The 144,179-nt window shown below is 35.3% G+C and overlaps 1 protein-coding gene across 1 annotated transcript; it reads left to right on the plus strand.

Moving 5' to 3' along the window:
* The first annotated feature begins 30,630 nt into the window (after positions 1-30,630).
* On the plus strand, positions 30,631-95,082 carry RRP41L (3'-5'-exoribonuclease family protein). Its single transcript, XM_089803938.1, has 7 exons — positions 30,631-31,075; positions 46,471-46,549; positions 47,204-47,315; positions 47,479-47,599; positions 77,734-77,822; positions 94,264-94,413; positions 94,643-95,082. Exons 1-7 carry the CDS (start codon positions 30,946-30,948, stop codon positions 94,721-94,723), a joined length of 762 nt encoding a protein of 253 aa, XP_089660064.1. The 5' UTR covers positions 30,631-30,945; the 3' UTR covers positions 94,724-95,082.
* Positions 95,083-144,179: the final 49,097 nt, after the last annotated feature.

The following is a 144,179-nucleotide window of genomic DNA, read 5'->3' on the forward strand; positions in this document are numbered from 1 at the left end:
AGAAAGCTGGCCAAGGACATGGATAGTCTTTGGGTCTTTCTTTTTCCTTCCTGAATTTTTAATATAGGCTTCTTTGATGGATTTTGAATATATGGGTACTTCCTTTATTGCATCGAGCAAGGGAATTTTTACCGTCATTTGCTTGAGTTGTTCAAGCAAATCTAGTGCAGCTTGATTTTTATTCGGCAGAATTTGCTTTGTTAACCTACTAGGAAATGGTGGTTTCTTGGCTGCAGGAGAGACAATGGTGGTAGGTTCTTGAACTGACTTAGCATTTGTATCATCTACTTCTGTTATAATGGGTTGTTGAGGTGATGCAAGTGTTGCTCTAGATCATAGATGAAAATCATTCAAGGTGATGGAATAGCTTTGTTGCTGGGCTGAAGGTTTTGCACTGTTGGGATTAGGTGCAGGTTGTGCAAGTAACTATGGTTGTTTTGGAGGGGTTGTATTGGTTGTAGGAGGCATTAAGGCTTGTTATTGAGGAGGTTGAGTCAAGGCTGGTTGATGCTATTATTGTTGCCAGTTCTGGGGTTGCTACCAACCTTGGTTAGGCTGTTGCCACCCTTGGTTAGGCTGTTGCCAACCTTGCTTAGGTTGTTGCCAATTATTATAATTACCATTTTGTTGTTGGCATTGGCTATTTCCACCATAATTATGGAGTGGGTCTTGAGGAATACCTAATCTTGGAGCCCATGGCCTTCGTTGAGCAACATAGAGGACTTCCCCATCTTCATCAATTGCCTTGAATTCAGTAGGCACATGCTGTGATTCCAGGCTAGCAATAGGCTTGCATCAGCAATTGTGTTTCTTCTCTCTACAGCGAGGGCAATATTCTGCTAACATAATATCAACATTCTCCTTCTTCCTTCATGCTTGCATGGTGTCCAATTGTGTAGTGACATCATTATTGATGTCTTGCTTGAAATCCGACAGGAGGTTTGACAGTTATGTCTTAGATACTCCGACACCAGGGTTTTTTTGGAGTAAGTCCCTCAAGCCTCATCCCTTTTTTATTGTTGCTCTGGAATAGTTCAAGCAAATGTTTTAGATTTTAGTCCACATCTTCTATGTAATGTCACCTCCAACCATTAAGTCTAAGGCTTCCATACTCCTGTCATGCACTCCTTTCAAAAAGAGATGCTTTTGGGACTCCTCATTCAACTGATGTTGCGTGTTGCGCTGCAAGTTAAACATGAACCAGGCAACATAGTCTTCTAAAGTCTCATCCTCCTTTTGTGACATCTTAAAAATGTCATCTCCCTTTAAGTCATGGCCTCTGCAATATTCCTTATATTTGTTAAGGAACAGGTTACTCATAGTTGGCTAATCTGTCACATCATTGGCACCTAGACTCATGAACCATCTTAAGGCAACTTCTTTGAGAGTCAATGGAAATAATTTCAGTTTATGAGCATCAGTGGTGTAGTCATAACTTCGACAAAGAATGTCAAACTCAAAGAGAAAGGTTTCTAGATCTTCAGTAATAAGGCCATAGAACTTTGGCAGGGTAGATGAGGGTATGTTCTTCAGATTTTGATTACCCTGCTTAGTAGGAATTGGAAAGGTAGGCTAAGTAGCTACCATTTGTGGATGTCCTATTGGTGGTTGATAAATGATTAGAGCTAATGGATTATCTTGATATTCTGGCTTAGCAAAAAGATTATTCAAATGAAAGGATTCTTCAGAAGTGGTTGGTGATTGTACTTGATCCAATTTTTTTGCAAATACGTTCTCAAACAATTCTTTTTCTTCTTCTCTTTCTTCTTCTTTGGGGTCAGGATAAAAAGGATCTTCTTGATTGAAGTTGGGAAGAAATCTTCCAAGGTGGTCTCTTCTCCTATGCATGCAAAATACTAAAAATGAAACTAAGTGACTCAATAGTGAATACTAGACTGTCATGCCCAAACTATGAGGGCAAGAACACAACAAATTTTTTTTTTTTTTTTTAAATAACGATAAAATTACTCTAAGTTGAAAATGATTGTGATTACAGTTTAAGTCAGTTTCTCTATATTACGTCTTAAGATTATAAACAAGAGGATGGTTACATCCTTAAGATTTTGAAAACTTTTGTTACAAGATTGATATCGATAACTTATGATATTACATTAATTGACAATGATATGCAATCAAAATTACTTAAATAACAATGTACTTGAGTTCGGAATTAAAATTACTTGCTTTAATGAATCAATCAAACCTACATTAAAACTTATTTAAATAGCCAATTAATCGATAAATTTAAACTATTCCATGGTTAAGGCAGTTAGAGTTTATTTAAATTAAAACTAATTAAATTAGTATTTATAAAATTAACTCCTAACTAAGTAACTAAAAATTATTAACAATTACAACAAAAGTCCTTAAGCAAAACATAAAATATCTTTAAACTTTATTAAATCAACTAATTATACTATAACGATTTAAGGTTTCATTTTAAACTAACTATATAACTAATTGGTTATAAGTCAACTTCACACGTAATACTAACTTAAGACTTGATTTGGTTAAAAAAATTTACTCTTAAACAAATTTAAACTAAAACAACATAATTAAACAACCATCTAAAAAAAATACTAAACTATCTAAATTAATACTAAATTATATTCTAAATTCTAACTACATTTAAACTGAAAAAACAATTAAATCATACACTATTAACTAAGCCTACCTATTTACTAGCATCTAACCACTAACCCTCCTGCCCTAAGATCTTACCTACACCCTAGCCCCTAACATCCACTGTGTAAGGAAACTTGGTAATAAAGAATATAACTGTTTGCACATAACCCATAATAGATCTAAAATAAACACGGAATTAAAATCCACATGCAAGAGAATATAAAACATACCCACAAAATTGTGACACAAGATATACCCTGGGAAACCCTCATTGAGGGAAAAAAACCCAGCCTCTAAAAGCATCCATCATCATGTATTATTCAGCAAAAATACCATTGCCATACAACCATGGAAGCCTTTGTGGCCATAGCCACAACCGAGAAAACTATGTGAACAAGCATGAATCCACACATCCCATGCCATGCTTTCAACCTTCACAAATGCTCCCTTGGCTAACCTATCAAGCCTTGTCCTGCTCGACTCTTGCCTTTTGTCTTCTCCTTGTCACTCTCACTCTCTCTCTCTACAACAACTACCCTTGTGGCTGCTTATATAGTAGCAAGTCCCACAAAAACCACCAAGTGGTATTACATAAACCATGTGCTACCTAACCCACTGACCCCGCATTTAATATTGGGCATTTAATTATTTTCCCCAATATTAAATAATTACATAAAGTATTATCACAATGTTACAATACAACTCATTAAGAATATTCCATAGGAATCTTTACATGTTGCACGTCCATCTAGGTACAACATTACATAATAAAATAAAATAACAATATTATGCAATGTGTGCAACACCCATTATCTCAACAATCTCCCACTTGTTGTATAAATTGCATAGGGTCAATCCATAGCCACATAAATGAACAAGGGAACAATCCCTCCCAGCACATCCACCATCATGGATCAAAATACACCAAGTGCTCCATCCTAGTACCCGCAACAAAATCAAAGTATCTAGCATCTCAAACATGAATGATCTCACCTCCTATTATGCCACTCCCACTGGACATACATAGAAGCCATCGAAAGAGAAAACCACCCAACTTGTCGCATTAGAAGATCATAAAATCCTATACCAACTAAAATTCCAAGCACAAATAACCTGATCCAAAGGTAATCACATGTATCTGTAGTTTTCAAAATATCCATAGCTGAATTAGCACCCACAGCAAGTGCCAAACCCATCCAACTATCCATACCTCAAAGGTATAACAAGTGAATCTCATATCACCAACATATCCAATCTGCAACCTACAATCACAAGCTTCAAGAGCAATACCTGCCACATATATACCAAAAAGCTCCCACTGCAAAAGATAATGTCAAATCTATAACCAATCCACTCAACACATCTTAAAGAAGTGAATCCATGTAGTATCAAGGACATCCACAATACATAAACTAATATCCTGCAAGAACAACTCTCATAACAAGTCTCCAATGCTCTCCCAAGTTCACCACAACCAACAGAGGAAAGAGATAAAGTAATAACCATGTCATCTCTCACATGACATACATGAGCACAAACCAGTGATCACAATCTCCAACCAATCTCAAATCCAATGTAGGCAAAACTGAACATCCAAGAAGATAACCAAGACCAGAGAAACCATGCAAATCATAACCTGTATCATGTCCTTCTACACACACCTCTAGATGTAAACTGTGCAAGTATGATCTCCTTCATAAAACCCCAACAAGAAGCCTCAACAACACCCAAACCATACCATATAACTAATCATGGATGTAAGCCTCTCACAAGAAGATCAAACTCAATAAACCCATTCCTAAACCAAGGAATAACCATTCCTAATCCAAGGAAAATGCCCAATATAAAACCATCTCCCAAACTCAACCAACATAACAACATATGCACATGGAGATAACCAATGCTAAACCATCTCTCAAATGAACCCTCCAGAACTAACTCATGTACCATAGCTCAAGATCCATATCCATGAAAGACAAGCATAAATATAATGCAATTGAGAGAAAATAATGGGCTATACCTCTCAAGTAGCAAACCGTCGAGTAGACCAAGAGTGGGGAATGAGAATGCTCATCAAGATACCCAAGTCTCCAACCAAGACTCATCTAAGAACAATCTCCTCTCAAGTCCATATCAGGTGACTGCCCCTCGGACTTCTTGCTAAAACCATCAATCGTCCCAACAAATACTTCTCTAATCCAAGAGAAATCAGCATCACCACCGTCTCTAAGTATCCATGAGCACCTGTAACCAATCAATCCATGCCAACTCCAAATGCAACATAGCAATATCATGAAGTATCCAGCTTATGATCAGTGTACTCAATACCAAGAAACTAAACCAAGATCAATGTCAAAGTTCCAACCATGGCCTCAGGAACATAAACATGACAACATGATCTTACCATCTCAACCAAAGAGATAACATGCTCCATATGAACACACCATAACATGTCACAACTCTAAACGCATATCAAGAGTATACCATGACATAATAATGAAACCATCCTCATACCAAGGATAACATGCCAAATAAAAGCATAAACCACACCTTTTCCAAGAACCCTGTGAGTCCTCAAGATGCAACCATCTCCACACACCATGAAGAAAAATAATCTCCACATACCATGAAGAACCATCTCCACATACCATGAAGATAACCAAGAACTCCATGAGTCCTCAAAATCTAACCATCTTCAAACACCATGAAGATAACAAGTGCACCATGCAAATGTCAAAGACGCTTCTGCAGCAACAGGATCTAAGACAAACCTCCAACATATGCAAACACTCAATAAATATATCAATGCCAACAACTCCCACTCAACCGTGGTACCAAGTCACCTATGGCATCATAAAATCCATCCTCTCCAAACCAAGAAGATATAAACCAAACCAGGAACTAATCCTGCACTGTCACCCCATCACTGTCACAAGCTCCCACTAAACCGTGTATCCAAGCTATCCATGACATCATGATGAAAAAACCATCTTCTAACCATGAGAATCAACCAAGGCATCAAACCATCAAAGAACTCAAAGTGCACATCATGAGCTCCTCAAAAGAAACTAAATAACTATGATCCTCAACCAAAAAGATATACCACCATAACTATATCAGAAATCCAAGCTAATGAACATCAAGGATGTACCTGTATAACCAATCATGTCATGCCAAAATCCATGGCACCATGATCACATCCATGAACCGAGCATCTGGTTCTCAATATGTCCAACCTGTCAGCATAGTCAACCACAATCCTCCACCATGACTGTACCTGGTAACAACATCTCATCTCTTCTACATGAAGAAAATAGTAAATCATGTGACTTAGGGCATAGACAACCCAAATCCAAGCCACCAATCTGAATATGCATCAATGATAAAAGATCAATGGGCAAAGACAACCCATAACCAAGCTATAAATGCAACCTGTAAGTATAGACCGCTTACAACACTACACAACTTGTAGACCCAACAAGTCATCATGCATATCCAAACCAAACACTGATAACCATATCATCATGAGACCAATATGAAATATGAACTGAGTATACAATGACATCAAATCTTAAATCTCCAATGCCATAAACTCACAATGTTACCATAGTCAAAATATATCTATAAACTATTTAGATCAATATATCAACAAATAAATAATGCCAAACCTGCACCAAATCTGAACCAATGTGTAGTGCTCTCCAAGAGCTTTCCGTTGACTACTCGAAGTGTTGGAAATATTCAAGATATAACAGTTTACTGAGAGGGGAGGGGTGAATCAGTAAACATAAAATCATAAATCAATTCTTATTAACCAGTAAAACATTTAATTACCTAATCTGCAGTATGTAGACATTCATAACACATAAGCACAGAGATTTTGGTGACTCATAAACCTTCCAAAATAGAAAGTAAAACTGGGGTGGGGATGAAACCCACAAATCTTCTTTACTGCAGTAGAAAGTTAGCCGGTTAAGGCATACAATGATCACTTCTGGTGATCTGCCCTGTTAGGAGCATAAGGGATTGTTATATCCACCTTGTTAAAGGATTTGAAACATACTTCATAAGTATGCACTCTGTTAGGAGATTTAGTACAAAGACTGTTAAGTCTACCCTGTTAAAAGATTTATAAAAACTGATTCACCTGTTAGAATGAAACAGTGGATCTGAATACAACTGATTGCTGATAAGATCCGCTACGCTCTGATTGTCCTTGATATGACAGATAAAACTTTTCTGCTCCAATGCTGACTTTGCTGAAAACCTTCAAAATTCAGCTTACTTGCTTTCGCACACATTCTTCACATGCTTCATATTTTTTTTTTTCATATATCTAGAATGATACAATACATTACATATATATACCATCCTGGTTAAAATTACATGCAATGGTCGGCTGAATAAAAGTAGACAAAATTTAACTGAGTCGGCCGAATAGCAAAACAAACTCGGTAGAACAAACTCCTTGTTTACCGACTGAGCTCGGTTATCACTGAGTCCTATGTTAACCGACCGAACTCGGTTAACACTGTATCTGTCTTTACTCGGTTAATACTGAGTTCCGACCGAACTCGGTTAATGCTGAGTTCTTAGTTAACCGACTGAACTCGATTAATACTAAGTTCTATGTTAACCGACTGAACTCGGTTAATACTAAGTTCTATGTTAACCGACTGAACTCGGTTAACACTGAGTTCCTCTTTACTCGGTTAATACTGTGAGAAAAGTGTTGTCACTAATGGCAAATAACTTTATGCCAACAATCTCCCCCTTTGGCATTAGTGACAAAAACAATTATGTATCAAAGTTTATGTACAGAAATTGACATACATTTCAAAAAGTTTCCAAAATTGTAGATCTTATTAGATGTATGTCTCCCCCATACAATATGCATAGTATTTACAGATCAATACATATATCTTTGCATGGATAGCTCTGAAGTTCTGAAGTTCTGTCTCCCCCTTTTTGACAATAATGCCAAATAATTTACACTGAGATTTCAAAATGAGAAAGAAATTCTGAATGTACCTTGAGAATAAGAGCCAAAGTCTTATCCCAATTTTCTTGCAAAACTTTGCTGGAGGAGAGTGTAATTTGAATTTCTGCAGAAAGTTCAATCATATGATCTGCTACTGAGAAATTGTTGTCATGAATCAATGTTCTGGAATGAGCAATATGCTTTTGCATTGAAGTCATGACAGGAAGAATCATATTCTGGATATCTATGAGAGTAGACCTGATTCTTGCTTCCTCTCTCAGCAATTCTACCTGTTTCTCCGACAAAAATCTTATTTTATGATGATGGGATGAACTTGTACTGAGGTCAGATTGCAACACTTGGGCACTGACCTTCATATCCTCATCAATTTTATTCAACTTTTCTTTTATATCCTTGGTATACTTAGTAACATCACAGAGTTTTCCAAAAAGTGAAGTTACATTATTAAAAGAATTCTCAAAATTATTCAAAATTGTAGACAATTCTACTTGATTTAATGCAATATGCTGAGCAATGTGCTCAAGCACCTTATTGTCAAATTTCTTCTCTGCCTTTTCAATCAACTTTTCTTGGCCGGAGGTATCCTCATTGAATTTGTTTACAGCCTCTTCCAACTGAATCAAAATGTGTTGAGTAGAATCTACTTCAACACCTATAGCCTCTGTTATAATATTTTTAGCACTCTCAATGATGCTATATTCCAGATCTCTTTCATGCCGTAGTTGTTTCTGTCTAGCCTTCTGCTCTAATAGCTGACTGAGCATTCTCATTTCATCAACTGATGCTGTATCAAGATCAATTTTAGGAAGGATAATGTCCTTATCCAAATCAATTTCCTCATCCAGTGTCTTGCTGGAAAACATGTATCTTTTTGCTTTTCCAGCAAAGACTTCATCTTGACCCTTGTGAACTGAGACTATAGTTGATGAGGCAGGGCTGGCTGATAAGACTGGAATAGGACTATGTATAGGAAGACTAAGAGATGTGCAAATGGTATCAAAAATTGATGTTGTTGTACAGGATGGAGTGGAAGAGCTAATAGTTGCCAAAATTTGATTAAGAGAAGTCAAAATTGTAGTATCTGTAGGTACACTTATTATACATTCTGCAGTAGAGGTTGATGTGCATGATGAACTTACTGCAGAGACTGATGGAGGCTCGGTTAATGAAGGTGGCTGCAGCTCGGTTAATGAAGTGATTGGCACTTGCATAGATGGTACATGGAGCTGAGAGGACTTACCAGTAGAAGCTATTTCCATAGTTGATGTAACTGTTTTGGATGGAGAGTGTGGAGGAGATGCAATGAGTTCAGCTGCAATTTGTACTGGATCTTCTTCCACCATTGCTTGTTCTTTCTCCTCCATTTCTTTTTCAGCTTCTTCTTCCTCTAATTCTTTCTTAGCCTCTTCTTCCACTTCTAACATGATTGAATGAAGATCCTCTGGAATATCTTCAATATCATCATCATCACTGTTGTCAGTGTCCTTGATTTCAACAGTATCATCACTGGATTTGTGTAGATGATAGATGTTTTTCCACATGTTTGTTGCATCATTTACCACATGCTCAATGTCTTTGACAAGTATCAAACAGGTGTGGAATCTAATCATCATATTGCCTTCGTGATCTTTCAGTGATGCTTTCACTTCAGCATTAGTGAAACTCGGCAGGAGATTCATCAGTGTCTGCTCATAAATGTCTTTTACAGTCTTGGTTGCAGCTTCCCATCTGATTTGCAACCTCTCCAATAGTTCTTTGGAGATCTGGGAGGCTATCTGGTCCGGTGAGTATTTCCATTTACCCATCTTGTTTAGTACTAGTTCCTCAATCTGCATCTTTTCTTGTTCTGTTCTGGTTTCAAACTTCAATGCTTTGAAGTTTGTGAAGCTAGCACCTGCTTCTAATTGCTTCAATCTATCCTCAAATGTGGGTGGAGGCTTAACAAGCACAGGTTCTTTCTTTCCTTGTCTTGTTCTCCTGGAGAAGACTGCAGAGGCTTGCCTTTTAGGTTTGGTGATGATCACCTTGCCTTTCTTTTGTTGAGGCTCCTTTTCCTTGTCTGACTCGGTTTCCTCTTCTTCTTCTTCGTCTTCTCCTTTGCCTTCTGTTATCAGTTGGGTTATTCTTCTCTTTCCTTTGCTAATGGCCTGAGGGATTTTAATTCGGAGCTCAATTCTGGCCTTAGCTTGATCATATGTTCCAAAAATTGGTTGCCTTGGGTCTACTGGTTCATTCACCAGTGCTTCTATGATATCCCTGGCTTCGTCAATTTTTACCTCATAGGGAAGAGGTTTCACCCATGCTACTCGAGGCCTGGCTGCCTGAATGTATACCTTGTCGCAATCTACCATGAAGCATATGTCTTCCTTGTATTCTTCAACCAGTTTGGGTGGAATTCGGAACCTATGATTCATCTTTTCCTTAAATTCTTCAAAATAGTTATCCAAAATAATATCAAAATTTTCACCTAGTTCTGCAATGAACTCGTTTATCTGATAAAGAATTGGTATATCTTTTCTCCATACTACTGATCCCTTTGATGGAAAAGATTTCTGAATATAGAAGAATAAACAAATCAAAAGCGAACCGAATTTGCAGGGATTGTTCTTGGAGGTTCTAATGCTTTCCATATTCTTATTGAATTGGGATAAAAGTAATTCTGATAAATCAAATTCTAAATTCTTCTTCACTATTTTGTATGCCAGATCCACAGCTTCACAGGGTACACTGTTTGGACGGCTTGAACTATAGATTTTGTGAGCAATGACGTGAATGCCAAATCTCAATTCGACGTCAGCTACAGTATTCAGCTTAAGTCCCCTACCATCCTATTATGCTTGGGTCAGTTTCTGCAATTCCTCCCGACCTAGGGTTTTGGTAGCCTTGGCTTTGCTCAGCATGGGGAGTCCAGTAATTTTGTTAATCATTTTCTTTGTGATGAGCACTGGTTGCTCTAACCACAATTGGCCATTGTGAACACGACTGAGTACATACCTAACCCATTTAACTTGAAATTTCCTTGGTAAGTGCGAAATGTGGGTTAACCCTTTTGTTTCAAGATGCTTATGTTCGGGTTTTAGGTTTCCATCTATGCTCATTTCACCTAGGGCATTATCAATTTCTAGGTTTCCAAGTTCTTGAATAGAGCATTTAAAATGAAATCTTATATCATTGACAAGAAGTACCTTTGAAGGAATTTGAGATTGGGCACCATTAGGGTCCAGTGATTCTGCAATAGCTGGTGCTAATTTGAAGTTTGGCGCCTTCCATTCCTCTCCTCTAACCAGCATTTCTGAGCCTTTCTTAGTCTTAGAGCTTCCACTTCCGGATGCCATTGTTACTTGGTAGGTGTAGAAAAATTCTGAATTGATTCTTTCGCTTTTTGAAAAAATTCGCTCGGAAATGTCTTAAGCTCGCTCTGAATTTGCAAAAAATACCTTAGCTCTTTGTTCGCAGTAAAAATTTAGATCAAATTTTGCCCCTTTTGATAACAAATTTGCCATAAATGTTTTGGTACGATGGCAGAAGAAATGACAGGTTGTCATCCACTAGCTCGGTAGATATTATTAACTCGGCGATCGAAAGAAAATATTGAAGTACCGACCTTACTCGGTTAGGTCACGAACCGACCTTGCTCGGTTGACACAACATGGTTAATGAAACTTAGTAGTGACCGACCGAACTCGACAAAGTCTCTTACCGACTCAACTCGGTAACTGCTACTCGGTTAATGAAGCTTTGTTACATCCAACCAAACTTGGTAAAGTATTGAACCGTCCTGGAGTCAGAGTGTATCTATAATACTGATTTGATTCATCTTCTTCCTTTGGAGCTGCATAGGATAAATCTTGGAAGATGCAGTTCCAATGTTTCTTATATGAATACTAATTGGAAATGGTAGAGTCACCCATCTCTTGAGTGACACTCCTATCTGACTTATCTTGTTCGGTAGATTTTGGAATCCATTGCTGCTTCATTTGCTTTCGAATGTTATCTGCTTTGATTTTCATTTCATCTTCAATTCTTTTGATATTCATGCAATTTTTGGCTATATGACCGAGTTCTGTACATGTATAGCACCTTACAGTTGTGTCCTTTTTCCTTAGGTGATGTCTGGCACAATTCATGCCAGTATGTCCATACTCTCCACAATAGTGACATCTGCACCAGGTGTTGTAGTCCCATCCGAATATGGCTTTGACAATTTGTTCAGCTGGATTGAATGATTTGGATTTGCACTGGAATGCCTTGTGACCATGCTTTTTGCATTTGTAACAATTGCCTTCAAATTTTGGTTTTTCTTTACACTCATTTGCCTTGTGACCATGCTGATTGTAGTTGAAGCACTTACCATTGAATTTTGCTTTCCCATTGCTCCAGCATTTGTTTGATGTATGACCTATCTTGCCACAATGATTACAAGTGGATCTTTTATTCCTTTGTTCACCTTGCTTGGAGGATTCACCAGCTTCTTTGTATCCAAGGCCAGCTTTGCTTGTTTGTCTTTGAAGATTCTGCTCATTCAATTGATTTACGTCTACCTGAGATTTCATCATCCTTTCATTGACTTTCCTTTCAGAGATTAGGTCATTTTTCAAGCTTTCATTGATTTGTCTTTCTGATCTCAAGTCATTCTGTAGACTTTCATTGATTTGCTTTTCAATGTTCAAATCATTCCTTATTCTTTCATTTTGTGCTCTGAGAATCCTGATTTCTTCATTTGCATTGGTGAGTTGGTCTATGAGATCTTCATACTGATGAGTTTGATTGCGGATTTCATGACTTCTATCTCCCAGTTCTTCTTGTGCTTTGTTTCTTTGATCCAAAGCTTCACATAGCCTGATTGATTGTATTTCTTGTTCTCTCTTAAGCTTTCTTACCTCTTCTTGCAGAGATCCATTCTTTTCTAGAAGTTCTTTGATTGCTTGGTCAGCTTCTTCTGAATTGCTTGATGGTAACAGGTCTTCAATCTTCACTTCAACATACTGATGATCATTCATTTGTTTTGCAAGATCCTTTTTTCTTTTTAGGGATTGAGAAAGATGTTCCTTTGCTTCTTTAAGTTGAACCATGGCCATTTCAAGATCTAACTTTTCATTTTCTATAACTTTCTCTAATCTGAATATCTCCATTGACTTTGATCTTTGCTCAAGCTGTCAAGCTTTGTCCTGAGAACCAAGTTAGCTCTGATACCAATTGTTGGAAATATTCAAGATATAACAGTTTACTGAGAGGGGAGGGGTGAATCAGTAAACATAAAATCATAAATCAATTCTTATTAACCAGTAAAATATTTAATTACCTAATCTGCAGTATGTAGACATTCATAACACATAAGCACAGAGATTTTGGTGACCCAGAAACCTTCCAAAATAGAAAGTAAAACTAGGGTGGGGATGAAACCCACAAATCTTCTTTACTGCAGTAGGAAGTTAGCCGGTTAAGGCATACAATGATCACTTATGGTGATCTGCCCTGTTAGGAGCATAAGGGATTGTTATATCCACCTTGTTAAAGGATTTGAAACATACTTCATAAGTATGCACTCTGTTAGGAGATTTAGTACAAAGACTGTTAAGTCTACCCTGTTAAAGGGTTTATAAAAACTGATTCACCTGTTAGAATGAAACAGTGGATCTGAATACAACTAATTGCTGATAAGATCCGCTACGCTCTGATTGTCCTTGATATGACAGATAAAACTTTTCTGCTCCAATGCTGACTTTGTTGAAAACTTTCAAAATTCAGCTTACTTGCTTTCGCACACATTCTTCACATGCTTCATTTTTTTTTTTCATATATCTAGAATGATACAATACATTACATATATATACCATCCTGGTTAAAATTACATGCAATGGTCGGCTGAATAAAAGTAGACAAAATTTAACTGAGTCGGTCGAATAGCAAAACAAACTCGGTAGAACAAACTCCTTGTTTACCGACTGAGCTCGGTTATCACTGAGTCCTATGTTAACCGACCGAACTCGGTTAACACTGTATCCGTCTTTACTCGGTTAATACTGAGTTCCGACCGAACTCGGTTAATGCTGAGTTCTTAGTTAACCGACTGAACTCGGTTAATACTAAGTTCTATGTTAACCGACTGAACTCGGTTAATACTAAGTTCTATGTTAACCGACTGAACTCGGTTAACACAGAGTTCCTCTTTACTCGGTTAATACTGTGAGAAAAGTGTTTTCACTAATGGCAAATAACTTTATGCCAACACGAAGTCCAAAATCTGACTCCGTATGCCCAAGTTATGCCCCAATCCGTGCTCAAAATAAACAACATCTGACTTTAGGGCTCTTAAAACCTAAAAAAATCGCAAAATCTTAGAACCAAACCTACACCATCTTGTGGTGCTCTGAATTAGCTTTCCAACGCCTATAAGAACTTTGAAATCCGATATTCTGAGAGAAAGTTATGGCCATTTTACTAAGACAGTCTTTTTACCATTTTCAGTACGATTTTTCATTTTTTATTTTTTCAGTGACGAAAATTTCGACGGGATTAAATTTGACGGCCATCATGGGCTGAAACCAAAATACTCTTTTATTTCCTCTGAACATGGCCAAACTAGGGCATATTATATATCAAATTTTATGGAAATGTCGACCCGGATCCAATGGTGAGGTCTGTTTTTACCCAGGAGGTCATTTTTGCAAGCTACCCCAAAACCCTCATTTTAAATGAAACATCCAAAAAAAAATCTTTTTGTCCAACAATTTCACATGCCCAAATCTTTTAACATCCCATCATAACAGCAAACTCAAAAGCCTCAGATCTGCAATAAATCATTCATATATCTTGCCCTTTTCTTTTATCCTCTCATGCATTCCCATGGATTCAATCTAGGGTTACAATAATAAAACCATAGCTCTGATACCACTTGTAAGGAAACTTGGTAATAAAGAATATAACTGTTTCCACATAACCCATAATAGATCTAAAATAAACACGGAATTAAAATCCACATGCAAGGGAATAGAAAACATACCCACAAAATTGTGACATAAGATATACCCTGGGAAACCCTCATTGAGGGAAAAAACCCAGCTTCCAAAAGCATCCATCATCATGTATTATTCAGCAAAAATACCATTGCCATACAACCATGGAAGCCTTCATGGCCATAGCCACAACCGAGCAAACTATGTGAACAAGCATGAATCCACACATCCCATGCCATGCTTTCAACCTTCACAAATGCTCCCTTGGCTAACCTGTCAAGCCTTGTCCTGCTCGACTCTTGCCTTTTGTCTTCTCCTTGTCACTCTCACTCTCTCTCTCTACAACAACTACCCTTGTGGCTGCTTATATAGTAGCAAGTCCCACAAAAACCACCAAGTGGTATTACATAAACCATGTGCTAAAACCATGTGCTACCTAACCCACTGACCCCACATTTAATATTAGGCATTTAATTCTTTTTCCCAATATTAAATAATTACATAAAGTATTATCACAATGTTACAATACAACTCATCAAGAATATTCCATAGGAATCTTTACATGTTGCACGTCCATCTAGGTACAACATTACATAATAAAATTAAAATAACAATATTATGCAATGTGTGCAACACCCATTATCTCAACACACTTGGCTACAAGTCAAGTGGATGTGACCCCTCCCTACTCCTCTCCCTAGGCCCCACGCAATCCCAAACCTGCACATCCAAGAGAAGGTACGTAGGGGGAAACAAAGACTATAGTTTTAAAACAAGCAAAAACTTTTTAACAACAAAACCATCCCAAACTAAACCAACGTCCAATTACAATGTCATATCATTACATAGCTTTCTCCACCCCACTTGCCACGCAACCCAAGGTAAGGAAAACGCAGCCCAAGAGGTGGCACGTGAACAGAGGAGAGCAAAGGAGGGTTAAGGAAATGAAGGTGACCATGTAAATTTCCTTTCTCAACATTAATGCCACCCTCTCCCAAACTGGCTACTAGGAAAGAAGAGAGATGGGGATGGGACAAGGTGGCAGGATGATGTCACCCACCCATCCCATCCACTATGACATGAGGCAGACACTAAAGACCTTTTTAAGGCAAGCTTAAACTGACGTGCAAGGCCAAGGAGAGCAATAAGTACATAAAGTTTTATAGGTGAAGAAAAGATATTAGATATTGACTATATTTAAAAATATACATATTTATATATTCAAAATTATGCACCCATGAGATTTACATAATATTTATTTTGTTTCTTTATTCATTTAGGAAGGAATCTAAGCAAGAATATGCTCTGTGGTTTTGAAAGCAATGAATTTTCTCTCCATGTATTTTCCAGAGAGTTCTTACTCCTGGGAGTGCATATATTTTTTTTTTGAAGCATAATTTTAACAAGGCATGGTCATGCTATTTATGCATTTCATTTATGTTACTAAGGGTTTGAATAATTCTACTATTAACATTCTTCGTTATTACAAATATTCCAATGCAAAGGGGTATATTACAAATAGTCTCACCATCTCTAGTTTAAACATGTATGTTTTATATTGGTTCTTCAAGGACATGGTAAGAGTTCTAAGTTCTGATTATTATTATTATTGATTTCAAGAATACAACCTCTCAGTCCAATTGATCATATTTGAAGAACTTAGAAGGTGAATGATACTATACACATAATAAAAGAAAAGGTGGTGGATTATTCTCATTCAAATTTGATTATAACCACCATGAAACTTACCAAGAAATGAATTATCTTTGATTTCGTAACATATGGTTTGCTCTTGATTGATCTCATCATAATACTTATACATCATAATTGAAGCTCACTATATCAATTCAACTCTTCATTATCGTAATTAAAACTTGAACATTCATAAATCAAAACATTATCTATGATTCTATTCTCCCATCTATATATATACAAATTTATTTATTCTATTTTGATGAGCACTCATACAACTGAACATTATGAACAAATATTATGAGAACCAAATACACTCATCCATTACTTTATTAGCTAACCTGATTCAAAGACTCAGCCGGGAAAGAATCAGGAAGAAAACCCGGCTTCGTTGCCATATACAAGAAGGTTTAAAAATACAATTTACAATAGGATCTCAATCCCAATTTCCAATTATTTAATCAAATTTTCTTCATCATCAAAATCAAGGAGTTTGTAATGTTTTCTACATCTCACTTCTAGAACCATGGAGGATACCAATAACTGATCAGGTGACAACCAAGCAGAACCAAAAGAACATCAAGCATGCAAAATCACACATGGTTTACACAATAAGATTCACAATGAATCAAGACTAGGGAGAGGTGGATTCTTCCAACTGGAGAAGTCAAGCACAACACCAAATTCAGATGCCCAATCGGGGCCAATAACCAAGAACTTCCGTTCTTCCACTTAACTTTCCATACTCATACTAGGTTTGTGTTGACGGGTAGGGGCCCATAACACCCTACCCTTTATCCCTCTTCTCATCCTGTGAAGAGACTCTACACAGGTTGGAGTCCAACTAAACAGACCTCTCCCAAAATTGGTCACTTTTTCCCTCTCCTAGGGTGAGTAATACCAAAACACTCATGCAAGGAAAACTCAAAATTTCAAACATAAACAAGAAAGGAAAACAACCAAAAAGACATGGTTTACAAATCTTCCCAACATACCCACAACCATACAACAGTAAAACAACGACAAGGTAACAAGAACATGAAACAAAATATAAGAACTGAATAAGAGAGATGGGAGTTTCCTAACTTCACAAGAGGTAATGGCAATGAACCAGTTTGAGTAGAGTATCCCTCCTTCCTTCAAGCTTCAAGAAATCTTCTCTAAATGTAGAGATTGGGTAACCAAAACCACTAGACCAAGGAAGGCCTCTAAATAAGCCTCCAACTCAACCACCCAAAAAGGAGCAATAACTATCTCCACCCACTAGCCACACTAGAACTCCTAACTCAACCTACACCAAGGTTAAACCTTAAAAGGAGGTGGGGTAAGACAACTCATGACAACCACTTCCAATTTTCGCACAAAGGCAAAAAGGGGACTTTTGAGTGACCTTAAAAGTCAAAAAAAAAGGGCTTAGGGGTTGGAAAAGACCCCTAACCCATACCCATACCCTTTAGTTAGAAAAAAACATGTTTTAAAGCCTTAGGGAAGAGGTTAGAGTCAAATAAAATCTAGAGATAAAATAGGTCTATCTAACAACTCTAACTTGCAAATTAAGCACAAAGTCGAATTAGGGATGACTAACCCTCATTAAGAATCTAATAGAAAATTGGCACTAACTTGAATCCAAAGGTTAAACAATTAACCCTAACTAGCATACCGAAGCACATAACATTTTACGAGTGTCAAGCGGCACTGAAAGAACATAATTACGAACAACAGGGTTTCCAAATTTTAGCACATGGAGATCAGTTTTGTTCCTCCGTAGGGTTTCTCGGCTAAATATCTGCACACTCATTGCACACATCAGTAGTCCCATAAAATCACATGTACATATATGTATACGTATTAGAATTTTTCATAATTTAAAACATACATCAATAAAGTTTCTTCATCCTTCATAATTCTTAACCATTTGAAATATCTTAAATCAAATTTCAATCCTACATCTACTGATTTCGTCAACATACATATACATGAACATTAAATGACAATCATCAAATATATCTGGAAATAACATCACACAACATGAAATAATAAAATATGTTCTAAGCATCAGATAATGTCTCGATATCTCGAGTCGCGGATAACAAAATAAGAGTAATGTATCACTATGCTACGATGAGTCGGGGGCGAGGCCTCACATAGACTGACACCATCCTCGACAATGGCGCCAAAAATGTCAAGCCAATATAACACCATTTTAGTTGCAAGATTGGACATCCTTTACTACCAAAGTACTATGTTGATCTCCATTAAATATCAATCTGGGAGTGTGAACTTGAGATGATGTCTGCAAAGTATATGCTCTAGTTTTGGCTAAAAGTCACTACTACCTTGAATGCAATAACCATTAAGGAGATCTAGTTTATCCAAAGGAAAGACAACTATCAAATGGTTGGAGGGGAATTCTAATTACTTAACAATACATCTATGCACCTACTGCTATAGGAATAGTGACTAGTTCTGTTTCCAGTGGCTCCAGGAACAACAGTTCAAAACTTAACTTAGAAAACTGAATCTAACTCCTAATTACTAAAGTAAACTCCACCTTCTGGATGAAAGTAAACTCCACCTTCCGCGTGGGCCCCCATGGAAGAATGAAGGAAAAGATCAACTCAAACGAAAGTGTAGAAACTCAACAAAGTCATGTATTCATTCAAATATGCAGTATTATAATAGCTTGGAAAAACAAGATGTCTATCAACTCTATTGATCTGCTTACTACTCAACCCTGCAGATATAGACGAAGTCTTATTTAAAAAGGAAGGAAATAAAAAACTCCTATAATTATGACTTCCTCATGAGGAATAGTCAGTTATAGTTCAAGGCTTATGCAATCATGCAATCATAAAGACATTAGTTATCTCCTTAAATTCCAATAAACATAGAGCATAACAGATGCTAGATCTGCTCTTTTGGCTGACTTAAATAGCTTCTAGGAATCCAGGTATCAGTTCCTTGCATGCTCAACTGATCACTTTGATGCTTGCTTCCGTGCTCAGCCACTTTATCAGGTCTTGCTTGTTATTTATTAAAACAGGTCCCTTCTGATTTTGCTGCCAAGTTTCTAGCTGCAATGGTGCCATAACATTTCTCTTTTAATACCAACGATTCCTTAGTGCTAATCCTTCACAGTTGTTTTGATCAATTCCAGCTCAGCTTGTATTCCTACGATCAACATTTAATGCACACAAAAATTCCTACAAACATTTATTTATATTTATTAATTTATAAAGAAAAAGCATTAATTATTCAACTAACAGTTTTTGCAATCTCTTCAGCTGCAAGAAGATCTACCCATGTCAAACATTCATGAGAAAAGATTTTTACCACAAAATGAACCCTTTTTAGACATAATTCTGAATATCATTCTTATGCCATATGTCCATACCTTATACATCAAATTTTCAAAATATTATACTTAAAAGATGATAAAGTTCAGTATGTTATAGACAAATGTTCACAAAAAGGGCCAAAAAAGACATCTACTTCTTCATGCCATCACCAAGTATAAGGACTTATGACAATAACCGTAGGTCAAGAGGACCCACTTACAACCATTTTTCTCATTGAATGTGTAGCTTACCATTTCACTCATTTTAGGCATGTTTGATGTTTGGTATTGGTTTTGGATGTTTAAACACTCAAGCACATTGAATGCATCAACAATTCAGGCTGCAACTAGGATGTACAAAGATCAATTAGAGGGTGTCCTCGATATATGCAAGGTACATGAGGCTCAAGTCTATAGATGAAATAAAATATTGCCACACAGTTAGGAGGAGACAATAACCCAAATCTCCACCTTCACTTCCTAGAGGTATAGAGTTATTTGGGGCTTAGCGAAGAGTGATAAAATTTTACTTCCAAGAGAGGTGTCTTTCAATTCGCCTCTTAATATTTATGCTCCATTGAACATTGGAGTTGAGGTCGTCCTAAGGGGTGGTAAAATTCCCAAGCAAGCCTCCTAAAAATAAAAACAAGACCACTTATTTCTTGTGCCCTCAAGATCACTTGAAGACGCGAGAGGAGAAAATATGTAAGTAACCTTGGGGTTTAAAAGGCACTTGTTCTTTCCAACAAAGCTTAGATTTTCTATCTACTTTTGAAAACACTTGTGTTTATGACATACAATGTTCTTTCCAACTTGACAATATCATCAACATAATAAAAGCAAAGATTCATCAACAAAAATAAATCGATCGTCATCAACATAAGAAAATTGATAAAGCTAGAACAAATTCCCTTAAGTCATTCAATATTGAGTGTATTCATTTTAAGCACCAAGTCCAAATGTTTCATAGCAAGTTTCTTTGTCCCTTAAGCATTCAAGATTGTATGAGCATGTTTTAAACCCAAATTGAAATATTTCACTGCATTCTTCTTTAAACCTTAGGCATTCAAGAGTGTATTTGCTATCTAACAATTCATTCCAATGAAAAGCATCTCAATTCCTCAAGGCACTCAAGATTACATTTTGCTACTCTACATATCCATTTCAATTAAAAGCTTGTTCATTCCTTAAGGCATTTAAGAGTGTGTTTGAACATCCATACCAATGAAATATGTGTAAATTCCTTTAAGACATTCAAGAGTGTATGTGTAATGTTACCTTAAATGCATTCAAGAGTTTGTTTGGATTTTGGCATTAGTTACAACATGCATTCCAATGACAAGTGCTAAATTCATACAAGTTCATTTGTCATCTAAATCTTACAAGTGATTAAAATCACTATAAATCTCCCAAGTGATTAAAATCACTAAAAAATCTTCCAAGATTTATCTACTACAATAAAATCAGATTAGTAATCCATGTATGTCAAGAAATTAGCGAGTTAGGCATCAATACATAAGTCAATCTACAAATAACTGAAGACAACAGACAATAGGCAGAGACAACCAAACATTAGAAGCGACAAAATTGAAGACGAAAGAACATAAAACCATTACGATTTACCTTTTACTTACACTTCATAGTCGCAGATGACAGAACAAGAATAGAGATGCCAAAAGTCGAAGGCGTCAGAATAATCACAAATGAGAATTGACTAAAAATATTGAGTTTTCAACCACCTACAACACAGATGACAAAACTCTTGAAGCAGAGATGATAATTTGAAAATATGATAGGCTTTCAGTCTGCCCACAATGCAGATGACTGTTAATAGGTAAACTGCAAAGATGACGATTTAGAAAATATTGTTGGATTTCAACCACCCGTAATGCAAATGATAGAATGAGAAAACTTTAGAGACACCAAATTGTAAATATGACAGGTTGTTTTGGCCATCCACAACATAGACGACAGTAGGGAAAACAATGTAGACAACAACATAAAATGCAGAGACATCAAAGATAAATAGAGATAACATAATATAAGTGATTTGCAGTTTAAAGTAGTTTGAAAATCTATCATAGGTAGAGATGCTAAACTGTGGAGATGATGATATGCAAAGATGATGAAGCGTTTGCGTAGATGACATTGCTTCCTAACAGAGATGATAGTGCACAGTTTTTACAGCAAGCTTCAAGTTTTTTAACCAAATTTGATAATGGAAAAGGGATGTGTGTCCCACCAGGCATGCCAAAATGTATACATGAAAAACCTACCTTTCAGGAGCACGCTTAAACAAGGCAAACATTAGTTGTACATATTCATATATTAAGATTCAAACAATAAACAACTAAAACTACTTGCATTTTACTAAGCTAAACAACTGATAGATATGAGTCCCACATAAACTCAGAGCAACTTGATCAAGGACACTCATGTGAACCTTGTTGGTGTGCTCTAGTTGGAGGGATGTGGATGTGCTCTCCCAAATACAACGATTGAATGAATCCTTTCAATGATGAATGTATGAGAATGAGATATGAACCTAAGCTAGGTGAGTGAGGAATGCTTCAAGAGGAGGCTATGGAAGAAGCCATTCTTTAAAAATTCCAAAAAATGAAGATGAATGCAAGAAAGTAAACTCGATTATTAATGCAAGAAATGAAATCTAATAACTACCAAAGAGTTAGTAACAATGCATGAAATCACTAAGAGCTCTAGAACTATACTAGCATGATAACAATGCAAACGAGAGAGATGGAAAATGCTTGAGACAAGGGCTCTATTTATAGGTTTGAGAGAGGCCTTGAGGAGGTAGCACCTATGTGGCATCCACATAGGTGTCACAAGGGAGACACATGAGCTAAGGAGACAAGTCATGCAAATGTCAGCATAAGCCTTTTTGGTGAAAGAGATGGCTCAAGGTTTGCTCACACGTGTAAGCAACCTTGGAGAAAGGAAAGGGGGACAAGTGTGTAAGAGTGTAAGAGACTTTTGAATAAATTAATAAAAGGGAGACTTTCTTGGATCTTGAGTTGCTCACACGTGTGAGCAAACACTTAGGGACTAAAGGGTGTTTAAGATTAATTTAGTGGGATTAACTAGTGGGTAGGCTTAGAACAATGAGATTAATGGGTGTAGACTAGGTTTTAGGATGAGATTAGGATTAAATTAAATATGATTTAACTTAATCACAATATTAATGAATTTAATAAAGTGGAGGGAATTAAATAAATTGAGATTTATGTAAAAGGAGGTTTATGGAGCACTATGTATTAAATAAATTTAATACATTAGAGGGGATGCATTTAAACTAAATTTAAATACATCAGGGAAGTGAACCTATTTAATTAAATAAGTAGAAGAATATGAAAAATATATTTAATTAATAAATAATCAATTATAATGCCGAAGGAAATATTAAATAAATTAATATAGCGTTTGGGAAATAATTTTAAGCGTTTATAGGTATTAACTACAATAAACAATATTGTGCATATGGTTGCAAGAAGGTGAACAATAATGACTATAGGAAAGATGGTTCTTCTCATAGAGTCATAAGGCATACATCTTTCATCAAATTGATAAAACATTAAGCAATAACCATGAAATTCTATCAAAGACTTATCATAATAAGTTTTCTATATTAAGTATAAATCTCTATATATTACTTTCACAATTACTACTTAATGTTTGTTTTAGCATAATAAAATATATAAAGATACAAAAAAATGACAAAAATGGGCTTATCATTCCCCTCAACCTACTACTTGTTGGTCCCTTTAGCAAGCTTGATATTCTTCCATCTTGCAAATTTTCTCAACTCTCCATTCTATTGCTCTCCACATTCTCCATTTAGAAAGCTCTAGAAGTGAGCCTTCATAGACTCCAATTGTTACCATCTATTTTCCTCTTATGCTTTGTTATAGGTACTATTTTCTCCCCTCGTGGCTAGAAGTGACCATAAGAGAATGGGTGGTAGCATTACCAATGATGGTCAATCCTCCTTCTTTGTCCTTGCATTCCTCATATACTTTTTTGCTCTTCTCATGGTTGCATAAAGGTTATTTCCAGTATGTGGTTGTTCTCTCTTAACTATAATAGCAACTTATCATATCTTGTCTTATTGTGTTGTGTAGAATCATCAAGATCTTCATCCACAATGTGAGATGACTAGGCAAAAACATCTTGTCTCAAGGCTTTCATTACTAGCATATCCCTCTTATCCACCCATAGTTTCTTCTAGTCAAAATAAATTATTGTCTCCTTCTTGGACTCTTTCCTTGTTTCCAATGACATGTTAGCTTCTTTATGTTTATAACTATCAAAATGTTCTCCTTTGTTTATCTTATTCTTGATCTAGGAGATCAAAGAACTAATGTGTATGTTTCTTATATAACACAAACAATTCCATTCTATATCACCAAGAACAACCAAATTGTGTACATGGAATTTACATAGGAGGTCGATGATGTGTTATGGTGACTTATAATATGCATAATATAATTTCTAGGGAGTGCTCAAACAAGGGTTCTAACCTTGCCAAATTCTTATTAGTTAAAAATTAAAATATAACTCCTTAAGTATATTGCATAAACCAGAGAAAGAAACCTAAAATAAACTATCTTTGGAACAAAATTGACTACCTAATTTAGGTTTTCCATAGCGTTATCAATTTTTAACTTTCTTTTCTAGATTACCTCTTCTAGTTTCTCTATTTTCAATTCATAAGCAAACTTTTAAACATTCATTTCTTTATAACATGTGTACCATCTTAAATTGGAAGCACTTGAATTTAATGATTATTTAACACCTATCTAGTGATATTCAATGCTAGAATTGCATTTAATTTGTCTTCTCTCATTTCTTCTCATCTCTTTTCATTCCTCCTAGACAAAATTGGGGTAGGACCTAGAAGATCCTCCTTGGTATTCCTATTTAATGGCATAAAGTTTGAGGCGAGACCTTGTTGTAAACTATAATTGAGATAGTGGTTATCTTGTCATTGATGTCAAATATTATCTGTAAGACAAGTGTTATCTGATTAGAGTGTCATATCAAGATGATTGATGAAGAGGATTTGAGAAGGACATAACAAAAGAACCTAGAGAAAAGGTTGAGTTATGAAGAACTACAATAGGCACTTGAATTAGTTGGACTTTGACAAGATAAAGTGATTTCTTAATCATAACCTAAGTGAAGAAGATAGTTGTACTAAGCCTAGAAGAAGTGATCAAAGAATGACCAAATGCATAGGCTTGACCGAGCAAAAGAGTAGAAGATACATGAACTTGAAGTTCATGTCGAGTGATGCTAGAGTTGACCAAGCACCAGTACAAGCCAAGCAAAATATAGTGTTGACTGAGCATCTATATCAATCGAGTGACATTATATGTATCAAGCGAGAATAGTTAGAAGCGACTGAGTAATCCAGTGATGACTGAGTGTTAAAACACAATGTTGGCCAAGAGAGAGCATTTGACAAATTACGAGGGAAATCTTGCCTTCCAGTTGACACATTTGATTTTTTAGAATATGTAAAGTGTGTTGAAGATAAGGATGGATGACTTGGAGCATTTAATTCAAGAGAAATCGTGTTTGAGTGTTTCTATGCAAGGATTCAAGGATTCAATTAGAAAATTGGAGAAGTTTCTAGAAGATAAAAGAGTGGACAAAATAATGGAAGGATTCGATGAATCTAACCTAACCCTAAGATCTACGGTGATGTTTAAGCAAAAAAAATCAAAATTACCTATTTAACAAGGTACAAGTTCTAACCTAGCAAGGTTGGAGCAGTTGTTGGTGCTATTGATTACCAAACTTGAGCAAGAGGCTGAGAAGAGTTGTGAAGAGGTGAAGTGTGATTGCTTGATGTGTTGCTAAGAAAATTAGTGACAAAGATGAAAATGGAGGCTACTCAATGGATTATCATATGAATTGAATTGTGATCTGTATTTGCAAAGTGAGTTGTATTTGTCAGATCAACCTACTATTACTTTATAACCATTGTATCAATATTGAAATCCTTTAATCAAGGTTGACCTAATAGTCATATGTAAATACTTTAATCAAGGTGGCGTTCTAATGGAATGTTCTTAATCCCTCTAATAAGGCCACTCCTAACAAGGTGATTAAATCCTTTAACAAGATCACATTTAATAGGGTTGGCTCCTAACAAAGCTCACTTTAGAAGAGTAAAAAATTGGTAACATATTATTGGTGGTTTTTCCCAAATTGGGTTTCCACATTAAATCCTAATGTCATACTTGTGCGGATGTTATATGAGATGTTTTACTCTTAAAATTATAAATTCTGCAAGTTTGTTACTATTAAGATAGTGGGATGCAAGTTTTGTTACTAATTAAATTCTATAGAGACCAAGCTAGTAAATATTTAGCTATGAAGTATTTGAAGTGGTTAAAAATTCAATCAGTACATTTGGACCTAAGGATAATTTATTCACCCCCCTCTTAGTTATTCTAAGTATTCTAACAAGACCTATCCACTTGGGTCCTCCCTCTCCTTCCTCCAATCACTCAAAATCTATTTTCTACATCGAAATTGGGTTTTCTTAAGATCTACACCTAATTTCCTAAAAATATGATATGTTCTAGGACCCTAAGAGAATCTCGAGGGTTTCTAGACCTAGTCAGTAGGGACACATTGTGTCCCTAATGGGGCAGTGCATCCCTGTTAGGGACTTTGCGTCCTCTTCTTGAGTTATGAGTCAGAGTCAAGTCATTTAATTTATGTATGGTTGACTGACAAGAGAAAGTTTATTCTTAGTCCATTATAAGCCCATCCATTTGCCTCATTTGCATCACACGCACATTTATCACTTGTATGTACAAACACTCAAGCCTTCCAGCCATCTTCAAGTACATTCAAGTAGATACTTTTGAAAGCCATTAGTGAGGAGATCCCTTTCATTTATGGTGTTTTCAAGGAGCTTCAAGGAGTTCACTTGGGTGCCTCATCATCTTTTCCATATTCATGTCATGACCTTTCAAGATCTAGCTTCTTTCTGTGGTGATAGAGGAACTTGTCATCAAGGAATGTCATCTACATTCACCAATCTTCTATATTCACATCATCTTGTTCCATTCAATTGGTAAAGTGAGATCATTGCATTCGATTTGAGAAATCCTACTATTGTAAGGTGGATTCGTGCATTTAATTTATATTTCTATTGTTATTATTTCAATTTCAAGGTTAGTTCCCAAACTAGGGTTTGACCAAGCCAAATCCTCCATAAAAAAAAAAACCAAATCTCTTGTAGGTTGCAAATTTGAATACCCTTTTTGTAGAACTTTAGAGATTCAAGAATTGTTTCCCATTTGGACACTATCAAGCAAGGACATAGTGTGACCTTGCCAGATTGACCCTACTTCTCTAGATCAACCCTACTAGTCTAGATTAACCGTGGTAGTCCAAATCCACCTTGCTTGACTAGATCGACCTTGCTTGACCAAATCAACCTTGCTCCTCCATTTTGATCCTAATGGAAAGTTGAATGATTTTTGGGTCTTATAGATTATCCTAATCTGAATTGACAATCAACCAACACCAACAATCTACCTTAAGCAACTAAGTTTGTTCAATAACCAAGAAACTATCAACTAATCAACCAGTAAATCCTCCTTGTGCAACTCTCTACAATTGTAGGTCATATTTTTTTTCCACTTCACAAATAGGCTCACAAGTATGATCTCCAATCTCCCAATAATCAATCCTTCTCTTGCTACCTTGCATTAACCTTGAGTTAATGTAGATATTAATTTCTACTTTCATTGCTCCACAACAATAAGGCATGCATGTCAAGACACACAATTCCAAGTGCTTGTTTTGCTCTGATGTACAACTTGGCTTAGATACCACTTGATAGAGTCGAGTAGAGAGAATCCCCAAGGAGATTTTAGACCTTGCAACTAAACTAAACCATAACAAAAATGCCCCAACAAACTAACAAGAAATGAACAACAAAGGAATAAAATCTTGTCTTGCAAATATAGATATTGCATAGCCATTGTCAATATACAATTGTAATAATATATTCCAACCTTTGACAACTGATCATCCCACAAAATTACAAAACTTCAAACAGACATTAGTTATCCCAATTATTTTTATTTGGGTGATGCAAGTTTGCTAGCGATGCAAGGATGCACCTGCATCACACACTCATACTAAAGTGAGGGATGAATATATCATTTTTAAAAGTGCACACTTCATTTGTAAGACCTCTTAGTCATCGTTTTAGTGATCTCTTAGAACATGGACGCATTTATACTCAAATTGTATTTTTTCTACAAGTTTCAACTTGAGGCATTTTGCCTCAAGATCCTAGACCAATTTCAGGGTTTTAAATTTTGTTTCCCACCTAGTATAGTTCAATCTTTCAATTTTGATCCCATAGGCACTATAAAAAGAAGCTTACTCACTTCATTTTATCATTTTTTCTATATGATAACCATTGATTCATTATCCATGTGAATGAATCCTCCCATGTTATCCACTCGAGAACATGATACATACTTTCATTCAAGCCATATTTTGCAAGCAAGCTTTCAAGGTACATTCAAGGAGTTCAATCCAAACAAGAAAGGATTCATTGATGGCCCTTGATTTCATGTCATCACTAATGTATTGCCATTCTCAAGATCTAGCTTCTTTTTTCATTAGAGATAGTGAAGTTCTCCATCAAGGAAGAAGATTCACATCATCAACCTTGCACATGCATTCATCTTTAAAGCATTCAAGAGCATGTTTACATCCATGGATCTATGATTTACAAATTATAGATCTATTGAATTTATGAAGACATCGTACATTATCATCTTATATCAATCATACATCTAGATACAAGAATTCATTTATCTTTATGGGTAGTAGTTCTGAATCCATCCACAAAGGTTTGGTAAGCAATGTGAATATTTACATTTGTCTTACTTTTCCTTATTTTCTTATTTCAAGGTTAATTCCTAAATGGGGGCTTGACCAAGGAAAGCCCCACCTCCCCACCCCCAAATAAATTCTATTTTTCATGTGTGTAGGAAATTTTTTATAGGTCTTCAAAGCAACAAATTTAGATTTAGTGTTTTAGGCTTATGCTAGACTTTCAAAAGATGGTAGTTCATCCCATAGTTCACCTATTTCATGTGAATAAAATGCATGAGTGATGACATGAAATGAAGGGCCTTCAATGAATCATTTCTTCTTTCACTTGAACTCTTTGATTGCACCTTATAAGCTTGCTTGCAAACGATGGCTTAAATGAAATTATGAATCTTGTTTTCAAGCAAATTTAATAATCACACACTGCACAATGACCATTTGATTTGTTAATAATAATAAATATGAGTTAATGACACCGTATACATTTTCTCACTTGCATACAGAGCAAAGAGCTCTAGAAATAAAACACTTGTCCACATAGAGTTAAGGAAAGTCTTTTTCCATACTAGACATGTCATTTTGCACATGCTCTATGAATTAGACACAATATATTTTAGGATTTGGAGGATTTATGCATCATGAGTTGTCCTTGCATTCAACATGATAAACCCAAATGATGACATAATTATTAAAACATCCATCATCTGCAACTTGGAATACTTTCAAGTTAAGTGTCCTTGGATAATGTTACATTTATCAACCTTAAATACATTGTCTTGTGGTGTATCACCTCATCAACAAGAGTAAATCCCCTTTTTTGCTTTAGGTATATGGTCCATAATTTTTTGAGGCCTATTTTATCCCTTCTTAGCTATAGTCTCTACTATTATTGGAAGCTTATTTAAGGGACACATGATATTTAAAATCTCCACTTTGATAATATCGCAACCCATATTTGCTAATTTATCCCCCTTCCTATATTTGCGTGAAATACAAAATGCATCAAATATAATTTCTAGCATTGCCCAAGCTTGTTAAAGAACATATTGGTTTTCCTAATTGTGAAATGTTCTTACTTTGCATGCATCAACAATGATGAGAGAGTCTCTGTTGCCATGAATTCATGAGACACTAATATATTTTGCAAGATTAGACCACGAAGTAGAGCAAACACTTATGCCATATGATTCGTTCTAAGTGGTAAAGGAATTAATTTTGCCACAATGAAAGCTCCAAATGAATCTCATATGCATACTCTCACAACCAACACACTTGGATCACCTCTAGAGGCTCCATCAAATTTCATTTAGAGGAATGGTGAGGCTGAAGGCAACCATATAATAGAAGTTCTATTGACTTCAACCTTGGGGGTGCTCATAAGGGAACTTTTACATGGCAAAGAAATATCTTTCCATGTTTTGAGGTTGATTTTTCCACCATTGCTTCCACATTTTGAATAGGTTTTTTTTCCTTGAGTATACATTTGTTACATTTCAACCATATAAGCGAGACTACTACAACTAGTATAATATGCTAGATACATGAATAAATAAATCCTTGTACAATAATGGTCACGATGATAGAGATCTCATATTGTAAAAGGAAGAGGCAAGGATAATTCATGTTTTGGTAACATGTAATGCCCGCATTGTTGAGCAAAGGGACTTTAAAGAAATAAATTAATTGTATCCTCCAATTTTTCCCCACACACAACACAAGTGAATTGGTTGCTATGTCACGACACAAGTGAACTGGTTGCTATGTCATGATATTTAAACACACATTACATTTAAAATATATTTGGATCATACACGAGAATACTTCAATCTTTCAAAATGCACTATAGGAATCAAATTTCCATCATCATCATCATCATATAGGTCACACATATGTTTGTGAGCCTCGTTTTTGAGAGATTTATTGTCCTTGATTACATTTGTTAATAGACTTGATATAGGAAAATCTTCATCTATTGAGTTGGTAAGCTCTTTTAGAATGTATTAATTCAAACTATCAAATATTAATTACTTTAAAATATCTAAAATTTTAATAATGATAAATTAATTAGCCTCAATAATTTGGATAACCCTACAATATATCTTCAAATTTGTGTTTTTTTGGGTATTGATCAGAGAGATTGATTCAAAATTAGTCTAGGCACATATCCAAGAAAAACTTTTTGGTTTCTCGTTACAGTTCCGATGTATTTAATTCATGGGCCAAAAAGTCGAATCAGAATGAAAATATGTTTCCAATTGAATATAGGGAAATATCTAGCTTTCTCCAGATGAAATGACTTGAATTGCCCCCTAACAAAAGGCCCTGCAAGTTGCAACATTAAAATAGAGCCCAAATTTTTGAGAAGCATCGCCAAGGTTTTACAAGGGTTTTAGGCTGATATAGTGCAAATCTGTTCATCAATCTGATAACAATTGAATATGGCCGGTAAGCCTGGAACGATATCGACGTACAACATCGGTCCAGCAGAGCGCACAAAATCTCAGGAACGCCTTGTAGAGGATGGTGTCCGCACCGATGGTCGCCAATTACTCGAGTGCAGGCTTGCTTGTAAGTATTTTTCACTGCCAAATTTTGCTTAAAACCGGAATCAGTGAAACGACGAACCATTTTGTCACACATTTTCTCGAGGTGCCTGATAAATCTTGTGTGCGGGGAATACGCGTGAATTATATTTTCTTATGTTCTGTAAACAGCAGTTGCACTTTGATTTAGAAAATTGTTACATCACAAACTTGCCACATTCTCAGTGCAATTATAAGTGGTCTTTTTTTTTGCGGGGCGTAGCATTTGAATTTGGGTCAAAGTCGTAGACCGCACTTTGTATCCATTACATTATATCCTTTTGGAATAATTTTGAAAAGTTATCATTTTCAATCACTGCCGCAAAGACAAGAAATTCGCGAGAGTTATTGCGAAGAAGCTATTATTTGTTCAGGGTTTCTAAACTACCGTCTAGGTTAACCATCACCATTTTAAATTAAATAAAAACATGAATTTTGTCAGTTGTTGATGCAATCTCTGTGTTTTCATAGGGGGTTTCTTATCAAAGTTAAAAGGCAAACCTATAAATATAGGGTTACTGCCAAATGAGAGAACAAAATGATGTATGACCTTTGCTTCACAAAGATAATTTTGTGATCTTGCTGTAAATATATCGCTACAAGGCTTGAAATGCTAACTGCCTTTAAATTTGATTGCACATACGTCATTAGCATAGTAGCATTTCATTAACACGGCATTGACACAGTACAGAAGATGTGTATGGAGTTCGTGTGGAAAACCTTGGGAAGAATAATTTTTTTTTGCAATACCTGTTATGTAAATGCGGTTTGAATCTTTGATTTACGAGTCATTTTCAAATTGTTTGTGTGTTGTATGTATTTGTCTTTGAAGTGTAAAAATAAGCCCCAAAAAGATAGGTATATGTGAAGCCTAGAAAATGGTATTCTAATTGCAGGTATAATCACTTGCAATTAGTGTTCAATGCATGAAACACAACACCTGCAAACATTTGTATAGTTCTTGCATCTGACTTCATAGTTTTGTGTTTACATCCAATCTAAGAATCTTAATTATGTTGCTGTATTGTGCCCCGTTCAATCTCCAAGGCTTCTATCTCTTCAACTTGTAACCTATCTTACAGTTTAGTTACATGATTGTTGCTTGGTTGAACTAATTTTGCCAAGAACGATTAAATTAAATCTAGTGTGCTCATGAGAAGAGGATCCAGCAACAAAAGTATATTGCCTCCATGTGAAATTTCCTTCTTTGTTGTCTTTGTATGTGTTCTTGGTTTGAAAGTTTAATGTGCAATCAAAACCATTGCAATTGCCTTTTCTTGTGCATTTGTACTATCATCTCATTTACTTGTTAATTGCAATTGCCCATGATTTATGTGTTTTGATCTTATTTGTTTGGTGCGTACTGAATTATGTGTATTGGTGGATTGGCTCGGAAGGTGTGAGGCACAATATAAATTGAAGTAATGATGATTCTTGATTGAATATGATCCTAGGGTGTGCATTCTTTGTTCCATCAATAGCCTTTGATAGAACGCCCCATCCATGGTGGGTGCTGATTTGATTAGGATTTGATCTACATTTCCAGATTCCTCTGATATGCATTGGATTCTGATTCTGGTATGTTCTGAATCCTGATTCATCTTAAATTCCACCCGGATTCTAAATTGGAATGTGGAGGAATCCGCAAGAATCCAGGCATGTGGGTGCCCAAAAATAGGCCAGACATGCCAATGTTTTCTTTTATTTCAAAACTAAAAAACATATATCTGGTCATTTGATGGTCATTCATTCATCTCTTGAGCATTTTTCACCATTTGTGCTTTTATCATGTAATGATATTTTGAGACTTTTGCAAAGTATGAATATGATATAATCATATATTGGCAATTATGGATTTATTGTTTTATGAGAATCACGCTTCTAACTAATTATTATATGCTTGAAGTTTGAACCAATGATGAATGAGCATTAACATGTTACATGTATGAATCTACATACATACAGTACCTACAGTACCAGAATCTGTCCCATTTTTTTCGCTGAATCCTGCAGTCTGAATCCTATCTAGAATTAGGATTGGTTACTTAGGATTTGATTGATGGGGTGTGTGTAGTAATGTTGGTTAACAAGTTTGTGATGGATTTTTTTATTTGAAGTTAACCTTGAAACATCCAGTGAGTAATAGCAAGCGAACCAACAATTGGAAAGACGAGTATTACCTAAGAACTTTACATTGAATATTAGAGATGAAAAGTTCTCTTATGATAAACACTTGTATTTTTTGGGTATGTTCTTAACTAGAAAACATGAAAGGTAACTATTTAAATACAAAAAAGGAAAAAATCTTAGGACCACAACACTAGAAATTCCACCATCCAGAGTGGAATGAATTTGAAGATTTATTCTTTTGGAGCCATGCAACATAATGTACAAAACCAAGATAATATCTTAAAATTAATTTTCAATTTTGCAACTAGCAAAAATTCATCCAATTTAAATTGAGATTTACACAAGCTTCTCTAATAATATAGAGAATCTGCCACATAGGAATGGATGCCTAAAAGAGCTATTGCATCACACCTAGGAGAATTAATAACATAAAATAATTATTGGTAGCATGTATACTTGGAATAAACTTTAATTTATGATTAAAAAATGCGAAGGACAAAGACTTCAAATTTCTACAATTGCTAGTGTGTGTGTGTGTTAATAACAATTTTTTTAATAATTTCCATTTACCTTTTTATAAACATAAACTTTCTATAACCTTTTAAAGTTACAAGGAAATGGACTAAGAATTGGGCTTTGGAGGTCGATATGTCCTATATCTTCTCAATTCCTTGTTATAGATAAATTTGGTGATGAATTAGACGAGGTTGTGTAATGTCCCCTTTTTGAGAGGATCCTGGATCTTGCCCTAGAACTACAAGTGCAACTAAAATTAGTTTTTCTTTTGATAGGTAATGTGCGGAAGCCTAGATTAATTATTATTATTTATTGTAATTAATTATTATTATGTGTTTAGTGAGTAGACTCAAACTCAAGACCTCCTACGTAAGAGGCTCACAAGTTAGTGTTGTGTTATAGGCTTTTGCCAAATAATGTAATATAATTAGTTTTTATACCTCTACTAACAAAACACCTTTATCAAGATAAGTCTGGTTGAGATCTTACTACCATGCTTGATAATACTTGAAATATAATTCATAAGATCATTTAGCTTCATTAGGGTTAGTAATCATTCGTATAACCATAAATACATGTAATTATCATAGTTCATTAGATAGGTCCCATCACAAAAGATTTTGAATGAAGGAGCATGGTAGGATTGGTTAGAAGCAATATTCACATCAAGCCCTAGAACGGGCACTCACCCTCTTGACCCTATGTTGTAGGCACATGTGGATATATAGCATGGGGCAGCCTACCTAGTGGGATGCTTATATCTATGTAACAAACGGATTTTCATAACAAAATAAAGAAGAACTATATCTGGTTTTACATAGAAATGAAAGAGTCTTCTTCAACCAACTTTTGAGACAAAACATTCTTAAATCTTTTTCATGAGACAATAATTGATTTAACTGCTAACGATTCATTGAGATAACCATTCAATTGAAATAACTGGAATAACGATTAAATGAAGTAACTGAAATAACGATTAACTGAAGTAACTGAATAACGATTAACTGAAGTAACTGAAATAACGATTAACTGAAGTACTAAAATTACAATTAACTAAAGTAATTGAAATAATGATTAACTAAAGTACTGAAATAACGATTAACTGAAGTAATTGAAATAGCGATTTCCTATCTTCCGTTGCATATAGTCAAGTAAATATATGATCAATTACAAGAGGAATATAAAGCATAACAAGATTTGAAAGAAGAAAACATACAGGAAGTAATTGGTGGTTCTTTAACTAGTTGTGCAAGCCTTGGCTTTCGGTAAGAGGAGAAGCATTGACTTAGGCTTAACCTCCCAACCTCGGACCATCTCTATCCCCACACAATCTTTTGAGAAGAAAGACCCTTCCTACCTCGGGATCGGGCTTGGGGTACTACTAGTCCTGCCACCTGAGCATTTTCGGTGTTTAGAATGTCCGCATAGTTATGGACCAACATGTCTGAATAACTGGCACTACTGAGATCAAGTGATCTTATGAAGGCAAACATGCCCTTTAACGACCTTGGCCAAGGTTTTTTGGTTGGGTTCAATTACCCGATCACCACTGCTCGACTTGACAACATGGGAACAATAAAAAATGCATGAGCTATTAAATGATTTTCCTTTTTTAAAAATAATATATAATTGTTGTATCTGATTCTATTTCCATGTTATTGCAGATTTCTTTATCACCTCTTCACCACTTCCTTGGCCATCCAGCCAGGTAAGTCCCTGGTGTTTATATCTCAAAGTAAACTAACACATTCTGTTGATACTCAACTAGTGTATGGAAATTACATGTTCCAGTATATAATCAGCTTTTATAACTTGAGGAAAATAATCTTATGACTTGCAGCATTACAATTCAATTTTTTCATACAACAGTAAAAAGATGTATAGACTTGTCATGAACAAATGATCTCGGCTTAGCAAGGGAATAACTGGCTTACTAAGAAACTATTCAGTGACACCAAACAAGATGAAGTTCAGTATTTTGTGGAAATATACCTTACTGCTGAAAGTACGACTGCAGTAATAAATTGATAAGGAAAAAAAAAAAAAAAAATAAAAAAAAAAAAAAATAATATATATATATATATATATATATATATATATATATATATATATACGTATCAATCGATTATGGAAGGTCGACCACATAACCTGGTTGTTGAAAGAAGGAAGAGCCTTGGCTGGGCACTAACAATCCAGTTCTTCCACAGGAGAAATTCCGAATGCACAGCTCTAAGTGATTAATAATCACGACTTTCAACAGAGGTCAAAAGAGAAGGTAAGGATGTGACAATTATTGCAGAGATAAGTTGGAAAATAGAATGGGGAGAAGAAATGAATTCATGTCCTCGGTTTCTCACAACTCCCAAATATAAAGAGGCATTCGATATCTCCAGGCTTTCAAGAAGCTGTAACTCTTAAAGAATGTCTTGCCTTCTTGGACGCCGATATAATATACCAAGTGCGCAATTCGGTTTCTAGTAAAGAATTGAATAAATAAGGAAAAGAATTTGAAGGTTATAAATCAAGGATAATTTGTAATATATTTATCTACTTGCATATAGATGTATTTATAAGATGGCATCATATTATATGTTTTATCCAAGGTTTTATCTTATGTTATGTATATATAATTACATGCTTTATTTGGAAGATTATTTTATCATCTTGTACATGTATTTAAATGTATGTATTAGATAGAATTTTGCACAAAAATGATATTATGGTGTCACCTTTATTTCTATATCTATGTGCACGTACATAAATATGTTACAATGAAATGAGGAAAATGTCAACCATAATTCGATAAAGGTATGTATTTTAATTAAGTTAAAATCATTAGTGTTTATCTAATAGCTTATGCATGTCCAAATGATTGTACCTTGCTATCCTTACCAAGATAGTTAGAGGTCATACCTATTGACCAAATAAGTGGACTAGGACAATACCCCATTTCGTTGATCCCGTTTAGCAATGCTTCTCCCCATTCAATCTTCTCCTGCAATCACCCGTGCAACATTTTCCACGATAATAACAAGTTCCATGATAAATCCATAATAATGTTTTAAGCAAAGGAATTTAATCATTAACCATAATTTTGAAACCAAGCAACTGCTAACTATTATTATCATATGACAAATAATGGATAACAACCATCATAATTAAACAATTAAACAATAATGAATACAACAGATATATTTAACTATCCTTTTCACATGATTAGGAAAAAAAATCCATTCAATTCAACGGCTATAATAAATTTAAATTAGGTCAAAATTTGGGATGTAACAATTTGCACCTTCTATCCATTTTTCCTTATTCATCCCCTTATTGCTTGAGAGCATGATGGGTTTCAGTCAAAGGCTTTCCCTAACTACCAATCCAAACTATGGAATGCCTTAGAGAATCATATAAGGTGTCGGGAGAGAATCATATAAGGTGTCGGGAGCCTGTCCCTTCCAATCAAGTCCAAGAGCACAAACAAACACCTAGTCATTTGGCCTCTTGGCCCCACCTAGGGTTGATGTACTTGATGGGGGACTCAGTGCTGCTGCCTCCTTATCATGTATTTCTACCTTCCAATCAAGCCTAAGAGCACGGAATGAATACCTAGTCATTCTATCTCTTGGCCCCACCAAGGGGTTGGCATACTTGATGGGGGACACAGTGCTGCTGACTTTCTCTCTTCTCAAGTTTGAAATCAGATTTTTCTCTCTTGCTTGATTGAGTTCCTTGTCTTCTTTGATCTATTGCTGAGTATTGTTTTCTCACTTATGCGGGTCAATGTTCCTTTGAAATGTTTTCTTCTGTGGATTCATGAGGGACTATTGACAAGTGATCCTTGAATAATTGGAATAATCCCTTTTATAATCCATTGGTGAAAGGGTCATCATGTTGCATTAGACTTGAGTTACCACCCTCCATTGTTGCTTTTTGAGAGTAATAAATTTATTGCCAAATTGATCTCTCTTGCATTATCTCCTCAAATTAAACCTTCTTTCCTTTATATCTTCTAATAAAAGTGAGAGGTCACTTCTCTTCATCAGCTCTGCCCTTTGGCAGGAGACGAAACCTTTCACATTTGCTACCCTTTGAAATAGTACAACCCTTCATAATTTCTGCCCTTTGAAAGAGTCACAACCTTTCACAATTGGTACCCTTTAGAAGTGTACAACCTTAATTTCTATTCTTTGAAAGAGTCCTTCCTTCTTCCCATTCCTTCATTAATCCTTCCTTGAATCACATGCTCCATTCCTTTTTGCTTTCTCCTCCATCCATATCCAACCCTTCTAGTGTCATTACAAAGTACTTGGATCTTGATTGAAGAGATGGTCATGACTCGTGACTATATTCCCTTCACTGGAGTTTGATATTGCTAGGGCATGATTTTTCAGTGTTTATTTGCTGCTGGGTAGTGAATAACAGCACTAATGAATATATATCAGTTTCACAAGTTGATTGATGTAGACATGCGACCTCATTGGCTAATGTTGTATTGGAGTGTGTAAAAAGCAGTTGGGAATCTTTGCTTTTCAGGCTGGGCATCATTTGGCTTGAGATTTGCTTTATCAAGGACTTATGATGGTGTTAGTATAATTGGACTTGCTTTTGTCTAAAAACAGCAATCAGCCTATTGTTCAATCCTTTCTTGATGATTTGAAGTGGGTTTTGCACTGTTGGGTGATGAAATTCAGTGTATAACATTCTAGGGAGTGTTGAATATATTTTGTAGATTCTTTTACAGTGTACATGGAGTTTCATTAGGGGAGATTTCAATCTGATTGATCACAGTAGCTTAGCAAACATGTAATTAACATTCCCGTGGCATCTCATCTATCAATACATATCAGGCTTGTCCCAGATGCCTAACTATTCCATCCTTTCAAGGTACCACATTGTTCTTCAATTACTGGGTTGTATGGATGGGTGATACTTGGTAATTATTTTGGGTAAACCTGCTGTTATATCCCAATTTTTGGCCCAATTTTAAATGCTCCTTTATAATGTTCATTACAATTTCAAGTTCATCGAGGACGATGAAACACAAGGGGAATGGTATTTTACATCCCAATTAAAAATGTTCATATAGCCGTTGAGGTTTCACATGAAGTCAGTTGACAGTTAAAATTTGTTATAATCATGTGAAATGATAAGATGGTTAATCGTTATAATTTCATATGAAGATGACATTCAAGTTAATTGTTATGATGATATTTTAAAGCTATTTTGAATAGTTGGTTATTTATCATGAATGCATGGGAATTGAAAAGGCGGTTAGCCGTTATGATCATTTATGATTAATAACTTGTTATGTTACTATGATTTAACTGTGGAGAATTTCCTTGTAGGGAGCACATCAAAGGGGTGGAAGCATGGTCAGAAAAAGAATTGGGCACAGGGGCATCACCATCACTGGGCAAATGGGTATGAGTCTTGAATCACCATGGTTGAGGACGTAGCGACTACATAACATGATATATACATTGGACACACATGAGCTAGTTGGACAATCAATAAAACATTAAGCATTTTAACATAATCAAAATACATACCACTAATGGTTTATGTTGACCTTCTGATATTTTTGAATAATACATATATATGTATATGCACATAGGTATAAAAGTATGGTGCCACCATAGTATTAAATTATACAAGCTCATATCTATTAATATACGTATACATAAATATATACCTTGAGAAGATATGAAGTCTTTTGTTTAGGAAACCTTCAAATTCTTTCCTCATATTTATAAGTCTCTATAAGAGATGAGAAGTACACTTGGCATCTCTTTTTAAAGACTGTTGAACCAAGAAGCCGACTATCCTTTTTTATAACTGCTATCAAGAGCTGCGGCTTCTTCCAAGCCTCTATATTATTTCCGTATGTCTTCTTGCTCAAAACAAGTTTGAGAACCAACCCCGAATTCTATAGCTCTACCTCCGTTCCCTCATTTCTTCTCTTTCCTTATTTTTGTGATTGGCATTGAAGATGAATCCGGGTTATTGATTTCGTCATTGAATGTTCTTTGATTTTGAGCTCTGCATATTGAAAACTCAAATTTCAAGAGCTGGTTGTTTGGAGCTAAGCACAGCTCCATATCTTTCGTTGATCAGGTTAAGTGATCAGCTTCCCCAAATCTTATTTGGTATATGTTATGCATTCGATAGTATAGATACAAGGATAGTATCACTGATTTCTAAGTATCGATGCCTTACTGTGATATCGAATACCACATTCAATGAAGCTATCTCACCATGTTAAATCTGAACCAAATACACATGTCATGCTAAGATTACCTCTTTGTTTCAGTTGGTTTTCCAGATTCAAGTTTTAATTCTCTGAAGTTCCTTAAGTGAAGTTCTCGAGTCTTGAGAACTGTATTGTGACAGTGCTGATTTTATATTATTTTTCCAATCAACTGATTTTCAGCAAATGAGTTGATATCCTCTGAGATTAGACACCCAAGACTCACTGACTGGATGGCCAAGAAAGAGGGTGAAGAGGTGGAAGAAAGTTCTGCAAGAACAAGAAAACAAATCAGATTTGATATAATAATTTTTATTACTTTTAAACAACCATTCAATAGCTCATGTTGTCCAATTCATATACTCTGTTGTCGAGTCGAGTGGTGGAATTATTACTAGGATGCTTAGTAGCTGAAAAAGGTGTCCCATGTCTATTCCGGGTAGGGAGGGCCTTTCTAGTTAGAGAAAGTGTGGGGATAAGTTTAAGGTCCGTGGTTTGGGAGGTTAAGCCCCGGGCAATGTTTCCTCTCTCCACAAGATGTCAGGATGTGCATTAGACAAAGATAAGTCAAGCATTCAAACATTTATTGGTAACAGGTATTTTACTTTTATGATGTTTATTCAAATAGAAGATAAGATGGATTGATTTATGTCATCGTTCTTGTTATTTCCTAAAATTAAAGCAACTCTTCTCGTCAATGTAATTGGCAGCTAGTTAGATTGGTTGATCTTCCAACCGAAGATGGAATATATCTATATGCAAGAGATAGGTTTATCTAATGGATTGTTATTTCAGTCTTCCATTTATTTGAATAATGAATATGAGCATATTTTCGTAACTGAATGTTATTGCCATAGTTAGCAATGGAAGGAGAAGAGATGATATAGTGGTATGTGATGCCCTAATGATAAAGTGGTATAGCTAATTGTTCCTAAACTATATTTATGGATTAACTCGGGTTTTGCAGATGCATCCCTAGACGAAGTTCAGTGTTGAAGCGTAAGGTATGTAGATTTTAAATTCCGTGTTAAAATCATTAATGATGTCTTCAATTGTTAGTTATGAAATTTTTCGTTTAACTGATTGTAACCATTAATCTCATTCACACAAACATAACTGATATAATTGTCTTCCTATGAATATAAAGTAATAACTGAATTTCTTTGATATGCTAGTTGTTAGTTAAGACTCGGGAAAAGTGGATGTTACACTTGCAATTGATTAACTCAAACATCAAATGCTAGGTTGTTCGGATGGATAACATTTGTAATTATTTTGGGTAAACCTGCAGTTGTTTACCTCAAACTTCAATTTTTGGGTTGTTTGGATGCATGATATTTGTAATTATTGTGAGTAAGCCTCCACATACATCAGCATTGTAATCTATAATCAGGACTTTATGCCAGTAGTATGTCCAATCATTGCAAGTTTATGTTGTGTTTTATATTGGCATTTAAAAAAAAAGTGGACGTGGCCATTGTAGGGGACCATGGCTCTTACTGGGATGAATGATCCAAGTGTAGCCACACACATCCTCTTTAGTAACTTCATTAGTGCACTGAGTATTGTTAAAAAATAAAGCGATACTCATACACCTATGCGTAATATTGTAACATTGTTCACATTCATGTCAAGGTCTTGCACATTGTTGCACAAGTGGTCTCCAATTAGGCTATATTTGTGTGACATGGAACACAAGTTCTCATGTTTGGCTTCCATTGCTGCTTGGCTGCTTTTGTGCCACATAACATAATCTTACAATGTAATGTACCAATATTTGCTACTCCTATAGTGTCAGTACTAACTACTAGCTAGTACGATTGGCCTATTAGCAGGGTCTTGTAGGCCAATGTGATGGATAGGAAATCCTCTTAGGGGGCTATGATGGCATTTTGGATTCATAGAGTCGGTTCGGTCACTTTTTGGTACTCTCCTCGATTTTAGGAGGAATTCCTATTTTTTAGGGATAAAGTGGGAGTCAACATAGAAACACTAGCTGGCTTCTAGGATCATCTGGATGTTTTTGGCATAATTCCTATTTTTTGAGAAAGTTCCTAAATTTGAGGGTTGAATTTGTTAGAATATATAGTCCACCAATATAACTGGGGGGGGGGGGGGTGTGAATCAGTTATACAACAAATATCACAATTATCAACCTTATTAAATCTTAACCATGTGAGCAATATAATCAGAAACCATAACAACACACTCATGCATATTAACACCAGATATGCTAACTAGGGAAACCCTTGATTAGAGGGAAACCTCGGTGGGGATGGTACCCACAAGATGATATACTAATATAAATATTCCTTGTTAGAGGATGGACCTTGTTAGGAGTCTATGAAATACATTCAGTACATATTAGTCCTTGTTAAGAGACTTTGAATCCCTGTTAGAAGATTCCAACCCTGTTTGTTTTTGTAGAAGGCAAATGAACCCATTGTCCAAACAACTTTAGGGGCAAGACCAATGAATACACTGTCCAAATGATCTTTGTATTATTCCTTGTAGAATAATAGAAATGAACTGTACTTCTCCTTCCTCTTTCTCTGTCCTTTCAACTTAACTTTTGCTCCTTCTGATCTCAATACCAGATCTCGAACTTCGCATCCAATAATCCCCTAGATCGCTTACTCGCACGTACCATCTACTCTGCTCTGGTTTGCACTTCCTTGAACACTTCACATTCCACATGCACAACAACACATCTTACAAACAAGGAAAACATTTTTCCTTTATACCAAGTTCTCAAAACAATTCCTTGAGTTGGCCTTTAGGCTTTCCCAATTTATTATAACAGGACAACAATAAGATAATTAATTATTTGGCACCCATATAGCACTGTCGGCTCACAGTCTATACAACTTCTTCACACGTGCGACTTTAGGGCTTGCGCACTCGTTGATGTCATCATCAGACTATCTTCTATTACTGTCCAATTACGTATCTCCAGATTATATCTCTGTTGGAAGATATAATATAATCATCAAAAAGTGCTTATTAGGTACTCTGCTTCTGCACTGCTCATTGTAAATCACTTATAACTTCCGCATGTCTTCGACTTATGTTACGCGCACTTAACCTCGTCATTAGGACACAATGTGGAACATGTCCTTGACTGCGCATCACCTGACAATTACAACTCTGTCCATATGATCATGAACTTTATTTGCTACACTGCCAGTCTCTACAGAATTACTGCTATGTTGACATCAATGACAAACATAGTCATGAATGCAACATGTTAATATTGCCACATGCTCTCCAATGCTTAGGATACTCCCTCAAAGGAATACCATCAGCATTCATGCTAACAATTGCCAGTTGGCTCATGGGCCGGACAACAACAGAAGACCATCATCTTCAGACAAAGCTTAGATCGGAGACGAGATCAGTGTGATACAAATTATTGAGGAATAATTTAATAATCTCTACAGTTTGGGGGATTAATAAAATAATAAAGTGATTATTATAGTCACTTAGAATATAATAATAAAAAAGTGTTTATTATAAGCACTATTAAAAATAATAAGTGCCACCCTTATGGCACTTTTCTCTAGGTGGTAATCAGTTAATATTATATCTTTAAAAAAGGCCCCTTCCCATGGATCAAATTTTTTAGAAGAGGAAAATAAATTAAAATAAACGTTCTCTAATGTTGTTGAAAATTAAGAAGAAATCCTAAAGAGTTCAAATATGGGATTGGAGTGAAGTTTGGTAGAAAAGTTGAGAGGGAAATTGTTTTGCCTCATCCATGACATTCATTTTTGAATTGCAGCTTTGAGAAGGAACCTTATTGCAGAGGGTTAATTTCTGATGATGGTACGGCTCTGATACCATTGATGAAGTACGCTCTGATACCACTGACGAAGGTATGCTCTGATACCACTGAGGAAGGGCCACACCACCCTTACCAACTCACAACCAAGAATGCAACAATATGAAGACAACGAGATAAAATGCTTCCCAAGTAACCTCCTTGTTTCTAAACCGCAGCCACTAGCTCTTCTCCAACCTTATCCAGGATCCAAGTGTAAACTGCCTCACATTCGGCGCTCTGTCTACACACTCATAAGTCCATCACAATCCTGTTGTAAACTGCCTCACATTTGGCACTCTGTCCACAGACTCAGGAAAACTCACTCTTCACTTCCTCCTTCTCTTTCACACTTTCCAGCTTTCCAAGCTTTACCTTCCACAGCTTCTCCTTCTCGAGCTTCTCCTTCTCAAGCTTCCACTTCTCAAGCTTCCACTTCTCAAACTTTCACTTCTCAAGCTTCTCCTTCTCGCGCTTGATTAGAAATGCTCATATGCCTTGCTTAAATAGGCACTTACCACCCCATGCATGGCTTATCCACAACCTTCTAGAATTCCTCCAGAACCTTCTACAACTTCCATAACCTTTTACAATATCCACAACTTTCTACAATATTCATAACTTTCTAAAATTCTACCCACACACCTCGATAAATGGAATGACAACCATTTTTATTTTATTTTTTCTATTATGCCACCTATGCACCTCGAAAATAGAAATTTCTTCTTTTCTCCTTTTTTCCATTTATTTTATTTTTTTATTATTTCTCCTCTAATTTTCGTCACTTTCTCTCTCCTCCACAATTTTTTTTTTTTTTTTTTTTTCAATAATTTTCCCATGCAAGATGCTCCTGCATCAACTTCAGATTGGTCTACTTGGGTATGGAAATCCCTTTTGGATGCTTGCATGGCGCATGCAGATGCAAGACATCTTCCCTCACAGGATTATCAGTGAGGATTCAATTCAGACCCATTGTGGAATTTGGATTGCTACAGCCAAAATGCAGGGATGTGTTAATTGATTGCAGACTTAAGTATAAATTCCCAGCACAGATCTAAGCTCATGTAGCATTCTGGGAGGCATACACCACTGGGTTGACATAGAGAACACTGATGGGGTGCTGGACGTGGGGTAGGAGAGACTCCAGGTACAAATTGAGGGGTTTCTAATCAATTTTCCACAGATTGGGCTACAAGGAAGGGCCTGCAGGTTAAGACTGGACAATGATGAGGAAGTACTGAAGCCAATATATCCCATTACCTCTTAAGATTGACTCCCAGTAATGGCTGAGCTTGAAATACCAGCCGTTAGATCACTCTAAGGGCTTAAATGCAGTCGCCATCAAGCACTGTGGAGGAGAAATTTCATATATTAGGGTACTGTGAATGATTTTTGACTCCCAGTAATGGCTGAGCTTGAAATACCAGCCGTTAGATCACTCTAAGGGCTTAAATGCAGTCGCCATCAAGCACTGTGGAGGAGAAATTTCATATATTAGGGTACTGTGAATGATTTAACTGCTGCAAAAGACAACCGGTATGGCCTGTATAGATCTGTCATTCTCAGAAGTTTTCAGAAATCGTCAATAGATCAACAGCCATTGGTGCTGATTTCCTTATTAGTTGCATATGTGCTTAGATTTGGTTGCATTGTAGTGTTAGAAATTCTTTAGCATCCGTCATTATTCAAAACAGCAAAAAATAAATTGAAAAAAATCAGAAAACTTCAAAAACACAAAAAATGAAATTTTTTTGTTTCACCTGTCAAAGACGATTCACCTGCAAAACATCAAATCAGGGTGGTTATTACATACAACTAGCAACATATTCATTTGACACATGCTGGCATCTATGCCATGTCACAGTGATCCAGTAATGGGTTTGGCATTTATTTTCATCCCATCTACATAAACACTGTGTGTTTGACACTGGTCAGCATACACGTGGATCTTAGTTGATAACTTACTTGAATAAATGGCTACTTTGTGCATCGCAGAAAGGAGAAGAGGTGTAACAGATTCTCAATCTTATTTCTCTGTAAATTTCCCCTGTTCAATTTGAAACACATTTGCCAGAAGCCTTTTGTAGTCGAACGTATTTTGAATTTTGATTAACATCTGTTTGCCTTTATGGATTCTATAATCTTGTTGCATTACCAGGTGATCTGTAAAATTGTCCTCAAATTGACTGTACGAGTCAGACAAATGCCACTACAACCAATATTTGATTAGTGCCTAGAAATGTAGGAATCATTTTGAAATGCTAATTAAAATTCCAGGGAATTGAAGGACATCACTAAATGTAGTTTTTAGATTTCATGTTCAATGTTTCATTCTTTGATATTGTTAATTGTACAACTAGTGGTGACTGCAATTACTTATGGTTTTGGCTTAGTTATAATTGGAAGATCGTCCACTTCCTTGTGATGAGTTATTAAATGTTACCCAAAATATTGATGTTGTTATATCTGTTTGACTTTTTTTGCGTAGAAACTTTCTGTCTTTAAAAATTTATTGACCATAGAAGTTTGAAGTTTGTAATGATGATTTTAATGGCTTTAAGTTTTGATTGCCTGATGGGTTATGCTATTTCCTATTTCAGGTACTGTTGATGTGAATTTTGAATTTTTTTTTTTTTGCTTAGACTATTTTGGTGATTCATACATGCAGTTTTAAAGACCGGGGCGGTGAATGCAGCTGCAGGGTCTGCATATGCAGAATTTGGAAACACGAGGGTCATAGTATCTGTGTAGGTTTCTTAAGTTTTAACTTCTCTCCATCGTAATGGCATTCTGTGCTTTAGAAAAGTATTTGGAAATGAAAGTGAATGTCTGTTTAAGGAAGTTTTTAATAGACATATTATAAATCATATTATAAAGTAATGGCTCAGTAAGTCAGATCAGTTTTACAGGTATTCGAAAAGATAAAAGATTATTGAATTTCTATTAAACAATGCTACAAGTACATCTTGAAAATTAGACAAGCATGTAAATTCTTAAAGGATGAAAACACAGTGAAAATGAGTGAGTGTTAAACCTTCAATCTAAGCTTTAGGAAATTTCAAATTCGAAATGATTGCTAAACATGGGTCAATGTTGACCCAATGAATTAAATGAAACTGTTGTAAGTGATGAAGTAGGTAGTGATTTCCAGATATCAATTGTCTTATAAACATGTTTCAATCACTTGATAACATATAATGCAACAACCCATGCAAGTCAAGAATGGTCTATCTACAATTCTTATCCATGAATCTTGTCCTATAATAAGCCTGTAGTGTTAAGAAGATACTATGGTTGATTTATGATAATAGGTTTCGCATTTGATTTGTGATATTATTATTTTTTTTATGGTCCTAATGCAAAATAAGAGTATTAAATAATCTGTTATATATTTGGAACAGATTTGGTCCAAGGGAAAGTATGAAGGCACAAGCATATAGTGATGTTGGAAGGTTAAATTGTAGTGTGAGCTTCACAACATTTTCAACTCCTATTAGGGGAAAGCTTAGCCAGGTAACTAATTGTTAACACTTAATTAAAATGTTCTGATCACCCGAGAGTCAGCTAAGAGAAGCATGTACTTCTTATCCATGTAGATCACTATTCAATAGTTTGACAGGGCTGGCAATTATCCTTCACTGAGTTACATTCTGAGCTGAAACTTTTTATCGCACAGGGAGTAGAACATAAAGAGTATTCCACCATGCTGCACAAAGCCTTGGAGGGTGCTGTGATGTTAAATACATTTCCCAAAACTACAGTTGATGTTTTTGCTTTAGTACTTGAATCTGGTGGTGGTAAGTTGAAACCAAGTGTAATCATACTTATCTTAGACCATATCATTCATGTCGCTTTTACTTTTTTGTAGCCTAAATGTTGAGCATTATAAAGACAAATTTCTTCTTTGTAGATTTCTGTTTGCCTGATTTTGATTTAGACTAGTACTTCAATAGTCTTGACTTATTTTCGTTGATGGGGAGAAAGTCGAATGGTTTGAGTTTTGAATGTCTATATGGATAATTGTTTTTGATCTGTCTTGAAGATAGAGTGGAATGACTAATTACATTTTGATCTTTAAATTTTGGTATTTAGATGGAGAGTGATTTTCCCTAGACTCCTTGAGTTTATTTATTATTTATCAATAGCTGATAACACTTTCTAAATCCCTCAGAGCTATTTAAAAGTTAAGTCATTGAGAGACATCATATAAGTCCCGTCTTCCCGTTTTTTCTGGCAAAGAGATCTGAATGGTCAGTCAAATAATGATAAGATTTTAAATTATTGAGTTTTACTGGATTTCAAAGACCCAACTAGTAGTTAGAAGTTTAAAAAATGACAAAATTCTATACCACATATTGGTAATGGAAACCATATTCTACTATGTATAAGTTTTGCACCTCACTGAAAGGGCCAACAAAAATCACTCCGTAAATACAGATTGGCAAAGGAGTTTTGAAGTTTTGTAGCCCACAAAAGCTGGAAGCTATGATTCAGTTCTATTCCTGGCTTAAACTCTACATATAGTCTGTTCATTATCCTCAGTTATTCAGTTGATGCAAACAACTGAATCTTTTAATAGGTAAACTACACAGGGAAAACAGTGCTCCATCAATAGATAGGAAGAAACATAGTTATTATGCACATGTATTGGTTATGCTACTAATAAAACTATATGGGTGAACATAAATAAGGACAGGGGGTGGCAAATTCCAATTCTGCACATGGTTTGTTTTTACTATTAGTAAAAATGTGAGAGAACAACATTTTACTGTCTCTTTAACAGATTGTTAGAGTTGAGAAGTAATGGCAACACTTTGATAAAACATTTCATGTCTGCTAATTTTATTCATGATAAAGTATGCCTCATCCGTAGAGCATCATTCTGGGCCACAGGCTACAGATTCAATTTTCAAAAATAGGTTACATATAAAAATAGGTTATAAAACCATATAAAAGAAATTGCAATTTATCTTTATTCGAATGTTAAATTCTAAACACAATGAATCAATTGAACTAGCAATTATTGAAAATTCTGACTATCAATACATGATTATATTCAATATGATGAATACAATGGGCCAATGTTTATGTGACATAATCTTTTTGATGTCACAGCCTAAATATTGTGGTGGTGCAGATTCAGATTGGGTGTGTACCTAGGGCTGGGACCCATCCATGATCGGGCAGCCACGTGTCCACGAGGGGTCTGGTCTATGCTGCCACTCTCGTAGGACTAAAATTCCATGCTTAATGCTGGTTGTTGCCATTCACTACCAATCCGGGCTTTTGGTGCAGTGGTTGCCTTACAATAGCATCAGAGCTTGGGTTCTGCCTTATAGTAGCACTTTCAAAATCACACAAAACTCCATGATGCACACCATTTTCTAAGATTTTGTTCTATGCCAAAAATAATGTTAAAGGCGCTAGAAATTAGAGAGTTCATGTATGGTGTGCAACTTTTCTCTGCACCCTATGATACTCTTATTTGCTTTTATGGCTGATTTCTGTTTTCTTACGTTTTGGTCTTGTTGTATGGTTCCATTTTCTCTCTTTTGTATGACTCTCCTCTTCTGTATGGTCCTGCCATGTTTCCTTTGTATGGCCCAATATTGTCTCTCTTGTACGGCGCCCAATATTGTCTCTCTTGTACGGCTCCTCTTTCTTCCCTGTGCAGACCTGCCTTGTCTCCTCTGTACAACTCATCTCTTCCTCCTCTAGCAATTGTATGGTGATCGTTCCTGCACCCACTTCCTTGTCTGTACAGTACGAGCATCCTAGATGTTTCTCTTCCCATATGGCGTATGGCCAGTCTGATTATATGTTGTATGAATGTTGTCCGACTTGTGCTTTCCATTGTCATCGTATGGTTTATGGTCTCTACAAGGTTTGTGTGCTTCTTGTATGAAATGCATACGGACTCCATATGGTTTGCTTTGAAATTTGTGAGTTTCTACTTATTCTGTGCTTGGATCGACACTTCCATCATATGGTATTCTACTTGGCTTGTTTCCACTGTACGACCTCTTCTGGTCTCATACAAATATCTTCATGTACTTTTTCTTTCTATTTGGATGGCTTGTTTCATGCGGGTGCTCACAATTACATGACATGAGTTTGGAGCACCTTTATAAATCTCCTTGGTCCACACTGATACTAATGTACTCTCTTGCCTTCCGTTTCTTTTTCTCCTTGGTTGGTGTCCTTGGTTTCTTGTTACACCCCCTCTCTATTGTTTCTATTTGAGTAATTTGTATTTCGGCATGTACTTGAATCCCTTTTTGATATTGTGGAATTTAGTAAATCTTTCAAAATTCAAAATTCTCCTGCTGAGTACTTGAAAATGAACCTTTGTGAGTTAGATGAATTGGTCAAATATGCCGAAGGTTCACCTACCATGTCAACATCTCAACAGGTCAGTAATGCATGTTCTGATGAAACCCCTAGAGTGAACCAATTGCATGATCAAACATGGATGATTCAATTAGAAAACTTAGCCTCTACTTCGTTCACAAAAGACAAACCCAAGCCATTTTATGTGTCTTTATTTATACATGACATTAAATTGAACAATTGCATCATTGATTCCGGGGCCTTTGACAACATAATGCCATCCACTGTAGCTAAAGCTATGTATCTCCCGATGACCAAGACTTTTGACAAATGCTATTAGTGGATTCAAAGCAGGTCCTAATCAAAGATGCACAAGTCTCATTAGCAGCCTTTTCTGAGAAGCGACTAAAATTGACTATATTAGTTGCTGATATCCCAGCCAGCTACCGAATGCTATTGAGTTGGACTTTCTGTAGAGTTCTAGGAGGCGAGATCAAGATGGATTGGTCTCAAGCTATCATTCTTGTTGGAAGCCAAAAAGTAACCATACTTCCTGAAGGTAAATCCAAGTATACTGTCTTCCCCTCTGATGATCCCAGGTCCCAAGGGCCAAATCTTGTATCATTAAACCAACTTTGCTAACTATGTTATTATGCCAAAGAGTGACATTGCAGGCTTGGCAAATTCCCATTAGGAGACTCCTTGGATTATGGAGTTTGATGGCAGTTGTTCCACAGCAGGGTCAGGAGCAGGTGTGGTCCTCATTTTCCTCTAGGAAGAGAAGCTTCCTTTTTCTTTTAAGCTTGAATTTGAGTATACAAAATAACACTGTTGAATATGAAGCTTTATTACTGGGCCTAGAAGAGGCAAAGAAGAAGGGTATTAATTGTGAAACAGGTTAGAAACTTGTTCATGGGTAGAAATGAGAGACTAAAGCACTACCGGAACAGGGTATGGGATGAAATAGAATGGTTTGACGCTTTTTCCATAGAATCCATACCTTGGGAGCTAAAATCTAGAGCCGATGCACTTACAGGATTTGCTTCTTTGTTAATTCCACATCCTGACTTTGCAAAGGATTGTTACACCATTGAATTGATTAACGGCCCCAATGTACCTGATAATGCACATTCCTTTCTGGTTTTTAAAGGTGATGCTCAAATAAACACCTTCTTGCAGGGAGTTGATAAATTTACCTCCAAATATTTCGAAGGTTCAAATGCTGAACGCTTGGAATTCTGCCTGGATAAGGATGTGAATTGCCATTGCAGTTTAAGGGTAACTCTATACCAAAGGGGGTGGTGGATCTTGAAAGGTTGTTCGATAGGAAAGATTGCTTTGTGCATCAAGTATCAAGAAAAGATTGTGGTCAGTATAGTGAATACGAGATAGTAAACATCAGAGATGAACAAGATCCTAGGTTAGTAAATTCAGGAGTATGCTGTGATGTTGATGAGAAAGCCAGATTCTAGAAGTTATCAGAGTTCAAAGATGTCTTCGCTTGGTCCTATGAGGACCTCAAAAATTTCAGGCAGGGCCAGTTCCACCATCATATTCCTCTAAAGCTTGGGGTGTCACCTTTCTGACAGAAATTGAGAACCTATAATCCAAAGGCGACAGATGCCATTTTATGAGAGGTGGATAAGATGCTTAAGGCACGCATCATCTATCTGTTACACCACTCTACATGGGTGGCTATATTGTGCCTATATGCAAAGAGAATGGGGAAATTTGTATTTGCTTATATATCAGGAATTTGAATCGGGCAAGCCTGAAAGACAACTTTTCCCTACTGATAATGGACCATACCCTCCAAACATTGACCAGTTCAGAACTGATGTCCCTTTTAGATGGGTTCTTAGGATATAACTAAATTAATGTGCAGTGGAAGACCTGATGGTACTCTAAATTTTGGCAAATTTTAGAGCTCCAAGCACCATCGTAAAGGGAAAATCTTTAGATCTTACCCACTACCAATATGCTTCAAACCAATAAAAGTCATGATGAGAATGGTGGGAGACACTATAATTATTGAAACTGATGACATGACTGTCAGACTGTGGTCTGTTTCTCATGGAATTTGTGATGGCGAACTAGCATGCCATACTGGCCCAATCAGTTGTGTTGAATACTTGAGTGCTGACAAAGTGTGAGAAATGTTGGATGAGTTATCTGCTGAAGCTTTGGAACAAAAGGTTAAAGAATACGGTATAACTGCTTCAAATACAAAGAATTTCCTTTCAAATCATATCCATTCAGTCTTATATTTTCAACACTCAGGGGTGAGAAAGGCTGAGCAATTATTAAAGTGTTATACCGTCACAATAGTGCTACAGTCGGAATAAAAAACATATGAATGACAGTACTTGTGATACCATGTATATGTGTAAGTCTGCTGCCTTGTGAATTTCTGGAAGCGATGTCTTCGATAATATAGAAACATCAACATATCTTAAATCCCGTTTGGACTTGGAAAGTAAACAAAGATATTGAAAAGAAAACAACAGAATACTGTTTGTGTAGTCCTAATTCTATTCCAAATGCTCTCCAATCATTGAGTATCGAGGCTTCTCTTGGTGTGCCCAATGAAACACTTCCATCAAAGGGAGTTTCGTAGTTTGAAGCTTTTGAAATCACAAGAAACCTTCAGATCAATATCATTGACGGCATCCAAACAGAACAGGGAGCAAAAAAGGAGATATTGAAGGGCAAATATTAAGAAGACGAGTTATGACATGAAGGTCAAGCACAAAGAGACTCTACGTTAGAAGTGAATATATGCACCTAGTGATGTCCTCTGATCATACATCAATAATAATAAACAAATTGAAGACATGGAGCAACAACCTGAACACCTGGAGATGATGGAATGGTATTTGCCGGCAAACACCAAGAATAATAAAGATTCGATTTATTACTAGTAAAATAATATTTATGATGTGTGCATAGAAAAAACACATTCAGCAGTTGAAAATCGTGGAACGAGGAAAGGTCAGTTGAACCCTAGAATCCCGATGAAGCACAAACGGATTGAAGAACAATTCATGAATTGAATGAAAACAAATCTAGTGCCACGGAGGATGTTAGTATGTATGCAAAGATATAAATTTATCACAATGGAGTCTAGTACTTCTACATTGAAGAAAACAACACATTTCTAAGTATGAATGGAACCGCATGAGCAACAAGGGAACTTCTGACTTGAACACGCACACATAGATGAGGAGTTATAATGTTCAAGGAGACGACAGTATATTGCTGTTTATATCAGGAAAATATTTGAGGGAAATGATCATATTAAGCCAAGCTAAATTAAAAGAAATTTACTATTGAAACTGTGTAATTATTTATTTTTAATAATGTGACTATTTACTTTGAAAAGTCATATCTCCGTATTTTTAAGATATAAATAAGGAGACATTCATTTGTAAGAAGACACAATTCAATATTGGAACATATTTCATATTCTGAAAAAGGCATTTTATATTTCTTGTATGGAGGGATAAGGAGATTAATATGACTTTATAATACAAATTCTATTATTTTATTTTTATAATACAAATTCTATTATTTTATTTTTATAATAAAATAAAATGTCTTGTTTATTTTTAAATGACATGAAGATTTAAATTGCAGATGAATCGTCCTTTGTAATTATTTTTTGGAATTCTGTATACAATTTAAATGTTGGATAAGTGGACATGGTCATTTAGCATTTTAAATTTGATCATCATAGATATTGTGAAATATTAAATTGTTTCCGTATCTATGTCTAGTTTGTCTCCCTACTAGAGGAGTTAAAGTTCAATCTGGACTAATTTAAGATTGCATAAATATTTGATCTATAGCATCTTCATCATTTAATTGTTGGCTCAGTTAACCGGTTCTACTATTTAGGCCTGGGTCCTGGTACTAGTATAGTTTTGGTAGTGGTTCTTCTGGGGTACTTCACGGGTTCTCTGTGGGTCCTTTTGTGAAGGACCTACAGTGAACCTGGGCACTTAGGAAGTACCTCAGGGTGGTAGGTTAGTTTATGTATGTATTTCTGATTTGTTCATCAGCATGTTCTTTCTATTAGTTTTAGATACTGTCTTGCAACAGCTTGGTAATATTATTCAAGCCAAATTGTTCTATGTAATGCCCTTAGTTTATGACAGTAGTGAACGACAATCTACTTAGATTCATTTGAAGGTCGGGGTTTTTTTTTGTCATTTATAGATCTAAGGACATGATTGTTGATAGATTTGTAAAAGCCAGCAAATAGTTATGATTGTTGATCATGTTCATTTTGATGTCAATTGCCAATGCATGTAAATTGGAAACTGTATCAGTATTACAATTTATTTATTTATAACTTTATTGGCCATTATGAATTTATGAGTAGCACTCTTTTTTTATATTTGTAACTTAAATGTTTTAACATACATACATGCATACATATATAGACAAACCTGAACCCGCAAGGGAGGAAAAATTGTCGTAGCCACATACCCGAACCTCGTATCCGTACCCAAACCGGAACCTGAATTGGCAACTTAGATTGTTGGCAGTATAAGTGTGTAGAACATTATAAAGTTGTATGTGAAAATCTTCATTGAAGTTGACTCTATTGCTTGAATGAGCAGAGGCACTGGTCTTTCTATTATTGAAGTTAGAAAATCTATAACTTGCTTCCTACGAGCATCAAATCCATTATTTACAAATATTTACAATTCATTCAATTCAAACATTCAAAATTCAGTTTCAGTTTCATCGAGTTCAAGGACCTTGCCAGCCAGAGAGCTCCAAAGCTTAAATTCGCTTTAGAAAAGCTTTGAACCAAGTGATCAGGTTCGAGGAGAAGGTCTACCTGCCTAGGTGTAGCGGAGCCTGAAGTGGAGGGGAATTGAGAAGCATTCCCGTTCATTGGCCATAACTGATTGAGAAGTCCTATTGGAGAAGTGGCAAGCTCTTGGATATCCAATTTGCGGTTTTGGGAACCAACAAGACCAACATAAGACGACCTTCACCATCCCTTGGGCCACATTTTCTTATAGAAGGATGCAATTTGGGCTGATCAACGTTGGAGCTACTATCCAACGGGCTATGAGTTTAACCTTTTGTCATTTGTTGAACAAAACCATTAATATTTACTTAGATGATATGATGGTCTTTTCAAGGACGAGAAAGAAGCATTTGAAGGATATCAACGAAGTGCTTTAAAGGTGTCGAGAGCACGAAATGCCTTTGAAGCTGAATAAATCTCTATATCAAGTATTATCGAGGGGAAGCTACTAGGTCACCTGGTCTCGAAGGAAGGAATTAAAATTGACCCAAAACAGGTGAGAGCTATCCAATATTTGTGTCTCCCTTCAGACCGTAATGGCATAAGATCCTTCTTTGGGTAGGTCAACTTCTTAAGAAGGTTCGTTCCTAATTTTGCTAAGTCCACTAGAAATATGGTAAACATTCGAAGTGAGAAACAAACTTTTAAATGGAGTGAAGAGGCTAGGAGAACATTTGATGAGGTAAAGAAAGCAATAGCCCAAGCCCCTACTTTAATTCACTTGACTTCAAGAAATATTTTATCATATATTGTTATGCATTTGAACTTACTATGTCAGGGGTACTGTTGCAAAAGAATGAAATGAGCAAAGAGGTTCCAATAGCTTTCATGAGCATGCCTATAACATACCATTTTTACTAAGCCAGAAAATAAGAAAGCATTCTAAGATTTATAATTGAATATCATAACAGAATGACATGAAGCAGTTGAGAAACAATACATCATAACTATATCTCAAAATTTAAACAATGATTATAACCTTTTCCTTTTCACATGAAGTTAACTAAATTAATTTTCTAAACTGAATTCTACGATTTCAACTAAAACATACATTCATTTGAATCACAACTACAACTGTATACATTTCAAGTAATGTAAAGGTACTTGCAAGTAAAAGATTTAGAATACATACTGAGCTAATTAAATTAATTGACTGTGTGTTGTAGAAGCCTTGACATTTGGCAAAGAGGAGAAGGATTGACATGGGCATAACCTCCCAACTGCGGACCTTAACATATCCCCACATATCCCCACACAATCTCATACGAGAAAGGCCCTCCCTACCCCGGGATAGACTAGGGCACCATAGTCCTGCCATCCTGAGCATACTGGTGTTAGAGTGTCGCTTAAGCAACAGACAAGGCTGAGGGATACCTCCATCAACCTCTCCTCTTTTAGGTAGCACTCTTGACCTCTAGTGATCATTTATGGAAAATGTGCCTCTATACTACCTTGGCCAAGGATTTAGGTGGGTATTAGACAACCCAATTACCACCGCTCGACTTGACAACTGATTTCATCGTGGACAACCATGAGCTGACTTGGACTTATACTTTTTTCCTTTATAAATTGATCATTATTTTAAACTTTGATTTATTGTTTATTTTCCTTTTTCTTGCAGGATTTCCTCTCCTCTTCACCCATGTATATACTAGGCTTTATTCGGCCTTGGGTGCTTTGTAGGAGACTGCTGATTGTCATGAGATTTTGTTAAATCAGAAGATTGTTTGTTTTATTATGTTGAAACATACACAAGTGGTACATATCAAAAAAACAAAAAAATAGAGGATATTGCAATCCAGTTTTTCACATCATAAAACATTATATAATTCCATCCGCTGGGCATTCCTTGCCCCAATCTTATAGTAGTCGATGCTTAAGTAAGCAGCTGATCCCAAAGAAAGGTGTAAAAGAACAAAATAGGCCGTAGCCTCTCAAAGCTAATCAAACTAAATACTCAATATTAATATTGCATTTGAAAGGAAAATAATCTTTCTTGAACGCAAATGCATTTCACATAATGTGGATAACATGATGGAAGTTACATGACTAATCGATATTGCATCATTCACAATGCTAACGACATGATGGGAAAATACATGACCTGGTTATAGAAAATAAAATATAAGACCAGGTGCTGGTTTGGATTAATCACTGTGAAATCTACAGCTCCACACGAGCAGCTTGGTTATGAATTTTTGTGATAAGTTTGGATGTAAACAGAGAAAAAGGAGGATGGAGAGAGGCATGAGAATGAAGAAGGAGAATGCGTAAGGAAGAGAGAGATCTCTCTCTACCGTGGGGATGGAAAATATAGTCCCCCTGCTGCGGTTACAAGAAGAGTACTCGACTTGCAGTTACAAGAATATTTGAATTCAAATTTTTAAAAAGAAAAAGCCATTGAGGGTGGCAACGCCCAAGTTGGAACTTAAGGAAAATATATGTCGTTTTGCATAATCTTTGCATGATATAATGTTTATATACATATGTATATATAATATTATGTCCCCATGCCTTGATATTTTGTCTAGGATGGTACCTATATATATACATATTATATATCTACATGCGTATGTAATTTGAGAGTACATATAATTTTTTTAAATTATACTCTCTCTAGTTACGTACACATGTACTTATATATACATGTAAGCACAATTCTTAGACGCTATTAGAGTATGATGGTGATATATATATATATATATATGTATATATATATATAATGGCGAGCTTAGACAAAGTCTTCAAAACAAAACGAGGTAATAGTTCTTCCAAGGTATTAAAGGTTTATATTTCTCTTGTTATAAAGTTGACCATCATGATTGTCCAAGGTGTACTCCGTTGCCTAGTCGTTAAATCCTTCATCAAGGTAGTTAGAGGCCATACTTGATAATGTGAAGATGGACTAAATTTGGTGCCCCACTCCTTGAATCCCATGTAGCAATGCTTTCTCCCCCTTTATATGCTCCTCCAACCACAAATGCAACATTTCCACAATAATAACATGTTTCTTCATTTAAATTGGAATATCAAGAACAATATAACTGATAACTATAACATCAACTAACTACCATTAATCAAGTAAATAAGTATACATAATGAATTAGTTGACAAATCATTTTCACATGAAATAATAGTTAATCATATTTCCAAGAATCAAACTAACAAGTCTTTTCACATGAAATAAATGGTTAACCATAACTTTCATTTCACAAGATCATGACATTCAAGAGTTTTAACTAACCATTGCACGGCTATAAGATTATTTTTAAATAAGTTTGTTGGTTCCCAAAACCACAGATTGGAAATCCAAGACCCTGCCACTTCTTCGATAGGACTTCTTAATTAGTTTTGGCCAACGAACGGGAATACTTCTTGATTCCCCTACACTTCAAGCTCCGCTACACCTAGGCAGGTAGACCTTCTCCTCGAACCTGATCACCTGGTTCAGAGCTTTTCTAAAGCGAATTGAAGCTTTGGAGTTCTTCGACTAGCAAGATCCTTGAACTCGATTAAAATGAAAACTGGATGTTGGATAATGGTTGAATGTTTTGTATAATTGAATAATAATTAATTTGATGCTTGTAGGAAGGAAGTTATAAATTTTCTGACTTCAATAATAAAAAGACTAGTGCCTCTGCTCATCCGGGCAATAGAGTCAACTTCAGTGAATTTTCACGTACAACTTTATAATGTTTTACGCACTTTATATGCCAACAATTTAATAATCAAGATGCAACAGACCAAATATTATGCAATCTTAAATTAGTCCATATTGAACTTCAACTCCTCTGGTAGGAAGACAAACTGGACACAGATGCGGAAACAATTAAATATTTCACACTATTTGTGATTGTCGAATTTAAATGCTAAATGACCATGTCTACTTATCCGACATTTAAATTGTATATAGAATTCCAAAAAAATTACAAAGGACAATTCATTTGCAGTTTAAATCTCCACACCTTTAATAATAAGCAAAGAACATTTTATTTTATTATTAAAATAAAAATAATAGAATTTACATTAGAAAAGCCATATTAAGCTCCTTATACCTCCGTACAATAAATGTTTTTGTTCTTATAAAAGATGTCGAATATATCTCTGTTACAATTTTTCTCTTATTATTTATATCTCCTTATTCTAAAGTTATGACTTTTCAAATGAAAAGTCATAATTTATATCTTGGCTCATTTAATCCAAATCGCACCTCTTTGCATTTTAAATGATTTTCTTTATATTTTTATTATATGTTAATCACAATTATGTTTTGCCGATCGTTTATAGCATTTGATAAAGGTTAAAATAAATATTTCTCCAAGGCTATTGTTGGCTGAGATCCACGGTACCATTTGTTCGAGTATTTTCTTTCCCCTGATTAGAGACATCATTCCCCCTGATCTGGCGATGAAATTCTACTTGCATGAATGATCGATATGGAATGCACTGACTTTTTCTTTCACTGTCATGGCTGATTATTCCATTTTATTTTCTTTTGTCCTGGCTTCTTAGCGATGTGGATGTTAGGTGCCCAATGGTGTGTAGACTTCAGAAATTAGATCCTGTTAAATCAAATATTACTTAGTCTTCAGATGACTTCAAAAGTCATACTCATTGTATATTTATCGGGCTTCTTGGTAAATTGTTAATCGCCGACAAAGTATTTATGTGTTCAAAATGTATTACAGTGGAATTTACAAATGCCTGTGTGACTTTGCACTCTCCAGGTTCGTATATCCACAGGCGCTGAAGAATCCTGTATAGTTATTCCTTCCTTGTCCTGGCACCTGCTAATGGAAGGCCTAGATACTTCTGCCTGAACATGGTCATCCTGTAACAATCCTCAATCCTGAGCCCGTCCACTATATTTCATGCACATAAACTCTTCAAAAATATCTTATCCGCCTACAGGTCTTCGATCATATCTCCATTCATATTTATTTGTGTTATTTCTTTAATATTCTCACCAACTGTTGACATCTCTTCCGTCTTCACTCGATTATGAGTTCCTTATATTGCAGTTTCTGGAGATGTTACATTGCAAAGGGAATGAAAAAGATTTTGAACTGAGTGTTATAGTCCTTGACTCCTATACAATATTTAATCGCACCTATACAGGTTATAAACACTTTAGCATTATAATTCGCTGCCTCTTTGGTATGATATAAACGCTTCTTAATTCAATCACTGACTTTCATTATACAGATCGAATGTATTGCTTTAAGGAAGTGTTCCTTATCATTTATGAGAGACGTGTTGCTGTTTCATTTTGTATCTTCATACGTTTTCCTCTCAAACTGGTGCTATATCTAGTTCACTGATGATTAAATTTATAGAAATGATTTTGGGCATTGGAAAAACTAGAGTGCAACTTCAGCATTGAAAAGGTCACTGCATTCTTCTGACAGTGAGTTGTATTTTTCATCAGTGATAGTCATCTTTTGGGCATTGGAAAAACTAGAGTGCAACTTCAGCATTGAAAAGGTCACTGCATTCTTCTGACTGTGGCTTGTATTTTTCATCAGTGACACTCAAGAGATGACTATACTGCAACTGTAATCATCGCATCTGAATCTGATCATTGTACTTCTGCTTCAGTAAAATTATATATCTGTATAGATACTGGGCATTCAGATGATCTCTATCTTTTATTTAGTATCTATGAGATACTTAGAGTCTTGATTGTATTGTATGAATTAAGCAGAATCTGCTTGAACTCTCAAGGAGTTGGTAATATCAAATTGATAATCCACTCAAGCTTTAAGATCTTTGTACAGAATCTATGATTATTGAATAATAGGATCAATTTCGAGTGTGATTGTGTTTTTTCCTCAATTGCTTTTCTTCTGTATAAGGAGTCTTCCCATCTTTGCTCACTCTTCATAATAAAAATGGAGACTAAAATTAAGGCTCCAAGTCAAAATTTAGGATGTAACAATGCCATTGAAGAAACATGAGTTGTGGTATTCTCTAGCTGAGAAACAGGCATTTGTCATTGTGAAAGCTGTTAAACAATTTCAATAGTATATCCTTCACTCTCATTCTGTGGTGTATGTCCCAAACGCTGCAATTAAGAATATTTTGATGCATCAAGAAGTAACTGTAAATAACAGAGCTGCATGGGAAGCAAGAGTGTAAGAATTCAACCTTGACACCAAGCCCAACAAATTGGTAAGAGGCTAGGGGCTATGTAAGTTGATAGCCGAAAATAAAGAGGACGAAGCACTCCATATTTGTTTATTTATAGTTATGAAATATTTCCAGTTTTCTTATATCTCTTATTTCCTAACCAATGGTGAATGTTTTGAGTCCATGACAAGTAAAGAAAAGAGGATTTTGAGATTAAAGGCAGCTAAGTATGTCATTATGAATGATGTGCTGTACAAAAAGGGACTAGATGGGATGTTTCTCCATTGTGTGGACTTAGATCAACATAAGAAATTATTGCAAACATTCCATAATGGGGCCTGTGGTGGGCATTATTCCTCTACTATCACTGCCTTCAAGATACATGGGAATTGTTACTACTGGTCGGGCATGTTTAAAGATGCTTATAAGTGGGTGGCAAATTGTGAAAAGTGTAAATTGTTTATAGCAAACCCCAATTAGCCGCCTTACCTCCTAAACCAGTAATCACAGAAGGAGCCTTTTAGGCAGTTAGGTCTTGATTTTATTGGTCCTCTTGGCCCATCCTCTAGTGCCGGACATACTCACATCCTTACCGCTATTGACTACTTCACAAAATGGGTGGAGGCAGTCCCGGTTAAGAAAACAACTTGAAAAGTGGTATGTCAAATTTTGAATGAAAATATATTAGTCAGGTTTGGTATTCCTCTTAAAATAGTGATTGACAACACATAACTTTTTATCCCAAGAGGTACAACTGTTTTGTTACGATAATGGGATCAGCCTGGCTCTATGAAGTGCTATGGGCGGATTGAACTTCACCAAAGAGAGCCATTGGAATGTCTCCATTTGAGTTAGTGTACGAACTGGAAGTACAATTGTCTTTGCCATTGGAACTAGTTGTTTCAAAGCTGCAGAAGGTTATAGAGGATGAGACTTTTTAGAGTTCATAGAGAAGAGGATAATGTATCTAGCAAAGATAGAAGAAGAAAGGGGAGACCTAGTAGACCACATAACCATTCACCATGTAACATGATATTTTTTTGTAGCCAGATTAAACTATTATTTCAATGATACATCTTTATTCATAACAAAATGACAAAGTGACGGTTATAACAACTACTCCATATGAAAAAGAAATTTAATGAACTTAATCCGATATTGCAATTCACTTAAAAGGAAGACCAATAACAAACTAATCTAAGTTCACATGAAATACAGTTTTAACTACCATGTCTATTTCAAATTCATTCTTCATTCAATCTTTCAAATGATAGCGTAAGGAAATAACAAAACCTAGTTACATGATGACATAGTCATACATCAAATGATAAACAAAATACAAAAAGAACCAAGTACCCGATATAAAGCAGATAATGGTTACTTTGTTGAGCAAGCCTCGATATTTTGGTGGAGAGGAGAAGCATTACCATGGGCTTAACTCCCAACCACAGACCTTTAAATATCCCCACACAATCTCATCTGATAAAGGCCCTCCCTTCCCTGGGATTACGCTTGGGACAACACAGTCCTGCCACCTGAGCATTCTGGTGTTAGAGAGTGTCAACTACATATCAGACGAGGCTATGGATACCCTCCATCAACCTATCCTTTATTTGCCAACATCGATGCCACAAATGCACTAGCCATGGGTAAGCCTGTAGATTTTCAAACCCCACAAGCTAAGGGTAAACTAGTGATCCCAACTGGTTTGACATGACTTTTAATAAGAAGCGTAGCATTGTGCTTGTGATTGTCCCAATGCAAGACATGGTTAGTAAATGCCTTGGGAATACACCTAAAGCTAAAAAGCGAAAATCAGAGGCCTTGCTTGAACTTGATGAAAAGACTGGTCACTGGGTCGGTGATGTATTCAAGCTGGCTAATGACAAAATCCGAGATGAAATCATGTCTCAAGATTATGTAGTAGAAAGGACTGACCCTGGTTGGCCAACAAGGGTTGGAGATATGAAGATATTCAATGCTAGCAATCAATTAAAAGATTGCGAACAGGATATGGAAAGATTGGAAGGACAAGCGAGAAGTGAAGTAGTCCATGACATTAATGGTCAAATATATATGCCCTGCAGAATCCAGATGCTTTAGTTTTACTAGATGCAACCTCAGCGGTAGATGTCACCTTCCATATCAACCAAAAGTTCCTTGATCAAATAAAAAGAGATAGGGCAGGAGTTAAAATGTTTAATGACTACATTGATTCTATGATGGCCAATGGAGTGAATTACATCACAAGTTCCACTGAAACAAGACAACAAGTAGACAAGGTGATTGGTGAATTTGTAGTCAAAACTTAATGCCTAAGAGGTAGAGAACGTTAAATTGAACGAATATATCATGCATATCAGTGAAGTGCAAGCATACGGTGTGATAAAATTCTTAGCTGAGAAACCTTCCATGGGGGTTTATGATCACTTCTTGTTTGCGGCTAGGGAAAATCTGGAGTGGAGAAATGATGTTATTGAACAGGACTTTGATGAGTCATCGGAATTACTCAAAGAAATAGAATGCCTTATAATGATATCAAGTGCATTGATGTCAGATCAATGGAGAATGAGGAGAAACCTGATTGAGGAGATAAAGAGATAATTCTTTCGTTCAAGGACAAGATGAAAATCATGAAGCAAATCAAGGAGATCTCCATCAAAGACTTCTCTACTATCTCCAGGGTAGACTCCATGTTGATAATTTGCAGGGATCATCTTGAGGTCAATGAGAAGAAAATGGAGCATATCAACAAAGTGAAAGAAATCTGGAAGTTACGGCACGAGCATGTGGGGGTCCCACAATAGAAGGAACTGATTGGGTCCGTGACAGCATATAAGGAATGAAAGGAATTAGGTGGTGACCTTACTATGGACCAGGATCAGCAACCCAATGCCCCCATTCCAGCTGGCAATTGATAAGCGATGGAGAGCCTAGTAGCTTATAGTGTAGTTTTAGTTTAACATAGTTTTATTTTTCAAGATTATGCTTAAGTTACTAGGTAGTTTAGCAACTCAGTGAGAGTCAGTTTCATGGCCCTGTGCGGCTATTTATGTTTGTTTCAAAGACTTAAAGAGGGTCAGCTCTCAGCTTTGACAGAAAAAAGCTTATGTTTTTATGTTCTGCTTTGGATGTGATGAAAACTTCATATGATTCAATAAATATACGAAATCTTATGGTTTTATATCTGAATAATCTGAGTAATGAATCCTGTGATTCATGAATGCATGTTGTACATTCTTTTCATATTTATGAGCTGAATGTTATCGCCTTATGCTTTCTGCTTAAAAGTATCATTTTAAAACCTTCTTTGATAATAAGAACTAATTGAAAGTCTTTGAATTAAGGGAGCTGCACGTTGTAAATGCAGAGAGCTTGCTAATAAAGAAACTCATTTGTTAGTGTATTGGTTTTCCTTGATATGGGGAATAGATTATTGAATTTATAATCTGTGAAAAAGGGAGAAACTATTCACTAACAAAAACCAAATACGATGTTTGAGGTTAAAATGAGCAAAACCAAACAAAGCTGCCACAAAATCCAAGACACATATTAGCATACAAAACATTGTTTGTTAGAAAAAGAGGGGTAAAACCTTTCCAGAAACTAGAGAGCCCACTCGTACTGTGAAAACCTTGACCAAGTCAAACATGAGCAAACTCTTAATTTTTGATGAAAAAATTATAAAACCTCCCAAAATTTTTTAAGATGAAAAAAATTATGAAAAATGCACAATTTGTTTTTATGGGAGAAAATCATAAACCTCAAGAAACCCACAACTTGAAATCCAATTTTTGAATTTAGAGTTTTATGCCAAAAACAAGATTCGTAAAAACCACAACAATGGCCGCTGCTAAATAAAGAATCTGCAAAAGCCCTCGATTTTTTTGTAAAAATCAAGTTAAAAAAGATCAAAGCTCCATTGAGCCAACAAATCTGCAAAAAAAGTGTTTTCAACTGAGGAATATAGAGATGCAGGGCTTAATCTGGTATGCAGAGGTTGTAAAAAATGGCTGCACCAAATCATGGGCTGACACCACAGACCTGGACACGATTATAAACTCTTGATTTCCCACTGCGAAAAAATTTCAAATTTAAGACCATAAGTAAAAATCCGCCTAGATATAACTCACAAATTAAAAATAAAAAACATTCAAAATTCTTTATGATCTGAAGCCTATATATATATATATATTTTTGGCAAGAAGCTTGGAGGCAAAGTGCAGACCTATACCCTGGGCCAGTGGAGCAGGTACATGACACACAAGTCCCATAAGGGTGTTGCCGCACTTTTCATCCTGTACCCATTATGCAAAGTGGGAAATGGTCTTGTGTCTCAATTAGGTTTAGGTATCTCTGAGTCTATTTCTTTTCCCCCAAGTGCAAAGTCTCTCCATCGGGTTTTCATCTTCCTTCTTCTCCCGCATTACATAACCGGGTGGGTTTCTCTTGTTGTCGTGAGTTTTATGGGTAGTATAGGATCCTTCTGATGGAGATTCTTGAGTCATATCACGATCTTCACAAAGTCATTTCCAAGAATGAACTTTCTCGCGACTTATTATAGTTTGCACATAAAGAAAATGAAGTCTGTGGAAAACCTAGCATTGGCTTCTCCTTGGCGGAATTTCGAACTGAGAAGGTGATTTCTCGTAGAGGTCAACAAAAGAGGTATACAAGCTAAAACAAGGAAGAAATGAGTAGTTTTATGGATAGATTGTTCCTACATTGTAGTATTCTACCTTGGGAGTTACTCAGAATTCATCATAATGATCAGAATAGAATTTGGTGGAAAACTCTGAAGTAGCTTCTCCACGGCAGGTTTTCGACCCAGGAAGTCAATTTTCTGACAAAGGGATTTGTAAGGGAGAAAAGCAAGTAAATGGGTTCCTTGTTCATTTTCGCAGCCCTTTTTAGATTTTTCGAAGCTTAGAGACACATTGACTTAAAGGGCTAAGTGAAAATAAGAACAAAGGCGGAAAAACAGAAGTTGCCTTCTCCTCGGTGGGTTTTCAACCCTTTGAAGCAATTTTCCGCATCCATTGAAAAATCACTTCTACAAGCATGTTGGGCTCATAGATCAATCGTAGGATGCTTAAAAAGGATAATGGAAGCCAGTTGATCACATTTGGGAAGGTATCTTGAGCAAAATCTGGCTAGGCGAATTTTTCCCCATGGAGTACTCCGTTCTTAATTCTTCGCAACTTGGCCAAAAACGGGAAAGTAAGTCTGTAATAAAGGAAAGTAACCATTGGGCCAATGGGAACAATGAATGACATGTAAAAATCCGTTGGAAACCTCCACATTTATTAATCTAACAAATTTATCCTTCAATTCACTCGTGTGGCGCGGATCTTGAAAATTAACGGGTGGATTGGGATTTTTATATAGAGATGAACATAACGAATTTTCAAACTACTGCTATCTTATTTTAATTGTTATGCTGTTGAATTGGATAGTGATTTCAGAATTCTCACAGTTGCGAAGCTCTACTCTGTGCTATTTCAGTTAATATGGCAACAAGATTCGCTGGATTTGATGGACCGAATGGGATTAAGTCGACATTGCAAAATGCTACAGATACCTCACTCCGTTTCTTCGACATGCAAGATTTCCAAAGAAGGTTGAGGACAGAGCCAATTCACCCAATAACAAAGAAACTTTGAGGAAGTGGGCTAGTGGAAGCAACCGGGTTTCCAGTGGCAATTCAAGCCCCCGGGCTGATCGTCAAATGTAATAACCATTACAATCCAGACACTAAACAAATTTTGTTGCCGGATCATACGATTTTGATCTCAATTGACCAACAAACTGTAGTCAATTGCCTCCGGATTCCTGAGCGGGAAGATTTTTCCAAATTGACCATGGGAGGAGCCATGTGTGAGTTCCCCTTGAAGAAGATGGTGTGGTGGAAGGAAATCATGAGGTCTTGGTTCTAAAAGCCACGAGGACCTAAGAGTAAGGTTCCTAAGACCCTTTTTGGCATTGATCTCAAGCCCAAAATCGTGGACATTCTGGTTCTTTTGCATCGGTTGAAAGGTGAGGTAGAAGCACTTAATTTCGTAGAACAATATTTCTTTTTAGTGCAAATCATCTGCTCAGACACACATTATGTAGATTGGGCGTATGAGGTAAGTGAACATCTGTCCAGAGCTCTCAGTGCTGCAAAGTTCTATAATACCTTCTACATGTCTTCTTTCCTAATTTATATGCTAGCTTCTCTACAATTGTGGCCGGGCCTTCCCAGAATGGAGGATTTGCCTGATGATGTAAAAAGTTATGAATTTTATCCATGCTTGCAGTTACAGAATACTTATGCAGAGTATGTCAGGGTTAATGACTCTTTTACAATGAGGATTTGCAGGGAGCTACAAGGATGCCCAGAGAGGAGGTTTAGCCCAGAAGCGATGGCGGCCATCAGTCAGTTTGGTAGCTTCTTCATTCAATTCTCATCCTTCTCATATCTGCGTCTTGCAGCTTTCGACGGATTCCCTTTGAAGTTGCCCAAATACCCAAGTGACATGATCGTGCTCGTAGAGATCGTGAGACAAGCTATCCAATTGAATGTGCTGAGCGCCAGTCTAAGGAAGAAGGGATATGAGTTCCCCATGAAGGTCGGGGCTTACAGTTGTGATTCTTGATCTGATGCCAAAAACATGCTCAAGGCATTTGAGAATAAGTACAAATTGGAGGAATATGAGGTTGTGAGGCCCATGTTCGACCCAAATGGATATGCAAGAGAGGTGCTTCATATCGGGAGTTTGATCAAGCATGTTACCACTTTGGAGGATTATTGGGCAGATTGCAGGGATTAGTTGGAGAGCCGAGATTGTGCTTTCGCCAGGCTCACGGTGGAACAAATAAAGACATATGGCATTGATCTCAATGTAGAAGGATTGGAGGATGATGGTCAAAATATGTATAGCAATACATATTTGACTAAATTAAGGGGAATTCCTATCAGTTCCGAGCCATATGTGGATTTGGAAGAGAATTTCGATATCATGATGGCTAGGATAATCAAGAGAACCTGGAAATGGGTCGAGTAGACAACCAGAAAGAGCCAGAGCAAAGATGCAACAACTCAAGCTTCTCCAGCATCTGCAACGCCTACTTCATCTCAGAGTGCTACAGTGGGTGTGACCATAGCTTCCACCCAAGGACCAACTCAACCTGCAGGCGGAGGTGATCAACCCCCAGATAAGAATGTTCCTATAGCCCCAGCATGTCATGATGGTTCCTTGCCAGTTATAGGAACCCAGACTGGCACCAAAGAGAAGAAAGCGGAAGAACCAAAGGACAGTGCTCCTACTCTAGCACCTTCCCCACATACTACTCCTGTTCCATCTCCTCACACTACCCTTCTTCCTTCTCTGCATACCACTCCAATCCCATCCCCTCATCATAGTCCCGTGCCATCAGCAAGCGCTTCACTTTTGAGGCCAGGTGGTTCCCCTATACAGATAGTAGACTTAGTGGATGGAAAAAGTAGCACCAGTGAGTCAACTGAATCGGATGAAGAGACTAAGAAGACTTCAGAGATGGAGAAGGGCCAGGCTTCTTCCAGACTCATCTCTAAAGATTTAAAAAATCCTTTCTCTTCAACTGCTGTAACCACAACTCTAGTGAAGAAGAAAATGTTCAGCATTGAATCACTTGGAACAACTGACAAAGTGATAGGGATTGACTCTTGGTTAGAGGATAGTTTTGAAAGGAAAACAAAGAGGAAGGATGAGAGTGTTTTTGCAAAAGACACTGTATCCCTCGTGGTTCATTCTGGGACTGCATTGGCAAAGGTCAAGAAGCAGAAGACTTTGTCAATATTGGGGCAAGATCCAGAAACAGGGCACTTGACAATGGAAATAGCCAAGCCAAATGAAGGAGGGAGAATTGAGGATACGACTCTTGATGATTTTACTTTGCATTCAATCGACCTTGGGGAAGCCAGACATGATACAAAGGTTGGCTTGTGGAGATCAAGTAACGAGGTGATAGAAGGACAATTGGAGAGTTTCAAATTGTCAAAAATCAAGATGAAGGCAGAAATAGAAGAATTGAATAAATTCATCAGGCAGCTAGTAACTCCACCAGCACCTATTTCTGGTATGTCTATGACTCAGACTCCTAGTGCACCTGAAGTGCAAGCTCTCATTTCCCAGCTACAAGAAGATGGGCACTATGGCCAGATCAGTAGAGAGTGGATTGAGAGACTCAAATCAGAAGGAGTTTCTCTCATAGATCAAATTGGAAATGTCATCCTCAGACTGGAAACAGAAAATGATAACATATTGTCTAATAGTAACACTCTAGCCGGAGAAAGAGTCAGATGTGATGAATGCATCTCTCTTTTAAAGATGATCATCTAGATGAAAGCAAAAGAAGCAGTCAAAGCAAAGATCCTAAATGTAATGAACCTTTATTTGAATGGATCCAAAGCATGCAATTCAAGTTGGAAATGATTCAGGAAGCTAAGAAGGGACTTAAAGAAACAGAGAATAAAATAAAGAAGACTCAAGACAGAGGATTTGAGCTTATGAGAGGGCTACACACTGATTCTCAGAGTAGTGGTCAGGGAAAGACTCTCATTGGAATAGGATGTAATGAAGAGTAAATTCTCTACATTCTTAGATAACCTGTCTAGAGCAGCCTATAGTAGTCAAGATAGAATCGCAGAACTCCAAACACTCAATGGGTGGATACATGTGGCTGCAGAAGAGTTGTCGAGTCAATTGAATGCTGTAAAGGAGTTGGCGCGGGAGCACGCAAAATGGCTTTTGAGATTCACCAATATACATGTGCCCAATCATGAGGAGCTGATTCCAATAATGGTTGCTGCCAAGTCACATAGAGCGAAAATAGAAAAGGGGAAGAAGTCTAAATGATTCATATTATGCCGTCTTTTTGTTTTCTTTTGTAATTTTGTAATATGACAAATTGGCACCTTGCCATTTGTCATCCTCAGAAGATGAACCGATTAAATTTCCATTGTAACGATCATCTCAAAAACTCTATATGTATGAATTGAAAAGATTAATGAAGGGTCGGCAAATTTTTGGTGTGAAGTACTTTTTGTTGCATAGACAATTGAATGGTATTTTATGTCAATCATTTTCTGTTCTAGTTAGTATTGCATTTAGTTCATATTTTCTCTTTTATTTGAATTGAAACAAGGGAAAAACAAAACGTTACCTCCCCTGTTTTGAGGCAACGAATGAATGTGATAAGTATTATTATAGTTCATTCGAAGAGGAAATCTTTCTAACATTCCCAATTTATTAGTCATAGTTCAGATTTGAATTAGCTTAGTTCAGCATTAGTTAATTATGTGGATGGAATTTATGGATTCATAAGATGTGTGGATGCATAAATCTATTTTAGTATTAAGAAGTTTTTATTTGCGTGAGTTGGATTTTATTTAGGTCTAGCTCGGTTATAACTCTACTGGTCTCGAGTTAAGAACATACCCCAAAGTAGTTTAGGAAGAAAACATAATTCATTGCAAATCTAGTACAGGGAGCTGTATCTACCAATTCAGAGGAAAGCTAAAACATCCATAAGGAGCTTTCCAACTATTTGTGATCAGATATTGTTCTGAATTGGGCATTAAAGAGTAATAATATGAAAGAACAAATCTGTTTACCAACAAAGGGAAATTGGCCCATAGCCCTTCTCCACTACGAAGGGGAGTCGAACCTATGACCTCAAGGAAGTAAACCTCGAGGCACAAACCAACTCACCTACAAGTGGCAGCTTTGAATCTAAAGCCTATTACAATAATAGATAAGCTTCTATTATTAGTTAATGGTTATCTGTTTGTAATGTATTGTAAATATTAGAATGTTTCTAATATTTAGTTAGCTGTAGTTATCTGTTAGCTTTCTGTAACTTTCTTTTAACTAGAATAGAATATTTCTATTCTTTACGATCGTTTCCTAAGGAAACATCACTTTATTCTTTTGCATATGTAGACTTGTCAGTCTCTATTAATAATGAGCAAGTATTTTATCGATTACTTCGTAATATGGTATCGAAGCCAATTCTTTGAATTTTTTTGAGAAATATTATAATTTCTTGTTCGAAATTATTAGAGCAATATCTTTTGAAATTGTTTTTTGTGATTTTTGCTTCTTATGGCCATTTTTTTGCAGCTGCCATCTATTTTTCCTGCATATTTTTGCCATTTTTTGTGGTTTTTTTTTGCAGCATGGTCATTTTTGTTCAAAACCCTAATTTTTTGTACTAGATCAATAATGTTTTTACAGATTCTTGCTGGGTTTTTTTAGAATTCAATTGGGTTGTCGTCTATTTCTCTTGGGTGCCTCAATTTTCAAGCAAGTGGATCCAAAAACCGACAACATATTCTTTCTGGGTTTTTCGAGGTCTCTTCTGGGTATGCCTTCAAATTTTTCGGGTCTTCCATTTTTTGGCCTTGAAGAATGTTTGAAAAACGTGCTATGGCATCTTTAACTAATATTTTGCTTAAGGGCATCGGAATTCAATGGTCAAAATTATAGCACATGGAAGGAATAGATTCTAGCAATTTGTGAATATCGAAATACCGATCACGTGTTACAAATCGTCCAACTACAACTGGTACTGATTAGGATACATGGGATCTCAATAATTGGGAGGCGGTAATGATTCTCAAATTATCTGTCATTGATGATTAGCTCCCTTAGATTCCATCCGACAAGACAACTATCGAGACATGAAAGCATTTGAAGACACTTCCTAAGACATTAGACAAAAGTAGAGCCTTCTTTCTGAAGAACACTCTGTATTCTATTATCATGGATGAGTGAACATCACTCCAGGCTCACTTGAACAGGATTCAGGAAATCCGTGATCAATTGCTTGCCATTGGTCACAAGATGGAGGAAGAGGACATTGTGGTCATAACCCCCAAAAGTTTGCCCAAGTCCTACGAACATTTTATTGAGACTCTCAACATCACTTCTACTAGTGTTGATCTCCAGTTCATGGATCTCTACACGCTTGCTTCAGCAAGATCGGTGGAAACAATAGTTCGGTAGCAGTTCTAGCTCCACTTGCATAGAGCAATCCTTTGCTGCTAAATCCTTTTAGAAGGATAAAAAAAGGTCTCAACAATCTTCTCAGCAGAAGGCCTCTACTCTAGCTTTAGAAGGCTCCTAGAAGAACATTCAATGCAGCTATTGTCACAAGTTTGGTTACATGAAGGTTGAATGTCGGAAATGTTTAGCCACCCAATCTAAGCAATCGGGATCATAGCCCAAAGCAAGCAGTGCAGAGCACACTGAGCAGATGGAATCTGCCTTTTATGCCGTAATGGCTAAAAGACTTGCAAATCATGTAAAGTCATATGCTTGGTACATTGATTCAGGTGCCTCTTGTCATTTCACCCATTGCAGGGATTGGTTTACAGACTACCAGCCTTATTCAGTTTCTGTTAGTTTTGGTGGTGGAGAAGACTACACCGTTTTCAGTAAAAGCAACATTTAGATTCAGTCTGTTGGGAGGATGCCGTAATGGCTAAAAGACTTGCAAATCATGTAAGTCATATGCTTGGTACATTGATTCAAGTGCCTCTTGTCATTTCACCCATTGTAGGGATTGGTTTATGGACTACCAGCCTTATTCAGTTTCTGTTAGTTTTGGTGGTGGAGAAGACTACACCGTTGTCGGTAAAAGCAACATTCAAATTCAGTCTGTTGGGAGGAATCTCATTTTTCTCGATGTGTACTACGTTCCAAGATTGGAACTAAATCTATTCTCATTCAGTCAGTTACTGCAACATTCTCCATAGTTGGATGTCACCTTCAATTCACATCAGTGTACCATTGTTTCAGTGGGTCTTTAGGATCATGGTCTTTTTAGACTTATTGATTCTTGTGATTCTTGGGACGTAGCTATGGCTGCTCGGCGGTTTCTGTTAGCACACTTTGGCATCAACAATTTGGACACTTAAATGTGCATTATCTCTCTCAGCTTGCTCGAGAAGAGTTTGTCCTTGGTTTGCCAGAGATTCGGATTCCAGACATTCTCACCAAGCCTCTTGGTCTTGATAAGTTTGTCAAAGTTAGAGGACAACTTGGTATTGTGGATAAATTAACCATTAAAAAAGGGCATTACAATAATAGATAAGCTTCTATTATTAGTTAATGGTTATCTGTTTGTAATCTATTGTAAATATTAGAATGTTTCTAATACTTAGTTAGCTGTAGTTATCAGTTAGCTTTCTCTAGCTTTCTTTTAGCTAGAATAGAATATTTCTATTCTTTACGATCGTTTCTTGAGAAAACATCACTTTATTCTTTTGTATACATAGACCTCTCGGTCTCTATTAATATCAAGCAAGTATTTTACCAATTACTTCGTAATAAAGCCCTCCCATTAGGAAGTCATACAAAGACCAGCTCCAGCTCTAATACCATGAAACTTTAAAAAACGGAATTTGATTATTGTGAAAGTACAGGATCTCTGATAGAGACAAGATGTGATATCACTATATATAATTATGTTGCTTCAAAATAATTCACTAACTCTGAATATATATATATCAGATTTATATTTGTGTCTGACTGTAATATTATATCTGCTTGTGTATGCCAATAGTGGCATGTTGTGATGGTTAAGTTGTTATCCTTGCCATCAAGGTTCAAATCCAATGGGGATGAGGTCCCCTGTTTGTGGCCTCATTGGTTCATAGCTCCAGGTCAAAGCGTTTACCCCTCTTTAAAAATAAAATAAAAATATCTGCTTGTGTATACCTTACTAATACTTGTAATATGAATCAAAAGAATGAATTACATACGTATCAAACTGAATGATAACCTTGACTGCATATATATCTTTAAATGCTGCTGAGTTCAAATAGTACCGTTTATTGATATCAATCTTCATCAGGCATTATCAATTATATATGAGAGATCATGTCCTTGTCCTTGTAGGGACACAATCATTAGTAAATATTCAATTTACACAATCCCGATTAGCATTCGGTAGTTTGCAATTACATTTATAATAAGTGCCCAATAAGATAACATTCAGCAGTTTGCAATTATATTTATGATAAGAGCTAGATAAGATATATATATAGATAGATAGATAGATAGATATCAACTATTAAAAGCATCAAGTAAAAAGCGACATTGTCTAGATAAAGACACCATCTAAAATTAGACCAGATTAAGATAACCAAAAATGAAGCCTAAATGACCATTAACTAGGGTTCTAGAATAAGGAGCTAAATGTAACAAAAAACCAGGATATTACAAATATTCTAATAGGTAAGTCATGAATGGTGAAAAGTTTACAAAGAAGTTATGGATAGTGAAAAATGAATGCAATGGCTTGTGAAATTAGAATTCACAACGCATAACCAAGTTTTTGAGTTTTGAAATTCAAAAACTTAATGAAAGTAGTTATATTAACTACTCTAGAAACTTGATTCTTGAAAAGAATCTCTCCATATTTTCACATAGATTGTTGTAAAGAGGACATCAAATAAAATTATAGCAGGTCATTGACACGAATGTTGGTCCAAATATTGTAAGAAATTGTAGTTGGAGTACAATAGTAGATATATATGCAAAATGTTTAGTTTGAGAAAATGCTTCAATGAAATGTAATGAGTACTTGATGTGCAGGAAATGTAGTTGTTAAAAAAACTTTCCAAGCTTCAAGGAAGTGCATTTGGTTGATGCAGACTTTCTGTCTTTACTCGCCCTATATGCGGCCACAACAAGATGGTATTATAAACAAAGTTCCTTCATTGGTTACATGAAGTACTTGACAAACCACCACAACAAGGTGTCTTTTCATATAATTATATAACACGCCATGCGCAAAATGTATCTGTTGAAAAGTTCGTGGAAACTTTCAATCAACAATATACATGCCAAATGTAGAATCACAGACAGCGTTGCTCAGGTGTTTGACAGAATTCTTCATAGCAATGTTATTGCAAGGATTGATATGTGATTACTACTGCATATGCACAGAATGTGTTTGCTGTCAAGCAAATGCAGTGTCAAGCAAATGCAACTAGAAGTTTACGGCTGTGGCGAATACATGGACATGTTTTCTTGGTTATCAACACGAATTGGAGCATATTGTTAGGCAGGTTTTTATCAGATATAAATTTTGGAGACGTGTCAGTAGATATGCATGCAAAATGTAGATATAGAATAGAACAATAATTATTTGACAAAATGCCTTGAAGATCAGATGTCATCTCAATGAATGAAACAAAATGAGTGCAGCGTGAGCACATAATGAGTTTGGTGAAAACTTGAAAAGACTTTAGAGACTTTAAAGAAAATACTATCGGCAAATTGTAAGCTGAATTCAACCACAATTACTAACGCCTTCCCTGTTGTACCAAAATAGATGATTCAAATCAATGTTTAGACAACAATCAAAGCATGAAAGGAGATCTTTGTTAGGTGTTATAGTTGGAAATACTCCCGTAGACTACATGCAGACTATGGAAGCATATATAAGGCATGATGGAATGGAGTATGCACATGCATCTAAGCATGATGATATTCCCGAAATGTAATTGCTGAAAAGGCTCTAGAAACTTTGAATAAATGATTTTGGCAGGCCAAGTAGGTAGATCAAATAACATTTTGTTAATGTCTTCTGTCTATTTTGGTAGAATGAAAAGCTTGGTGCCGCACACAAGCAGTGGGGTTGTCAACTTAAAAGATGAGAAGAAATAATTGTTGAAGATTGTAGCTGTGATAGAGATCTTTATCTCTGATTTTGCTATTGAGATAATACCTTTGTATTGTGTCAACAGCTGGAGAACATATTTATGATAATATTATATAAAGTGACACGTGTCATGCAAAGAGTTGAGCGTTTTGAAACATGAAAAGACTTGTATCAATAGGAAAGAATTGTAGTTGAACATTTATTATTATTAAAATAATGTCTTATTATTTATTTAATGCTCAATAATGTACTTTATTATCAGTTTCTTTTTAGAAGCTTACTTATTGTGTAAATATTGTAAACTTATTTATTGAGCATCTTTGCTTATTTTTAGTACATCAAATAATTTACCAATTACTTACATCATATGGTATCAGAGCCTCTTTTTTTCCCAAAAAAAAAAATTTCTCAAATGAAATTTCTGTCTAAATTTTTTTGAAAATAGTTCTGATTTTGTTTGCAGAAAATCTTCAAACCTGACTAAGGTTTCTGTATTTATAGAGGCCAAAAGTGCATGTAGCTTTGCTGGGATTAGGCGTTGTTTTTCTGGTGTTGCATCGATCTGGGCATCATTGCTTCTGATTTGTGCGTCTTTTTCTGTGAATCTTGGACTCTTTGGCTGCTGAGGCATTGTTTTTTTCATCAACTGTTTTTGTCCCGCAACACATTATTCTCTATGGACGATCTGTGCAAAATCGTTGCCCTATTCCTGTATTCAACAGGTCTTTTCTTAGCCAGCTTTTCGGCTTGTTATCCTGCTATTGTGAGTATTTTATATCAAGACCATCTGATATACACACTATATTTAAAGAGATAAATATGTTGTAAGTGAATAAAGAATATATAATCAGATCTGTTGATATGATATAGAGATATAAGAATAAAAAAAATGAAAAAAGTGGTGTATGTTGTATGAAGAACAATCATATATACACCAGATTAAAAGAATGTATTATTGAAGATCACTGAACAGTGGTGGAAAAATAAGTGAGATTATTATGGTCATTTTGTGATAAATTTGTGGAAGACTTTATAGCAGATTTGCAAAAGTATATAACAGATTTTGAAGAAGTGTGCATAGTAGATCTGTGAAAGGATTTGAAAGAGATTGATAGCAAAAGTTAGATAAAGGGGTATTCCATCAACAGTTGAGTAAGCAACATTACTAAGGTGGAAATTTAATTGTTGGGTTGGTGCCTCTAACAAAGTAAGGGTTGGTGTCTCCAGTAGTTTGGTGCTTCCAAATTGTGGGCGTTGGCTCTTCTGATGAGTTGGTGCTCGCTAACTTAAGGGTTGGTGCCTACAAACATTGCAAAGGAACAAATATATAAAAACAATTATTGACTATGGTTTTCGCCTGCATTGGTTATCACTTAAAACATTGTGTTATTGTGTTTTCATGTGCATAATTGTTAAATTTAGTAACTGCTGCTATTGTGATGGATAAAGTTTAAATTGCTAAAATTTGTTGTTATACTGAATCACTACTCACCATGACTGTGCTCTTCAATGGTCACACTTGATTATGTAGGCTAGCTTTATAACCCCTTCACTTTATTCATGGCAGTAACCTAGAAGTAGAGATGGTGTCTATTTTTTTATTTGCTCATTAACATACATATTTTATATATGTTGTAACCTTTTGGTCTGTTTATGGAAATGATATAATTGGCTAATTATTTGAGATAATTGTAACTTGAGAAAAGTTCTGCATATATGTTGCCATGGATTTGTTCTATCATGTTAGGAAAATTTTGTGGACAGTCTAAAATCCAAACTTGAATCTCCATGTCTCTTGTATACTAGTCAAGGATCAATTTCATACTAGTTTCTAATTTCAGTGTTTTCTTTGACAATGTTAAAGAACTTTACATCTACCTCTTCCTTTGTTGTGAACTGAACTTGTTGGGGTAAAGCTGTTTTCATGCTTTTAATGTTTTTATGTTGTAGGTGATCTCCCGGTTATCATAACTTGTGCAAGTCTTGCCCTTGCTGATGCTGGCATCATGATGTTCGACCTAGTAACTGCAGTTTCTGTGGCAAGTGTCAATGCACTGTTATTCCATATACTTGAGCAATTTTCTTTCAGTTGGTTACAAGCTTGTACTGCATATATTCTTCTCTTTTGAACATCTTTCTTCAGTGTTAACAATTACAGACAACCATCAAATGACTAAGTTACAAGATGGGGTGGCTATGTTTTATTTGCTTGTAACAGAGCCATTGAGGATCTAGGTAGTGTTGTTTGGTATAAATAGATGTGGGAAAAATATAGACATCATTAGAGCATAGTTTGGTGACTTTTCTTAAAACTTACAAGTCAAGACTTTATCTTAGTTGGCTGTTTGATTGTATAAATATGATGCAATAATTATGGGAATAATACAAGAATAGGATTTTTTTTGGCATAGGGTTCACCATCTACAGGGTTATTTCTAAAGATATTAATCAGATAAGGGTCATTAATCTGAAGATCTTAAAAACAGAATGCTTCTGAAAAAGATATTAATCTGCCTAATGTAGGGTAAAGAGTTGAAGTGTCATTTAGGCCTTGCTGTGCAACTATTAAGAATCAATGTTATTGCACAATGGTAAACAGATCTGGCCTTAGATTTTTTTTGAGCCCGGAGTCAATATCGTGTGAGGATTTTCTTTAGAACTATATTATTATAAACAGAAATGTGTAAACTAAAAGTATCAACACTTGTTCCTTCAATCTGTGACTCCTTTCTTGATCCTCATCTTGCTATGGGCAGTATCCTGGAGTTTTTGTGCAAGATGCATTGACATCCTATACATTTTCTTTGATTTGAGCTATCAAATTCCCTCATCTTTTTCCCCCATCCAGGTGGACAATTATATAATTTCATTCACTACTTCGAGTTTTGTTAAGTTATTCAATGGATACCCTTGATAGTTTGATCTTCCTTCCGAAGGCTTCTTGTTTGTGTAAATGTTATCAATCTTATAGTCAGACTGTTATACTGTTATGAATTTAAGGATTATGAAGGACAGATTTACTGACAGAGTTGTGGATAGTCTTGCAGGGAACTTTACAAAGTGTTGAAGAAATATTATAGTACTGAAGTTTTGATTTGGGAGTCTATATTATATAATAGACTGATCTGCTACTGCCGATCTGAAGATAAAAACATTTATTTCATTTTGATCTTTATTCTCCTACAGCCGGTCAGTATATATATCAAATCTACGGGGCATAGCATGAATAGACATGACCTTTTGCTGAAGAGTCTCATTGAAAAGAGAGGTGACTAAATCCTTAACTAATCAAGAGGCCTGATTATGATCTGATGAAGTTATTAAGAGAATTAGTAAACCCTTAGTATCGGGCATGTAAATATGTCTCACATATAGCCCTGCCGATCTGTAGATGGGATTATTTACGTGATCCACCTGATCAGGAATATGCAATCTGAATTAAGGAGAAAACATAATCACATATGCATGTTCGATCAGATTAAGGAAAACCAAAAAAGGTTTCACTGATATTTCCTTGGGATCAGACTGACGCTACTATTCTCAACACTCCCTCTTAGCTAAGGAAGATACCAATTATGAATAGATTTAGATATCACCTAGCACGTGATATCAAGGAGTATGCAAAATATCAAGTTAGCAAGATATTTGTATATCCTAGTTATGATATGTGCACTGACATTATGTCGCATTATGTCTACCATAACTTGTCATGGCATGTTCACGGACATTTTGTCACATAATGTCCACCATGATTATTGATTTACAACAAATATCAAGTCAGCATGATGTCGATCAATAAGTCCTAGAGATATTAACTATCAAGACATTTCTATGAATATCAAGTCAGCATGATGTCGATCAATAAGTCCTAGAGATATTAACTATCAAGACATTTCTATGAATATCAAGTCAGCATGATATTTGTCATGATAGTAGACATCATAAAGTCATCACCTTACAATGTTGAATAAAAGTGTACGTTATTTGAAAGATCGTCACCTTTTAGTAATATACATAGCTGGCTCATAAAGTCATAGTCACACATATGACAAAAGAGTTTACACATTAAACATCTTTAATATATTAGTACAAATGAAACAATTTTGAGACTTAGTTTCAATTACATTTCAACCATCCCAAGTTTCTTTTTGAAGTGTCCACTTTGACTTTAGAGAGGGGTCTGGTGAGAATGTTTGTCGTTTGATCGCTTGTACTAATATACTCCAACTGGATTGCATTCCTTTCAACCATATCTCTTACATGTTGATAAGGAATCTCTATATACTTGGACTGATCACGGAATACAGGATTTACAGAAAGCTTGATACAACTTTGATTGTCACAGTAGATAGTGGCAGGCTTCAAGGGTTCACCAAATAGTCTCACAATTAACTTTATGAGCCAACTGCTTCTCTAGCTCCCATGGAGGTTGCAATGTATTTTATTTCTGTAGAGCTCTGTGCTACTGAAGACTGTTTCTTGCTAATCCAAGAGATCATGGCTGATCCCAAACTGAAACATCTAGATGTGCTTTTTCGATCAGTCACACTTCCAACCCAATCTGAGTTTGCGTATCCATGCAATTCTAGATCAACATTTTTATATTTTAGTCCATAACTAATAGTACCTTGTAGGTACCTCAATATATCTTTAGCAGCAACAAAATGTATTTCTTGAAGTTCACACATAAAATGACTCAAGGCATTCACTGCATAGGAAATGTCAACAACATGTGTTAACCAAACACATTAGTGATCTGATAATCTGTTTTATAAAGAGTAGGGTTTGCAAATTTGGATTCTATTGCTGCCTCTTTTAACTTATGTAAATTAGTTTCCATGGGTGTGGAGATAGGCCTACAATTTAGTATTCCAAATCTCTTTAGAATATCAACAGTATATTTTCCTTGGCTCAGTAGAATATCATCAGGTTTCTGCCAGACTTCCAGTCCTAGAAAGTAGTGTAAAATACCCAAGTCATTCATATCAAATTTTGAGGCCAGATCTTTCTTGCATTGAACAATGAGATGATCTTCTCCTATAATTAGCAGGTCATCAACATATAGGATTAATATCAACATATCACCTTTAATGATTTTAAAGTAGAGATTTTGATCTAGATCATTCTTTGAGAAACTTGGTCCCATAAGATAGTTGTCAATTCTCTTGTACCTAGCTTGGGGAGCTTGTTTGAGTTTGTACAGGGCTTTCTTTAGCTTTCTACATGGGATGCTGCATTATGAATCATAGAGCTGTCAGGTTGTTCTATGTAAACTTCCTCTTTTATAATCCCGTTCAGGAATGCAATTTTTACATCCATTTGGTGTATCTTCCAACCCTTAGCTGCAGCAATAGCTATAACTGCTCTGACATAAGTTTATCTGGCAACTGGTACAAATGTTTCCTTGCAATTAATTCCCTCCTTGAGAAACCTCTTGCAACAAAAAGTGCCTTATGTTTCTTTTTATTGTCGTCTGCAACATGGTTAATCTTGAAGAGTCGTTTAGAGGAGAATAGATTTCTCTTCATGTCTAGGTACTATATCCCACACATCATTTTTTATAATGGACTGGTACTCTTCTGTCATGGCATCTTTCCATACTTGGAGTTTAAGAGCTTCAGTTACACTAGTAGGTTCTGAATTTATAATCTTGCTCGTTAGTGCCATGTAGTTTGATAATATATTAGGCCTCTTACTCTCTCTAAATTGCCTTTAGGTCCCGCGAAGTTTTCTACTTTCCCAACAACCTTTCTAGCTCAAAGTGGTTGTTCCTTTTGTTAACATTATGATTTTGCTCCCTCTGAATTTCAAGACTAGTATGGTTTTCATTAGGGTTTTCATCTAGTTGCTCCCTATGAGGCTCAAAAGTAGGTTCTTCCTCCATGCTCTCAAGTGAGTCTTGGATTTCTAACTGAATTGAGCTCTTTGACCTTTTGAAGGCAATGTCTTCCTCAAAGGTGACATTTCTGCTGAGCTTTACTTGGCTTTGATCAGATAGGTATATCATGTAGCCTTTAGAAGTTTCACTCTAACGTACAAAAATCCCTTTTCTCCCAGAGGGTTCTAATTTTGTCATTTTCTCTTAGGTACATGTATGTATATAGGATACTCAAATATCCTAAGATGACTTGTATCAGGTTTTATCCAGACAAAGGCCTCTTTTGGTGTTTTATTTTCAAAATGTGAGTGAGGACATCTATATTGTATGTAGATAGCTGTTCTTGAAACTTCTGCCCAAAATGAAGTATCACGATTTTGGTCATACATCATTGACTTTGTAGCTTCCACAATGGTTCTGTTTTTCCTCTTAGCTACCTCATATTGTTGAGGATTATAGGGTACAATGAACACCTTAATCCCGATATTAATACAAAATTCTTTAAAGATTTTTGAAGTGAATTCTTTCCCATTAGCAGTTCTCATGGTTTTAATTTTCTTTCCAGATGAGTTTTCTATTAGGGACTTGAATTCTCTAAATTTCTTAAGGATCTCTTTTGACTCTTTGCATTTTAGGATATAGATCCAGGTCTTTCTGGAGAAATCGTCCACAAAATTACATAGTATAGAGACCTTCCCATTGATGGAGTTGACATAGGTCCACGCAAGTCTGAGTGGACTGATTCCAATGCATTTTCAGTTTTGCTTAAACTATTTTGGAAGGATCTTGTAATGTTCTTCCCTAAAGCACACCCCTTACATGTTCCATTATGGATTGCATTTAGTTTGGGACGCCTTGTCACAAATCTTTCCATAGATGTTAGGGCAAAAAAATGTATATGCCCTAATCTTTTGTGTTAGACTTCATTGGAGTCATGAGTTTCATGAATGAGTGCTTGTTTTGACTCAATGTAGAGTTTGTATAGCTATCCATGTCTTACACCTATTGTTTTAGCCTTCTTAAATGTAGCATTCCTTGGCCATGCCAAGTCATTTGCATTCGTGAAAGTGACTCTATATCCATTATCTTCTAGGGTAGATATAGATACTAGGTTTCTTTTAATTCTTGGTACAAATAGTACATCTTGTAGGTGAATGGTGATGCCCGAATCTAATTTGATGTTATAGGTCCCCACTCCTTTTACAGGATTGCAAAGTCATCTGCAATGGTTACCTCTTCTTCAATTTCTTTAACCATAGTATCTAGATGTTCTCCGAATCCAATGATATGTCTAGATGACCCACTATCAATCACCCAAGTATTGACTTTATTTGCTAAATAGAATAGAAACTTGTCAGGATACTGTTCTGTATTTGTTTTTCTAACTTTAGCATAGGATGCTTGTTTTTTTAGTCTGTCAGGGCATTTGGCAACATAATGTCCATATTCATCACATTTAAAACATTGGACTTGTGAAGCATCTCTCATTTCCTTGCCCTTTTCATGAATTTTTTTCTTCCTTTTAAAGTTCTTCCCTTTCTTATGATGTTTGGCATTCAGAACATCAAGGTCTTTGTTTATGGATTTTTGTTTGATTCCTTTTGGTAAGCGCCTAGCTTCTTCTTGTAGATAGTTGGACCTTAGGTAGTCTAACTTTAGGAGTTTTGACCTTACACTTATGCCTTGTTTGAATGATTCCCATGAGTTGGGTAGTCCGCTTAGGGCTATTAAGGATAATTCTTTGCTTTCTATCTCATACCCAACGTTTGATAGTTGATCCCTTAATTCTATTATTCTCATGAAGCAAGCAATCGCAGATTCTCCTTTATTCATACTTATGTGATTCAGCTGTGTTTTGAGTGCAAGGGTTCTGTCTGTATTAGTTATCTCAAAGGTGCTCTCTAGAGATTTTAACATGAGGAATGCAGTTGTTTGCTTTGATAGTATAGGTACTATGTGTTCTCTCATAGAATCCACTATTAGTTTCATAGTGTTCTTGTTGTTTTCAATTCATTTGGATTTTTCTATTTTATCCTCAGGTTCTGTCCTCTTGTCTTTTTACATATTATTCTAATTTGCACTCTTCTAATAGCATCGTGATCCTTAGCTTCCATGCTATGAAGTTGTTGGCCCCTTCAAGGAAATCCTCAAATCAAATTGCATTTGTCATTTTGAGGGATGGAAGTGTGACTGTATTTTATCACGGTAGGTAGTCTGATTTCTCAAGTTTGATTTTGATATTACTCACCAGGCTTTGATACCATGTAAATGTTATCAATCTTATAGTCAGACTGTTATACTGTTACGAATTTAAGGACAATGAAGGACGGATTTATTGACAAAATTGCGAATAATCTTGCAAGGAACTTTACAAAGTGTTGAAGAAATATTATAGTACTGAAGTTTTGATTTGGGAGTCTATATTATAATAGACTGATCTGCTAGTGCCAATCTGAGGATAAAAACATTTATTATATTTTGATGTTTATTCTCCAACAGATGGTCAGCATATATATCATATCCACAGGCCATAGCATGAATAGACATGACCTTTCGCTGAAGAGTCTCTTTGAAAAGACACACTGACTAAATCCTTAACCAATCAAGAGGCCTGATTATGATTGGATGTAGTTATTAAGAGAATTTGTAAACTTCAAGACTATTGGGCATGTAAATATGCATCACATATAGCCCCGCCGATCTGTAGATGGGATCATTTACTTGATCCACCTGATCAGGAATATGCAATCTGAATTTAGGAGAAAACATAATCACATATACATGTTTGACCAGATTAAGGCAAACGGGGACGCCTATATATATAGTGAAATTTTAAAATATACACTGAAAATTGCAAATATACATGTCATTGACATGAAACTTAGGACAAAGCATGTCATTTAAACATTATAGAACCTTAACATACACCATTTGAATTCCATCTAGGAAATAATAACCAATTTCAGTTCTTAATTGTCAATATGCATATCAATATGTGAACACAAATATTTAAACATAGGTTTAGCAGTGAACAATATCATAAAAATCTGGAAATCTAAATATGCCCAAAGGCTAGAGGGCTGCCATTAAGTTTCATCATGTTCAAGTTGAAAATAGAAAACAAAATATAGAAAAATGAAGCAGATTGCTGCTCAAGCTCTTGGAAGCAAAAAAATCCCCTCTTCTTGCAAAATGAAAACCCCAGCCAGCTGCAACACACTCCAACTTCATAGGAAAAACCAAACAAATGACAAAACAACCACAATGTGTTCTTTTTTTGACCTTTTAGGGCATTTGGAGAGGCAGAGCCCACTGGAGGACCAAGTAGGGACAAACAAAATAAAGTTTTTTGTTTTAATTTTTTTGTTAAAGCTTAACAAAAAATCCCTGGTATGGTTAGGGGACTTCTAGATGTCCCCTTTCCATACCGGGGACAGCCAGCCGTCCCCTTTTTTTCTCCCAGAAGTCCCCAAGTACAAGGAATGCCCCTTGCATTTTTTCCCTGATTGGGGATGGCGGGGGGACGTTCCCATCTCGGGAACCATGGCTTTTTGGGTGGGGACGTGTCCCTGGGGTACGTAGGTTAATAGAGATTGAATCAATGGAACCACAAATTGAGAAATAATGATGATCAACCAGGTACTTCCATACAAGTTCCTCACTTGTAGTTGATACTGCTTATGTTCGTTATTCTCTGTTTGACTCCGTGGCTCTTATATATTTATGGTAAAAAATGAAAAGTAAATGCCAATATAGGAACACCTCCCTAACTGAGCATTATGGAATTAATGTGCATCCAGGCACTAGATCACCCCTGACCTCTAACTGGAATAGCATTAACCATTAAATTTCCTTATGGCTACAGAGGAAATTAATTACCTTTGGTAAGAATGATTCCAGAATAAACCATACATTTATCTTCATTGCAATTGCCCAAAACCTATTCTCAGTGATCAAAGTTTAATTATGTAGGATTGTTGTTTGCATCAGTGACATATGAAGCCCTCTTAACACTAGGTTGAGCATAGTCCATGTGATTTCACATGGGCATTTAATGTTATGATCCAATTGTTCGATGTGTCAATAGCAAGCATAGAGGATGTAACCTAATACTGAACGCTTTTAATAATATGATAATGCAACTGCATAAATACAAAGGCAAGAAACATCTGCATTTCCAAGACTGATTGGAGGGAAGCATTCACAACTGTAAAGTAGAGATGGATGCCTCTGGAATCAAGATGAGGCAGGAACCTAAGGTTTAGAATTAAAGAAAACATATACATTGTTTTTACTTGTTCTTTTTGAAGTAGGCCTATTGTAAGTTAGCTTAGATGACAACTCACTCAACATTATAGCCATTGAATCTAGGATTTGTACAAAATAAATAAATAAATTTGAGACGTTAACTGAGATTGTGTACATTGTTAAGCCTTGATCACACACCATGATAGAATGTTGCATCCTTGGAGCTTGACGTCCTCTTTCTTTAAAATACTTTTCCTTAAAGGTCTATATGGCAGCATTTACTTGCTAGGACTTGCAGGTTCTATATTTTCCCACCTGTTATCTAGCACTGTTTCTATGTCCATTAGATTGCAGGCCTGTTTGGCCATTGTTTCTGACAGATTTTGTTTGATCACCTTGGGCACAAAACTAGTGATCTGGCTTATGAAATGTCTTGATGCACAGAATGGAAATTGAAAACTAGTTGAAGTTATTATGTTGATAAGTCTGAAATAGAGAATAAAAGGTCTATTTTTTTAGACTAAGAAAATGCTACTGCAGTGCACAATTGCAACATTTACTTGCTAGGCCTTGCAGGTTCGATGTTTTCCCATCTGTTATCGAGCACTGTTTCTGTCTCCATTAGTTTGTAGGCCTGTTTGGCCATTGTTTCTGACAGATTATGTTTGATCACATTGGGCACAAAACTAGTGATCTGGCTTATGAAAATGTCTTGATGCACAGAATGGAAATTGAAAACCAGTTGAAGCAATAGCGTTGATAAGTCTGAAATGGAGAATAAAAGGTCTATTTCTTTAGACTAAGAAAATACTACTGCAGTGCACAACTGCTCAGAAGTGTTAGGTATTTAACCCCATGCACTCTTGGGCTATGGAAAGTATCCAAATCAACTCATTTTTTATATGTTGGTGCTCTTTTATGAGCCATTGGTATCCCTTGAATTAGATCTCCACCTCCTTTGTTGTATGTTTTTTGTTATCAGAAAGGCTAAGACAGGCTACGTCTTTTTCTCTCCTCATTATGTTGTATTTTTATCTTCAGTAGGCTACTGCCTCTAGCCATCCATCCCGTGCTCTGATTTTGATCTTTATCTTAATTTAGTTCGAGGCTCTTTTCTCTTTATAAACTGTTAATTATTTAGATGAAATGTACATCATATTAAATGGAGGTCTAATGTAGTCACGGGGAGTGGACATAGGGCAACTTGGGATGCAACAAAGGGCTTCTGTGTAAGAGTTGAACAACAGTTGGCCATGCCTCCCTTTTTATAAGCCCTGAGCACATGGGTGTATTTGCTCCTCTTAGCAGCACACTTGTCGCAAGTTCATAACAGAGATGGGCCAAATGAGGGTTCTTCTAGGCTCTGAAATGGCATTTAATTACGATTCTTTGTCTATGGAAAACTTTAACATTCATCTGTTCTTGCATGCCTGTGCCCTATTGAGGCTATTGAAATCCTTGGATTTAGGTGCTCACCTTGGCGCAGGGTTTCTTGGACATGTAAGGCTAAAGCAGGCAACCTGCTGCATTGCCCTTCTCTTGTTCTATTTTTCTCTTAATTAAGACACTGCAACTCAGCCTCTCTTTCGCCTTATAGTTTGATTTCCTTTGTGTAAAATCTAATGTGATGAACATAAATGTACAAAATACTAAATGGGGGTCTATAGGGGTTAATGGGGAATAGACCAATGCCAACTTGGGATGTGACAAAGGGCTTTCTTCTTAATGAATAAAAAAAAAAATTCTCTTAATTTTTTCCCTTCATTTTTAACTTCGAAATTTGAATGGAAACCAGCATATTGTTCATTTATGTTTTGGAATAATTAGTTGACCTTGTAATAATGGAAACCAAATTTGGAAATTTCTTCTTTCTTGTGGGGAATCTTCCTTGTCCCCTGATATTATTAGTTCCTGCCTTTGGCAGGAAACTAATGGAATCATTAGATTCCATATTAGTTACATAAATCTAAAAATTTGAAGATATACTAATGTTTGCAAAAGCTATATTAATTTGAATATATTTTGAAATTGAAAAATACAATTTTTTGAAAATTGTATTGGCTCATGATAAAAAAGGCAATGAAAAAATTCAATTTTCTCCAACAAAAATACAAATATTTTCTAACAACTCTATTAATGAATGCTTTAATTACAACTTCATCTTTTCCACATTTGTGACGAGTGGATTAACTTTAAAAAAAAAAAATCATTTTTATCTTCCACCTCACAAATAAATGTCTAATCAATATTAATTATCCCTATTTATTTTTCTTACCAAATTTGAAATTGAGTTAAATGTTTTATATTTATTATTTTAAATATATTTATGATTAGTTATATTTTAATCAAATATAGAATTAAATGTTTTATATTTCTTATTTTAAACACATTTATTATTTAAGATAGTTTATGAAGAAGAAGTTATATGAATTTATAGAGTTAAATGTTTTTTTAAGTTGTATAATTTAGATATTTTAATCAAATATAGAGTTAAATGTTTTATATTTCTTATTTTAAATATATTTATTATTAGTTTTATATTGATGTTTATTTTTGTAATTTGTAAAATGTTATTTCTTTAAGTTTACACTATATTTTATTAGCTATCTTACCAAGTTCAAATATAGGGTTAAATGTTTTTTTATTTCTTATTAGTTTTCCATTGATGTTTATTTTCGACAACTGTAAAATGTTATTTTTTAAAAGTTTATGCTATGTTTTACTAGCTACTATTTTACAATCTTGCTCAATTTTTTTTTTATACCATTAATACTACCCCTCAAACTTACTACATATTTTGGTACTTAGATTTAAGTAATCAACAATTTTTTTTTTTTTTTTTTGATTTAAGTATTTGAAAAAGTTTATCGTCAACAAGTTTTTGCTAAAAATTGTAACTAATTTAATTTCCCCTTCATGCAATACTACTTCAGTCAACCATAAAAACATGAAGGCAGGAACTTTGGTGCATGCGCCCCTTGTTAAATCTTTGACTCTTATATTTGCTGCTAAGTATGCACAGGGTTATTGTATAATTTGTGTTAGTGACTAGTTCTTAAAGAGGTTATGTTTTTAAGCTTCTTTTACCTCTAGTTAGAGTCACATTGTTCTATACCTTCTTATTGCATACTTTCACATTCGATCATAATGTAGTTCAGCTACCAACTTCAATATATCCTTTATAGCCATCTCCCTTTTAATTATCATTTGCCACATCTTTCAAACAAATAAAAAGATTGAAGGTCTTATTATTCGTTTGTACTGTTTGAGGCTAACACCGAGAAGACATTGTTAGATACTCTGAGGTTTCAGTCACATCCTGCTCATATAGGATAGACCATAGATGTAGTACTGGTAGAGTTTTCTGGCCCATGAGTTTTTACGAATTTTACTGGCACCAAAAACTGGCTGAGTACTTGCCGAGTTTTTGCCAAATACTTGGTGAGGTTTTGGTAAAAAGTTGGTCGTAACTGTAGAATAGCACTTAAAAGGAAAACAATGGTCCAAATTAATTTCATTTCATATTTCTTCACTTGTCTTTTGCTGAGAGGGGAAAATACTCTTCCAAAGACTTGTATTCGAAACACTTGCAAACTGATTTCTATCAGTTTGTTGCAAAATTTAGGCAGGTTTGTGGTAGTTTTTGAAGAGGATGATATCAATAATTTGGAGAGGCAGGCTATGGAGGAGAGGGGTGCATTTGGTTTCACATTGGATACCATTGAGTTGAATGAGTAGTCATTGCTAGTGCCACGAGAAGCTAGAAGTAGAGCTATATCCAAGATGGATGATGAGCCACAAACTGAGTTAGACATACTTAGTGAGGATGCAGTCATGCCCAGTACAGACTTCTAGGACTAGACTCTAGTTCTACCTCTCGCTTAGTTTTTACTGGAGCTGGGAAGAGGAAGATGTAATTGTAATGATGTATTTACTTTAGTTTTACATAAATTATTCACTATGTTGCTTCCAGCTATCAGCATTCCTCACGAGAATACAATTTTGTACCCACTTTGTGTTTAAATATTTCTAGACTAAGCTTGGTTCTTTTGTGTTCTCACTTATTGACTCATTGGATGCATCTTCTCATTGCATTTTGCAAAAAATAATGCATTTCTAATTTAATTTAAGCAATTTATAAACTTCCGAATTTTTATTGAAAACTGGCCAAGTTTTTCCCGATTTTTTTTTCAAGCCTTGGTGACTTTTTGGTTTTGGTGACTTTTCCAACTATGGGACAGACTATAATATTTTCTAAGAGGAAAAGGCCTGCTGGTTTTGGTTTTCCGTGGCTGCTGACTAGAGGGAACTTCATGCTTTGGGAAAACCCTTCGTTTGTTTTATATGCTGGCCAAATGTTCTAGTCTCCATCGGTGGGTTCATCCACTGTCAGTCCTAATGAGTGTTTTGTAGACCTATTGTACTGATATTTCTCAGAAGAGACAACAATCATTTTGTAACATCAGCCAACATTGGCATAGATAGCGCAAGGCCAACCAACAAGAATACATTGTACATAGTATCAAAAGGCTGCCTTAAAACGTCAGATATATATCTGATAAATGACTGATCACCTCTTATTTTTATAGATCCTCAATACAGGTAGGCTGCATATAAAGGAAATGGGATGTGCTGATCCTTGTGAGGGGAAATATTTTATAGTTCAACTGTATTTTTTGAGTTTGTCTATGATTGAATTCATAATTTACAGATCTTTTTTAAACAACTGACTGGTCTTCCTATTGGAAATTAGTAGACATAACTGTGTTTTCTCATTATTGTGTCTCTTTTTTACCAGGATGCTGGTACAGGTACAGGTTCGGGTTCAGGTTTGAAGAACCAGTTCCCCAGTATGGCAAACACACACACATAGATATACATACGTACATAAATACATATATACAAACACAAATACACAGATATATTCAAAGACATTTTGAGGCTAGAATGAAGCTTCTTTTTATTTTCACAAGTAATGTGCCCAACCCAAAAATAGTCGAGTGGGCATCTGCACGTATTCCAAGAAGTGATAGGTGAAGGAAAGCAGGGATAGGGGACTAACAGGAAGGGATGCTACACAAAGGTATGGGTAGCTTCTTTAGCGCGTGATGAACTCGTAAATGATCTTTTTGATTCTGCTTTGGACCCCCTTCCTCCTCTGCTGTGACTGGTTCTGGTTCTTGAACTTGCTCAGATGCCTATGCAAGAACACCTAGCACCCAATCTGCAGGATCTCGATCTGGATATATAGTATCATAAAACCATTTAAACACCATAAAATTGTAATCATAGCATCATGAATCATGATCATACCATCATATCATAATCACATTGACATATACTCAAGTTCAACATCAAAGTTTCAAAACATTAACATGTCAAGTGATAAATCATATCATCAAGTTCAAGTATCATTATGTCAAGTTCAACTAATGGATTAAATGTTTATTAATATTCTTCTTCTTTTTCTTCTTCATCCTCTTCATCTACATTGGCATCAGTTGACTCACAAACAGAGCTAAGTCGACGGAATTAGCTGCACCAATAACATAATTGGTATCAAAATCTTCAAATTCATCAAGTGCAAGCTGAGAAGTGGAAGCCAACATAAGCCTTAAGATTCCATGTTTTAGGGTTGTGGATGTTGTTATATGAAGCCTAACTAGCATAATTAAACTTGGAGGTTAATGTTTCCCCACTTTTACCGGCACAATTTCCCCCCAAATTTTTTCAATCGGGGTTTGGGGGCAGTGCCCCCAAGATGGATGTGAAAAAAAAAAAGATTTAAAAAAAAAACCAACTTGGACGCTGATTTTGACCATCTGCGGGACCAAGTTTTCTGGTGGTTGGATGTTTTCTAGCTTAGCCTGCCGGGGTCCGAACTGGGCATGGTCATGTTCAAGCCACCCCACTGTGGACCGGACGTGAAATGGACATCCTAGCTTTTTTATACAGTTGACAGAAACAGAAAATATTTTATTGTGTTAGTGGTCCATTTAAAAAATGTTACTAAAAATTTCTAATTAGTAGATGAGTTTGTCTATAATGGGTTCATCTAAGAAATAAAATGTCTGAATTAAATGCTTGATTTGAAGCATAAAACTGGTGATACGTTATTAATGCATGTCATAGAGGATAGCAACAAAGAGCTGCCTGTAGGTGTAGCTGGAATGTTATAATCTCCACTAAGCTTCTACACATATTACTTACATTATCATTGAGGACTTCTCGATAGGATTGTTTTCATAAGCCAAAAAAATATGTTACAGCATTCAGCTATTAACGGCTACAGGAAGTTTGGAAATCACTCTCCTTTAATTTCAACAGGATGCAAAAGGTTGCTAAATAAAAAACAGACAAAATCCAAAAGAAGTTACCATCCTTGTTATTGAGCTTTGTGGTTGCATAGTGGCACAGATTGAGCTGTATCATCCAGACTTCAAATTCTCCTTAAAACATAAGTATGCTCAATAGGAACTGGTTTGGAGAGACTGGAGAAAGGACACTCTCAATGCCTTGGTTGGAGTTTCCTGATAGGGGAAGGAATCCATTAGCTGCCCATGCACCAATAATCACTCACCTCTTGCACACCTAACCCCCAAATTACCATCTTAATGAATATTTAATACATGATAATCAAAAGCCCACTAGGATATTTCACGTGTACCAATAGTTGCCCACTTGTGCACTCAGTAATTTATTGAATATTTAATTAGAGGAGTTGTGTAACTTTTATTTGACCATAATGCATGGTAATTGGGACATTTGTGTATAGGTTTTGGTTGAAGCATTATATTAGAAGAATATAGATTAGAACAGTAGTGTACTTTCATTTTGGTGGTTATAGCACATGTTTCTTGTGACATCTATGAAAAGGTATTGGGCTTCACTTCTAAATGACCACTTTTTGACCTTTTTGCACATAACAAATCCTCCCACGTTGGTTGTAACTGAGCAGAAGCTGAATCTATGGCTTTAAGCTCTTAAGTCAAATATAAAGAAACCTGAAAAAAATCCTTGAAATCCAATGTATCGTTTAGAAGCTTAGGGTGTGTGAAGCTAGGGTAGTTGAGTACTGGGTTCTTTTCCCTACCTCCATTTTCTAGTTTTTCTTTAGAAATGAATTGATGTTGAGGATTTCATGGTCTTATTTTTCCTGATAATCAACAATAGAGATATACGTGTGCTTGGTAAAAGTGCGGACATATAGAGCAGAAATAAATAATAGATTAAGAAAATTCAGAAAGGACTAGAAAGAAGAATTTAAAAGTAACTTACATTTCTTCCTCTGACAAGGCCCCAAAGATTAAGCGCAAGTATCCAATGTTTATCAAAGAAAAAAAAGGATGAAAAGATGGTGTCTCTGGTCCAAATGGGGCACTAAATGCCACATTGGATATATCATATAATTAATAGAGTAGGGGTACAATCGAATCAACTTCAACCACTATCACTAGAGAGGGTGTTATGGGGAAATAACATTTCATCTAGAGATAAACATAATAAACATAATTTAAAGGTTGATCAATTTTTATTAGAGCCTCTAGCCTCCTATTTTTCTAGGATCTCAACTGTTCATGTTCTTTGCTACCAATTAAGTGGCTATAATGGCCCTGTTATTTGTCGTAGAGTTTTCAACAGTTTTTCTTCACTATTAGATATAGGAAAAGAAAAATTGTGAGAGCTCTTTAAAGGAAGTACTTCTATATTAGCATTTAAGTTTCTAGTTCAAAAAAATCTGAAGTTTGTATTTTTGACATTCTCTGGAATTTGAACCTTGAATCTGTGCTACCAGACGATAGCACATTATTCCTGAATGTGGTTTTCAAAAATGTGTTTAAATTGTTAATTTTATATTTTGTGTATCGAATTCTTGACTCAGAAAATCTACACCCTTGCTGCAGATGTATCCTGCTTATTCACCTGCTCTGTTTAACTTAGCCTTTGTTTGGTCACGTAAACTTCAACCATGAATTTTTTAACATGCTCAATGGTGAGCTTCATGATCTTTTTGTAGTTATAACATTAGCATGGTGGTTGTTGGTATGTTGAATTTCTAAGGAAACTAGAAGGCTCTGATTATTCAACGCATTTTGAACATTGCCTTATTATTAACAGGTTGCCTACGCAGCTTCACTAAATCTAAAGCATCCTTTCACTGAGGTTACCTAATATTATTTTATGGCTGCTTGCTCAATAAAAGCAGATATTTTAAAATTGACTGGTGTGGGAAATGTATATGTTTTATTCAGACATTGGACATGGAAACATTGTCTTGGTGGCAACTGGGTTCTTTGTTACGACTTTTTAATTCCTTTCAAGGGTTTCTTACTTCGCTCTGGTATTTCTTTCAGGCATCTATTGGTAGAGATCTTGTTATTGATCCAACTTCAGAAGAGGAGGATTGCCAAGATGGAGGATTGACGGTCGCATGCATGCCTTCTCGAAATGAGATCACACAGCTTACCATTAATGGAGAGTGGTCTACCACAGCAGTGTCTGAGGTAGGATTATAGAGACAACTTATCTTGTTCTTCAGTTGTCAACTTCTGCAATTTTGACAACAGTAACAAATAAGCCAGTTAAAATTAATTGCTTCACAATCAGCTTTGATCATTAATTTTGAAAATGAGTGTGTTGAATGAATTGCAAGCGCCAAAACCCATGTGCATTTTTAATTTCTTTTATTTACTGTATGGCAGTAATGAATAATGTTACATGTCTTGCTTGCAGGCTTTGAACCTTTGTCTTGATGCATGTAGAAAGCTTGCCGATATTGTGCGAGTATGTCTGAAAGAATCAGCGACTGAGTAATAATGAACCGGAGTGCTTTAAATAGTTTGAAAATGACGATGCTCAATTTTTTAAATGAGTTGGTGAAGATAGGAGTAAGCTTGAGAGAATATCGTTGTGTCCAATTTTGCCCACTGTTCCGTGTACTCCCTTGTATAGGAAATTGACTGTGCTTATATCCATACACGTTTCCAGATGCTTCATGCAATTATGGTCTACATTAACAAATAGAATTGTTTTAGGCATTGAAGGATATTTCTTTTTTCATGGACACCGTAAAATAAACAGAAAAAAACAGTGTATCGAATGGATTTTGGTAAATGCTCATACAAAAGCTATACCTGAGAGCAATATACCTTGCAATTTATCATTTACATGTATCTATGTTGTTTAAATGTGTGTATGTATATGTCACCATTATTATGCCGAACGCATTCCCTATATAAGATAAGATGGACAAGCTGATTTTGTCCATCTAACGATTGAGAGTATTTTAGAACCCTAGGACGACCTTCCAAGACATCCTGGTCACTGGTTGCTATTGTAAAGAGTCATTAATTTGGTCGCTTGTTTGTCAACAGAGTCATTTAGTTGTCACAATACTTTATCAAAGTCGTCGTACTTTCGCAAGTTACCAATTTTTTTTTTAAATGTACAAGAAATTTCATTCGCGTTTACACAGTGAAGTGGGAGTGGCTTCAAGACATCCTTTATTATATATTATTCATTAATTAGAGGCGCTCAAAGCCACAGAAAAAGAGATATTGATGCGTGTTCTAGAAATCCTATTTCTGCTCTTGCACGTTAATGGCGCTGCGTGTTGCTCCAGGCATGATAGAGATTCCCTTGTGCATTTTGAGGCATGGTTTCAACTGTTGTACGTGAAATGGAATTCAATGCCATCCTCACATACATCGTGCCAATCTCCACACTTCCCACGATACTTATTGTGATGGTAAGTCCCTCAACAATTTAACTGGGCATTTTGTCTCCCCCTTGTTCAATCTGCAACACTTGGAGCACCTGGATCTCAGCTTCAATAACTAATCTGAAGTCAGGATTGGAAAGCGATGAGTTGGGCAACACTCTATCCGCCATGTAATCTCTCGCCCGCCTTCAAATGCCTGGCTGTGACCTGTCTGGAAAAATTACACGAGCCTTCTCGTCAGGCCATGGCAGGCAATCTGGGCCTCTCTTCCATCACAAGCCCTGGCATGGGCGACGCCAACAGTCATTATGTGGTTCGGTCATTAATTTGTTAGTTTTATTATTATTTTTCATCTAGTTTCGTTAAATGGCGTGTTAACTAGTGCCGTTTCTTCTGAATGCGATTGTGGACCCCACGAAAGGAGTGGGATATTTCTGGCCTCAGTCGCCCTTTAATGCGCCTATGTTGATGGGTGTCGTCTACTGGGGTAACATAGAATGGCATTTTTATAAGTCTTGGTATTTTAGCGCTCGAAAGAATGGGTGAAATGCTTAGGGTATTACACTACATTGCCGTTTAGTAGATCAGCTCTGTTGTTTTAGAGATAGATAGGTAGTATAGTAATTTATACATTATTGTGTGTTTATAGGTGTAGCTACAAAATATTGTAATATTTCTTATTTTTTAATAAAAATATGTTTGGTTAATTGATCGACTCGACTTTTGAGTATATTGTGGTTGCATATTAATCTTTATGGTGCAACACCGGTTTTTCAATGTATTTTAACATTGCTATGGGTGCATATAAGTTGTCCCATAGCCAAAACCCTGTTGATGGGGATGTTGCAGGTTTCTTTTCTATAAGTTTTTGGCACTTCCTTAATGGTGCCATGTGCTCTCGTGTAACAAATTGAGAGTGACTTTTTAAAATATAGTTTCAAAACAAAGATATAATTTGATTTATGTGAAAAGAGGGATTATTTAGCCTTCACTCGAAAGTTACGGATTAGGGAAACAAGAGAGCATTCAAACTATAGAGGTTATGTCAAAGATCGAGTTGATTTGATTTTTTCTTCCTAAATCGACTCATGTAAAAAATTGTTAAAAGAAGATATTCATCATTAAAATATAGATTTTTCATCTTTCTAACAAAATAAAAGTCTATTGTTAGGCAAGAGCCTACAACACAACGGTAAATTGTGAGCCTCTTATTGTAGAGGTCTTGGGTTCGAATCTACTCACATTTAATAAATAATAATAATTATTAATCTTGGCTTCAGCCTCTTACCGATCAAAATAAAAAAAATCTATTTTTAATATGCATTATTCATCTTGACCGGTTTTGAACCATACTTTTGGAAATATTATTATTTAATATATAAGTAGCAAAATAAATAAATGTCCATATATGTATATGTATCATTATTAATTTTTAGTACAATTACACCCAATTTTTTCAAATAAAACATTAAATTGTACTTGAAAATACACAATTAAAATATATTAATCTTAATATATATGTAAAGTAAATTTACAATATCTATTTTCCCATTTGAACTTACATATTTTAGATTAAGATACTATTCATAAAAAACAAATTTAAATATTAATAATATAAGAATATTAAAGTGTAAAAATAATGTTTAAAATAATTTAATGAAAAATTAATTTTTATTGTTGTGTACACTAACTAATTAAATTACAATGCATGTAGATATTAACAATAATTATGTATAGAAATCTTGAAGACATTTGGGATGGATGAGCTAAGCTAATTGGCACACCTATGGCAATTGGAGTGAATTTATCAAAAGAAGACATAATTGGTGAGGTAAATGAGACTCAATACATATCTAGGATTGGTAAGTTACAATATGTTGTGTTGAGGGAGAAAATGACAATGATGATAATAATGCAAGCAAGACTAAGCAAGTTGAACACTTTCTCCCTGAGCCATTAAATACAAGAGAGAGAGGATTCCAAACGTAACTCTCAATAAGCCCTAAATTTGATTAGCACAACCGAAAGGAGGATAAAGGGATGCCAATGCAAAATCTAGAAACTCCTCAAGGAAGTATGCTAGCAAGCTCTATTTTATGCAATGTAAACAAGGGATAGACAAGTATAGATTTGAAACACACATAAATAGCCTAATAGAGATATGAAAGTAAATGTATGCTAAGAGGGAAAATAAGAGACAAGGTACTCACCTTGAAATATGAAGCAAAAGATGTGCTTTAGCTCCAAAACTTGCAGACCTGAATTATTTTTGAACTTCCAATTGGGGATCTCGATGTAAAACGATGAAAGGAACGAAACCCATAAATCTCCCTAAAAACGAAGACTAAAGGACTAGGTTGACTTGGTTGATGCAATCCAATGACTTGAAACTAAATTCTCTAGGAAACTCATGAAAAGTCGGTTCTAGATCTATAAACCTTTTATTGATTTCCTACAAATCTGCAACACATTTTTTGAGTGTGTGGCTATAAAGGGATTTTCCTAAGTCAACCCCCTATTTTTGGGGATTTCCACCTCCATGAATCATTAGGGAAAATGTATCGTGTATGTACGTATCTAGATTTGTAGATCTAGAATGCAAATATTCTAAAATTCTAAGAATCTACTTCATGAGTGAAACTCTAGCGTGTAATTGTGCATGTATGTAAATGTATGAAGGTGCATATCATATTTGAAACATGAAGTAGAAATCCCTAAGATGAAAGTACTCTAAACCATCTTTGAGATCCCTTCGCAACTCTATGTTTGATATGAATACCTTTGAATACTTGATGAAGAATAATAACCTCATTTCCAATGAAGAAATAAGGACCCAGTTGTTTTTCTCACCTTGCAATTGTTCTAAGTTAGATTGGGGTGTCCACATGTGCTTTCTCCTTGCTCCTCTCATGTACAAATTAGGGAATGATTGACTTTTTATAGTGGATTTGTAGAATATTTGCAAAATTACTCCGCAAGGGGAGACTCCACAAGCATGATTTTATCGAAGGAGTTAAAAATGTTACTAAGCCCAGAATCATCGAAAGCTCTAGTACTAGGCTAACTCGGGTCAAACTAGTGTGGACTAGGTCAACTTGGGTTGACCTAGTCTGGAAGGTCAACCTTCAAGGTCTCCTTGTTCTAGATTCCAGACTAGTAAGGGTCAGTGATGGAATAGGTGTGCCAAATTGTCACCCAAAGATCCAATCTAGGATTTTGGGGACCTAAGAAGAAATGATAGTCACAGAATAAAGTCTAAATGTAGTGAATGTGTGAAGAATGAGGGAAATCAAGGAAGATTTATTAGGTCATACCTTAGTTTCGCCTAAGAGAAAGAGGAGAAAATAAGTAAAGTGTGTGCTTAAGGTGTGAATATAAAATGCAAACAAACTAAAAATGAGTTAAAAACGTCTTAAATTGAAGTGCATCCAATTTAAGATGATACATTTAGCCTTCATTTTAGCAGGCTATGACATTGTGTGCATATGCAAGCTAAAGCAAGAAAACATTATTATAACTTGTAAAAAAATGGATATAGCAAAGTCCATATATGCAAATCCTGCAAGAAAACATTAACAATCGTATCTTGCAAAACCACAAGTTAGTGATAATCAAATTTCACCTAGGACTTACTATAGAAGATAGTGAAGCTCGCAGATAGCCATGCTCCCCGTTGTTTCAACTTGCTCATTCAGAAAAAGTCAAACAAGGGATCACACTGAATGCATAAACTATAGATAAAGATGATGACAAGAAGCCCCCAAAATAATACTAAATGAAATTTGAATGCTCTAAGAGGGTCTTGAAAGGTTAGATGAATGAATCACAATTCCAACGCTTATGACGGGGAAGAAATCCGAGTTGCCAAGCTTAAGATATGATGGAAAAAGTGAATAGGTGTATTACTTGCAAATTAGGGTTTTGTAAAACATATTCAAAATTTAACCTAGAAGATTGTTATATAAGCTTATGTTACCTTTTGAAATCTCATTTATTACCTTGTGCTTGAAGGAAAGAAGAAGGATGTTGAAGATGAAGCCACTACACCCATACAGATGGAGGTGCTCTGATAGGATGTACTAGATGGTTTCGTACTTGAGGAGGTAAGCATTGGATCCATACTTTGCATCATTTCATGTCTTTTTTTGCATTTACGCTTCCATAGATGTAGAAATTAGTCATAGAGGTGATTTGTAGAGTTGTAAGGAGGTCAATCTACTTTTGGGTCAAGTCAACCTAGTCTCAAGGGTATCTAGAGTGTCCTAGGGTCATGTTGACCTAGCCTAGAGGCAAGTAAACCTAGTCCCCAACGATGTTGACCTAGTCCTAGGAAAGTCAACCTAGTCCCTAAGAGGTCAACCTAGTCCAAATGCAGACTAGGTGGATTGCAGAGTTGGTATGTTGGACTAATGGATCTCTTATTTGAGGCTTCTACAAGCTCCACCAATCATGAAGGAGCACTACATGTCGGATATCATGATATACATCCTAGAGCACATCCATGATCTAGGAGCAACAAATAGTTAGATACTTAGGGATATAGGGTTATATTGGGTAGCACAACAATGACAACTGAGGTTTCACAATGGTATGCTACCAGTATTGATGGTTAGATGGGATTAGACTACATGCTCATTCCACTTACCAATGGGAGAGATGATAGTCACCTTGGAGAATGTGTACCAGATCTTGCACTTACCAGTTTGTGGATTGACAGTGAGACCTCGAGGACATAGATCACATGTAGTGATAGGCACAGGTTTTGAGTACTATATAGGTATGCCATACAAAGACACAAGCAAACTAGACCAGGTGCACATGAAGGGCACCATTCTTGGGTGAACACCTCTGCTCAATAAGATAGTGCCATGCGTCACTGCCACTACTGTCATACCTGATATGAAGGGTGCAATATTCCTGAATCCTCTAGCACATATAGTCAGACATATGGAGAGAGAGTCCACAAAGTATGCATGGGGACATAACATGATAGTGCATTTGTACAACGAGCTAGGGAAATGTGTTAGATATTAGCGATCGAGTATGATGACATGTACACTCTTACAAGTGTGGACCTTTGAGTACTTCACATGCACTAGACCATTTGGGTTCCCAACTGAGATTCCAAAAGAGTCGATGAGAGTGTATGCTTATGCACTACGCCATTCCTAGTAGTTTGGAGATATATTATACTAGAGGATCAGAGTCAACTGGCTATAATCTATTGATGTTACTGGAGATGCTACCATCTCATGATAGCATGACCTGACTCAGCGGTGCAACTAAGATGGATGCAGAGGCAGAGGGTTTTAGAGGGTAGGCGTGAGTACATAGAGCTCCCTACTATTATGATTGAGTGATGTGATAGTTTAGTCTTCAACAAGGTCCTCCATCTGTGCCCCAATATTCATATGAAGCTAAATACAAAGATATCTTTGGGACCAACGATCGATTGACAATAGATGATGTGACATTGATAGATACCAAGGGTCCAAATGACATAAAGGTAGGCCCTACATTGGAGGATGTACGAGTATCTAAAGACTACAATATTTTAGTGTTGAGGGTGTGAGATCCATATTCCCAGATGACTACCCTACAAGTGATCTGAGTCCATATTCCAGAGTATCATGAGGAGAAAATGATGTAGATGAGAGTGATGATGAAGAAAAGGATGATGATTATGATGATGATGACGACGAGGCTCCACAAGAGGGGGAGATGATGGATGTTGAAGGTGAGGAGGATACACTAGTAGTGGGTGGGAGGATATGAGAGGATGTCATCTCTTATAGCAACCAAACCGCTACAATCTTGTACACCACGAGGTTAGACCGAGATCCCTCCTAGGACCAGACATGCAAAGCATAGAGAATCGAGCCAATCGCCCCCAACTACCCATATTTGAGACATATAACTTAGGTTCTGAGAAGGAGATCTAGGCATGAAAGATGGTATAGTTTCATTACATATTGGATATTGACATAAGATAGATAACTAATAAAATATGATTTGTATAGCTAGTATAGAGGAGTGGAGATCCTTCGTAAGGGACATCCTAATGGACATGACCATAGAGGAGAAGATTTCATCCACTTCATAGATTCAATATGCAAGGAGGTGAGATCCTAGGCAATATTCATACATCTTTACACCTGTAGTAGTGGAGCTATAGTTGATACGAGAGAAGCTAGATCAATAGGGTTGCGAGCTACAGGAGTTACGTGTGCACCAATGTAGATCTCATAGATGATCATAGAGGAGTACATCTAAGAGTCACACATATGTGTTGACAACCTAGTAGACTGCCCCATCATCACATCATAGAGCAGAGACATCAAGATCTCACCATCCTATGAACGAGAGTTTATTATACTATTTTTATATAGTAGTGCCTACTATGTATACCAAAACAATTTGATTACATACATACATACATACATACATATGTATATATGAACATGTTTTACTAGTCATTCTTCTAATTAATTTGCACAATTAACAAAGAAAGAAAGAAAACATGGGGATGAAGATATCATGTACTTAGCATTTTTAACATCATTTTTATGCTATAAAAAGGAAAAATATAAGCACATAATATAGAAAAATGAATGATTAAACATAATAATGACGTAAATGAATAATATTAATAGGTTCCTTAAAAGGCATCCCATTCATATCAGTAATTTTGTATGCACCATATCCATATACTTTTGTAATAACATAAGAACCTAACTGGTTAGGACTAAACTTCCCTTTTTTACCCAGCAAGGCACTTACATTCCTTTGATTCTCATAAAGAACTAAATTGCCTACCAAAAACGAGTGTTCAATCACTTTACCATTATATCTTTTGTTTACTATTTTATGATAAGCCATGATGTGTACCAGAGCATTGATTCATTGTTCATGTAACATCTCAAGCTCTTGTAAATGTTGTTCCTGAAAGTATCCTTATCAATTATACCTTTGAAAGAAACTCTCAAAGAAAGAATCTCTAATTCTACAGGCATTATCGCATCTTCCCCAAACACTAAGCTATAAGGAGATGTTCGAGTTGTAGCTCAAACACTAGTTCTATAAGCCCATAACAGCATAAATTGAGTGTTCCAATCCTTAAAGTGTTTAGTAACTATATTCTGAAGGATCTATTTGATGACTTTATTAGGGGCTTCATCTTGTCCATTAGATTGAGGGAAATAAGGAGAAGAAAAATGACGATGAATAGGATATTTTTGAAAAAAGGCCTTAGCTTCCTTATTTTTAAATTGAGCTCCATTATCCGAAATGATAGCCATAGGGATACCGAATATATAGCGATACTTTTTTGAAAGATAAAGTCACAAATCACATCCACAGTGGTAGAGCGAAGAGGCACAATGTCTACCCACTTAGTGATCTAATCTTTAGTAGTGAGAATATAAGTATGTTCTTGAGAGGGATGATAAATCTTACCAATAAGATAAAATCTCCACACACTAAAATGCCATAGTGGAACTTGAGAACACAAAGCATACGTAGGAGTATGCATGAGATTATTATGGCGTTGACACTACAAACACATTTTGAAAAAAGTGAAAGAATCTTGTTCCATAGCCTGCCTATGATATCCCATTCAAAGGAGTTTGTTAACTAAGGATATCCCACAAAACACCCCTCGCTTGATTCGCATGGGCTTCTTGCAAAGCCACAAGGATTTCAGCTTTAGTAAGGTAGCTAAGGAGGGACCATCATAAGACCTCTTATAAAGAATATCAACAAGGATGATATAAAAGGTTGCAAGTTTTTGGATCCTATTCCTAAATTCATAGTTATAGACTCGGAGAACAATCCATATTTAAGGTATTAATAAATGTGAGAATACCCCTCATCTAAATGTAAATTAAGACATGTTACATTTAATGAGGTATCATGTGAAATTTCATGTTAAAAAAGAGTATGAATTATGAATTGGAAATCTAATACAACTTCCTCTAAAGTAAGAAGGGTTTTTGTACTAGCCATAGCATTAGCGTGCTAATTATCCTTCCTAGGTAGGTTATGAATAGAAAAGGAAACAAAATTTCTAAGCAGATCGACAACTAGATCCTTGTACTTAGTCAATTTATTATTATTAGCTTGATAGGTACCATTAATTTGTGTATGAAAAGTTGCGAATCACCAAAGATCTTAATGTTCTTAATGTGTAAGGGTAACTCCTCTTTTAAACCAACAATTAGGGCTCCATACTCAATAATACTATTAGTACAAAAAAGATGAGCTTGTAAGACAAAGGAATAGGTTTTCATAAATAAGGGTATTAATATAATGCTATCTCTAGATTTACTTTGATATCTAGATCCATCAAAAAATAATTCTCATGTCTCATCTATATCAATAGGCAAGACAAATCCATCATGAAACTCAATAGATTCTATTGTTCTATTCCATCTGAACATTTCCCAATTTTAATAACCTTTTCAGAATGATCTTGATTAACATGCACATCTATTGTCTCAATGATTATAATATTTCTTTTTTGTGCTTCCTCCATAGAAGTAAGATGATAAACATGTTCGAGTTCAGTTTATTCTCCAAAATATCCATTAATATCTAAGCAATGCAAAATTCTCTTATTATGGTGGAAAGGAGGTAAATCCTAATATGCACCTAAAAAGTCAGCCAAAGTGTCATTAAAGGAGAAAACATTCAAAGAAGGTGATTGTCCAAATGTGATAAGATGCTGGTTTGATAACTTTAATGAACCACTACAAATATGATTCACATTCGGAAAGAAAGAAGTTTTCTTATAATGATTAAATCCCAAACCATAGATATGCTCACAACCATTGTTAGATAAAGGAACTTGTATTCCTTGTTCAAATTTTCCACATTCCTGACCATAAAACCCATGCTTAGCGAACAAATTGTATTTCGGACCATAACAATCATCCATGTCAGAGATAGTCTAGGGAGCTTCATAAGAAACTATCTCCTAAAAATCTAGTGTAATAGTTAAATGGTTTCCTTAGATGAAGCATATATGACATTATTAATTAATTCTCCATAAAGAGGATTTGAAACAACTCTTTCATCCTTGAGTTATTTAGGTTCCTTCATAAAAGAAAGTTCAGAAACTTTGTATCCTCGAATGAATGTCAGATTAAAATCTAAAGTACCCTAGTCATCTTTAGATAAAGAAGATGAAGGTTCTTCACTTGGTTGATTTTTAGCTTCAAATTTTCTTTTTCTCTTCCCTAAGTTTTGACACCTTAGAATATTAAGCATTATAGAAACTATTAGGTCTTGATGGGACTCAAAATTACATTCCCGTTTGAGTACCATTGTAAACTTTTGAGTCAAATTGAGCCCTATAAATGCTTTTAATGCATGTGTACTCGACTATTCTTTTAAGGCTTATGAGGTGTTTTATGCTTCTAACACCTTTCATTCAATATATCCATGTGTCCCATATTGATAAATTGTCATTCTGAGTCATTTCGTGAAGTTTCGATTTGAGCAATGTTCAAATTTGCATTTTTGCCCTAGTGTCAAGTAATTTGCATTTGAATATCTTGCATCAGATTAATTTTCATGACTCACTGCTTTGGAAGTATTTAACACACATATCAAAGAACCTATGTTTCAATTTTCATATCGTTTCGATATGTTTTGATTAGCTTTTGAATCCCTCAAAGTTTGTTATTTACTATTGTCTTGCTAATGCACATTTCTCAAAATTTCGGGAGGCCTTGTTTGACTAGTTATAACTTTGACCCAATTGACCATATTGAGAAAATTCTAATTTGCAATGCATTCTAGAGGTAAGACACTTGCTATGTTCCATATTTGATCCTATGATGAATCCGTTCGATCAATTTTCAAACGTGATTCCAAATGCAATTTGTGATGTTTTACTAGTGTTTAAAAGTGCAAATTGTTCAGTACCCCTGTTCAGGAGGTCATAACTTTGAATTCGTGACTGTCTAGACCAAATGGATTATACCACTATATTCCACTCTGAAAATTCTTTAAGTGTGCTAGTTTTTGAATCTTGACCAATCCATCCATTTTGTTTGTGGAAATCACTATTCTACCAATGTTCCCAGTCCTGCAATTCTGAGTACCTAACTTCATACACTTGCCAAATTTGCCAAAAAAAAAATTTATACTCTCCTCGTGACAATGAACTAGTGCCCCAGTTTTGAAGCCCTCAAGTACTTGTTTGACTTGTTTTCCAAGCCAAAAACAAACACACATTATTGTTTTCTGACATGTTTGTTTGTAGGTAGTTTTAAGTGCGCAACTTTCATGGTCAATATCTTTTGACCTCGAAGTCGTCATGAGACGAGATATGACAGGGTGCAAGAATGTGGAACAAAGAATCCGTATGTTTGATTTCAAGGCTCAGTCAAATGTTTTAGTCAGTTTTTACAGCCAACTTAGAGGCCTCCTTGTTGGGGTAAACTTAGTTTTAAATGATTGATCAGTGCTTGATTTCAATTTTAATCAATGAATTGCTCGTTGGATCAACTTGATAGTTCAGTTGTTTGAAAATAATTTTTTTTGAGCCGGACCCACTTTGGGGCTTGACGAATTTCATCAGATTGCTGACAACTTGTGAGGATTCAGGATGTTTTAAGAGGAATGATTGTAATGACTCTGATTATTATAGGATTTCGATGTATGTATATTGTCTTTTGATATCAAATGGATATGGGGGGGGTGCATACACATGATGGACAACTATGGAGCTAAATCCATGAAGCAACAATTTTTATTTGTTGCTTCAAATGGTGGTCATGTTTGTCAGCCATTGATGATTGCATATAAAGGGATCTCTAGAGTGAAAGAACATCACATGAAAGAATTAAAGGATGACTCCTGAATGTTCGATGACTTCTTGAGGAGAGGGTAGTGATTCGAGCACAAAACTTTGATCCATCATACACATCAGTAGAGATAGATGACATAATGTGGCATGTGGTTGGGGAGCAATGTACAACATAGGTCATGCCCTAAACAATGTTTTCCAATCCAAACAGTGGTGATGCATTGGCTTTTTTCCAAAAAAAGGAACAGAAATGGTTCTGAAGAAATTGAATCAAACATGCCTGACTTGTTTAGATGGAAGATCCCTCGTAGCTACGAGAGCAAGTCTTGTGATGTTTGGAAAACAAAATTTTCTGGGCATATTAGTGTGGGAAAGATAAAATGCGACACGAGAGCCCCCATTATACTTGTGGATCACTCGTAGAAGAGGTGAACCCTTGGAGTATATGAACTTGCATCTCACGCTTATTGAACAGTCCCCTGCAACGAAAACAACATCCTTGTGCAGTCCTCAGCGGGTCCCTGCCTGGATTAAACCTTTCTTGCAAGCATGGGTGAAAAAGGCAGAATAAGGGGATGACACTTCAAAAACCAAATACAAATTCTTCTTACCTTTTTCTCCTCTCTGTTAGCTCATCCACACCCAATTTTGCTTCCTCTCAATGCATACAAGAGGGTAGAGAATTTCAAACAAGGGAGTTACGCACATGGCAGTAGGTTCAAGATGGGATCCCATTTTTTGACCAAGTGGCATTCGAGTGTTGGGAACCTAGTCCTATGGAGGAAGATCCATCCGAAGTTCATAGCATAGAAATACATGCATTTCAAAAGTGGATGGACATTTTGGCATTTGATTTTTCGGTAGGGATGCGATGAGTAAAAATGGCAGAAACTTGGGCTCGTTTTAACCACAACAAGCTTTCACTTCTATTTTATGCACTGCCTTGGATGGACATAGAGATGTCCACATGCTTAGTTAATCACATGGTGTGCTATCCTTGCTTTTATTGTATAGAGGAAATGCCGAATATGCTTTGGTTTTTCGATGTGAGTAGACAATGGACGTGATTGCAACTGTCGGATGGATGGTCTTTCATATTAGATGAAGTCGCCAGTAACTTGATGAAGGTGCCTGATTATAGATTGTTAGTCCCACATTGAGCGGGCTAATGTTTCTAAATACCTTTTTATGTACACTGTTACCTTCTACGTTAGTGTCTTAAAAACACATCGACTTTTGAAGTTGTAACCTCGTGTGGTGGACCCATGGACAAGGTAGTGGACATCAAAGTCAACACGTTTTGACCTAGCATGTGGTAAAATGGAGTGCCACGTGGCAAGCATCCAAATGTTGTTGTAAGTTCAAGAAATGGAGCTCCAATGTTATGCCAGTTCGTAGCGTTGAAAGAGGCAAGTATTGGAGCTATGATGTCAAGATTGGCATAGGATCGAGAGGTGAAAAATGGAGTCTTGAGATGTTACGATGAATCGCAAGTTCAGAGGTTGAAATTTGAAGGGCTGCAAATCTATGATGGATCGTGTGGTCGGGAAGCTTAATTTAATGAAGTTGCGATGTCATGACAATTTGTAGCGTTGGGAGAGGAAGTTAAAAGCCTTAAGATGTTATGATGATCCACCTTGTTCATATGGTCGGTAGCCTCCAATTTAGGAGTTAAGATAATACGGCAATGCTTGGATTCATATAGTTGGGGGATAAAAAATGCAAGGATAAGATGATACAATTAATCGTAACATCATGAGTTTCATGAGTTTGTAAGATCGCAAGGCAAAAAAATCAAATGTTGCATGAAGTTGTTTGGGTCCCATTCCGTAACATTTGACCAGTGGAAGGATGACAAGTGGCGCTTGGGGATTGGAGAGATAAGGTAAAGACAAATAAAATTAAAATCATATCTCCAATTTGAACACCCATATTCTCAAAAAGTTGTTGAAAAGTGAAAAATTTAAATTGAATTTGAGATATTATATAGTTCAGACTATATAATTTTAAATTTTTTTCATTTTAATACCGAGTTCATGGCACGAGCCTAGAATTTTCAGACAAGCACCAAAGGCACAAGTTTTATCATAAATATGTAGTATTATATGCCACTGGAACTGGGAGAAGTTGAATTTTCCATTTATGTAGTCAAATTTTGCATAGGTCTTCAATAGTAGAAGTTACGGGTAGTTTTATAATTTTGGGGCATTCTTAGCAACAATGAGGATTTGATGTTTTCAAATGGAATAAAATTAGATTATGATCAAATTTGGATAGGATTAGATTCATTGACGACCATAAAGAATGAAATGAATTTTTTTGAGAGCAGTTGTAGGTGATAAAGTTTCTGTCAGTAGAGGCAATTGAAGATTCATAGCTAAGGGGCAGTAGAGGACAAACAAATTCAGATTGTAAACTCCTACACATCTTATCTGATATCTGATATCCCATCGGAGGAGGTTTTTTTCTCATTACTTTAAGGAGATATTTCAAACATTTTGCAACAGCTTTGATGAGATTTGATTTATAGTTGAAGAAAGAAGAGACAAGTTTCTACATCAATAGAAGGAAGGATTGGCAGTATCAGATTTGATCTAGGAGCCCTTTCCTAGTTATATATTTATCTTCTTTTCTCATTAGAAGGGCACCAATTTTTCTTGAAAATCCTTTCATTACTGTGATACCACAAGGATGGTTCCAATTTGAAGGTTTTCCATGATCGTGATACCATATTCTCAGTATTTCTCTGTTATGAACAGCATTTGTAATTCCTTTTAAGATTTTAGTTAATACAGTCATCTGTAGTGTATTCTTTGAGTCTTTGCATACACTTGATGTATTGATTTCAAGGAAATGAATACAAAGCTTTATTGAAAGTTTAATTCTAAAATTTGTCTCCTCTTTATGTGTTTGTAATTTTCTGTGATATATGTACAAGGTTCATATTGTCTAGTTGTAGCTTGGTTTTGAAGTTGTATGCCGTTGTGTGTCTTGTTGTTGGGTCAAGGACTTGAGTACATTTCTTGATATGCATTGACATAATTGTAGGGATCATAGAAGGGTAAATGACAAGTATGAATTTTGTTTTGAAGATAGATGTCTATTTGCAAGGTGAACGGATAGATAAGATATTTGAGTATGAGTATATTTTGGGTATCCATGTGTATGTTTAGACTTATTTAATGCCCAATGGATAAGGGAGTGGTCAACTTGGAGATTACATGTTGTTGCTGTTGCATACCTGGATTATGCCGATTCAAATCTTTGACCGAATATCTTTTCCCTTTCATGTTGAAGAGTTGAAAAGAGTTACCCTCACTTAGTTTATCATGTTCATAGGTCATATTAGTAGCTACCTCATGTCTATGATGTTTTCATAAGCATAGAAGATTCAAGGGTTTTATAAATCTTTTATATAGATTCAGTTATATTCTCTGACACTGGTATCATATAAAGAATTTGAGGTCCACTTGCCTAGGTCTTTTAGAGCCTGAAGAAGAAGGAGGGTAAATAGCCTTATAGTTGGCCTTGGTGTCTGAATAGGTACATTGAACACATGAATTAGCTGTCCCTATGTGTATGTGTTCTTATAACCGGGTTATTAAAAAATTGGTAATTCAGAAGCCAATAGGTCTATGATCTGCATGAAAAGTATACATCACATTGTCATAGATATATTTAACCTTGTATTGAAGAGTAGAGGGAATAACATGCATATTATGTAACCATGGTCTTCCCAAAAGAAGGTTATAGTTGAGAGGTCTATGCATCACATGAGTTAAAGTATCCAATAGAATATGACCAACCTTAATAGGAAGAGTTATAACTCCCAAAATTTTCCTAGCAATGTTATCAAAGCCATTGATAGAAAGACTATCAGACTTCATAGTAGACATATTAGAATTGATAGCTTTCAACATATACAAGCTACAAATATTCAACCATAACCCATTATCAATTAAATTTCTTTGGATAATATTTCCATTGATAAGGACTGCAAACATAAGAGTGTCATACTGATCTTGAACTTCCATAGGTGGAAAATCATCTTTAGTAAACACAAATTAAAGAGGAACAGATGCAACATGCACACACTCTAAGAAAGAATGTTACATTGATTAGGTGGAGGTTCAAGAAGGGTAGATTAAAGCCTTTTTTTAAAGCTTCATTATAAGTAGGAGATGTTTGAAGAAGTTCCCATAAAGATATCTTAGTGTGAGTAGCTCGTATTTACTCAACTAAATCATACTCCTTTCCAAAGGAACTAAGTAAAAATGATGCTTGAGGAAGCACTAGTTGAGAAGGTGGTAAAGGTGTAGGAGCTACCAAAATACTGGGCGAAGGGTTATTCCATGTTTGATATGTGTGAGAAACTAAAGTGTAATCTAGTTTCCCTTAAAGACTATAAGAGAATTATCATCCTGAGGAGCTCCCTTGAGAGTGATAACAAATTTTTGAGATGGACATCCTTTAAGAGTGATCACTACAACATTTGGGGTCAAATTGTGATGACAATTTGTGATGGCGGTGTACTTTGTGGTTTTTCATGTTTTTTTTGCAATTGTCCCCGACGCCATTGCAATACCAACTTTGGCATCGTAATTGCAACACCCACGTGAGTATAAAAGAAAAAGAAAAAATGATATAAATCATTCACAATTTGTTTTGATTATGGAGAGTTGTGTGCAAAAGACGGTGGAGAGCTTCGACAAACAAGGGTGGAGAGCTTTGAACATTTCCATGCCTCTGTGATTGGTGCATTTCATTGCTATGATCTCTGCATTTCGTTTTCATGCCCTTGCTCTGCAATTTTGTTGCCTTGCCCTTTCTTTGTGATTTTGTTTCCATGCCATGCCCTTGTGATCTCTGTGCCTTTGCTCTTTGATTTCATTTTCATGTCATGCCCTTGCTTTGCGATTTCATTGTCATGCCCTTGCTCTGCAATTTTCTTCAAGGGCTATGTGAATGTTTATTTCTCTTCCTTCTAAATATGCATCTCTGTATATTTCCTTCTAAATTAACATGTATATCTTAGAGATATTTTTAAGGGTGCTTATTACATATTAACACAATAGAAAAATTGATCTAGTTGCATACATATTCCAAAATTCAAATAATAAAATAATAAAACTCACTCAATCCATGATAAGTGACTTACCTCATGATCCTTCACAAAAATAATGCAGACTAGGAAAAATGGGCAGAGTTCACAAGAAATTATACAAAACATATCATAGCAGATATTGTTAGAAAGAAACTAACTATAACCTAGTTAAATGGGTCTAGTTGTTGATTAGATAGGTTGATTAAAAATTTCCGTAGAACTGTCATCAGATTAGGTACAATAAAATGAACATTCAGCTGTTCCCAACTAGTAGGATCAAATATAGTTTTTCGAGGTGATAAAATTACATATGCAAGGAATTGAAGAATAACTTCAGTCAAGAGTTAAGTGTAAGGAGTTGAAGAAGCAAGTTCTTCATTTGTGTCAATTCCATAATCACGAGGCTCATTCCCTTGTAGAAACCTTTGCTACAATGACATTACCTCTAAACCATGCAAAGGATGTTGAAGTGGTTCCTAACCTTGAAACATTCTTATAAGCATTTGATGCTTGAGATCATCACAGGGAGACTATGCCAATACTTGAAACACTCTTATAAGAAAATGCAGATGCAATACATGACAAATTGCACAACTTTTAGTCCTCCCAATATTTGGATTGTAAATTCTCAAAGACACTTGTAAGTGATTCCAATGTCATAGTACCTACCACAACACTTTACTGGATTCTATCCAGTGGGTCCCATAATATCCTTATGTTGTCTAGTTATTATTTTTGCCATGCAGTCTCTTTCTAAAGCCGCTCCTTCTCCTTCTCTTTCTAAAGTTACTCCTTCGCTATTATGACTTAAATTTTGATTATCAAACTTCTGAATATCTACCTCTACCTCATCTAAAATCAACTTCACATTGTGTTGCAACTCTGGCATAGGTGTTTGACCATCGATAGCTTTCATTTTAGCATTCAAGTTTTCAAGATTGGTCAACACCCTCATTTGTGGACCTCTCATGTCAAGTTCTTTTTGTACTATTTCAACACCATCTTCTTGCTTCTACGCTAACAGTTCTTCAGGTGCATTTGCTTGTAAAACATTAATTTTGTTGAACAATTGTAAACTCTTAGAAAGTGCATTGCTGTTTTCATGTATGCATGTATATGTATGTATGTATGCATGTATATATATATATGTGTGTGTGTGTGTGTGTGTGTGTGTGTGTGTGTGTGTGTGTGTGTGTGTGTGTGTGTACATATATACACATATCTGTGTGTCTATGTATGTATGTATGGTATGTATATATACAAAGAGATCTTATAGATTGTGGATTATTGAATATAAAAAGAAAAGAAAAGAAAACACAACAATAATCATTCCCATTTGTTTTGATTGATTGTGGAGACTTGTACATGAAAGAGGGTGGAGAGCTTTGAATGTTGATGGAGATCAATGTAGATCTACAATTTTGTTGTCATTCCCTTTTGATCACTGTAGTGATCTCTGTGCCCTTGCTCTGTGATTTTCTTCAAGGGGAGAAGAGGTACCTACCTATATGTTCTTTTTTATCCCTTCTAAGCATGTATCTCTTGTTCATATATAATAGGTTTGGTTAGATTCAAGGATAACTGATTATGATGATTGTATACATATGTGCATGTGTGTATACATACCAATTCACTATATGAACTGCTTTACATGCATACACATGCATAGTACTTGTGCTAAATTAAATTAAGCATTCATGTCTTGAATTCATACAAGCAATTATCTTTACATTCAATCGAAACTATTCATACCAAACTAAGTATGCATGAATTTGTACTTATAGATTATATTATCTTTTGGTGATTGAGTAAATATATCATGCATAATATTGTCTAGGTAATGATTGGATGCATTCACATTAAGTCATAATAGGATCAAGCAGATGATCCATGTATGTTACTTCATATTTGTTTTATTGAAGATTTTGTTTAACATAATCAGCAATACTAGAATTATACAACTACACGTAGTACTCTTGTATATTTTATTTAATAATATACATTTAAAACTATTATTTTTCTTAAAATTAGATTGTATATTTGTAATAGGCCATATGGAGGATTGCGTAAAATAAAATACCATATGTAGGTCAACAAATAACACCTATGTAATTCATGTCTATATTTGACCATATTCATGTCCCTGACTATGGTGGGATAGAAGGAAGGTGTACATGGATAGATTTGAGAAATAAAGATGACAATAATGTCTGGAGGAAGGAAATGATAGAGGGTAATATCTAGAAACAAATACAAGTAATTCTAATTAATCATTGTTCATATCTTTGGAAAAAAAATGCAAATAACCGTAGACCTAAATTTTACTAACATAGAATGTGCTCCATGTCCCAAAAAAGTAAAGGGCTTTTACAGGTGGTGTACAATTGCTCACTCAAGGGTGAATACTTGCTTGCATGGTAGAAGCAATTTTTGTAACTAGGGTTTTTTTCATGAAAATAGTATGATACACATGAATACCTTTGGCCTATGATCATTGGATATGAATCCACATAAGTTGTCTATAAAAAAGCATCATAATAATTTTATTTAAATCTCATCTCAGGATTTTATCTTCTAAATGAGTAGGGATTCTAAGTGAGTAGGGATATTATAATTTTGATAGTGGAGATATCAATTGGTCTTCAAGAATGAAACACAAGCTAGAAGTATATCTCTATGGCTCCATTATAGTGTCATCTTACTGATAAAGTAGTATTAATTCAAAATAGTCCACAAGTTTGAATATCTCTTACGATATGATCTTTATGTATGAGTGTAATTTATTATCTGGATAAATATCTGGAATTGCTATGCAGTTTGATAAAATGATAATGATGGACAAAGTGTGGTAATTGAAAGGTCAGATTTGGATTACTCAATTGCTCAATTTGTAGAGCTCATCTTTGACATAATTCTGATTATGTATAAGAGGATTATATGTTTCTTCAGTGTTACCAATATCTATGTTCATTCTGAATATGTACTCTTGCTTGCTTTTAGCACATTCTTTGACAACAATTTACCCTTCAACGATTGTTAGGGCCTAAGCTTTAGAATCAATGTAAGTTAATTTGCATGGTAGTAGAATTTCTTCAATTTATTGACACAATGCTAAGTGGAATTCAAAAAAATCACATTTCAATTCTCCGTTGGGGACATAATCATATTTTATTCCTTAAATTTGGATGCAGTAATGAGGGTTTAGCTCAGGCCATGGGAGAGCATTTGAGTTGTGAACATAAAATTGGGAACATTTGAGCTAGAAACAACATCTAATATTCTATAAGTCTCTCTCCTCTAAAGACCCATTACACGGAACCATTATCATCATTAGTAAACTCACTCTCCTTAGACGAATTCAATCAAAACTATTCATACCAAACTAAGTATGTAGAAATCAATACTTATAGATTGTATTATCTCTTGGTGATTGAGTAAAAATCAAATACAATTTTCCAAGGTGATAAAATTTCATATGCAGATGTATTTATATATGTGTATATGTATGTATGTATGTATATATGTATCCTAACATCTCTTCATTTTGTTGTCGTGTCCTTGTGATCTCTGCATCTCGTTCCATGCCCTTGTGATCTATGTATATGTATGTATGTATATACATATATATGCATATATGTGTGTGTGTGTGTGTGTGTTTGTATACATATACATACACACACACATATGTGTGTGTCTATGTATGTGTTTATGTATATAAATAGAGAGATCTCTATTTATATACATACACACATACATGGACACACATATGTGTCTGTACACACACACACACACACACACACACACATAAAGAGAAGCTTCTTTATACATACATGCATACATACATACATACATAAAAAAACACATATATGTGTGTATGTATGTATATATACACATACATATACATAAAGAGAAGCTTCTCTAATCACCTGTTGGGGAAAATATAAAGAGATACATGTTTAGAAGGAAAAAAAAAGAATATTTACATGGGTACCTCTTCTTCCCTTGAAGAAAATCATAGAGAAAGGGTACAAAGATCACAAGGGCATGGCATGATAATGGAATCGTAAAGTAAGGGCATGATAGGACAATTAAATTGCTGAGCAAGGGCACAACATAACAATAAAATCACAGAGCAAGGGCACAAATATCACAAAGGAACAAAAATGAAATGCAAAGATCACAAGGGCACAACAATGAAATGCAGTGACTACAAGGACATGACAACAAAATCTTAGATCTCCACTGATCTCCACCAAGGGCATGACAATGAAATGCAGATATCATAAGGACACGACAATGAAATCAAGCAATCACAAGGGCATGACAATGAAATCTCAACCAACGTTTAGAGCTTAGAGCTCTCCACCAACGTTTAGAGCTCTCAACCCTCGTTCGAAGGTCTCCACCCTCTTTTGCACGCAAATCTCCACAATCAAAACAAATGGGGAATGATTTATGCCATGTTTTATTTTTTTGTTTATATCTAAAATCAACTTCACATTGTGTTGTAACTCTGGAATAGGTGTTTGATCCTTGATAGATTTCATTTCAACATTTCAACATTCAAGTTTCCTCTTCATTATATGTTTGGTTTGTTGATCTCAGATTGGTTTTGACGAGTGTCAACACACTTAAGACATTTACTTAGTTCATGCCAAACTAGTAATGTATGCTGAGTACAACATGTAAATATTAGACCATGCTGAGTTGCAATGAGTGCCGAGTCACTCATATGCCAAGTCACTCAAGTGCCGAGCAGATAGACCATGCCAAGTGATTCAAGTGCTGAGTAAACAATAGATATCGAGTAGTTTAGGTCCTAAGTCAAAACAGTGTATGCCGAGCATCAAAGACTTCATATGCCGAGTGACACAAATTGTACATATTTGTTTGTTATGTCACAAACAACTATGTAAACCATTTTTTAGCTAACCTAAGGATAGATTTTGATCTTTTGGAGATAAGGATGAATCTATATGCATATTTCCTATGTAATTACATGCAACCAATCATAAAATGGGAAGGCTTAGGCAACAAAATGGATGAATCTTAGCTATATATTCATACCTAACCCTAAGCCACCTAAGTCTTCTTAAGGAGAATGAAGCCCTAAATTTTTAACAATGTTGAGAGCATTGAAAAGGGGTGAATGATCAAATTGGAGGAACGGATATGATAGTTTGCAAAGCATTCAAGGTGACTTAGTAGTAAGAGTGAATTGCAGAATCAGTGAAGTCAAGAATAGAGGATAGAGGATACAACATTGATACATCAGATCATGAAGGATCAACCAAAGATTGGATAAAGGTGATCTGTTATCAGGCAAGCAAGTGCCAACTATAGGATCTATGCTAAGACATTTTGACAGGTGATTTCAGTTAAATCTGTTAACAGAGTAGTCTTAATAGACTATATGAAATCCTTTAACAAGGTGCTTAATTGTAAGTTGAAGTCCTCTAACAAGGTACACTTCTAATAGGGTATTGAAATCCTCTAAAAGGGTGAGACTTAATAGTCTTTGTAAGCCTTTAATAGGGCAGGCCATGATTCATGGTCAAACCATTGTAACCTTAATTTGGTACACTTTATTGCTATATTAGTGAAGATTTGTGGGTGTCATCCCCACCCTAGTTTTACCTTCTCGTTTGGAGGGTTTCTAGGTAATAATATCTAGTGTTAAGTGTGTGTGTTTGATTACATGTTTACATGATTGATGCATATGCCTTATATGTTATTTCAGTTTATTATGCATGTGATGTATGAAAGGTGAAATTTTTATGAGTCTAAGTTCAAACTCTTGATTCACCTCCCCTTCAGAAGTTTACTCCTTTCCTACTTGTAATTCCAACAATTGGCATCAGAGTTTTGTTCTCTGAAAGAGAAGCTTTGTAGCTTAGAGGAAAGATCTTGAAATGAAAGTTTGCAAATTGGGAAAGACAATTGAGAACTATGAGATTGAAATAGATCTTATACTACATTAACTGAATGAAGCTAGAGATGCTTTAAAGAGTTCCTTGAAGAGAAGGAAATAAATTGCTATTATAGAGAATGACACACTATACAAAGAGATAGACACCATCAAGCTATTTGCAAATGGTAACTCTAGTGAATTTGATGCAGTAGTTGTAGATCTAATGGGGAAGAACAAAATCCAAGCTGAAAAAATAAAAAATCTCAAGTTGGAGCAAGAATCACAAGCTATATTGCTATGTTAGGTGACTGAACAAAAGAACAAAGCCATGGAAGACAAAGCCATGATTGAAGAAGACAAAAGAATTTTGGCAAACAAATTGGAAGAAAAGTCAGCAGAGTTAACCAAGATCTCCAACATGCAATTAGATACTCTAAGTCAAATGATGAATGCCAACTATGAACTGAATGCCAATGACATTGAGATAGCCACATTGAAGTTGCAGAATGAACAACTATAAAACAACCTAAAAAGAGAAAAGGAATTTGCTAAAAGTTTCAACAAGCCAAATGAAGCCATCAAATACTTTGAAAAATTACTGAGATCCCCTAGATCTAACAAAGATACATCAGGATTGGGCTACACAAGCATTGAAGAAGGGGAATCATCCAAAGTTGCTAAAGAAAGAAACAATAGAGGTAAGAATTCCAAACACACTTGTCATAGTTGTGGAAAGAAAGGACATACTGCTAATATGTGCAAGAGAAACAATACAAATTAGAATGTCAAGCCTAAGAACATGGTTCATTGTCATAAGTGCAACACACAATGTCATTAGGCACATGAATGTAGAACTAGGACCATGCGTAACCAAAAATTTGAAGGATATTGCTACAACTATCAGAAGTATGGAGATAGAGCCTTTGAATGCAGATCCAAGTCCATGCGGTCATCAAACAAGCCAACAAAGGTAAGAAGCTATGAAAACTCTTATAATTGGGATTACAATACAAGATATAGCTATCACTATTGTCAAGAATATAGACATGTTTCTGAGAATTGTATTAGGACACACTTCAGTGGTAGCTACAAAATGTAGTTGAGTCAAACCACATGCTTTAGTTGTTTGAAGATTGGTCACATTAGTAAGCATTGCCCAAATAGGTCAAAGGCACCAAGTTGTGAATTTGATAAAGGCAAAGGCAAGGCAGATGTTGAACACACTAGAGATGAGATGAACAAGACATGGAAAAAGAAAGATGCTTGCAACACATCAAATGCAGAAGGGAGATCACTTTACCCAATGGGTCAAGTGATCACACGTCATCAAATTGAACAATCAAGAGGTATGTGGGATTGATATTTAAAGTGTTATATCATACATTAGTTCCAAAAGAAGTTAGTACTGAAAGGACTACATTAACATGAATGAAGATGCAAGATGTTGTTGAAAATTCAAGATTAAATCTTTAAGTTTTCATGTTGTTTCTGAGCATGGAAAGTTTTCAATGGATGCCGAGTGGAATGCTAGCTGATGCTGAGCTGTCAGGCTAGCTAGTTGATGCCGAGTTTGTAGTAGCTGCTAAGTGATGGTAATATTAATGGTTACCGAATGATTCTAAAATCAAGTTAGTGCTGAGTTTACACCTATACAAGCACTAAGCATTAAATGCAAGGGTTTTGAAGGATATATGGTCATTTTTTCACTCATTTTTTGTCATTTTGAATTTGAGCAAGAGAAAATAGAGTAGAAAGCGATTCAAAAACTTGTTCAAAGTGTTTGCGAAGATTTCAGTGATGATCTCACACCAACATACAAAATTTATAAGGTATTTATCACAAGTTGAGCTACACAGTTTTTAATTTGCATAAACCCTAGTTTGAAAAATGGCATCTAGCTTGAAGAAAGTAGAACGGAAAGAGATTTTAAATATTCAGCTTGTTAGTAATGAATTCAAACAACCCATATTCAAGGCCATCCCTAACATAATGTATAAACAAGATCCCTCTGGCACACTTTCAATGATCCTGCCGAATGTTATTATGGTACAAGATGTTAGGAAATGTTACAATTGTAAGATTGGTAGCATTGGAGACCTAGAAATAAAAGAAGTTTATGATAGATTATGTGATAATGGTGTTCTAAAAGAAGAATATAAAATAGTTGAGAGAAAAGGTTTAATGTGTGCCCTAGATTTTTCTACTATTTTCAAGACTGAATGGATTAGAATTGTGTTAAGCTGAATACATGATGGATCCTTATGGCTAGAAGGTGGACCAATTAAGATATCAAAGAGGGTAATTCACAGGGTGACTAACTACCCAACCCTAGATCAGCCCAAGACTCTGAGGAGCGACTCTGAAGAAGTGATAGAGAGGGACACAAGAGAAAAATGAAACAAGAGAGGGATGAGAATTGATACTATCACTGATCCACTACTGGACTTTTTTATTAGGGTAATCTCACACAAATTCTATCAATCTAGTAGATTGAATAGTGTACCCTGTATTGTAGTGGATGTTGGCTATAAAATTGTGAAGAAAGATCATACTTCTGATCTGGCTGAGCTACAGTTACAACAATTGATGGAGAACCTTGGAGCTATAAGAAAAACCAAAAGTGCACAATGCAAATTTGGTTCAATACTTATTTGTATATTCTTCTATGTACAAAATACAATCCCCTCTTTTGGTATAGTTGGATGGAAGACCAATAGGTCAATAACAATGCAGATTAATGAGCATATTGCACAAATGGGAGAAACTTTTGAAACATTGATGATTAGCTACTTTGAGGACTTTAAGAAGTCAATGAAGCAAAGAATGAGGATACCTATTTCATTGGTTGAGCAACACAACAATGATATATGCTCTCTAGTTGATGCTGATTACACCTTTATACAGGCTGCTACACCAAGGGTCAAATGGTTAAGGCCACTTGGATATAAGATCAATGTTGATGAAGCATCAACAGTAATAACTATACTTCTAGTAGAGGAAGTTGGCAAGACTACTAAAATCTTTGGGAACTATGATGTGATGAAATAAAATATTGAAATGGAGTTGAAAACTGCCTCCACACTTAAGAAGAAAGATAAACTGGTAAAGAAGCTAAAGGCTAAATTTGGTGAAGGTGCAAGTGAGGAAGAAGATGAAGAGGATTAAGAGGAAGAACAAGAAAGAACACATGGACCTCTTGCATTGACCCAAGGCATGGGAGAGGACAAGGAAGAAGTTTAAATAGTAGGTGCCAAGGAAGAGCTGAGCAAGCACCCATACAAGCTGAGCCAAAGAAGAGAGGCTAAGGTACAACCTATGGCCAAGGCAAATAAAGTTGTCAAATCTAGCCCAACCAAGCCTACTACTCCTACCACTAGAACCAACACATGTGCAAACACATAGAAGGCTAAGGAAAAGACTAAGGCTATAGATCAAGGAGGCCAAGTGTAGAAGAAACAGAGAAGAAAGTATGTTGCACAGCCTAACTCAGATAAAGAGAAGACTGAATTAGATGATTTAAGTCAATTCATAGGGGTAAGTCACAAACTATTTTCTGATATTGATTTTTTTTGTGAACATGTCAAGAACAATGCAGATTTGTTTGGATTTAAGCATATTGATTTTGAGAAACTTGAGAAAGAAGAACATAAGTTAGTAGAAGAAGCCCTATACACAATGATGTCTAAATTTAAGACTACGCCATTAGAATTTGCTAACTCAATACCCAAGAAATTATATGATTTAGTTGAGCAAAAATGGCATTATTGTTTAAATTTGGCAAAAAAAAGAAGGGAAACTACTTTGGCCCAAGTAATGCCAGAACTGACAAAAGGGAAAATTGCTAAGACTACTAAGAAATATGGAGTTAGGTTTACACCTAAGTGTAGAGCCTTCAACATACTTCAAAACAACATTGAAGATGTGGTAAAAAAGTCTACCCAAATATGGAAACTAATCTATGGGTTGACCACTATAAAACAAGGAGAAGTTGACCCTTTCGAGGGTAAAAATGATGATAAAGATGAAGATGACAAGGAAGATGATGACAAACAAGAAGATGATAAGGAAAATGAGAATAAAAGTAATATAGTTGGGGAAGAAACACAAAAGCAAGATGATGACATGGCTACAACTGAACAACAACAAGATGAACAGAGTGTGTAGGACACACAAGTGCCAAGTGTCAGTCCCCCACATGACACAGTCAAGTCAACTGAAACTATTATTGTCAAGGATGTTCCTGATGCATCAACTTAGGACATCAATCCATTGACTATAGATGACTTGAAGAAAATATTGAACCGATCTACACTACATGCTAAGTTATGTGATAATCCAGTCTTGGTGAGCGTAGATGAGCTCCAAAAGGTAGTAACTGATATCATAAGGGACAAGGTGAATCCACAAGAACCACATTCTACCATCCCTTCAATTACTCAAGTGAAAACTTTGATTCAAACTATAGTAGATACACCTACTAAGGTTGATAGACTTGTGAAAGTTGTTACTCTTGAGAAAGACAAAGTAGGACAAACAGATTCATCTGTACCTAAAGCACAAGGACAAGGTGCTGTTCATGTCATTGTATTAGATAAGAGAAAATCTGAAGAAACTGAGAAAACACCTAAGGTAAAGTAGTAAGAAGCCACCTAGGCATTGGTAACTCTAACTACATTTGGCACTTCTCCTACAAAAGTTCTTTAGAAGCCAAGCATAGAAGCTATACCATTGCAAATCTCAGTGCTAGGCTCAAGCTCTAAAAAAGATAAAAAGGTAATTCACTATGGTGATATCACTCTTGATGAAGAGATGATTATTCCTAATTTTGATTATGAAACAATGACATAAGATCAAATATGCATTTTGCAACAAGCTTTAGAGAAGAAAAAGCATCAAGAAATACTTAGGAGGGAATACAGGTAGAAGCAAGCTCTTCAAGACATTAAAGACATCTTTTTAGATGCACTTATCTGCCTACTCTTGAAGAGACCAAGCCACTACTAGAACAACTATCAGATATAGTGGAAAAGGTCAATAATGAAGACATTGATACAAGTGCAAAACTTTTAGAGTGGTCAGAAAAGAAATTCCAAAGCAAGGTCAATGAGAAGATATGTACTGAGATAACACTAACTCAAGTTGCATTGGTAACAAAGGTTGGGGATGTGAAGAAGGTACTTGCGAATATGTTCTCATTGTACACCAAATTATGTGAGCCTACACTCTTCACCCAAGAGACTAGACATCATATTTTGAGCCTGGAGAGAAATCTCAACACATTAGGTACAAGGTTACCTTAGAACCTAGCTCAGAGTGAGAAGAATTTTAATACATTGCTTCAGTCCCAAAGTTAATTAACTGTATTAACAACATACGAGGCTAGCACAAGAGCCAAATTGACAAGTATAAAGGCATCTCTCACCCCTCATATGGAGATACTGCACAATGAGCTAGGCTATGCAGAAACTTTGCTAAAGAAAGACCCCAATCTTTCTACTCTAGATGGCCTAATACACCTTGCTGCCGAGCTTGCCATCCAACTCAAGTCACTGGATGTTGCAGTGACAATTGGGATGCAACTCTTAAAAATATAATGGAGGTCCATAAATTATTTTTGGACAAACACACTATACGTGTATAGCCCATTTGACATAAGTGTCAAAAAGGGGGAGACATAAAAAGGGGGAGACAACAAAAAGGATGAGAATATCCTATGAGGAAGAATAAAGAAATAGGGAGAAATACAATGCAGAGATAGAAACAGAGCATAATAGATATCAGCTAAGGGAGAGCATGAAAGAGTATAAGTACATTGAAGTGAAAGAGTATCAGTTAGCATAGACAAATCTACTTAGAAAGGAGAACAAATTTTGGATATAGAACAATCATGTTAACTCAAGGGGAGTTATAAATTTTGAGGTATATATGTTATTACAAAATTTTAAAATTTTGAAGTTTTGTATATAAGCCGAGTCATGAATATGGTATACTCAAGAAGATTAGATTGATTATATATATTCAAGTGTTTTTGACACTCATGTCAAAGGGAGAGATTGTTGATCTCAGATTGGTTTTGACAAGTGAGTGTCAACACACTTAAGACATTTACTTAGTTCATGCCAAACTAGTAATGCATATTGAGTACAACATGTAAATATTAGACCATGCCAAGTTGCAATGAGTGTCGATTCACTCATGTTTTGAGTCACTCCCGAGTGACACAGATTGGACATATTTTTTTTTAATGACACCAACAACTATGTAAACCATTTTTCAGCCGATCTAAGGATAGATTTCAATCTTTTAGAGATAAGGATGAATCTGTATGTATATTCTCTATGCAATTACATGCAGCTAATCAAAAAATGGGAAGGCTTAAGAGGCAAAATGGATGAATCTCAACCGTAGATTCATACCTAACCCTAAGTCACCTAAGTCTTCTTAAGGAGGATGAAGCCCTAAATTTTTAACGATGTTGAAAGCATTGCAAAGGGGTGAACGATCAAATTGGAGGAGCGAACAAGACAATTTGGAGAGCATTCAAGGTGACTTAGTAGTAAGAGTGAATTGTAGAATCAGTCAAGTGAAGAACAGAGGATAGAGGATACAACATTGATACATCAGATTGTGAAAAATCAACCAAAGATTGGGTAGAGGTGATCTGTTATTAGGCAAGCAAGTACCAACTATAGGATCAATGCTGAGACATTTTGACAGGTGATTTTAGTTAAATCTCTTAACAGAGTAGTCTTAAAAAACTGTATGAAATCCTTTAATAGGGCGCTTACTAAAGTGTAAGTTGAAGTCCTCTAACAAGGCACACTTCTAACTAGGTGTTGAAATCCTCTAACAAGGTGGGACTTAACAATCTTTGTAAGCCTTTAACATGGTAATCCTTTCATAAGGTAGACCATGATTCATGGTCAAACCATTGTAACCTTAATTAAATACACTTTATTGCTGTAGTAGTGAAGATTTGTGGGTGTCATCCCCACCCTAGTTTTACCTTCTCATTTGGAGGGTTTCTAGGTAATTATATCTGGTGTTAAGTGTGTGTGTTTGATTAGATGTTTACATGATTGTTGCATATGCCTTATATGTTATTTCAGTTTATTATGCATGTGATGTATGAAAGGTGAAATTTTTATGAGTCCAAGTTTAAACTCCTAATTCACAGCCCGCTCAGAAGTTTACTCCTTTCCCACTTGTAATTCCAACAAATGGTTTACCAATGATTTCCTTTAGTTCAATTACAATGCATCTCAACTAGCTGCTCCAATGATGCAATCACCCATCTATCTCCAGATTATGCAAGCACTTGTTATTTTATAGAATCTAGATGGATACCAAGAGTTCCAAAGCCATAAACCTAAAGACCATCATGTGTGCATCCCACTTTAGGGAAAAATTAGATGTCATGTTCTTATGCATATATTTCAATCACTTTCTTCAAACTCAAATGAGGTGTGCCCATGGAATTATTCAGGTGAATCCCACTACCCATGGAAGCCAAGGCTTGCTGTTGAGCATATATTTCCACTGCTTGTTCTTGCTTAAGTGCCTCAATTGGCATTGCCCTGTCAACCTAAGATAGCTTACATTCTCTCTACCTCAAAGTTATTCCATAGTCATACCATCTACAACTTGATTTATCATTTCAAGGGCTACATTTAACAGACTGCTTATCCTCTCATTAGCAAGAAGCTCAAGGCAAAATAACCCTTTCCACCCTAAAAACCACTTTGTTACTTCATTAAAATTAGGACTTGAACAAAGCCAATGATATAAAACCTGCTGCCACTTTGGAAAAAATGCTACCTCCAACATTGTAACAATATCATAAATGGGAATAACACATGCCCGAGCCATAACCCAATTAAATTGGTCTACTTTTTTATTAGCTAGGTTGATTAAAGATTTCTGTAAAACTGTCATCAAATTAGGTACAATAAAATGAACAATCAACTATTCCTAGCTAGTAGGATCAAATACAATTTTCCAAGGTGATAAAATTACATATGCAGATACATCACTTGCATGCCAGGCATGAAGCACATTCCCCAATTTATAATGAATGGTTGGATATAAAGGCTTCATATGCTAGCCCAACAATGGAAGCCATGGATGTAACCATGCATGTATTGAAGTTAATTTGAGCATCACTATATGATCCAAAATATTATGAAGTATTGAAGCCGGTGGTAACTTCTCCAATGTCTCTAGAAAATGTAGCATAGGTTTAGGGTCCATTGGCTCTTAAGGGTAGTAACTTCTTACACTCAACTCTTCACTGAAGTTATTCTCACCACCACAATGACATTAACTCTAAACCATGCAAAGGATGTTGAAGTGGTTCTCAACCTTGAAACACTCTTATAAGCAATGACAAAGCAAATGCTGATGCAATAAATATATTACTATTATTTATTTATATGTATGTATGTATGTATATACAAAGATACATATGTATATGTATATATATACATATGTATATGTATATATATACATATATACATATGTATATGTATACATATATACATATGTATATGTATATATATATACATATATACATATGTATATGTATATATATACATACACACACACACATATGTGTATGCCTATGTATGTCTATATACAGAGAGATCTTGGCACAATAGAAAAATTGATCCTATTGCATACATATTCCAAAATCCAAATAATAACATAATAAAAATCACTCAACCTATGCTAAATGACTTACCTCATGATCTTGCATGTAAAAATCATGCAGACCAGAAAAAATGGGCAAAGTTCACAAGAAATTTTACAAAAACATATCATAGTAGATATGTATAGAAAGAAACAAGCCATAACCTAGTTACATTGGTCTAGTTGTTGATTTTTTGGGTTGATTACAAATGCGTGTAGAACTGTCATCATATTAGGTATAATAAAACGAACAACTAGCTTTTCCCAGCTAGCAGGATAAAATATAGTGTTCCAAGGTGATAAAATTACATATGCAGATGCATCACTTACATGCTAGGCATAAGCACATTCCCAAACTTATAATGAATGGTTGGGATATAAAGGCTCCATATGTTGGCCCAACAATGGAAGCCACAGATGTAATCATGCATGTATTGGCATAGTCTCACTATAAGGATCCCAAGTATCTATTTTTGCTATTAATTTGCCCATCACTATAGGGTGATCCCACAATAATGGGTTCCACTTTTTGACCAATTTTGACATTGAAATCAATATTTTTGCGACAAACGTCACGTTCAAGTGACTATATCTCCAAAACTATAAATAATTTCAAGATGACATAAACTAGTGACTTTGAGTAATTTGTTCCTACTTTGTAACCATATTTTTTAATCTAAATTTTTTTTTATTTATGTCAATTTTTTTTTATCTCCTTGAAAAAGTGGTACATAATAAAATTCAATATTTTAAAAAGTGACAGTCTGTTTGACACACATAACTTTTTTTCTAGAAATGATAATGAAGTAATTCTTTCAGCGTTGGATTTGTAACATCAATATCCAGTGTCTACATTTGGTTTGATTTATTTTTGTTGAATATTGTATAGTTTATGAAGTTTTGAAGTGACATGAACCATAATTCAGACATACATTCCGTTTGACACAGATAATTTGAAGTCAATTTATCATAAACCATTTTTTTTTTTTTTTTGAATAGAAAGGTATCTCAATAAGCCAATGCCTCCATATTTTTCAAAATTTTTTTGACCTAATTTACTAATTTTCCTGAGGTGTCAAAGTCGGTTGATGTTCAATCGGTAATGAACCTATAATGAGTTAAACTCATATTTGAAAGTCTTAATGATTAAATTATGTAATAAAATTATAGTCGTTGGAAAGCTTGCTCCGAGCAGCACATTTTGAAATTTTTTAATTTTATAGTAGGAGATCATTCTCTTGCAATTATGGCAGTCAAAAGAGCAAAAAAAAAGAAAAAAGAAAAAAAGTTTAAATTTTTTGTGATTTTGCATGTTCGTGCGAACATGGCATTCGCGCGAACACGTTTACCATGTTCGCGTGAACGTATGTTCGCGCGATCATGCAAATCATGTTTGCATGAACATATATATCACATATGTTCGCGCGAACATACGAAATATGTTCGCGCGAACACAATAAGTGTGTTCGCGCAAACATATGGTAAACTCAATTTCTCATTTTGCAGTTTTTTTCATTTTTGTTCGTCCCACTAAAGTGGAACCCATTATTGTGGGTTCACCCTATACGATCCAAAATGTTATGAAGTACTAAATTTGGCAGTAAGCTCTCCCATGTTTCCAAAAAATGTAGAAAATGACTCCTACGAATTTGTAGCAGCTATTCTTACTGCTGGAAGAATAATTTCAGTGATTAGTTGAGGTTAAGGAGTTGAAGAAGCAAAATCTACTTCTGTGTAAATTCCATAATCACGAGGATCATTCCCTTGTAGAAGCCTTTGCCACAATTACATTACCTTTGAACCATGCAAAGGATGTTGAAGTGGTTCCCAACCTTGGAACACTCTTACAAGCAATTGAAAAGAAAATACAGATGCAATGCATATCTTACTATTATTTATGTATATCTATGTATTTATGTATCTATATACATGTATATATCTATATATGTATATTTATACATACATACATACATGTGTGTGTGCCTATGTATGTATATATATAGAGAGAGATCTTTGCACAACAAAAAAATTGATCTAGTTGCATATAGATTCTTGAATCCAAATAATAAAATAATAAAAATCACTCAACCTGTGCTAAGTGACTTACCTCATGATCCCACACAAAAATAATGCAGACAAGGAAAAATGGGTAGAGTTTGCAAGAAATTTTACAAAAACATATCATAGCAAGAACAATTAGTTGTTCCCAACTAGTAGGATCAAATACAATTTTCCAAGGTGATAAAATTGCACACACAACTATATGTATGTACGTACATATGTATGTGTATATGTATGTATGTATATGTATATATGTATGTATATACATACATACACACATATGTGTGTGTCTATATATATGTATGTATGTATATATAGAGAGAGATCTTGTAGATTATGGAGATCAGTAGAGATCTACGACTTCATTGCCATGCCCTTGTGATTAGTGCATTTCGTTGTCATGCCCTTGTGATCTCTGCATCTCTTTGCCATGCCCTTGTGATCTCTGTATATGTATGTATCTATGTATATATTCATAGACACACACACATATGTGTGTATGTATGTATGTATATAAATAGAGAGATCTTGGCATAATAGAAAAATAATAAAACTCAACAGGTAGAATGACCACATATGCAATGGCAATACCTATTGGTAAGTAGATTCCTCTTTTTCTCTCTCATTTTTCATGTGTTTATTTCACTTGAACTATTATTTCTTAGGGGGCATTTTATAATATTGGATACATTTTATGTAGGATGCGATGAAGACATTCTTGGATGTACCCGTGTGATGAATTTCTTGTGAGAAATGAAGATGGACTTTCCTTGAGAGTAGTAGGAGGTGATGAGGACATTCTAAGTACTTTAAATATTGATCATTTCTTAAAGATTTTAGATGTTAACGAGGAATTTAGATGCTGTGGGGGGGGGGGGGGGGGGGGGGGGAGTGGTGGGGCCAAATGAGCTTTCACCTTCACGTGGTTGGACCTGATTAGTAGAGAATATTAAATTATTCTCAAAACCAAGTGAAACTCAACATTAACCTATTATTGCATGACAACTAACTATATGAATCTCTTGGTTTCAGTCAACGCAAAAGGATGCCATAGTTCAATATGCAATCTCAATTCATATGCATACGACATCAAGTGGAACTAAAAAATGCAACACATTTGCATTTTTGTCAAGGACTTTTAAGTTATAAACCATCACAAACATTGTTCATGATGGTCTATCATTTTAAACACTTAATGTAGACCTATTGAATAAATGTAATTGTGTTCCATTTTTTCAGATCTGCCTATTGTCCATGTGTATAGAATGCAACTGCATGTGCATTCTCAATTTAGAGTGGTGGAATTTTATTCTGGATGCTATGAAAAAATGACATGCACTAGAAGATGGGAAAATGATGTCACTTTTGTAGGTTTGGAACCTTTTCTTTTACTTTAAAGATTGATCCTTTCTTAAAGATTTTAGATGTTAACAGGTAATTTAGATGTTGCGGGGGGGGGTGGGTGGGTGGTGGGGCCAAATGAGCTTCCACCTTCCCATGGTTGGCCCTAATTAGAAGATAATATTAAACTACTCTTGAAACCAAGTTAAGCTCAACATTAACCTATGATTGCATGACATCAAATAGAAATTTTGTTGGATGTGGTCTTATGATCCATGCATTCTTGTGAAGGCCCAAAGAAATATATATTTTTCCCTGTGCCTGTGTCCTCATGAAATCTCTGAGTTCAAAAACATGAAAAATTTAAATTTGTCTTCATATTGCAACTTATTTTTGGCCATACATGCTAGAAGGAACTTGGAATGGTGAGAAGCCACACAATTTCTCCTCAGATCTTATACGTTCTTTAGTTTTAAAATAACATTTTTTTTTTTAATTATTACTTTACAAAGTTCTGAAATTGATTTTTGTTAAAATTTCTCATTTTTAGCTAAAGATTGTGGTCCTTACAAAAGTTCAACACCAAAACCTTGTTGCCCTTCTAGGATACTATTTTATGACAATGAGAAACTACTATTCTATGAGTACATACCATAGGGGCCTCTAAGTCAACACTTGTTTGACTAGGCACAGACAAGGATCTCTCCTTTGGACTGGAAACAAAGACTCACCATAGCGCTAGATGTTGCACAAGGTGTGGAATAATTACACAGCTTAGCACAAAAGAGTTTCATCCACAGGGACCTCAAGCCATAAAATATACTTTTGGGTGATGATATGAGTGCCAAGGTGTCCAATTTTGGCCTTGTCAAGCTCGCACTCGAGAGAAAATACTTTGTTGAGACCGAGTTTGTAGGAACTTTGAATCTACAACACCATTCTATTTGTATGAAAGCTTGATTTAAAGGTTGGATTTGAAGGTTGACTTTGGTGTTTGGAGCTATTTAAAAAATAATAATTCAGCAAACCATCAAAATTGTGACAACTTGTTGCGGGGTGATCCCATAGTAATGGGTTCCACTTTTTGACCAATTCTAACACTGAAATCAATATTTTTGAAACAAACCTTAGATTCGAGTGACTATATCTCTAAAACTATGAATAATTTCTATTGGAAATCTGATTGAAAAGATCATTGTTGAAGAAGGAAGACTGTTTGCAAAGAGGGAGATTGTTGAAGAAGGAAGACTGTTTGCAAAGAGGGAGATTGTCGATAAAGAATGCTTTCAATCATTGTTTTGTCACTGATGTCAAACCTACTATTTGCTAGAATGAAAATTGCTTATAAGATCCAAGTACTATCACTTAGTTGATTGATGAAGAGGATTTAATCAACAAGATGTAACAAAAGTACCTAAGGGAAAGGTTGAGTTATGGTTTTGTAATGAAGTGTAAGGATTAGTTAAGACAATGGTAAAATGATGTAATATAATTGAAGATACAGAGGTTGGACGCACGTAGAAACTTTATAGAATAAGTTGTAACAAGGCTATCTACAAAACTAGACTAAGTTTATTAGTGAGCGCCAAGCAAGCTAGTTCATGCCGAGGAGATTATTAGTTAGTGCTAAGAAAATGCAAAATCTAGTGTGTGCCAAGTGATATAGAAGGAGCCGAACAAATTTAGGTGCTGAGCAAGTAATAGATGCTGAGCATCAAAAAAAATTAGTGGATGTTGAGTGAATCCATAGTAGGTGCCAAGCATTAGTAAAATGTAGTTGGTGCCGAGTAACACAGTATGTGGTGAGCAGCAGAATTTCAATAGTACTGAGTTGCTGCATTATTTGAAAAGTCAAAGATTTACCAAATCTAAGCCTACAAGTTTTTTACCTTGAATTTTTTGAACTAGATGGAGGAAAAGGATGATGAGCTGGTGGCATAGAATTTTAGGAAAATCATTTTTGGGCGAATTCAGGAGGATTCTTCATGATGTTTCTAGAAGGAACAAGATATGGGGTAGATTCATTGAATCCTACCTAATCCATTCAATCTGAAATTGAAAGTGAGAAGATTCGAGGGGGAAAAAGGGATTCCAAACTTCTATTTAAGGAGCCACAGGCCAAGAAGCTAGAGTTGTTGGGGTGCCAAGTTGCAAAGTTGTTGAAGTGTATCAAGGAGAAGGCATTGATATGGAAGAACATAGCATAGAGACTTTGCTTCGATAAGTGGCCATATAGGAGATTGTACTGGTATATCGAGCATGGAGGCTCAAGGAGACAAAGCTTGAAAGGAGGACAAGTAATTAGAGCTGAAGAGACTGAAAGCCAAGAAATGTTGTGAGCTGAACAAAGATTTGAAATCTGCAAGTTAAGTTGTGAGTTGTATCAGGTTAAAATCCCTTGTTGTTACTCTCTAACAATTGTGTTAACTAGAGTAAAATCTTATGGAATTAGGTTGGTTTAATAGCCATTTGTAAATCCTTTAATAGGGTACCATTCCAAGTGAATATTTTAAAGTCCTCTAACTAGGCCCACTTCTAATAGAGAGGTTAAATCCTTTAACCAAATCACATTTAATAGTGTGTTGTAGCCTTTAACAGGGCAGACCTTTCATAGGGCATCACTTCAGAAGAGTGAGAATTGAGTAGCATGTTACTAGTGTTTTTTTCCAAATTGAGTTTCCATGTAAATCATTGTGTTATGTGTTGATTCTATATGTGTTATTCTTGCATGTTGATTTTACAGTAACTTGCTAAAGTAGGAAAATTTAAGCATGGATGCATGAACAGTTTAATGCGCTCACTTTACTTGATGAAAAAGTTTTATTTGGACATTTGGACTTTGAATAACTGATTCACCTCCCATTTTAGTTATTTTAAAGCATTTCTAACAATTGGTATTAGAGCCATCTATTGATTTAGTTTAAAGGTATGAGAAGTAGGAAGATCAAAGATGTCCAAGAGAGAAGTTCCCAAGCTCAATAGAGATAACTTCACTACATGGTAGAAGTTGATGAAGCTGCACCTTAGATCAATAAGTGATCATGCACAAAACTCAATTGAAGTAGAACATGTTGATCCAGTTGTACCCACTGCAGAAGATATGAAGAAAAAGGAGCACAATTAGGTAATGTTGGAGATTGCCTCTGCCCTCAACTATGCTAAATTTGATGACATCAAGGGATGCGACTCTACATTCAAGATGTGGAAATCCTTGACTGATATTTATGGAGGAGATCAAAATGTTCAAAGAGCAAAGAGAGAAAGTCTTAGAGGAAAGTTTGATGACATGAAAATGGACGAAGGTGAGAATGTTGCTTAGTATGCCTCTAGAGTGAAAGAAGTAGTAAGTGCTATAAGAAGTCTGGGTAGTAATTTAGAAGATGATATTGTGAATAGAAATTTTTTAAGAACCTTGCTACCCATATATGCTATTAGAATTTCAGCCATCTAAGAGTTAAGGTGTGTAGCAGGAAACCAACTAACTTTTGAAGGAATAGTAGAAGACTCACTGCATTTGAGTTGTCCAACTTTGACAACTACAAACCTCAGAATCTTGAATCTGCTTTCAAGTCCAAGATATCATTAAAAGACACCGAGGAGGTTAAACCAAAGAAGAAGAAGAAAAAGGTAAAATATGCATCAAGTGACAACAGGATAGATGAAGAAGATGTGGAAAAATTGGAAGCATTGCTGGTCAAAAGATTTCATAGAGAGAAAGGAAAATTCAAAGGTAAGCTTCCTATCATTTGTTTTAATTGTAATGAAGTAAGACATATTGTAGCAAGATGCACATAGAAGAAGAAATACAGAGAAGGCAACAAGAACAAAAATATAAGAGAAGATGATAGCAGAGATTACAAAGATAAAGACAAAAAGTGCTACATTGTTGAAGAAGAGGATTCTGATGAGAATGATGATGAGGTAGTCTATGTAGCCATGAAGGATGAATCAGATGAAGATAAAGCAACAACACTAATAACTCATGTGAACAAAAATGACATATGGATCATAGACAGTGGATGCTCACATCACATGATAGGAGACAAAAGTAAGTTTATTACCTTTACTCAATATGATGAAAACAATGTTAGATTTGGAAATGATCCTCCATGTCAAATCAAAGAAAAAAGTTCTATTAAACTTATAGAGAAAATTTCATGTGATAATGCATATTATGTTGAAGGATTGAACTACAATCTGCAGAGTGTGTAATAGTTAGGCAATATAGGTTGCAAAGTAGAATTTGGAAGCAAAACGACCAAAATCTATGACACTGATGGAAATTTGATAGGAAAAGGAGAACAAACTAGGAGTAATCTATTTTACCTAGATATGGAAGATGCATCTTGTTTTGTTGTTAGATTTGATGATGTGTGGCTATGGCACAAAAGGCTATGTCATGTTAACTTTGATAATATGATTAGCATCAACAAAATGAATAAAGTTAGGGGTTTGCCTAAGCTGAAGAAACCTAAAAATACAATGTGAAAACAATGTCAACTAGAAAAGATGACCAAGTCAAGTTTCAAGAGAAAAACCTACACTTCCAAGGAAGTACTAGAGTTAGTGCATACTGATTTATGTGGCCTAATAAAAGTGCAAAGCTACCAAGGAGACAAATACATAATGTTGTTTGTGGATGACTACTCTAGGATGATGACTGCCATGTTCTTAAAACAAAAATTTGACGCATTTCAAATATTTAAGTGGTATTTGGCTAGGGTTGAGAAAGAAACATGAAAGAGTGTAAAGTGCCTAAGATAATACAGAGGAGGATAATTTACATCAAAAGAGTTTGAGACATTTTGCAATGAAAAGGATTTAAAAGAAAAAAATTAGCACCAAGAACTCCACCTCAGAATGGCATTGCAGAAAGAAGGAATAGATCAGTGATAGATTGTGCCCAAACATTAATGATGGAGAAAAATGTTGCTCTGAAGCACTGGAGAGAAGCTATAAATATAACTGTCTACACCCTAAATCGAGTACAAATCAAGAAAGGTACAAATGCAACACCTTTTGAATTATGGTATGGTCAGTGACCCAATGTAAAACATTTCAAAGTATTTGGTTGTAACTACTATATTCTTAAAGATTCTAGAAATGGCAAGTTTGATGCAAAGAGTGATGAAGGCATATTCCTTGGTTACTCCACTAGAAGCAAGGCATATAAGTGTTTGAATACTAACACTAACAAGATTGTGGAGAGTGCAAATATAAAATTTGATGAGCATGCAGAAGCTCAGGTTGATGCAACTAAGAAAATAGAAGAATACATATCCTTTGTATACTTCTATGAAGGAATGCTACTGAAGATGAAGCTGTCAATCAAGTCAGAAATCATAAACAAATTTTAGTATCAACCAAATCACAATAAGTGAATGCCGAGCTACATTTAGAAGCCGAGTTGCATAATGAAGATAATGGACATTCTAATTCAGGAATCAGTACAAATGGAAGAGATGATGAAATTTCAGATAGAGATGTGCACAATGACTTTAAAACTGAAAGATAAAACATGGAAAGAAGGATAGAACCAAGGTTATCCAAGTATGTGAGAAAACATCACCCTATTGAAAAAATAATTGGTGACAAGGAAGCTAGACCAATGATAATGAACAGATTAAGGAATGAATCATGTCTGCTGAGCAAGATTGAACCCAAAATAGTGAAAGATGCACTACAAGATGATAATTGGCATAAAGCTATGGAAGAAGAGATAGATTAGATAGAGAAGAACAAAACTTGGACTTCCAAGACCAGTTGATAAAAATGTGATTGGTACCAAATGGGTATTTAGGAACAAGCTAGATGAGAATGGTGAGATCACAAGAAATAAGGCCAGACTAGTTTGCAAAGCCTATGCACAAGAAGAAGGACTGGACTATGGGGAAACATTTTCCCTATTGCAAGAATGGAAGGAGTGAGAACACTACTTGCATATGTTTCCTTCAAAGGTTTCAAAGTCTACCAAATGGATGTAAAGTATGCCTTTCTAAATAGTATACTGGAAGAGGAAGTCTACATAGAACAATTAGAGGGATTTGTTGATGACAACAACAAGGATATGGTTTGGAAACTGCATAAAGCACTCTATGGTTTGAAGCAAGCACCTAGAGCATGGTATGAGAGACTGCACAAATGTCTTTTGAAGATTGGATTTGAGAGAATATATGACAACATAAACCTATATATCAAGGTAGAAAAAGGTAAAGATATTCTGATATTTGAAATTTTTGTTGATGACATAATATTTGGAGGAAAAGATGCCCTTTGCAAAGATTTTGCTGATCAAATGAAATATGAGTTTGAGATGTCAATGTTTGGAGAAATCAAATCTTTTTTGGATTGAAAGTACATCAACTAAGGCATGACATATTTGTGACCCAATCAAAATATATCAAGGAGATACTCAAAACATTTGGCTTAGAAGATTCAAAACCAATCAGTACACCAATGGTAATATGACATAAGTTATCCAAGAATGATGAGTCAGCTGAAGTAAATCAGATAATGTACAGATCAATCATTGGAAAGTTGCAGTATATTGTGCATAGTAGACCAGACATTGCATTAGCTATTGGAATAGTGAGAAGATTTTTTGCAAATCCAAGAGAAAATCATCTGATGGTAGTAAAAAGAATACTGAGGTACCTAAAAGGAGTAGATGATTTTGGACTATGCTACAAGAGGAGTGAAAAGTTTGAGTTAAAAGCCTACATTGATGCAGACTAGGAAGGTAATATTGATGACAAAAAGAGCACCAGTGGAGGAGCATTTTCTTAGGTAAAAGATTGGTTTCTTGGACTAGCAAAAAGCAAATTTGTACCTCATAGTCTACAATAGAAGCTGAATATGTTGCTGCTGCTATCAATTGCACCAATATTGTATGAATCAAACATCTGTTGCAAGGTATTAAAGAAGAGGTAACTAAACTTGTGATACTCTATTGTGATAACACAAGTGCTATCAACATATCAAAGAATCCTGTGATGCATGCCAAAACAAAGCATATTGCAATTAAGTATTACTATGTAAGAGAATTGGTGGAAGACAAGCAAGTAAGGATGGAATATGTTAGCTCAAATGAACAAATTGCTAACATCTTCACAAAAGCACTACCTAAAGATGCATTTGAGTATCTTAGAGGTAAGTTAGGGGTGATACCCCTATCCAAGGTTGTTTGAGCAACAACAAAATTGCCCTGCATCAAATGAGTTGAATGATGAAATGTTACAAATTGATGCAGAGGATACTTAGTTTAAGTTTTTGCCTGAAGTGACTAAAGTGCTGAAGTTCTAAATTAGTCACAAGCAAGGTGACAAAGGGAGATATTGGAGTACCTGCAAATGCTAAAATTGCATGTTAAGATGCTAAAATGGTATGTCTATGGAATTGTTGTCAAAGAGGGAGAAATAGAAGAAACTGATCAATTCATACAGAGGAAGAAATATCATGTAGAGGGAGAAATGACATGGCACATTTAATGAAACAAAATGTAAGAGGGAGAAATAGTAGTTAAGAAGAGTAAAGCTAATCAAGTAGTAAGCTACAAAAAAGAGACAGTCATACAAGAACTGATTAGACATGTAGAAGGAGAAGAAATAGCAAAATGGGAACAACAACTAAGAAAAAGAAATGGTAAAGAAATTAGGATAGTAGATCAGAGAGGGAGATGTGAAAACTAATGATAACACAATTTCTTTTTGGCATTTGATTTACTATTTTAACCTAGTTAGCATTTTGGTAACTTCGTTGATTAGTTTGGTTTGCCATCAATGCCAAAGAGGGAGATTGTTGGAAATTTGATTGAAAAGATCATTGTTGAAGAAGGAAGACTATTTGCAAAGAGGGAGATTGTTGATAAAGAATATTTTCAATCATTGTTTTTCATTGATGTCAAACCTACTATTTGCTGGAATGACAATTGTTTATAAGATCCAAGTACTATCACTTAGTTGATTGATGAAGAGGATTTAATCAACAAGATGTAACAAAAGTACCTAAGGGAAAGATTGAGTTATGGTTTTGTAATGAAGTGCAAGGATCAATTAAGACAATGGTAAAATGATGTATTGATAATACACTTGAAGATACAGAGGTTAGCCATACTTCAAAACTTTAGAAGAATAAGTTGTAACAAGGCTATCTACAAAACTTGACTAAGTTCATTAGTGAGTGTCAAGCAAGCTAGTTCATGCCGAGCAGATTATCAGTTAGTGCCGAAAAAATGCAAAATCTAGTGTGTGCCAAGTGATACAGAAGGAGCCGAGCAAGTTTAGGTGCTGAGCAAGTAATAGATGCCGAGCATTAGAATAACTTAGTGGATGTTGAGTCAATCCACAGTAGGTGCCAAGCATCAGTAAAATGTAGTTGGTGCTGAGTAACATAGTATGTACCAAGCACCGGAATTTCAATAGTGCTGAGCTGCTACATTGTTTGAAAAGTCAAAGATTTGCAAAATATGAGTTGACAAGTTTGTTACATTGAATTTTGCGAACCAGATGGAGGATAGGGATGACGACCGGGTGACACAAAATTTTAAGTAAACCATTTTTGAGCAAATTCAGGAGGATTCTTCATGATGTTTCTAGAAGGAACAAGATATGGGGTAGATTCATTGAATCCTACCTAATCCATTCGATCTGAGATCGAAAGCAAGAATATTTGAGTGGGAAAAAGGGATTCTAGACTTCTATTTAAGGAGTCACAGGCCAAGAAGCTAGAGTTGCTGGGGTGCCAAGTTATGAAGTTGTTGAAGTGTATCAATGAGAAGACATTGAGAAGGAAGAACAAAGAATAGAGACTTTGCTTCGATAAGTGGCCATATAGGAGATTGCACTAGTATATTGAGTATGGAGACTCAAGGAGACAAAGCTTGAAAGGAGGAAAAGCTGTAAGAGTTGAAGAGACTGAAAGCAGGCAATGTTGTGAGCTAAACAGAGATATGAAATCTGCAAGTTAAGTTGTGAGTTGGATCAAGTCAAAAGCACTTGTTGTTACTCTCTAACAATTGTGTCAGCTAGGGTAAAATCCTATGGAGTTAGGTTGGTTTAAAAGCCATTTGTAAATCCTTTAACAGGGTGGCATTCCAAGTGAATGTTTTAAAGTCTTCTAACCAGGCCCACTTCTAATAGGGTGGTTAAATCCTTTAACCAGGTCACATTTAACAGTGTGTTGTAGCCTTTAATAGGGCATGCCTTTCACAGGGCTTCACTTCAGAAGAGTGAGAATTGAGTAGCATGTTACTAGTGGTTTTTTCCAAATTGAGTTTCCACATAAATCATTGTGTTATATGTTGTTTTTTCATGTGTTATTCTTGCATGTTGATTTTACAGTAACTTGCTAAAGTAGGAAAGTTTAAGCTTGGATGCACGAACAATTTAATGGGCTCACTTTACTTGATGAAAAAGTTTTATTTGGAAATTTGGACCTTGAATAACTAATTCACCCCCCCTCTCAGTTATTCTAAAACATTTCTAACAATTTCAAGATGACATAAACTAGTGATTTTTAGTACTCTGTTCCTACTTTCTAACCATATTTTTTAATTTTATAAAATAAAATAATTAAGTCAATTTTTTCTTCTCCTCTAAAAAGTGGTACATATTAAAATTTAATATTTTTAAAGAGTGACAGTCCGCTTGACACACAAAACTTTTTTTCTAGAAAAGCTAATGAGGTAATTCTTTCGGCGTTGGATTTGTAGCATCAATATCTAAAGGATGCATTTCATTTGATTCAATTTGGTTGAATATTGTATAGTTTATGAAGTTTTGAAGTGACACCAATCATAATTCAGACATACGTTCGTTTTGACACAAATAACTTGAACTCAATTTATCATAAATCTTTTTTTTTTTGAATAGAAAGCTATCTCAATAACCTATTTCTTAGATATTTTTCAATTTTTTTGGACCTAATTTACTAATTTTTTCAAAGCCTTAAAGTCAGTTGATGTTCAATCAATAATGAACCTATAATGAGTTATACTCATATGTGAAAGTCTTAATGAATATAATATGTATTACAATTATAGTCCTTCGAAATCTTTCTTTGAGCAGCACAAATTGGCATTTTTTATTTTACAGTAGGAGATCATTAATTTTCAATTTTGGGTGTCAAAAGAGCCAATTTTATTTTTTTCCAAAAAAGAGGGTCAAAAATTTGTAACATCACATGTTCACACAAACATAGTGTTCGTGCAAACATACAAAAGGTGTTCGTGCAGACATATGTTCGCCGAAATATATGGCTCTAAGTTTTTCGATTGCCAAAAAATTGATTTGACATGTTCACCCGAACATGTCAAATAATTGATGTTCGCGTGAACATGAAAAAAACAAAAATCATGTTGACCTCACTTGTAGACAGGTGAATTTTTAAATAGTGAAGCCATACTATGATATTTTTATATAGTTTTTGTGCAAAATTTATTAAGGCAAGGGTAATTTTTTTATTTTTATGATTTTTTAATGGGAAACAAGAAAGGAAGGAAAAAAAATATGCAAGGAAGAGATCAGATGAAGCAAAATAAAGAAATCTTCAGAAGACTATGGCACGCTATCATCGAATTAAACAAGGTTTGTAATTATACATATTAATTTTTTTTATGGTCTTGAATTTAATTATGTTTCAATCTTATTTTTTATCTAATTTTATTTATCATAAATATGTTGTAGACAATCAACAAGGTGAAGAAAATGTTGAAGAAGGCTCAACATAAGTAGAAGAAGTGCATATGGGAGAAAGGTCAGGGACACTCCCTACAGAATCTCAAACAATGAATGTTGAAGAAGGTTCAAGATTACTCCCTATAGAGGTTTAAATAATAGAAGTTAGAGAAGGGTCAGAATTTTTCCCTACAGAATCTCAAACAATGAATGTTGGAGAAGGCTCAAGATCATTCCCTATAGAAATTCTAGTAATAGAAGTTAGAGAAGGGTCAGGATTGGGTGTAGGAACTGATATGGATGAACTCCTAAATATTGCTCAATCTGTAAAGAATGGTATTTCTCATAAAAAATTAGATTATTTACTTGAAATGGATGTGGATAAATTGAGAATACTTGGAGCTACTATTTAACCCTTAAGTTTTTCTAAGAAAAAGGTCAATGAATAAGAAGATAAGAGAAATTATGACTAACTTTGATAACACTGAAACACTTGAACAAGCTCAGTTGCTTTCACTTTTGCTTACACACAAGAAGTTGCAAGAGGCATTGAAATTGTTAGGTGTAGACACAACATCAAAGAAGAGAAGATTTTCTAACATGCAAACTGATGTGATTGAAAATGTTAAATAAGGTTTTAGAAACATAGGAAAACACTCTCGAACTAAAGATAAGTCCATGGAAAGAAAAGTGATGTTTATGTCTGTTGTAAATAAGAATATGACCAAAAATAGACAAATATCTTCAATTTCCTCTGAAATGGGTTTTAGTAGAAAAATAATGAGAGAATATGTTAAGAGAAGATTAATTCTGGATGACAGTACTATGGAGGGCAATTGGGCAATCATGTGTAGAGCACCTCATTTTGATAGAATTGAAGAGGTATTAAAAAATTAGTCATATCATTTTGGATTGATAACACTCGTCCTTCATCAAATAGTAGAGATGTTATTAGCCATAGGATTGCACCTAGTCAATACGAACATCATACAAAAAATTGGTTGGACACAACACAACATAAGTTATATGTGTCATTTTGTAGTGAACATCCTAATGTAAAAGTTGGGCAAACGTTCTTTGAAACATTGAAGCCATACTTTGTGAGGTCAAACAAAGTGTTTGAAACATGTTGTCGTCATCATATTGAGTTGGATCTCCACTATTAGGTATTTCAAAAGTTTGTAAAAGACACATGAGATTTTCATGTTGCTCTTCCTAGTAGGAAAAGTGAGTTTATATCATCCATTCTATGTTAGAAAATAGATGATCTAGCTGGTCAAATAAATTGCATCAAAGGATTATGTGAAAAATATGGTCAATTGGCTCTATTTCCTTTGAAAATTGAAAATATTGATGTAACAAAAAAATTGAATTACAAAAGTTACAAGTATGTGAATAATGAAACAAAGTTGGGGAAAGAGAAAAAAAGGTTGGAATATATTGAAGAGGGGAGTTACCTATTGTAACATTTATGAACAAATTTAAGAATTTGATTCAACGTTATATTCGTCACATATTTTTTGCAAAGTGGCAAACAAAATAGTTTCAAACTTTGAGAGATAATTTCCCACTTGGAATGATTGTATCAGTTGTTGAATGCAGAAAACTATTCCTTTGTTCATCAAAAAGCAATTCAATCAAATTATTTCTTTTTTAAGCAGGTCACTATTATAGTACATGTTTGTTATAGACATGCACATTTAGATTTGGATGGTGTTTAGAGTACAGTTCAAGCATGAGCAATTAAAAAGGAATATCATTTTTATATAAGTGATGATAAAGAAAATGACATTCACTATGTAGAACATTACTTCAATATTTTCTTTTCTTATTTGAAAGAAAGAGACATAAATGTTGATAAACATTATGTTTGGTTTGATGGATGCACTGCATAGTTCAAATCATCTAGACTATTTTATGCATTATGTAGATATCATCGCAATGAGAATATAAAACACATACGAAATTTCTTTGAGAGTGGCAATGGAAAAGGTGAACATGATGGTGCTAGAGTTTCTATCAAATGTGCTCTATGAAAGTATCAAATGAATTATCAAGGAGTTTGTGTAAATGATGCACATGATGTTGTTGAATGGTGTAAGACACATTTTGCATCAGATGAGGTTGGGACATCATCAACAACGAGCCGACAGGTACCATATAGAAGCTTTTGGGAGATAACATGTATGGATGTGTACATCTGTTTAAATTTTATGCAATTATGTTATAAAATTTTATTGTTAAGTTTTATCTTTCAATTCATTGAAGTTTAAATTTAATTTGTCCATATTTTCAATTTAATGAACTTTCAGGTGTTAATAGAAAAAAATATGCATGGTTGCAAGATGATAGAAAAGACACGTTCCTTACATTCAGTCATGAGTACAGATAATTGTAATTGGAAATTGAAGACAAGAGAATACTTGTGTTTTTCTGATAGTTGCATTGATGAAGACTATCAAGAATGCATTAATCAAACATGTGGATATACAAGTGCATGGATTTTGGTACCACTTGATGTTACCAACACATTTGATAAAGATGATGAAAATTTTGATGATATTCTATTGATTTTTGATGATTAAAATCATATCTCTGGATTGGTAAAAGTGGGTAAGTATCATAATAATGAATTTCAACTTGTTAGTTAATCTTAACTTCTTATTTAATTATCAATTTGAACTATCTTATATATATACTGTACACATGTATGTATACTTGTTATGTAGGAGATGTCTTTGCAGTGATTGTTGAGCCTAGAAATCATGAAGGTGTCAGTTATTATTTATTGTGATGTACTGTAGAGAGGAAAAAGTTATGTGATCCTGAAGAAAGTGATGGAATATTTTTCCCCATAGGTATTATGCACACATGTGTGCACATACATACATACATACATACGTAACTTTATATCTATCAAATTTTAAAATATTTAAATTTGTGGTGTAGGTTCTGTTGTGATGGAGGGAACATATTTGAAGGAATAAAAAATAGTCCAACATGAAATACATTTCGTTGATTATCAACCTGACAACAAGGTTTTATAATACAACCACCTGGTCATTGCTACTGGGCTTTGTCTACAACCAGTCAAATTTAAGCATGTATGTCACAAGTGGAGACTAGACAATGAAGATCATGAGAATATATTACATGTTATAAGTGTACATCATGGTTGAATTGACCTTTGAGATTTATTTTATAATAATTTGAATTAATTTAAAGTTGTTAGTTTACTGTATAGGGTCATAACTCTTAGTTTATTAGTTTATTAATGTATTTTTAAATGTATACATTTCAATAATATTAATTACCAAGGATGAATTTAATAATAACAACTTGATATAAATAGGCAATACAAGTTAGTTGGAACTTACACAATCATTAGATAGACATGTATCAAAGATAATTTAATATGTTAGAATTCTTAAATATCAATTTCTTTTCAAACTATTGAATTTCATCTTCAATTAAATGTGTTTTTAATTGTACAATAATACTCTTAGTTATCATTAGTTTATTAAAAACCTATATAAATTAATAATATCAATTGTACCATGGATGAATTTAATAATAACAACTTGATATAAATAGGCAATACATGTTAGTTGGAACTTACACAATCATTAGATAAATATGTATCAAAGATAATTTAATATATTAGAATTCTTAAATATCAATTTCTTTTCAAACTATTGAATTTCATCTTGAATTAAATGTGTTTTTAATTGTATGATCATACTCTTAGTTATCATTAGTTTATTAAAAAAATAAAATTAATAATATTAATTACCATGGATGCTAGGGCCGGGGTGGAAAAATGGGACATTGTCAGGCTAAGCTACAACTTTTTTGATCCTTGTTGGGGGCTTGAGATTGTGGTAGAAAACATTGATGATAGACTATGTATCCTCCTTCTTGAAGCATATATGGAGTATGAGATGGACAGTCTAGAGCT

Source organism: Cupressus sempervirens, chromosome 10 (assembly GCF_028749045.1).
Source record: "Cupressus sempervirens isolate cs-2001-9-10 chromosome 10, ASM2874904v1, whole genome shotgun sequence".
Taxonomy (NCBI): Eukaryota; Viridiplantae; Streptophyta; class Pinopsida; order Cupressales; family Cupressaceae; genus Cupressus; species Cupressus sempervirens.

Excerpts from the sequence above, each read along its gene's own strand:
- RRP41L (XM_089803938.1), top strand. The coding sequence starts at position 30,946 with ATGGCCGGTAAGCCTGGAACGATATCGACGTACAACATCGGTCCAGCA. Across the intron at positions 31,076-46,470 it reads ACTCGAGTGCAGGCTTGCTT|TTTTAAAGACCGGGGCGGTG; the intron begins GTAAGTATTTTT and ends TCATACATGCAG. Across the intron at positions 46,550-47,203 it reads ACGAGGGTCATAGTATCTGT|ATTTGGTCCAAGGGAAAGTA; the intron begins GTAGGTTTCTTA and ends TATTTGGAACAG.